Here is a 144,179-nt window from a genome sequence, read left to right on the forward strand (position 1 = left end):
AGCTCAAGGCCTGAGCACTGTCCTTGGACTTTCTCAAGGCTAGAGCTCTACCACTTGAGCCTCAGCACCACTTCTGGCTTTTTTCTATGTATGTGGTACCGAGGAATCGAACCCGGGTCTTCATGCATGCTAGGCAAGCACTTTAACCACTAGGCCAAACTCCCGGCCCCAACATTACTCTTAACTACACATTTTACCCCATAAATTTGTCTGCTTTTTAACTAAAATGTTTTTTAATGATTGCAAATGTAGACCCCCAAAGAAATTCAAATTGATGCTGAATCTCTCCACTCCATCCCTTTGATTAAGCCTCTCTTCCCTTCTTCCCTTTCTCAGTTCTGTTCAAATATTCATCATTATTGATAATAAATAATGCTCCATAAATAATGCTCTGAAGATGTTATCACCCTATACAGTTCTGTGTTTATTAAAACATCACTCCTAATATGATACACTGGACATTCCTCATACAAGCACGGTAGATTGTATTCATATCTTCTCATTACCTGCACTGCCACTAAGACACAAAATAGAATGAAGTAAAAATAACAAAACTCATGAGTATTCTATTTTGTTCTTTGCTTTTCAAATTGTGATTAACCACCAATGATTCTATGCACTGTGAACATATATTATATACCTTAAGTACTACACAAATAAAATGATTGTGAATGTCAAGGCTATGAATAAGGGCTTTTACCATACTCAGGAATTCTTGACTTTTATTATTATGGAACCAACTGACACACTGTCTGAGCTTTTCCAGTTCCACTATAAAATGTGCTTGTGTGAACATGTTTCATGATGGAGATGGGGTCCAAAAGTTTCCTTTGCTTTCCAGATAAGCATTTGTTGAGGACTGTCACAGACGAGCATACTCAAGCAGAGGGATGGAAAAGATTCTGTGGGGAAAAGGGATTCTTTGGGAATCCTTGCTTTAGGATGCCTGTTACTTCTGTGAGCAGTGAATGTTCCCACACTCTTCTGATAGGCTATCTTCTAAGCACAGACATGAAAGAAAGCAATACTTAAAATACTATAAAGTTTCACTTCATTGTAAGGGCTCCTTAGATTGCTTAAACTGTGAAGATATAAAGATGATATCTCCTTCTCATGTGACATATCATGTGACATGTCAGAGCCAAATCATGGAAAGTTGATTTTGATGTATCTTTTGTTCTTTTCATCACACCCATTAGGTGGAAACTATTAAAGGTAAATTAAGATCATGTTAATAGCAATCAATGAAAGACTGAAAGAGAAAAACATATCTAAAATTCGAATTTGTTCAAAAAAGTAAGGAAAAAAAATCTACTAGGACTATTGCTTAGCTGATTCATGATTATAAATTAGAATTTGGAAAGATTCTCCAAACTAACTTTTGTATCCTGTAAAGGAGATACCTAGAAGAGCTACAGTCACATAAGTCAAGTAATAGTACATTTATTTTTTGAACAGTGTCAACCCTGCTCTTCTTTTCTCCCAGTTTTTTCCTCCTCACCCTCCTCCACAAGTTGTGTAGTTCATTTTCAACATGGTGTCTAGTGAGCCTCACTGCAACATTTGTTCACACTTTATCACACCACTCAGTGTTCTCCCTTCCCTTGCATAAACAGGATCGACTTACATTCGAGACAACAGTTTTTCAGATGCAAGGAGAATGTATCTAAAAAAGACAACCTGATTTAACTTGTCATCTTCAACAGTAACCAAACTTTGTTGTCACTGTTCATTTATTTGACAGTAGCTATTCTGAATAGGGTTAAGTGGAAGGTCAAGCTAGTTTTTATTTGTAATTTGCTTATGACTAAGTATGTTGAACATTTTTTCCATTTATTTATTGGCTATTTGTACTTTTTCCTTAGAAATGGTTATCATTCCTATTTATTGCACATTTATTGATTGGATAGTTGGCTTTTTGTTGTGCAAATTTAGGGATTTGTTACATGTTATTTATGCTAACCTAACCTCTATTTGGATGAATATCTTGCAAAGATTTTTACCCATTCTCTAGACCATGTCTTTAGCTTTTCCTAGTAAGCAGAACACATTTTAATTTTATACAGTCTCATTTGATGACCTTTCCTCTTACTTCCAAGCAATTAGCATCCTAGTTAGGAATTGGTTACCTATGCTTGAATTTTGAAGATTTTTCTCCTATGTTTTTCTCTCATAGTTTCAAATTTTCAAAGTAAATATCATGGTAGTTTATATAATTTTTGTGCAGAGAGCGAGAAAGGGTCTAGTTTCAATCTTCTATGTGTAGATGGTCAGTTTTACCAACATCATTTGTTGAGGAGGTTGTCTTTTCTCCAAAGATTGTCTTTGATATCTTTGTCAGGATGTGATGTAGGTTAAGAATATCAGAGCTAGATTTGTTGAGAGTTAAAATAGCACTTAGAAATAACCTTATAAACATTCTCTTTATACAAACAATGATGGATGTCCAATGGGCATGCTAAATAACACAATGAACCACAAATATGCAAGAAGATGTTACCAAGAGAAAGTCTAACTCAAAGAGAGACCCGGTAGTGTGTCCGTGCCAATGCATAATGGATTACAATGTTTTTATGCTGAGCATGCTGGAAAGTGCCTGTTATTGCAGGTACACAAGAGACACAATGGAAGCTTTGGTGGGTCATGCTGGTCTCTGGAAAAAAGCAAGAGCTTGTCCCCAAATTGACTAAACTAGATGAAATAAGTGAGAGAAGAGGTGTTGAACACTGAATAGGATGCCTCCATGTCTATCCTCAGGCCTTGTAATTTGAACTATGGATAATTTTCAAGTTTCACAAAGCATGAGCTGTTACCAGACCAATGACCAATGAATCAAATGTGAATCCTAATAATCATCTGACCTACTATTTGATATCACATGCTGCAATAGGTTTATATTTCCAAAGAATTAAGAAAAATATTTGTATTTGAGTATTTGAATATGTATTTGAATATATGTAGTAAATATATGTATTGAACATACGTATGGTATTAGGCTTTGAATACAGAGCCTCAGAATGCTAAGCAATCACTCTACCACTGGATTCACATTCCTAGCCTTTTCTGCATTAGTTACTTTTCAAAGATGGTTGTTTTGACTTTCTTTTTCAAGAGTAGGTTATAGACAATCTTCCTATCCACAGCCTTCCACATCCCTGGTTCTCATGTGTACATCACCAAGAACAGATTATTGATTGAGGCTGAGATCTGACGTTGAACCTAGCTCCCCCAATCCACCTCTCCCAGTAGTTGAGGTTTAAAGTATCTCAATGGAAGGAAAGAAAGATCAGGCCCTACAGATAACAAATTTCATATCATCTTTATGTTTTAGTTTGGGATATTTATTTTTTTTGTCATGGGGATAATTTCACATAAGAAGATGTTACTGGAATTTGAAAGAATGTGTCATGACTTTAGGTACCAAAAGAATTCCTTGATGATTTCTCAAGTTGAGCACATTCTGATGTAGAACCAGTTTAGAAAAAATGGCTTAAGTCGATGGTTGAGAATTGGGGAACCTATTACTAGCAGCACATCACTTCCATTTATGCTTATGAAATGTTTTGTAGTTTGGTTTAGGAGAAACACACAAATTGGCCTTGAGCCCTGTTTTTCAGGTCAGTATTGGCAAGCAAGAGATGTTATGGACACATTGGGCTGTCCCATGTAATCACCTTTAGCATTGCATGGGAAATTGGTCCTTCCAGAACTCCTTGTTGCTGTGTTCTTCAGTCATATTTTCCTGCATACTGAATAAGATGCACATGACTACTTTATATAGAGAATTATGCATGTGACTGGACAAGAGAAGTCTGTCTGTTTTTGAGTCACTTCATTTGCAAAAAAAATTTAAAGTTAGCCTTATAAAGATAGACTGTGGTTATAGTGGTTCTGAGAACAGTACTCAGCACAAGGTGGTACTTCACACGTACTACTGTATCTCAGCACTTTAATATGGAAGGTTCATGACCTCCACTCCTTCTAGAATTGATTTTGGATGTGGTTTTAGACCCTCCCATCTTTCAGAAAGCAGCTGTTGACTATAGGACAGACAAACTTTATAAATGACTTTACCATATCACTATGTCCAAGTAAATATATTCTCAAAGCAGTGCCCCCACACAGAATTCAATGTTCTGCAGTTGACTGTGAAGCATGGTTTAAACTGCACTAGCTCAATGGTAATAGTCCCCACATTTTTAAATTTTCTTCAGTCTTAATTCCACAGTAGAAATAATTGTTGACTTCCCAAGAGATACTATTTTTCTTGATATCTTCTTGATGTCCCACAGAGATCAAGGATTGTTTTGAAATGTTTAAATGTCATGGGACCCAGAGAGTCACCTTTCAGAGTTAAAAACTGTAACATTTCCCATAGCAGCATCTTCAGAACTGAAGAAACAACGAGTGATGTCTCCCACACAGGTTTATGGTGTGAGGTTACCTTGTGTTTATCTTTGCAGAACTTCTATGATAGGATTTTCATAGACCGGAAAGAATGGGTTATTTTCCTTATTCCTAATATTTACTGCATTCATATACAGACAAAGAATTTGTAAAAATGGTTATAGTATGAGCTTTTAAAAAAATGTGTTCTGGAGGCAGGGAGTTTGGCCTAGTGGTGGAGTGCTTGCCCAGCATGCACAAAGACCCGGGTTTGATTCCTTGGTAACACATATATAGAAAGTGAGAACTGGTGCTGTGGCTCAAGAGATAGAGCATTAACCTTGAGGAAAGCCCAAGGACAGTGCTCAGGCCCTGAGTTCAGTGCCCAGGACTGGCAAAAAAATGTGTTCTCTCCCTGTTCATTGGCGAATGTATTCAGAAACACCATTCTGAACACGTTTAGATAGGATATTGACTCTTAATTTGAAAGGAATGATCAGAATGATTGATAATTTAGTCTGCAGAATTGTAATCTCCTCAGAGCCAGTGTTGTGGCATGAAAACAGCATTAGTCAATGGGGATGCCTAAGCACTTTCTCTGACTTATTTCCCTTCTCCCATCTCTCGCTTTATCCTGCTTCATGAAGCCTGCATACTCTCCCGACAGCACCCTTTAGGGTCTAGAGGTCATGAGTGGTCTCCAGGGCTGTTTAGGGAGGAAGGTAAACATATGAACCATCTCCGAAGCACAAAAGAACAGAATTCTTCCAGTCTATGCAAAGTTCTCTGATGTGACTCTCTAAAGCAGGTTTCTTACTGTGCCATTCATTAGTGACCTTCTCACGCAGGAGATGTGTTATTTGGTGTGTTGCAGGCAGGGGATACTGGAAGTATACTGGCAGGTTCATTGTGGAGTTTTCAGCAGACATTCTCTTGATACCAGCCAACTAGCTGTATTTCATTGAGCTATAAAACAAATTCAATAACTACCACACCTTGTAAACTCATCTTGTAAACTACTGCACCCTTATAAACTCAATCTCTGGATCAAGCTATGAACTTAAGCATCGCTGACTGTACAATTCTATATGTTATGATAAATCTCACATGAAACATTGGCTATTTCTCCACAGGTAACGTTAACCATTCTATTACTTCTGATATCCTCTCAAGAAGACTTCCAAAATTAAATTTTAGATAATAACATAGAGATCTGGAAGAGGCTACATGGGTAAGGAAAACTGTACCACTGTGACAGAGTTTATTCTTCTTGGATTAGCAGGCATACCAACCCTTAGAGTCTTTCTCACTCTGGTTTTCCTTCTCATCTATGGAGTGACAGTTCTGGCCAACTTGGGCATGGTTGCCTTGATTCAGATCAGCATTCCACTACATACTCCCATGTATTTTTTCCTCAGCCACCTGTCCTTAGTAGATTTCTGTTACTCTTCAGTCATTGTGCCAAACATGTTGCCTAACATCCTCAACGCGGGCAAAGCCATCTCCTTCTTGACATGCCATGTGCAGTTCTATTTGTTTTACACCTGCGTGGTCACTGAGGTCTTTCTGCTGGCCGTCATGGCATATGATCGCTTTGTGGCCATCTGTAATCCTCTGCTGTATATGGTCATCATGTCCCCGAAACTCCGTGTGGTACTGGTTAGTGGCTGCTACATCTGTGCCTCGGCATGTGCTCTGATTCACTTGTGCCTCGCACTCAGGGTCACCTCCTACAAGTCGAATGTGATCAACCACTTCTTCTGTGATCTACCCCCTCTCTTAAGCCTGGCTTGCTCGGATGTCACTGTTAATGAGATCCTGCTGTTTGTTGTGGCCACATTTAATGAGACGGTCAGCATCGTGGTCATCCTCACTTCCTACTTGTTCATTCTGGTCACCATCCTGAGGATGCGCTCTGCGCAGGGTAGACGCAAGGCCTTCTCCACCTGTGCCTCTCACCTCACAGCCATTGTGCTCTTCCATGGGACAATCCTCTCCATTTATTGTGCACCTAAGTCAGAAAACAGTGGTGAGGCTGACAAAGTGGCCACAGTGTTCTACACGGTGGTGATTCCCATGCTGAACCCCCTGATCTATAGCCTGAGGAATAAGGATGTGACCCAAGCCCTCAGGAAAGTCCTGAGGTCTAAAATAGATGCCTAGGAAACAGCCAGGACTCAGAACTCCAAAGGAGAGTGGGAGCTTAGTAGAGGAGGACTAGAATGAGAATGAGCAGCAAAGTACTTACAAGTTGGTGTTTCTATTTTTCTAGTCACTTCCCTTTCCAAGCATAGGATGAAATGCATTTCTGCATTTATAGCTTACTGTGTAACCCAAATGTGTAACATTTGGATTTTGTTGTTGTTGTTTTGTTTTGTTTCATTTTGTGGGTCATGGGGCTTGATCTCAGCCTAGGCCCTGTCCCTGAGCACTTCAGCTCAAGCCTACTGCCTTACACCTGGGCCTGGGCCCTGTCACTGAGCTTTTCAGCTCAAGGCTATCACTCTACCCTTGAGCCAAGTCTCACTTCCGGTTTTCTAAAGGTTAAGTTGAGATAAAAGTCTCAGGTCCTTTTGTGTCTGAGCTGGCTTTGAACTTTGATTCTCAGCCTCCTGACTAGCTAGGATTAACATTGCTTTTCTTAAATCTGTAATGTTGTTCACATGTGGTTAATGGCCCTATCAGGAAAGACTGGTGTTGACTAAGATTCACTGTATTCATTTATTTAAATGTTGCATGGAAGTAATGCACCTGGTGAATATAATGTTACCCTTCTATTAATTACAATAAAAATATATGAAAAAAGAGCATACTGTTTTCTAAAAATATTCTTAACCATTTAAAAACATTATAGTAGACAGCAGCATATCTGAATTGGCTCTTCTCTCACTTTTCTTCTCCTCTGTGTCCTTGCTTACTCTTTCATCTGTAGCTGATTAAATGGCCAGTCTTATCACCTATCCATATCATGAGGTTTTGTTTTAGGTCAAGTTTTAGTTATTTCTTATGCCAACAGAGATTAATAATAGTTTTCCATAAGGGAGTGATTCCCCAAGGGTTTCATTAACATTATAAAACCCCTAGGTGTGAGCTGCTTACAAACTAACATCTTCATTTCCAGGAAGAAAAGTCTGTACCTCAGGTTTGTTCACTAGGACCAGATATTACTTACTTAAAATGAAAGATGTTCATTTTCTTAGGAAAAAAGTTATATCAAAATGTACCTGCCTTTATTATGATTAGGGTATGTTTGTGACAACTCTTTATCTAGTGTAGTTACTATTAAAAATTGATTTGTCTTTCATTGAGAAATTAGAACAATCTTCTCTCTTATTCCAAACACTGACCTGTATACCTTTTGGAACAATATACTAAAACTGATTAATTTTCCTTGTTGTACTTCCTCTGCTCTATGTCTCTGTCTTTCTGTCTGTCTCTGTTCTCTCTCTCCCATGAACATACAAATTCTGCATGATATCTATAATTACTGGCTAGAGTTTCTTACGTCCATGTCTGTACCTAAACACAGAATCAGGACATGTGAGCCCCTTAGCTCATTAATTTAGAATTTGATTTGTGTCTCTCTGAGCCTTTATTGCTCTTTTGGACTTCAGATATTGGAAACAAAAGTTTCAAAGAGAATTTGTTCATTTCATCTTTTTTTGATTTCTTTCCCAAGACTTAAATTTCTTTTCAGTTATTTAAACTTATTTCAAGATATTGAGGAAACATCATATTATCTTTCTTTTCCAGAATAACTTCACTGCACTTTCATTGTGACCTTAATAGAGTCACATATTTATTTCTGCAATCTGCTACTGAAAGCACAAAATATCTACTCCACTTCCATACTTCCATTTCCATGCACACCTGGATAGCATTTTCTATTAAATAAAATTTCCCCAATAAACACTTTAAAAAATCTTGGAAAGTCTACACTTAGCATATATATCTATATATTACATTTCAGGTTTGAAATTTAGTTGATCACACTTGAGACATGTGTGTGTTCGTATTTTATGTACATATTCTTATCTTCACATGGGGTGCTTGACTGGGTTCTTACTTTTTTAAAGTAATCATATTCAAATATAATTCCAAAAATCATAGATTGTCTACCCTACATGGAAATACACCCTAGTTTTGCAATTGTTGATGTTCTTATCTTTTTACCTTCCACTGTTTTCACATGTAATACTATAAGGCATCTTTACATTTTAATTCTCCTTTTTATGTCTGAACCATTCTAAATTTACAAGGTCTTCATGGTCTACAAACTATAAAGAAAACCTTTGGACTTCCTAAAATGGAAATGGAGGGGATTCTCCTTTCAAGTTGTGTTACTGATAGATAGACCAAATTCAAGACTTCTTGTCTTCCGGGATAAGCTGACCAGCAGTACTCTGAACAATGACTTCAATCATTACATTAATGTCATCAGCTGGATCCACAAGGACACACTTGGCATTCTATTGATCAGTCTGTTTTGGAAATTTGATCACTCTTTCTCTCACACTCTATGCATAGGCATGCAGGATGACAGCATCCTATTCTCCTGCAGTTCAGAACAGCCTTCTCTCTTCTCCCTTGTTCTCTTTCCACAAGTCACAGGTGGCGACGCCTCGTCTTTCACTGGCCTGACCTGCAGTGACCATGGGCCAGGGAAACTGCACCTCCGTGACACAGTTCCTACTCTTGGGATTATCCGACACCCCCGAGCTGGGCCTTTGCCTCTTCTCCTTCTTCCTGCTCGTCTGTGGAGTCACCGTGCTGGCTAACCTGGGCATGAGTGTCCTCATTCAGGTCAGCTCTCCCCTGCACACCCCCATGTACTTCTTCCTCGGCCACTTGTCCTTCGTGGACTTCTGCTACTCCTCTGTCATCGTGCCCAACATGCTGGTGGGCATGCTCAGCGAAGACAAAGCCATTTCTTTCCTGGGGTGTATGGTGCAGTTTTTCTTCTTCTGCACTTACGCCATCACAGAGGTCTTCCTGCTGGCTGTGATGGCCTATGACCGCTGCGTGGCCATCTGCCACCCTCTGCGATACCTGCTAGTTATGTCCCCGAGACTCTGCGCGGGGCTGGTTGCTGGCTGTTACCTCTACGCCTCTGTGTGCGCTCTGATCCATTTGTGCTTGGCTCTCCAGATCCCATCCTACCAGTCCAACGTGATCAACCACTTCTTCTGTGACCTGCCTCCGCTCCTGGATCTTGCTTGTTCTGATGTCACTGTCAATGAGGTGCTGGTGTTCATTGTTGTCAACGTGAATGAGCTGGTGACCATCATCATCATCCTCACCTCCTACTGGTTGATTCTGGTCACCGTCCTGAGGATGCGCTCAGCGGAGGGCAGGCGCAAGGCCTTCTCCACCTGCGCCTCCCACCTCACAGCCATCGTGGTCTTCCATGGCACAATCCTCTCCATTTACTGTCAGCACAGTTCTAATAGTAATCAAGATATTGGTAAAGCAACTGCCGTGTTCTACACGGTGGTGATTCCTATGCTGAACCCCCTGATCTATAGTCTGAGAAACAAAGATGTGAAAGAAGCTCTCAGAAAAGTGCTGGGATCCAAGATACTTTCTTAGAGAAGATTTTACTAGCAACATTTCGGTCTACAAAGGGGTTATGTCTATCTGATAAAGACACTAGCCCAAATTTTGGAAATAAAAGGAAGAGTCAGATTTGAGACTTAAGAGTGGATCTTTAATGTATTTGTCTGTGATTTACTACAAAAGCATTGAGTATTTTAAAATGTGTGTTTCTTTGGATGTTTTTTTCTAAAATGTTTAATTTTTATAATGATTTGGGTACTGGACTATGTTGATATTCTCAAAAGTTTATCAAAGAATTCACCTAACTCACAATATTTGACAGTAGACAATAGTCTTTCGTATATAACTTAGGTACACCAACATACTTTCCTATTTGTAGACAACTTTTCACTGCTTTGATTACTGCTCCTTTTATTACTTTATCAGACTGTGCAATGTAAAGTGTGCTTTTGGGATTTCATCTGCCATCTCCCCTTGAAATACACAATTATTATTAGTTATTATTTCACATGAATCTAGAAAATGTACTATGTTTCATGTAGGAACTCTCAGAATAAACCCTATTCATTTTTTCTTCAGTTTTTTCTTCTGTGTCTATGTGCTTGCCTCACTTCATCATTTAATTGATGTATTATTTTAATCTTGCTTTAACCATGTTAGGACAGTCTGCATTTCAGACCTTATTGGCATCTTTCATTTTGTCTTTCTTTTGCTTCCTCTCACCACACTCCATGTGCCATCCAAGGAGAGAGGAAACATGTCCTTCTAATGGGTGTAAAAAGATTTGTGGCCACTCTTTGTGTTCTTTCTGTCTTCTGTCTTCATAAAATACTCTGTTTCTCCTTATATCTACCCACTACAATGGATATTGTGAAGATGATATAGATTTACGTTTGTTATATGTATATTTCATGGGTTGTTTTGTTTTGAATTTGATTTTCTGGCACTGAGGATTGGCGTGTGGAAGGGATGACACAGATCAATATGCACTGTACATATAAACTGATTTTATAAATAGAAAACATTTCAGTACATATCCTTAAAAATTAAGAAACCAGGGGGCAGGGAGTTTGGCCTACTGGTAGAGTGCTTGCCTAGCATGCACAAAGACCTGGGTTCAACTCCTCGGTACCACATACATAGAAAAAAGCTGGAAGTGGTGCTGAGGCTCAAGTGGTAGAGCTCTAGCCTTGAGAAAACCCAAGGACAGCACTCAAGCCCTGAGCTCAAGCCCAGGACTGGCAAAAAAAAATAAGAAACAAGAGGGAAGGAGTGTTTGGTGAGTAGTGGTTGAGGATGATGAAGGGATGACAATGATCAAGACCTGCAGTATTCATAAACTGCTTTGTTAAGTAGCTACTAAATTGTACAAGTACTTAAAGACAATAAAATATTCAATAAATAAATATATGAAATTGAAAATATAGTCAAATAGCTGTTTCAGTACTTTATTTTAATTATTTCTAGCTCATCTACCCAGCTCTGTTCCTCTGAGACATTCCAAAGTTTTGCAAAAACACATTATGTCACTTAATTTTGTATATAATCAGTTCTTCAGAGAAGCCAGATAATTCCCACAAGAACAGGTTGTCCTGGAGATTGGGATCCAAGATCTGGCATGAGATCAAAATCCTCAAGGCAAACCATAAAAGCTTTTCCTTCTGCTTAGGATAATCTGCTCTCCTTGAAAGGAGGAATCATTTATTATATGAATACAAAAGGCCTTCTGATGAAGGATTTTGATATTGGTTACAATGGATCATAACTTGTTGCTTTTCTTTAAGTGTTACTGGATGAGTTTAAACTGCTACTGAAAATAGTGAAGAAAGAACACCAAGAAGGATCTGGTAAGCATTCTCCAAACCCTAGGATATTAGAGCTGGATGGAAATTTAAGCACTAGTTTATACCTAATAAGTTGTCAGTAAATGTCAGAAAAGCATAACAACAAATAGCAACAACATTGAACACATGACTACTTTCCTCCTCCTCCTCCTCCTCCTCCTTCTCCTCCCTTCCTCCTCCACCACCTCCTCCTCCTCTATCACCACCTCTTCCTCCTCCATCACCACCTCTTTCTCCTCTAAAACCACCTCTTCCAACTCCATCACCACCTCTTCCTCCTACTTCCCCGCCTTCCACTTCTTCCTCCTCCTCCTCCTCCTCCTCCTCCTCCTCCTCCTCCTCCTCCTCCTCCTCCTCTTCTTCTTCTTCTTCTTCTTCTTCTTCTTCTTCTTCTTCTTCTTCTTCTCTTCTATTTTTAAATTTTATTTTGTTTTAGTTTGCTTTTTACAACACTAGAGTTTGGACTTGTGGCTTCAAGCTTTTTCTTATCATTTAAGCCAGCCCCTCACCTTTTAAAAAAGATCATAACTACTTTTATGGATAGAGTTTATACTAATTGTCAGGGTTGGACTGAGGTAAGATGAGCTTCCAAAACTCCACCTCCAATAGAGCTGGAATTGCAGGCCTTCACAAGTCCATTCTGGAACACACTCTCTCTTCTCATGTCTTGTTGGAAGGGAAGATTATTTCTTCATGTGTGGTGCAGGAAATGGCACCCATGCCACCTCACATGCTTAGGACATGTGTTCCCATCGACCACAAAGAACAGACTCTTAGCGAAGCAAAGGAGTTGATCACATTGTCATCATGTAACAATATTTCTTTATACGATTAAATGTTGAAGAAAGCAGGGAGGGAATTACAGGTTTTGTTTGTGTTTAAAGATACTTTTTACTGAATTGAAGTGAAAAGTGAAAATAAAGCTTTTTCTTCTCTGTGGTATACATAGCATTCAAGTATCAGCAAGTGTTTGTTCCCCCCCCCCGAGTGTGTGTGTGTGTGTGTGTGTGTGTATGGGTGTGTGTGTTTCCCCAGTGCTGAGGATGAAACCCCAGTGCTTCAATGAGTGCTAGGAAAGCTGACCCTATTTGTGTGTCTTTAGTTGCAATAAGTACCAGGGTAAACCAAGTGCCTCATTTTACTGGGCAGGATCTTCCCTACTGAGCCACAGGCCCAATTCAAATAGGTTGTTTTACAGAATGTTATTTCAAAGCAGCAGCTCCATGCAGAAGACAAATAAGAATTAGATGTGCTTGCTGTTCAGGAACACAGTGATTGATTCTTGTGTGTAGCAAGAAGGACACTGTAGACTTGAATAACTTGCACTGGGGAGGAACTTAACAAGTTAGTTCTCCTAGAAATAAAAAGCAACTTCTTTTAGTTGATAATAAAAAGTACCACCTATCACCTGGCTCCAGAGCCTCATACTTGTAATCCTAGCTAATAAAGAGGCTGAGTTCTAGCAATTATGATCGGAAGCCAACCCTGGCAGAAAAATTTATGACATTCTTGTCTACAATTAATCACAGGAAATTAAAAAAAATGGAAGTGAAGCTCTGGGTAAGTGAGAACATGGGCCTTGAACAAAACAGGTCAGGAACGGAACTGAAATCCTAGATCCTGAGTTCATACTCTAGCACCATCACATACTTTCACCCTTCAATGAAATGAAAGAAAAGAAAAATAATACAGGTTAATGTTGTGAAAGAAGACACTAACCTAACAATTACCAGAATAAAAGAAACATTTTCCACTTATTCACCTAATAAGATGTTAATATGCAGAAAATATAAAATACTCAAAAATGAAACATTAGAATTTCAAATAATAATGAGAATAGAAACTAAAGAGATACTTTCTCAAAGGAAAACTGTACAAATGATCAATATATTAAAGCAAAATATTCAGAGACCGGGGGAAATATATATTAGTTATTAGGGAAATACAAATAAAAATCTATTGGTATTTATTCTCATTGAAGTGGGGGAGATTAGCAAGGAGAAAAATTAAACAGTAGCAACATAAAATGACACAAACATGGGTGAGGATTCAGGGGGAAAAATGAACACAAAAGTGTTGTGTATTAGGATGTGAGTTAGTCCAATTATTGTGAGAATCAAGGTGGAGGCTCCTTGAGAAACTAAAAATAGTCATACCTTATGATCCAGTTCAGTACTCAGAGTGCAACCAAAAAGAGCAAATATAGTGCAGATAAAAGACACTTGCATATCCTCGTGCTGAACACACTTTTCACAATTGGCAAGTTATACTATCAGCCAATTTGTCTATCAATGAATAACTAAAGAAATGAATAATATTTACAATAAACTTATCCAGCAAAAATAGACATGCTGTTTGTAGAAAAGTGGCTAGAAAAGGGAGCCATTATATTGAGCAGAATAAAACCAACTCAGAGAAGGCAACAATTCCATATTTGTTTACTTTTATATCAAACAAACAACAGTACGATTGACAGAAAGGATAACACACATGCAAAACCAAGGAGATGATTCTTTGACACTGATGACAGACAAGAAGGTTAATGGAAACGAAAGGTAAACAGCCTAGTTCAAATTTCTCTGACACAGCTGGGATTGAAACACTTTCTTGCATAAAGGAGGAATATTAAGATGACAGATGGTAAGTCCCATTGCATACAGAAAATTAAAAACCTGCACTACACTGTGCTAATTGTGGTCATGCCAACTTGGTGTTAGGATGTTACCATGACTTTAGAGCCACTGCCCTGATTCCTTTGACCTCTGTTCCTGTTTTCCTAGTCTCACAGTCTGCATTCTCTACAATTCTAGAAAGCCAGAAGCAGCACTGAGGATGAAGTTGGAGAATGGTACTGTGAAAACTGAGTTTGTTCTCCTGGGATTCAGTGACCACCCAGAACTCCAGACCTTTCTTTTCCTGGTGTTTTTGACCATCTACTCTATAACTCTCATGTGGAATCTTGGAATGATTTTCCTAATCGCTCACAGTTCCCAGTTGCACACTCCAATGTACTTTTTCCTATGCATGCTGTCTTTCATAGATGCGTGCTACTCTTCAGTCATTGCCCCCAAATTACTTGTGAACCTGATTGCTGAGAAGAAGAGCATCTCTTACAATGGCTGTGCTGCACAGTTGTATTTTTTCTGCTCTTTTGTTGACACAGAATCTTTCCTCTTGGCTGCCATGGCTTATGACAGGTACATTGCCATCTGCAACCCATTGCTTTACACTGTGATTATGTCTCAGAGGGTCTCCTGCCAGCTTGCATTTGGAGCTTTTCTGGGGGGAACCATAAGCTCGATTATTCACACCACTAATACCTTCCTTCTGTCTTTCTGCTCCAAGGAAATTAACCACTTCTTTTGTGACATCTCCCCGCTCTTCTCTCTGTCCTGTAATGACACATATGTGCATGACATTATTCTAGTTGTCTTTGCCAGTCTGGTGGAAGCCATCTGTCTTCTGACGGTTCTCCTCTCCTATGCCTGTATTCTGGTCGCCATCCTGAAAACAGGCTCTGCAGAGGGGAGAAGGAAAGGGTTTTCTACTTGTGCCTCCCACTTGATAGTGGTGACTATTTACCACGGCACCCTCATTTTCATTTACTTGCGTCCCAGCACAGGTCATTCTTTAGATATCGACAAGGCGACCTCTGTGTTCTACACATTGATCATCCCTACGCTGAACCCTCTCATTTACAGCCTGAGAAACAAAGATGTCAAGAATGCCTTCAAGAAAATGGTTACCAGAAAATTGATGTCTTAGGGTGTTGGAGTGTAGCCTAGTGGTAGAATGCTTGCCTAGCATGCACTTCAGTATCATACACAGAAAAAGCCAGATGTAGTGCTGTGGCTCAAATGGCAGAGCACTAGCCTTGAGCAAAAGGTGTCTAAGACAGTGCCCAGCCCTGAGTTCAAGCTCCAGGACAAGCAAGGAAGGAAAGAAGAAAGGAAGGAAAAAAGGAAAGAAAAAGAAAGAAAGAAAGAATATTGATCACTTAGGATGCAGTGAGGCTGGCAATTTCTATGTTTATTCTTTAGCTTCTTTTTCTTTCTATTATTACTAGAAAAACTAGTTTACCATGGATAATCCAAAACCTATAGAGAATTAGACACCCCATACAAAAATAAACCTAGAGTTTATGATTAGAGCTGCCATCTTTCTTTCTTTCCTATTACATAGGCTAATCTCTATTATTTTTACACTGAAATTTTTAATGTTAAATTTAGGGCAAGATTTAACCTTCACTTAGACTCTTCTGTCTCATATTCTAACAACCTCTTTCTACATTTTCCCCACTGTTTTTTTCCATAATGGGCATTTTCTAGATAGACCAATATTCTCTTCTGTTGGAAGAAAATAAAAATAATTCTTAATGATCCTTTGATTGTTTGATTTCCTTGCAATATGTACATTCTTGATCAAAACAAAACCTGCATGCAACTTTGTGAAAGCTCCCATAATTTCCTATCTTACATTGTGTGACTAGGAAACAGACTTTTGTGGAGACTGCTGTTGTTTGAAAACTGTGACTATTGAGATTTCAATTTGAGTTCAGTTCTGTATTGCGGACAATTTATTCACTGGACCCAGGCCACTGAGCTTCCACTCAATACATGCCACCCTTTAACTAATCAAATATTTTCACTTGACCAATTAAATTAATCACACTTTATGTTTTAGGGGCTTGGGATGATTATAAATTTGCCTTTCAATTTTCTTCTTAGGAAGCACACTTTCCTAAAATTAAAGGGAAAAAAATAACACCCCAGAAGTTTTCATGATGACAATGACTGCATTGCAATTGAATTTTGCCCAGCATTGACAAACAGCTTCTCTTTACCAACTGAGCTGTAAAATGTACATGGCAATTTAAAATTTTTACACATTTCATTGATTTCATTCATTATTTTTTAAATAATCACATTCTGACTGCCTCCAATCAAAATAATGTATAATATTAAATCTGAAATATTAAAATTTAAATATCAAATATTAAAACTGTAGTCATCTGTAGCCATATGCTAGTCTTCCATGGTGTTATTTATAAATTCTTACTTATTTAACCTCTTGCCTCTGTCTTATAGCATCTTACCCAGTGTTTTCTTGTGACGTTTTATGGGATGAAGTTAAGCTAAATAGCTTAACTGTGTACTAAATGAATCCCGCCAATGTGCAAGAATCTACTTGGGTTTTTAACAAGAGTACCTCTTTACCATATCTAATACAACCCTCAGATGCCCAGTGTTCTGAATCCTTGGAGATATTTGTTTTTGTTGCAGCTGATTCAACTTCCTGTTTCATTTGTATTGCTTCAGAAAATGTGACCTGGACTACTAGGTGAGTCTAGAACCTGCCGTCCTTTGGTTTCTTTCCCACTAGTGCAAATTGATGGCATGGGTCCCAATCCTTCATTCTTATACATTTACTTTTAAGCATTTTCCTTCAGTGTTGTAAAGTTCATGACCAGGCACATCCAAAACAAATGTCCCTCAGAAGAAGAAGAAGAGGAAGAAAAAAGAAGAAGAAGAAGAAGAAGAAGAAGAAGAAGAAGAAGAAGAAGAAGAAGAAGAAGAAGAAGAAGAAGAAGAAGAAGAAAAAGAAGAAAAAGAAGAAGCAGCAGCTAGCTGGCTGCTATTGGTTCACAACTGTATGCCTAGCTACTCAGGAGGCCGAGAATCACGATTCTAAGCCAGCCTGGGAAGGAAATTCCATGAGAGTTTTATCTCCAATAAACTACTCAGAAAAATCCAGAAATGGTTCTGTGGCCCAAGTGTTACAGGCTTCACCTTTGGTAAAAGAAGCTCAGAAAAAGCACCCAGGCCCAGAGTTCCAATTCAAGACCAGGGGGAAAAACAGAAACTTATTAAACTTTGTTATTTCCCAGGAAGCCTGAAATAATAGTCAATAAAGTTACTGCCATAATCATTTTCCCTTGAAATGTATTATTTTCATAAAAGTATTATGTCTTAATTTGAATTTATATTATATGTTTATACTAACTTATTTTGGATACTTTGCATGACACAAAACCCTCTTTTGCTGTGGGATTTAATTGAAAATATTTTAGATAGTGTGACTATTGACCTTTAACTTACTACAATCATCATATATGAAAGCTTGAATTTATTTTCAGCAATAGTGGAAACAGAATTCTTTGAATCAATTGAAGGATGAACTCAATAGAGAGCTCCAGAAAACTTGGTAGTTTTTGCAGGGGTTTATGAAAAGTTATTTTATTTTTATTTTTCTCTTTGTCAGTTGTGGAGCTAGCTCTCTGGGTCCAGGTACTATCCCTGAGTGTTTTCCCTCAAGGCTAGCACTCTACCACTTTGAGCCACAGCACCACTGCCACTTCCAATTTTCTGACACATGTCCTAATGGAACAAAATGATTATTTGTCACTTTGGGTATTCATTTGGTAGATTCTTAGTTTGCACAAATTATTGACTGAATTACTCTGTGGCATTAGATTTCATGACATGCTGGGTAAATCCCATAGGATTTGAATTAGTATGTAAGCATGTTCATAGATGAGTTTTTACATACAAACTCCAAAAATATCTTACTAGGAGTACACTACACATTTGGAAAATCTGAAGCAATTACCACCAGTGCCATACCCCTTTGTAGTGATGCCAAAATATCTGAGAGAAATTACTTAGAATATTAGAAAGGTGTTTCTCATATCTTCAGTCATCCCAGCTCATGGTCAGCATTTTTACTCTTTGTATGGTTCAGAGGAGGCAAAATCTACTATGAGAGGAAGTACGTGGCTGCTTACTTATCTTGCTCAGGAAACAATTATCTACAAAAACATTAACAGCAAAAAAATAGGAAAAGAAGGTGAAGTTCCCAGTATCCCCATTAAGAGCAAATCCATCATGTAGTATTTTCTCTAATGAGCAACTAACTACCTCTTAACATTCTTAATACTACAAGCCGATAACCCAATGTTTAGCTCATTTTCTTTGTGTGAACATTCAGATCTAAGCCATACATTTATGGTACAGTAAATAATTCCAATATGCTAACAAGTAGATTGGCTTGTTTAGGTAATTAATATGGGCAACATAACATAGTAGTCATAGTCTATTAAATGTCAGTGTTTTGGGAAAAGGAGTTAAGATGTATTTAATCATTCATTACTTTTCATCTGTTCCATTCAACTATTAGAACTCCTGGGAGAGGAGAATACTCTACTCATGAAATTACTATTTATGCTATCAGTAAATTTCAAGTACTAAACCATCAACACAATTTTTCCACCTTGGTTATAATTTTTATTACTGAAACTGATATTAGATTACACTTTTATACCACTAAATGTTAGGTACATATGTGTAAAATCATAAATAGGATGTATATATATGCATATATGTATGCTAGCATTTAAAGGTTGATGATGTTGAAAATATTGGTAATCTTTAATATATAGGCTCATTATATAACATTTTATATTTTAATTTCATGTGGAAAAATACTCAAATCCAATAAAGCACAAAAGTCTGATATAGTTTTTCAATTTTTAAGAAAGATTGAAATTTTTTATTTTTTAAAATGTTGGTAATTAATATTAGTATTGACTTATAGGTGATAAAAAGTAGATTAGAAAAAAAGTAGTTCATGCTTACCTATTTGAGTGGAGTTTAAAAATACATTTGTCTTCCTTGCCTTCATAAAAAAGTGAGAAAGGACACCAATAAAGCTTTCTTTTAAAGATGAGATAATCTACTTTATTTGAAACAAGATAACTACCTCAGAAATAGATATCAAATTGTCAACTTTGTCTTTTAAGTACTAAGCATTCTTGACCCAGGGGATCCCCTACTATCCCATGTCAAACTCTGCCTGCCACTCAGGAGTTTCACTTAGTAACCACAAATAATAACTAGCAACCAGCGAACAACCATAAAAATACTATATTCATAGTATTTCTTCTGTAAGTTCTCCGACCATCTTCCTAATTCATTGGAAAATTCAAATAGGGTATATTTCAAAGGGATAGGGGAGGGGCTCAGGATTAAAAGGAGGAAAAATCCTCAAGAATCCAATGTATATTCTATGAAAATAGGAAGAGTAAAGGAAAGAGTTGATAAGACAGGGATGGGAGAGAATGTTGAAAAGGGTGCTGTTGAATAAGATATATTGTATTTGTAAATACCAAGTTCTTTGTGCAATTACTTATGGTAAAATGTGTCAAAAAAAACAAAGAGAAAAGTGAGCACTAGAAATATAGCATCATATTTACTTTTATTTTTACTATTTTTATTTAAATAAATGTTATTTTAAGAATTGTAAAAAATCAAAGTCTTAAACTAGAGAAATTGAAAGTCAATATATAAGATTTCTAGTGACAATTGGGAATATCTGTTATCTTCAACATGCCAACACATGATCCAGGGACAGAGTAAAGAACAGGAGTTCTCTGGTATTTCCTTCTAGGTGTCCAAACTGAAAGGTTATTCATAATTTCCAACCAATTTAGTCACAAAGGCAAAAAGAGCAGGAAGAGAGGCTAGGAAACATAGCTATTATCAGACCTGACACCCTCTAACATCTCTATCATTATGGTCCCAATTATCAGAGAAAAAAAACTCTATGTATCAAGTGCATAAAGTGCAAAGTCAAAGACCAGTTCAAGTTAATTGTGTCCTCTCCATTGGAATGATTACAAAATACAAAGAATGCATCTCATTAATATCTACATAATTAAGGTAAAAGCGTGGTCACAAAATACAGTGGAAGAGAAATCTGTAGCTTTCGATTAGATCTTTTTAATTGTCTAAATTTAGTGACAGATTTGTACAGTTAAAATAACAATGAAAACCTTATTTGTAGTGAAGCATTATGCCTTTTAGCATGAAAGCTATCACTGTTCAATGTTATACATTTATTAATTGATTTTGATTGGTATTGCTCTATTTTTTAAATTTTAATTCTACCATTGTCATAGCAACTAAATTGGATATGTGGTAGCATCTCATTTGGAGTTCTATTTGAGTTTAACAGTATTTACTGATATAACTTTCATGTGATTATTATTCATTGTCTGTGAGACCCTTTCAAGATTGAATGGAGAATGGGAGGTGAGGGAATGAAGTTGTGTTGCAAAAAACTCATCTTTCACAAAGAACATAGTTTAGTTGGTTCCATTGCCTTTATGTTTTCAGGATCAATTACTCTAGAAATATAATGCAACCATCTTAAGCATTTGAAAATGAAGCTGTTGATGTTTTTTGTTTGTTTTGGGGGGTGCTTTTTCACTTTTGAACATCTCCAGTAGTGGGGCAATTCAGTGAAAGATGTGTTGACACCCAAAGTTGCTCCTGGAAAGGATCTCATAGGGAATCTACCATGACCCTCTCTTTTACAGAGGAGAATAATGCCTATGGAGTAAGAACGATTTGATAACTAATGTGGTCATTTGGAGTTTCTTGGATGTCAAGCTTATAGAATTCTTGCAGAGGGATAAAGACAAGGAGGTTAAAAGTGGTTATCCTTTTTAAATTTTCTTTTCTTTTTTTAACACAAGGCATCTCAGTTACTGTGTCATTAAGCATTTCTATTGCTTTTCTCTGACAATAGTAGTCAGATAGCACAACCCTTGGGGGTTTTCTTTGGTCACTGTAGGACATATATTCAGATCTACCACTATGCACTCTTCTTAGGTTTAGATCATTCAGCGATTGCCTAAATGAGAGGAGTAAAGCTGCAGGAGCATAACTGATTACATAACACAGACATTGATTATACTTTCAGACAATATTAACTTTCTGCAGTCATGAATGGATGTAAAAGGGAAAACATGTGAAATAAAGAGATAATCAGTAAAAGGAACTGGTGTTTGCTCAGGAAAGCAGAGTAAAATGATCCAAACCTGTGAAAGAAGATGAGTTCAAACTTACCTTCCCAAATTACTATGCAAGTCATAGGACTTTCAAGCAATATTCTAAAAAAATTCAAGTTTCATGCAACATATTCAAGATGTAGACTAATAGCTAATCAATTGTGTTCTTCCATTTTCACGGGTACATCTTTGAGCTTAAGACCCACATTTCTTATGGTCATGGTTTTTTGTTGTTGTGCACAACAAACTATCTTTCCAAAATATATCTGAAATGTATTATATGAAAAGATGGCATAGTTTTTTCTCCAGAATCATTCATAATAGGTGGGCTTTCAGGTTTATCTAAAGTTATTGGAATTTCAAAGAATATTTTCCGTCAGTCTAATGCTTTTCTGGGAGAATAACAAAACAGCATGGGTCCAATGATAACTTAAGGAATGAAGGGACCACCAAGTCAGTTTTTTTTTAAATCTTTACCTTCTTAGAGGACTTTTCCCATTACATTGCTTTACCTGTATAATACCCAGCATCTGCCAGTGTAGCATGAAGAAACTTCCTAAATCTTAGACCAATTAGGAAATGTGCACACACAGGAAAATTTAATAAAGTCAGCTGGAAGGTTTTGAGCATGTGTAATTGTAATGGAAGTTAATTTCACAGGGTGTTGCGTTAGGATATCGAATTTGTTTTTGCATGCACCATTTCACCAGGATCCTACTTCAAAGTTTTGGTGCTGCAAACTGGCAGAGACAAAGGGAAGCAGGTAAACATCATAAACACCTTGATGAGCAATTAAATTGTATCTCTTTGTGTATACTTTGCCTGAAGTTCCACAACCAGTTTATTTATCATCCTTAGCTGAAAAATATGCAATCAATGCATATATTCTACCTGTGGAGAATTAAATTTGACATGCAGTAGACACTTTCGATAGAATTATATTGGCCTTTTTAATTTATGTGCTTTTCTGTTTTGTGTCTTTCTTGCAATGCAAATTATAAAATGATAGACATGAAACCTACTATCCTATATAAAGAATGTCACACTGGAAGTGATAGATTAATAGTCAGAGAATCATAACTTTATGGGCATTTAAATAGAGCTTGGATAGGGGAGACAGGAAAGAAGCTTAGCAAATGTGAGTAGAGAATTTCAACATGAGGTTGGACTTCACTTCAATCTTCACTGTGCAATTCTGTTTTGTTTTATTTATTTTATTTGAAGTTGACACGGGAGTATTCAAATTTTTGAGATATAATGGTAAGTTAAGAGCGATCCACATAATTTTCAATGATCAGATCAGAACAATTATACTAGTTGTTGTACAATTACTAATTGTAATACAATTACACATGGCCTCATGTGTTTATTGTTGCTTACTGGTCCAACTTAAACATGATTTATTCCACTCATTTATTTGAGTATTATTGACTAAAGTCACTATACCTTGTAGTAGAAAATCAGAGCTTACTTTCCCCATCCTAATCAAAAGCACACAACAGGAAAAGAAACCAAAGGAAGCATTTTTAATGAAAATGTATCCATAAGAATCAAATAGAATCTTTGTGAATTCATGACATATAAACCATCAAAATATAGGAGAAATATGCTCAATACCAACAATTACACTGTAAATGCAAATTCCAACCACTTTGTTAGCTAGAGATATGGTTCAAAGGGTAGAGCACTGATCCAGCACATACCCAGGCTTCACCCTCAACTCTGAACTAAGAAAATGCTTTCTTCTCATCACCATCCCTCTAGCATACATTGGATCACTGTTCACATCTGAAGACGAAGGTCCTCATTTCTCATTTCAGACTAGGTTTAAATATATTGGTAGTAGATTGACTAGCTTCCACTTCATGGCATGTTACTTTACAACTGATTTGAATTCTTCATAAGGTTTACTAATTAATGTTTCTAATTTCTGATATATAATAGGACTCAGTAGCATATTCAATGCTCAGTGCAGTGTAAAATTAACATGATAAGCACTCATTAACCCTTCTAATAATAAAAATATACCCATATTCACCGTTAATAAAGGGGACCTTATTTACATAGAAGGCATAATGAAATATAACATTTTTTATAAACTACATATTACTGTGTGCTGCAGTTTACTAAAAGGTTTATAGCAAATATTTAAGATAACTTCGTGCTGAATTAGTATATAAAATCAAGGGCACAACAATATACGTGTATGTAACTGGCATGTACTCAAAGTATATAAGCATGCTTTCAAATTAAAATTTTACTTTTTATTTTTTTTATGCCTGCTTTCACCTCTTTGTTCCGAAGGCTATAAATCAGAGGGTTCAGCATGGGGATGATGAGGGTGTAAAACAGAGAAGTCATCTTGTCTTGATCTAGAGAGTAAGAAGAGCTCGGCCGGAAATACATGAAGAGCATGATTCCCTGGAAAATGGCCACTGCCGTTAAGTGTGAGGTGCAGGTGGAGAAAGCTTTGAACCTGCCCTCAGCAGAGCGGATCTTCAAGACAGATAAGATGATGTAGCAGTAAGAGACGAGGACTCCTGAGATGGTGCTCAGTTCAATAAAACCAAAGACAATGAATATGGCTAACTCATTGACCTGAATATCAGAGCAAGATATTAACAGGAGAGGCGGGATATCGCAGAAGAAATGGTTAACCTCATTGGACCCGCAGAAACACAAGCGGAATGTCAATGAAGTATGCAGCAATGCATCTGTTATTCCCACCAGGTAAACCGCAGCCAAGAGTCGGGATCGCATCTTGCTGGACATGTCCACAGCATAGAGCAGGGGCTTGCTGATGGCCTTGTACCGGTCAAAGGCCATCACTGCCAGCAGCATGCACTCCGCATCCGTGAAGATGCAGAAGATGAGTAGCTGCAGAGCACAGCCAGCAAAGGGAATTGACTTCTCCTCACTGAGAAGATCCAGCAGCATCTTGGGCCCCACGGCAGTGGAATAGCAGAGATCAGAGAAAGAGAGATGGCTGAGGAAAATGTACATAGGTGTGTGAAGCTGGGGGTCCATTCTGATTAAGGTGATCATTCCGAGGTTTGCTATGAGAATAGCGAGGTATAAAGCTAGAAATGCGGAGAATAGAACTACTTTTATGGTAGGGTCATTGGTAATTCCCAAGAGAAGGAATTCGGTTGTTGTGGAGCAATTTCCAATGTCCATTCTCATTTGTTCTTTCAAACACTGTCACAGATGATCAAGAAAGTGATAGGTTAACTTAGTGGGTGACAGTACATTGTTTCATCCACAGTAAAGAGTGCATGCATATATCTCGTTTGAAATTGCATAATTATTAAAAATTAAAATTAAAAAAACTCAAAATGTCCAATGCAAATGAATTTTTTTACCCTAAATGTATTCCTGAGATGAAATTTTGCTTATGTTCATCTATCCTTTGGAAGTTAAGTTGAAAAGACCAAGGCTAGTTCTATGTCCAAATAATGATAGCAAAAAATATGAATATTAACAAAAGAATTCTGAACACTAATATTTGGTATGCTTGGCAAACTGGATCACATTTATTACATTACCCAAGAAATATAACCGATTTCATCACTGTAAATGATATTGCAGCAAGTTAATAAAGGGAACTTACTTCAGTAGTGATTTTGAGTCTAGAGCTTATTGAAACATCCAAGGATGTTCTCTAGGCTCATTATGGCAAACTTTACCAGTTGTTTCCTAACACATTTACATTGTGCACCCATTTACTTCTTCCTCAAAAAATTAAACAGATATTATAAAAAGAAATGAGAATGCAAAGTTATAACAAATATACTCACATATCAATCACTTGTGAGTTGACTGAATTGTGAAAAAGATAAACATTTCTTAAATACATATTTTTGTTTCTTGTGTGTTCACATTGGAATTTAATGCATACTTGTAGAAGTAAATTCATGAGTATATATACCTTTTGATATATAATCTTCCAATGTAAATTGTAGTCTGATGTTTGAACTAAATCTATTATTTCTCATTTGTTGTCTCAAAAGATTAGAATGGACATATATTTTCTTTGTTTTGTGTAAATTCTATTATTTTTCAAATAAACTACAACCAAATGTTCAATTACCACATCAGATTGATATATAAATACAGAACGCTTGCTTATGAGTCGTAACTGAAACATGAGTAAACAAAACATGTGTAGCCTTTATATAAATGATAATGATAATTCACACACAACTAAGAAAAAACTATAATTGGCCATTAGTTTACAGGGTTATGGACCTGAAAGAAAGAAAACAGATAAAAATCATTCACTTATTCATCTCTCAACATTTTAATCTTTTTTGTTTTTACTATGATGGTAGAATTTTACTTTTAAAGTTTATTTAAACATACCTACCTGAGATAAAGAAATGTTCTCTGTTCTTATGCCTGACCTGAACAATGTATATATCACATTTTATTTTCTCCTAGTACATGTTGGGGTTTAAATTTCCTAAACCCCTACCTTCACTGTTATTCAATCATGAATAATTAGATACTTGACTCAGGATTTTCTCCTGAGAATACTGCAATACTGAGATATTAATTCTTTACCCTTGTGGTAAGAAGTGGCAAGCTGTGCTACTCATATCAGCCTAAAAAGACTAGAGATGTTATGCCATCTTTATGTATAAATATGGCATGGCTCGTGTTTTGCAGACAGATTACCAAGGGTAAGATGCTTTTAAGTTACAGTAGAATTTTAGTGGCAGAATATTGCAACTGCAAAGCCACTAAAATAATTTATATTAATTCCCTCTTAACAAGTGAAAGAAGATTTAAGACCATGAATCAGCTCTGTGCCAGTATGTTGACTCTTTTACATTCTTAGAGTTAGGAATGTATTGCAACAAAGAGTTACCAAATGAAATATTGTTGGCAAAGTCATTTGTATGACTATGCTATTAGTAGTTGCTGTAATTTAGACATGCTCTTAGGGAAAGGAAATGAAGGATGATTAGAAAGTTTATGGTAAAGAGAGCTTTTAATCTGTATTCAACAAAATCCCACAACAGTACAGCCTACATTGTCATCTTCCCAAGCTTGTATTTTAGTGAAAATCCTCAGAAATGTGTACACATTAAGAATCATCAAACTCATAAATTCAGATATAAAGGCCACAATCAGATTAGAGTAGGGGGCTTTTAATTGTCATTTCATAGAATTTGTTTTCTTTCATTTCCGAAGTGTTTCTCCATTGAATGAGACCCAATTTAGTGAATCATGCCTTCTCTTTCCCTTTCATGTCAGAACAGAGTCACAGAAAAATGATTCATGTTATTAGATCCTTAGATCTGTAAATGGAATTCTAATGTTTAGATAGCAAAATAGTTGCCATTTTCTTTAGAAAAAATAAACTGCACAACTCCTTAGACATGTCTACAGCATAGAACAGGGGATTACTGATAGGTTTGTATTGGCCAAAAGCCACGACTACCACCACTAGACTCTGATTACCTGCAAGGGTGAAGGACAAAAATTCAATAGCATAGCCAAGAGAGAAACTGATATTCCCTAGGCCAAGTGGTCCATCAGTATATGGGGAAAAGAGCAATGGAAAAGCAGAGGTCAGAGAAAGAGGCAGCTTCAGAAAATTTACACTCGTCTTAAGGTTTGGTTATGACCTTAATAAAATAATCATTCTAAGAACTGTTAGAATATTACTGTGATGTACAGGTAGAAAATCTGTGAAAAGGCTTTCTCTGATGTCAGTGATATCAATAAGGTTTTAAAAATGAAAATCTTCAAGCAGGAGTACTTTCTTCCACTGTATCATATTTAAATGCAGGGGATCTTCAGTAAAGAACAACTAAAAGATGATAGACACATAATTGAATTTTTTTCAAATCAATAAAACATAAAACTGAATGCAATTGGTGTAATTTTATTTCTTTCTTCTGAAAAATACCCAACAATTTCCCACTCACCACAAAGAAAGTTATGCATTTTATTTATTTTTGGCAGTAGCAGAGTTTAAACTCAGAACTTCATACTTGTTTGGCAGATGTGATACCCCTAGGCTTCCAGGCATTAAGAGTACAAGCCTCTACCAAAGGTTTAGGTTTCCCTCAGCTTCCCTGTGTAAAGGAGTACCCTCACAAATTTCTCTGTAACGATGAATTTGTACTTTGATCTTCTAATCTCAGCCTCAATATTGCTCAGGATGGCAGTATATATCATTGTTCTTAGATAGATGTTGATCTGAGTTCTTACAAACCTTCTTATCTGGACTGAACTCAAACTGCAGTCCTCTCCAGGTCAACCTCCTAAGTTGCTAGAATTTCAGGTGTGAACTAAAATGCCTGAATGACCTTATTCTTATACTTTAAAATCTGAGATAGCAGTTGAAATGTTTTGAGTGAAATGTGGATATTATTTATGATATATGTTAGCATTGTACACTTATTTCGTGGGAGTTTTTTGCCCTTCATTTATGCAATATATTAAATTGAGAAACCCTCAAAATAATCTGAATGACAACAGACATTTTATCAAATGATACAAAGAATTGGGAATATGTATGTGAAGAACATATGCAGCCGATCCACTAAAGAAATTTAAAATACTCATGACCATTTGCAGATGGATGTTTTTTCGTCCTAGACTGTTGAACAGCCAGAGAATAGTGATTAGCAAATGATATAGCTCATGGAACAAAGTCAACTTCTGCCTATAAGCAAAGTCTCCTGCTATTATTTAAATAAAAGAATATTTGTGGTCAGGCACTAGAGGCTCATGCCTGTAGTCCTATATACTCAGAAGGCAGAAAACTTAGGTTCTCAGTTCAAAACTATCCCAGACAGAAAAGTTCATGAGACTAGACTCTTATCTCCAGTTAATCACAAGACAAAAAAGCCGGAAGTAATGCACCGTCTATCTACCTGGTGAATATAATGTAACCCTTCTATTAATTACAATAAAATATATGAAAAATATTCACCTTAAAAAACAAATCAAATAAACCAAAGTTTTTACAAATAAAAAAGAAAAAAAAGCTGCAAGTGAGGAATGGTTCAGTTGGTAGAGTGATAACCTAGAGCCAAAAGCCTCAGAGACAGTGCCCAGTGCCTCAGTTCAAGACTCAGGACTAGCACAAAAAAACAAACAAACATTTAAGTCAGTCCCTCAGTCTTATAATCTCATGTAATCAAGATGCAATGATCTGATTGCAGTTTGAAAATAGTAAAGGCATGCATTTACTTAGACTCCCTTCTCCACAACAACAAAAATCAACCATGTGGAAGGGCATGTAAATATCATCCATGTTCTATGAGAAGAGATCATCAGAAGGTCACAATCCACAATGTCCAGGCAAAAATTCAAGACCTTACCTGAATGAAAAAAAAGAGAAAAGACCCAAGAGGAATTATTTGAGAGGTAGAGATTTTACCTAGAAAATACAAAACTTCAACTTCAAACTTAGTACCATCAAAACTTGCTCATATTAAAGAATCTTCATCAGGACATCAAGACACTTGTTTGGAAATAATACGTTTGTATTTCCTCTATATACCTTTTGGGCGTACCTGCTGCTATACTAGGATACTGGTTACAAGAACCTGGGAAGGGATATAGGAAGTCAGAATTGGATAGAGTAGAAAGGTACCATCAGATAAGAGAAATCATTTCTCATGTCCTCTGGATAACAACTGTTGACAATCATTAATGAATATGTCATACTAATTAGTGGAAAAGTGTTTTTTATTACTCCACACAGGAAAAAAAAGATAAATATCTGACGTATCTATGCAAGTCTCTCCTATCTTGTCACTGAAGGCTGTGTATATGGATTTGAACATCACAAAATACTCTAGAGTGTAGAGTTACAACATGCTAATTAAAATATCAACCTATGAAATTTAATGAAATAGTATTCCATCAGACAGAGGTGATTAATTTTAATTGCTTATTTGGTAACCTTTAGAGAACGGAGCAATTGGTATTCTTTAGTGTCTTCATGGTTATAAGAATGCATGTATCTCTCACAGCAAGAGAGATCCTGACTTTGTCACCAGACATTCTGTTTTAAGATTTGAAAGAGCAATTGATATTCACTTTAATCAGAAAAAAAAGGAAACTTGGGAGGAAGGTAACTTACTTCTTTAGAGCCAGACTTCTACTGAGATATAATAGTATGGTTTCTCAGTCAGTATTTGTTATAGTTTGTTATTTTTCAATGGGAAATTATCCCTACAAAATATTTCTTAGTTGCTTTATCTTGATTCTATATATCCCTGAGACAATGATCCTGTTCTTTAATAAGTTTGAAGTGTTTAGTTTTCCCATTAATTGGAAATACATAAATTTGCAAAGGAAATGTGTTAATATTTGTTCCTAGATAAACAACCTGTCTGATAATTAAAAGATGGATATAATATTGGGAGTCAGAGGATTTAAGCTTTAGATACAGATGTGCAGATTTGTCTGTGTCTAGAGGCCTTTAGAAAACTCAAAAGTTCTCTATGATTTTCTCACTTAGAATAAGTAAGCTATATTGTATTATCATTCCTAATTTTACTGTTCTTTGGCCAATGTGAAAAGGGAATGCCTGAGTCTCTATCTGAAAAACATGCATCTAAAATAAGTCAGATTTACTGAGTTGAACAGAAGTAATTTGGAATTAACAATATAAGCAATATAACAATATAATAAGGAATTAACAATAAAGCTTCATGGCTTTGGCAGTAATTGAGTGAATAAGTGTTACAAATATTAATTTGCATAAAGTTAATGCTTTTTGATGCATGGTTATAATCAGATATGTTTGTATAATACTTTATGAAATATTGAGACCTGAAATTTTATTTGAAGAATTACTTTATTTTTTAATATAAAGACTAAGATCTAAGTGTTTTGTATTTGCATAGAATACAGTTACACTTGTGACTCTAAATAGCAGTATAATCCTGGAATTATTGTTATAAAAATTTGAAATTAGGGGCCGAGAGTTTGGCCTAGTGCTAGAGTGCTTGCCTAGCATGCACGAAGACCCGGGTTTGATTCCTCGGTACCACATATATAGCTAAAAAGCCAGAAGTGGTGTTGTGACTCAAGTGGTACAGCCCTAGCCTTGAGAAAATCTAGGGACAGTGCTTAGGCCCTGAGCCCAAGCCCAGGGCTGGCAAAAAAAAAAAATTGAAACTAGGTCAGTATTCTCAACTTTTGATATGTATTTCAAGTAAAATAATAATTCCAGGATTCCAAAAGAGATATTTAATGTCACCCTGCAGATCTTATGAAATTCTGGTGTCCTCTTTTCACCCTCTAATACTTTTAGGACTATGTTAAGTACACCCAGGCATGGAATCAAGTTACTATCAGCTAATATCAGTGAGTCAATTTTCTTCCTCTTGGGATTCTCAGAATACCCAAAACTCCAAATCCCACTCTTCATGCTGTTTCTTTTCATCTACAGTATCACTATAGTAGGAAATATTGGGATGGTTCTCATAATCAGAATAAACCCCAAGCTACACACGCCCATGTACTTTTTTCTCAGCCACCTCTCCTTTGTGGATTTCTGCTATTCCTCCACCATCACTCCTAAGATGCTAGTGAACCTGCTTGAAAAAGGCAACACCATTTCGTTTTCTGGATGTATGGTGCAGTACTATTTTTTTGCCATCTTTGTGGTCACTGAATCCTTTCTCTTAGCAGCCATGTCCTATGACCGCCTGGTGGCCATCTGCCACCCTCTGCTGTACAGGGTCGTCATGTCCCAGAAACTCTGCATAGTGCTGCTGGTGGGGTCATACGCCTGGGGAGAGGTTTGCTCTTTGGTTCTCATGTGCTCTGTGCAGCAACTTTCTTTCCCTCATCTCAACATCATTGATCACTTTTTCTGCGAGTTCTCTTCACTGCTCTCTCTGTCTTGCTCTGATACCACTGTGCAACAGATACTGGTGTTCAGCTTCTCCACATTCAATGCTGGCATCACGCTGCTCATCATTCTTTTGTCCTACGTGTTCATTGCTTTTACCATCCTCAAGATGCGCTCAGCCAGTGGACGTCGCAAAGCCTTCTCCACCTGCGCTTCACATCTCACCGCCATCACCATCTTTTATGGCACCATCCTGTTCCTGTACTGTGTGCCCAACTCCAAAAACTCCGGTCTTACTGTCAAAGTGGCCTCTGTGTTTTACACAATGGTGATTCCCATGTTGAATCCCCTCATCTACAGCCTGAGAAACAAGGATGTGAAAGATGCCCTGAAGAAAACTTTGTTAAAATGTTTTCTTAAATATAATATCAGAGGTGTGTTTGTCCCCAAGATGTAATTAAGGAGTTTCATTAAGTTTGCCGTTAAGGTAATAGAACTAGGTTGATTCTATGTCTTGGCTATGGGAAAAAATGCTGCAATGAACATGGTTGCAATAGTTGCTGAGAAAAATATTTGCCATTAAAATAGTTTCTCAAACATCACATGATACTCACCTTGGTTCCTGAATTATAAATAAAGCATTCCATGACATTTACATTAAATAATATAGTTAATGTTTTGCAGTGAATCCTAATGGATTTTTAAGGTTCTAACTTTGGTTCAGTCTTTGGCTTGCATTGTACATTGTTAGCAGTCTTTCTGATTGTTAATATTTCATGTACAAAGCTGAAATAACACTCTACTTTAGAATCTGCTCATGAAAATTAAATGAGTTCATCCATCATGTGTGATACTGTGCTTACCTATTTTATATGCTATGTGATTATTCGATTTATTCAGATACTGGAACTATTATTAATCCTTTAAGATCTTCCTTGCTAATTGTGAATGAGCATCAGCTCTAAGTTTATCTCAAAAATCAATGCACTTTGAAATTTCTTCTTCAGGTTTTCCTGAATAAAGACTTTGGATTTAGTAGTAAGAGAAATTTTGGGCAATGCAGAATAAGGAAGATTATGAGTATGTTTATGTTACCCACATTGTATATGCAAAATATGTAGGTTGTATTTTTTGCCCACATTAAATTTTGTTTAGTGAGAGTAATTATATTAATTTTTGAAACTTGCATTTCTGGCTTCTCTGACTTTTTATGACTTTAGTCTTCAAGTCGTATTGAAGAAATTAAACTTTATTTGTTTTTAAATTGCTAAAAAAATCAATTCTCCCTCACATACAAATATGGCTTTGATAATTGTCTTAAATACTGAAAGCTAATTACCTATAAAAGTTTCTTCCAAAATGAAATAAAAGCCACATATCACGTCCTCTCTTACCATAACAGATTTAAAATACCACATCTTACCCCCAATTATTTACATGTTTGCACATGTGCACATTGGTACTAGATTTTGAACTCAGAGCACTGAGCTCTCATTCAATTGTTTTTGATCAGAGCAGATCAAACACTCAGAAAACTTGGAACACACCTTTACTTCTGGCTTTACTTTTACTTTCTTTTTTTTACTTCTACTTTTACTTTATTTTTACTTTTACTACTGGTTACTTGAAGCTAACAGTCTTGGGCCTTAAGACCTCAGCCAAAGACACCCAGTTCTCACTGCCTTCCTTCTGTTGAAAGATCTTAAATGATACTTTCCTTTCCATTGTACAATGTGTTCAGATGAAATTTTCAGTGGCCTTTATAATGGGGAGTAAATAAATAATCATTATTAAAATGGATATTTCATGAGCATTTTAGAAAAGAATATTTACATAAACATCATCTGACCCTAAAAGAGAAACATTTGTCACAGTTATTCTGTTCCATTATTATGATTACTATAAATTCACGCATTCATTTAATCCACATTGTTACACAAAGGAAAATTCTACATTATAATAAATGAAGAACATTGTGGGTTTCTTGTGTCATAGTGTCCTATTTTACAGTATCTTTGACCTCTTTTCTCATTCTATTACTGACAAAATTTATGCAGTACTAGTGATTTTTGTTCAAAGAAAACAGAATACATGTGTTTAGTGATTCAAAGAAAAGAAAATATACATGTCCAAAGACCGTCATTTGATTTGTGTCTATGGATATTCACTGCTTTGCTTCAATATTTGGATCTGCTCATAAATGCATTTTTAATATTCTGTTTTTGTGGGTCACAGTGCTTGAACTCAGCCTGGGTGCTGTCCTTGAGCTCTTCAGTTCACGGCTACCACCCTACCCTTGAGCCAAGCCCCACTTCCCATTTTCTAGAGGTTAATTGGAGATAAGAGTCTCAGGTCCTTTTGTGCCAGGGCTGGCTTTGAACTTTGATCCTCAGATCTCCGCCTCCTGAGTAGCTAGGATTACAGGCATGAGCCATCACACTGGCTTGTATTTTTAATATTCTTGATTGCTTAAAACATATGTAGCATTTCCAGTTATCATTTACAACTTATTGTAACATCTTATGGACTCCCACATTAGTTACTAAGATAAATTCTGTAACAAATAAACCCCTTTAAAAGTGTGAGTGTACATATTGTTACAGTATCTGATTTTGTTACCTGGCATATTGTGTATGTGTTTATTTGTTCATTTGAAATAGGAAAAGGAAGGGGGGGAAACAAGATGATTGGGAGGGGTGGGAGGAGGGAAGTGGGCACAAAAACTTGAGAAGGGTTATCAATGTGTGAGAAGTAAAGCAGCTACTATCTGGCGAATATAACTGTAACCCCTTTATACATTACAATAAAATAGTGTGAGTGTATTAAATAATTATCTGTTTGAAACATAATAATAAAATGTTTTATGCCTTCCATAGTTGAAGGACTGATTTCATATTGGATTAGATTATTTCTCTTAAAACACTGATACATCTTTTAATTTTTTTTAAATTTTAGTTGTAAATTCAATACCAAATCAATTGTGTAATTGATTGTTTTAATTTATAATTTGCATTCACATTTGTGAGTTTTAAAATATTATAAATGATACAACCCCTTGAACTTTTTATATAAGAAAACCAAGGACGACACATTTCAGACCAAGAATAATGTTTTAAAGACATAATTAGTGGAATTCAATCAATTGTTTAAGATAATAGATATGCTCTAAATTCCCACATTATGGTAAATCATGCAAAATGGAGTTACAGAAGAAATCTTATTGGTAAATAAATATGATTAAAAAGAACTTATAGACCTTGACAAAGAAAAATGAATTAACAAAGACATGTTTTTCTAATGCCTCCCCTCTCTTGTCCTTCTGAAACACCTAGAAAATCTGTATTAATTGGCAGTTGTGGGGACTCCTAGCTAGTGGCATAGGAGCCCAGGATGCTTGCCACCTGTGCTTCTGTGACTCTGCTGGAAAGCACATATGCTCCTGAGCACACTCAGTGACACAAGCATTCTGGAGCCAGAGGGCACCTGGCCCCTCCCGCCTTGGGCAGGGGCTCCCAGATACCCCAGGCAAGTGTGTTTGACAGTCGCATTCGGGAAAGACCCAACAACTGTTGCTGGTATGACGTGGCCACCGCTCATCTGTATTTAGTGAGCGCGTTTTCTAAAATAAACTTAGATCTGCACCAAGAGTCAGGTCTCCAGAGTCTGTGTTCAGGGGAATATTCGTGAGCTCCATAGCCACCTTACCTCCTCCTCCTAGAAGTCTAAGAAGGACCCCAACAGGCAGTGAAAATTCCAAGAATATTCATGTCTCCACATTCTAAAGGCATGGAAAAGAGTTTCTGATGCAAACACATCATTTGGACTGCTCTAATTTCTAATAAGGAAGGACTGGTAGATAAAAAAACAAAAATATCTCCCATACCTACTGAGAATATATTATTCTCAATAAAGGAATAATTTGTCTATTATATATACATTATTGGATTTTAGTATACAAATCAAATATTTAAAAATTGGAAGAACTGAGCTATGCAAATTAAGTTTTAGAACTATGTATAACAAAAAATTCTATAGAAGAATGGTATTTAATTTTTACTATATCAAGTCTCATCCAACTACTGATAAATGCATTATTATGAACTACTTTGACATGTAAAAATTACTTCATGTAGAGCCAGTTATTCATTAGGAATCTTCATAGTATATGAACCATAAAATGGTATTTGACCTGAAATGTCAAATTTGTCATATACAACACACTTCTAGGACCTAAAATTGTTTCTCATCTCTATATTCTTCATCATGTGTTTAGGATGGCCAACTCTAAAACTGAAGGAGCTCCTTCAGTGCACATACATATACAGTGTTTCCAGATAAATATCAAAGAAATAAAAGAAAATCAGACTAATCGTGCTTGTTTTTTTTCTCCAATTACTGATGGTCACCCAGGCTGTCATAGAACCTTAGTCTTAGTTTTGTCTGGTTATTATTGTGTGTATTCTTTGCTAAATATTTCATATGCATTTATATAAAGGCCTCTACTTTACCATTGCTGTAATTATACAATGGATATCTTGCATTGTAATTATACAATGGATATTTTGAAATAAATGTGATTTTCATTATTTTCAGAGATGGCTCTGCTTAGATTGGAAATCCTCTTGTAAAATATAAATATTTATAGTGGTTGGTGGATTAAAAGAAAACTTTACAATATGGTTGGTGTTTATCTTCCTGTAGTTCTAAATGCAATGGCTTTTGAAATATTGAATTCATTTGTTTAAATTTGTTTAAACTCATTAATTTGGGTTGATTATTGACTTTTTTAACTGTTGTCACCTATTAATCTTAAATAAATTCTCTTATGGCTGAATTAATTTAGTAGTGGCATGTGCATACTGAAAGTAACAAGGAGCTATGAAAAAATATTTTAAAGGCAGTATTTCCTTTGTTCCTAATAAAATTCTAATGAATACTATAAATTTATGATTTTCTTCTCTCACTGAGTATTACATTGTCCAGGTAGATTTAGGATATGCATTTAACCATGTTTTAATATTAATACAAACTATGTATTCTTATTACTATACCTAAAGAAGGAAAGAGTGCTCAGTCAGTTAAAAATATATATTAAAGTTGATTTAATAAGAGACTGATATAGTTGGGTTATAATGTTGCAGCCTTGCTGGAGAATTGTAGTTATATTACCCTGAATAGGCTAACACAAACTATTTCTGTTTTGTTTATATTCCTGTACAAAGCTAATTATGTACATGCACACATACACACACATATACATATATATAGTTAGAATGAAAAGATTTGATCTCTTTAAAGTTTTAAAATTCATACCAGCTTAATAAAATATTATATTGACAATGCTAAATGAAAACAGCAAGCAAAATATAACATATATTTAATAATACTTAAAATCCACTATTGCTAACAATTAATATATAAATAATATAATTACAGATGAGAATAATTGAAATGTCTGTATGATAGTCACAAAATTTAATAAAGCCAGCTTCATACCAAGCTACTCCAGAAACTATTTATTCCAAATAATTTGTATACATTATACAACACAAACAACCACACACATTACATGCAACATTTTTACCATATTACTTAAAATTATTTTTTGGATTATTGACATTGTTTTATATTTTTGCCTACTCGGTCTTATTTATGTTGCTTTGTTCTGGATAAAGTACCATCTTTGATTATAGGTACTTCCAAAACACTTTGCCCATGTTCTTTTCCATCAACAAATTCAAATAATAGCAATTTTAGAAAAGAACTTTTCAGGTTCCTTAATGGATTCCAAATTACTCTTCTCTCTGACTTTTATGCAGTATCTTTCATTTCCTGTCTTATAAAATAGCCATTTACTTCAAAGTTTGCTGAGAACTTACTCTATTTCCAACATCCTGTGGGGAAAAAGAGACATGGATAAAATATTACTTGATTCATATAAGGTATTCCATAGGATATTTATACAACACTAAAGCTCTTTCCAGATGATAGATCCTCTCACATTATTTCAAAACTACAAATGAAATATTAGGAATGGCAACAGAAATCCATATGCATTCTCTTGAAATAAAAATCCATATCCCTTCCAATGCACATCGATTCTATTAATTTCAATGGCATTCCTGAATTCAAGCCATGGGAAAATTCCTAAATACATAACCCATTCAACAAAAATAATACACTCAAGAAGAAAAGACTTTACTATCTACTATTTTGCTGACTGTGCTCTTGACGTCCTTGTTTCTGAGGCTGTAGATCAAGGGGTTCAGCATGGGAATTACCACCGTGTAAAACACCGAGGCCACTTTGACGGTGTGTCTGGAGTTTTTAGAGTTGGGCACACAGTACAGGAACAGGATGGTGCCGTGGAAGATGGTGATGGCGGTGAGGTGTGAAGCGCAGGTGGAGAAGGCTTTGCGACGTCCACTGGCCGAGCGCATCTTGAGGATGGTAACAAGAATAAACAGGTAAGACAGTAAAATGAGGAACAGTGTGCTGACTTCGTTGAACGTGGCAAAAATGAAGAGCAGCAAATAGTTAATTGACGTATCAGAGCAAGACAGGGAGAGCAGTGCAGAGAACTCGCAGAAAAAGTGATTGATGGTGTTGAATCCATGGAAACACAAGTTTAAAGCAGAACATGTCAATATCAAGGAACATGCTACCCCCCACACATAGGACCCCAGCACCAGCAGGGCACAGAGTTTCTGGGACATGGCAACCGTATAGAGCAGAGGATTACAGATGGCCACAAAGCGGTCATAGGCCATCACTGCTAAAATGAAGGACTCAGTCACCACAAACGTGCAGAAGAAAAAGAACTGTATCACACATCCTAAAAACGAAATACTTCTGTCTTGGGCAAGTAAGTTCACCAGCATCTGAGGAGCCACGATGGAGGAATAGCAGAAATCTACCAAGGAGAGGTGGCTGAGGAAAAAGTACATGGGAGTATGCAGCTTGGAGTTAATTCTGATAATGACAATCATTCCAATATTGCCTACCACAGTGATGCTGTAGATGGCCAGAAAAATCAAGAAGAGTGGAACCTGAAGTTCTGGGTAGTCTGAAAAACCCAAGAGAGTGAAGGTAGCCTCACTGTCATTTCTCTCTGAGAGTAGCATGCTTCTCTTCAACAGTATCTGAAAATCCTGGAAAGCAATAAGAAGGGGCAGCATGGGAGCTTTGTGGTTCTTTCCCTCATAGAATTTGGAGCATGAAGCTTTAATTTTCAAATCGGCAGCTTTCTTTGGCAACAAATGCTGGATGTCTAACTTGCTTAAATCTTTCTCATTTAAAATGCTCTACTGAAGAAAAAAGTTGTCAAGTTGGAAATTACTTATTTCTCAAATACTATCAGAAAACAAAATAATGAAATTCACTGAAATGTTTCTTTTTTAATGAAGGGGAGGGAGAAGACATAAGAGAGATTAACAATTTTGACCAAAATATATATTCTGTATGTATAGAAAGATCAGAATGAAATCTTTCTGTAAAAAAGACAATGTATAAACATAATCTCAATATTTAAAATCTCTAGAAATTGAGGTGAAGCTATTTGTGGAAATTTTAAATCAAATTTTCAACTTAATTTTTTTTAATCTCACAGAATATTATCCTAGCATACTGCAATAATTGTCACAGTTTCTATAATCAGTAGTACACATCCAACACAGCTAAATGAATTTATTTTATATCATATATTGATAGAATCATTTTCAATATCAGTCATAATAATTTACTTGTGTTGTTGATTTTTATTTTACTTTATTTTCTCTCATTTGGGTGTGTTTCTATTTTTAATTTCATTTATCACTTAAATTATCACTTAATTAATACATTTACAACAAAAGAAATGTTAATTGTAGGTTTAAAAGAATATTCTTTACATTTTAGAGTTAGGGTTACATTTATTTCTTTATTATGTGGAGTTAAAACAGAGCCGTTTAGAAAAGTGCTCTGATTTAGTTCCTTATTCTAGACACAGAGAAAGGTTTTAATTCCCAGCAACGTGCAGACAAATACAAATTTACTCTTAATAATATATATGTATTTTTCCCAATCATCAAACTCTGACCTGTTTTATTCTATATATTAGTCAATTTCTTCTATTAGTAGTTATATTTCTCATTCTGAAAAATTTTAGAACTGTCCCTACTATGGAAAATAAGCCAGTGACAAAATATATTGTGTAGTAAAAGATAAGAAAGTAGAGTTTTCATGCACAATGGGTCTAAGAAAATGTTCTCTACTAGTAAAAAGTGATTATAGGAGCCAGGAGTTTGGCCTAGTGGTATAGTGCTTGCTTTGCATACACGAAGACCTGGGTTGGATTCTTCTGTACCACATACATAGAAAAAAAGCCTTTTCTGAAGAAGAAGCAAAAATGGCCTATAGACACATGAAGAAATGCACAACATCTCTGGTCATAAAAGAAATGCTAATCAAAACAACTCTCTAAGATTCCACCTCACTCCAGTTAGAATGGCCAGGATCAGGAAAAGGAATAACAACAGATGCTGGAGAGGATATGGCCAGGAGGGATCACTAATACACTGTTGGTGGGAGTGCAAACTCGTTCAACCACTATGGAAAGCAGTGTGGGAATGCCTCAAATGGCAAAACAGAGAGCTCCCCTATGACCCAGCAATTCCACTACTTGGCATTTACCCAACCATCCAGAAACTAGGGCATACTAAATCCACTAGCACAACAATGTTCATTGCAGCATTATTCACCATAGCAAAGATATGGAACCAACCTAGATGTCCTTCAGTTGATGAGTGGATCAACAAGTTGTGGTATTTGTACACAATGGAATTCTATGCTGCTGTCAGAAAAAACGACATCGACCCATTTGTTAGGAAATGGAAAGTCTTAGAAAAAATCATATTAAGTGAAATAAGCCAGACTCAAAGGAACATAGGCTCAATGGTTTCCCTCATTTGTCATAATCAGTAGAAACCTTGGGCTCTACTAGCAGAGATCTGCAATAGAGCAAAACCTTGATACATAAGGCCATATAGTATGAAGCTAATTGAAAGGACCTCCAGGATATTGAAACAAAAGCCATATAATGAGTGATTGTTGTCCTTAATGTACTGTGTTATCTCTCATCTCTTTTGCTGTCCCTTGGTTATCTCATATTGTTACAGTATCTCACTTTGTTATTTGATATATTGAATTTATTTGTATTTGGTTATTTGAAATTGGATAGGGAAGTGGGGAAAACCAAGATGGGGGTGGGGGAGTGGAGGGACAGGTAATGGGGACCAAGACATGTGAAAGGGTATATGTGAATTAATGTACCTTCTATCTGGCAAATATCATGTAACCCTTTTATTAATTACAATAAAAAATATAAATTTAAAAAAAAGCCAGAAATGGTGCTGAGTCTCAAGTGGTAGAGCTCTAACTTTGAGCAAGTCCAAGGACTGTGCTCAGCCCCTGAGCTCAAGCCCAGGACTGGTAAAAAAAGTGATTATGTATTCTGACATAAAATTTTCATTTCCTCATCCCCTCTTTCTTTTGGCTATCTCTTATTCTTCCATATTCTCACCTCCATCTCTATCTTCCTTTTCTCTTTCACTTAGTATATCCAATTTGCCCAAATGTTGCCTGTGGAAGACAAGGAATAATAATGATAGGTAAAAAATTATTACATGAAATTATTACATGGAAAAATCAAGATATAAAAATCATTAAATGTTCTCTCATTTGGTGATCAACTCCATTCGTATCCTATTGTGACCAGAATTTCTTTCTTATGTCCAGTAAATTGTTTCTAGTCACATAATGCTAGAAACACATTCCAAATAACTCATCAATAAATATATTAGCTGATGGGCAAGAATAAATCACCGAAGTATCTTTTGATTCCAACACTCAACAGAAGTTTACCTATTAAGATAACTTCAAGAGGATTACAATAACTCAAAACCTAGGTACATAAGGTCATATAGGATGAGACTAAATGAAATGAACTCTAGGATTTGGAAACAAGAGCTTTATCTTGTGTGATTGTTGTTCCTAATGTACTGTTATTTCTCTTCTCTTTTTTGCCCTTTGGTTAAACTCATATTATTACTGTATATATTGAATATACTGTTACTTGCTTATTTGAAATAGGAAAAGGAAGGGGGAAAACAAGATGATTGGGAGGGGGTGAAAGGAAGGAAACGGGAACAAATACATGAGAAAGTTTATCAATGTGTAAGGAGTAATGCACCTGCTACCTCTCAGATGTAACTGTAACTCCTCTCTACATTATCCTGACAATAAAAAAGAAAAACAATAACTTCAATAATCTATCTCAAAATGAGAAACTGTACTCATTATGAATTTTATTAATATCATAGTTGACCTACCTAAGATTCTAATTTATTTACTAATATTATTTGTATAATAGCTCTTGAATCCCAAAGGCTAGTACTAATTTTCTAGTACAAATTTCTGTTCAGTGTGCAGAGACAGAGATATGTAAGGTCTTTTCTTGCAGCACCTTTTAGCTTTCACTGTAATTATTGTTTTTGCATTTAGAGATCGTTTTCATATTGTGATTTCTAATCTTCAATAGAGCTGGACCTTTTATGTTTCTATTAGCTTATTCAATCTGTTTATTTTACTTAAATATTCATGCATTCCACTTATTTTTCAACAATTTGCAAGGCTGAATTAATATTCAGTCCCCAATTTCTTGAACTTTCTTATCTTCTTACCCTGGGGATTTATGTTTCATTCTGAGTAGCATAGCTGAACCTATCCTCTAACATGGTCCTTTACAGAAAGAGGACACAACAATGCAGTTGTAAAGGGGGCATTCCCTTCTCCACACATTGTTTTCTAGATTGAAGTCAATTTCAGTTTTTAATGGAAACAAACCTGTTGGTGATGAAAGCAGGGCCTTCCTCTTCTGGTTGGCAATACACCTGAATTTTTATATCTGTCATTTCAACTATGGAGACATAGGCCCCAGAGACTATCAATTACCCCATTCTCTTGAGATCATAAAATAAACAATTAAATTAATTACCTCAATCTGATGCAATGCTTATATACCAGAAGGCCTGGGAATAAACTATTAGCAGTGCTAGGAACATTTCATAGAAAACTGTTTCCTACATTAAAGCTAACTTCCTTAGCCTTTTAATCACCCCCTTAAAATTTCAAAATTATGAAATGTCTATGCAATTACATAGACCGTGTATGTCAGTGATTTTCATGTATCTGGCCAAGTTCAGTATAAGAGAAATTATTTTTCAAAACATGGCATGATGAGATTGAGTACAATACTGCAATTCCTCTCTGGTACTAGAACCTGATGTCAGTATATCATGTTTCTCAGGCAGGAACTGTACCATTTGAGCCACATCTGCACCACTGTACTGCTTAAGTTCTTTCTTATTTTACTTTTCTGTTTTGCTGGTTTTGTTTTTGCTTTTGCCTGGAACTGGCTTTTGGTCACCATTATCCCACTTCCAATCATTCCTGTAGCTGGGATTTCAGGCATATACGTTTGTGTATATGGATTATTGGATATGCCAAGATCTGGATAAATTTTTGCCAGCTCTGACCTGAAGCCCATTCTTCCTAATATCTATATTTTATAAAAATTAACAACTTCATTCAATATTATATCAAACTGAAACAGTATGTTATTAAATACCTAGTCTATGTTTAAATTTCTGTGACTTCCCTAAAGAAAATCTGGTTTTCAGTTAGTCCAAATTGAGTCAAAACAAATGGCAGTGGGATAACTATGTTTCGTTCAATGTAGGACAGTGTGTGTGTGTGTGTCTGTGTCTGTGTCTGTGCACATGTGGTGTTTGTGTGTGTGTGTGTGTGTGTGTGTGTGTGTGTGTGTGTGCAGGTTTATTGGAGAAAAAATGTAGAAAGGAGACCATAGAGAATGCTTGTATTTGAACGATTGTGTTGTTTGATGACATTAAATTTGTTCTTGCACCATTTATTTCAAATGGGTATTAAGCTAAAGAATGCTTATTAATTCAAATTCATTTTTAAGTTCTTTTTGAGCTCTATGTAGGAGAGAATATCAATCACACTCAATCTGATGACAAATAGTAACTGATTAGAAGATGTTTAATGATGTTCTTTCTGATTTATAAATTTCTGTGGTGTCATCTTGGTTATTTTATTTTAAACAATTCACTAAAATTGTTGCCTAATGCTTTTAATAGCCATTGGATCACCACTATATCCTTTTCTGAAAAGAAAAAAAGATCTAAAACTGTGACTTTCTAATTTTATTTTTTCACCCTTGATGTTCTTCTGATCTTCCCTCTCTGACTCAGAAATATAATTCATAAAGAAAATTATATGTGGCTACTCCCTATAATCATAGCTAATTGGGAGGCATATATGGGGAAGGATCATATTTTAAGACCAGTATGGGGGGGAAAAGTACAGAAAATTTTAGAAGTGGTACTGCTGTTCAAGTGGTAGAGCGCTAGCCTTGAGAAAGCTCAAGGACAGTGCCCAAGCCCTGAGTTCAAGCACAAGAATAGGCAAAAAAAAGTAAGCCTTTGTGTCATTCAATTGAAAGAGAGATGTCATGACAAATACCTGTCATCCTGGGTACATGGGAAGTATAAGTAGGGGGATCAAAGTCCAAACTGGTCCAGGCCAAAAAAAGAAGACCCTACCTTAAAAATAAACAAAAGGACAAGAGCAAAGTCCAAGTGATAGTTCATGTTTAGAAAATCTAAGACTCTGAGTTCAAATAGAATCGACAACAAAAAGGAAGGAAGGAAGGAAGGGAAAGGAGAGAAATGGGAAGAAAAGGGAGAAAAGGGGAGGGCAAGGGGCATAACAAGGCAAGATGCAAATCCTCCTGCACTTGAGATGTGGAAGCAGGAAGGTTGTGAGTTTGATGCCAGCCTAGGTAAATGAGTTGTGACCATATCTAAAAAAGAAATTGAACAAAGAAGGGGAGCTGGGGGTGTAACTCAAATGATACTTGTCTAGCACATATTCCATAAAAACACCACAGTATTTAAAATCTAAACATAATTAAAGTAATCTTATACCAATGACAGCCATTTCAAATTACTTCCTTTGTTTTTTTGAGATCACATGACTAGCTGTTGGTACCATTATTTTGTTCTAAAAAGTTAAACCACTCCAAGAGTCATGACAAGTTCAACTATACCATGTATCCAATAAACCCGATCTCTGTCCCAAAGAATAAGGTTTCTCATTTAAAGAACATTTTGTAATTACAATATCAACTGAATTACAATTTACTGAATTAAACTGAAAGTGACATTTCAAAGGGTGTTTGCAATCCAGATTAAAATGGAAACATTTGTACATATATTTTAACATTGTAGCTAACTCATGAGAAAATTGAGTCTTAACAAAATCATGGATATCTTGTTGACATATTTTTATTAATTTATAGTCAACTGTTTCATGTGCTGATTGACACTGAGACTTGAACCCAGAACCTTCATCTCTTCCTTGGATCTTTCACTTAATGACAGTGCTCTACCACTTGAATTCCTGTTGTATATTTTCCAGTTCCTGTTGTATATTTTCCTGTTTTAGTTTTTGCCTTATCATTTCTTCTAGTTTCACACATGTGGACATACTGTAAAATCGATTTAGAAACCTTCACCTTTGCATTTCACAATCCATTGCTTCTTTCTTTGGTTGCATACTTACTGAATTTCTTCCAGGCTATTGTTATAAATGATTCTTGTGAATGTATTTTATTAATTCACCTTTAGATAGTTTCCCAGAACTTTGAATTCTCTTGAAAATGGTAACTTCAGAAATAATGGTACTTTCTCTTCCAAGAGCCTAATGTAGGCAACTACAGCTAATGTTACCTTCCTGGCACAACACTTCATTTGAATATGTCATTAAATTTGTCTATCTACCATTCTTCTAGGAGAGAAAAAATAACACAAGGTAGTCTTCACATGTTAGCATGAGTCATTAATATTAGTATGAGTCATAGATACCTATATTTTATATAGACTACTTAAAAATACCTATGTCTATCTATAGAAGTGTCATTTTTATGCTACTCATTGAATTATGACTAGTAGATTTCTCCAGTTTTAATTTGTCATATTCAGTTATTTTCTATAATTTAGTACAGAAATTTTAGCCTTCATTCTAAAACTGTCTTGCTGTGTAAAATTTAAAAAAAAACAAATTCATGTACTTTTCCCAACAGAAAAATTTGCATCAATATGACACTGTTTAAACAAGAGAACTTTTTAATGATTTGCTGCTGGATCAATTTTGCTTTAGGATTAAGGCTGTCTGTTTGCAGTTATTTGGTTGAGTTTCACCAATATACAAATTTTAGAGTATGGGGCCGGGAGTTTGGCCTAGTGGTTAAAGTGCTTGCCTAGCATGCACGAAGACCGGGGTTCGATTCCTTGATACCACATACATAGAAAAAAGCCGGAAGTGGTGCTGAGGGTCAAGTGGTAGAGCTCTTGCTTTGAGAAAGTCCAAGAACAGTGCTCAAGCCCTGAGCTCAAGCCCAGGACTGGTAAAACAAACAAACAAACAAACAAAAATACCCCAAATACTAGAGTATGAACTTTGAAATACAATTTCCTCAATACTCCCTGGTAAAATATTTTATCTTTATTCCATATAAATGATAATAAATAAGGCAGAAATTTTCAGATCTATTAATTCTAGGACTACAACAATATCCAAAATGCTATCGAAAATCACTGAAATGACTCCACCAATTTCCTTAAATGAAAGTCAACATTAATTTCTGTGCTCTCTCATTAAGTGTGACTGAAAGGGTCTGGAGAGAGGCTCAGTGTAATGGGTCCTTGGTGATCCCCACTAATTTCCGGAATGCGTCTTTCACATCCTTGTTTCTCAAGCTGTAGATCAGAGGGTTCAGCATGGGGTTGACCACCGTGTAAAAGACGGAGGCCACTTTGACCACATGCCGAGAGTTTTTAGAGTTGGGCACGCAGTACAGGGAAAGGATGGTTCCGTGGAAGATGGTGATGGCGGTGAGGTGGGAGGCACAGGTGGAGAAGGCTTTGCGGCGCCCACTGGCCGACCGTATCTTGAGCACAGTCACAAATATGAACACGTAGGAGGTGAGGATGATCAACAACGTACTCACCTCATTGAAGGTAGCAAAGCAGAAAAGAAGCAGATGAGGAAGTCGGATGTCAGAGCTGGAGACAGTGATGAGGGAACTGTATTCACAGAAAAAGTGGTTGATCACACGAAATCCAGAAAAGTTGAGCTGCAGTGCGTGGCAGAGAAGTACCAAGGGGCAAAATATACCCCAGATATAGGAACCAGCCACTAACAGGGCACAGAGCCTCTGTGACATGGCCACTGTATACAGTAAGGGATTGCATATGGCCACAAAGCGATCATAGGCCATGACAGCCAGCAAGTAAGACTCAGTCACCACAGCCATGCACGACAGGAAGAATTGCAACATGCAACTCATGTAGAAGATGTTTTTATCGGTCATCACCAAGTTCTCAAGCAGTTTGGGTATGATGATGGAGGAGTAATAGAAGTCGATAAATGAAAGGTGACTCAGGAAAAGGTACATGGGGGTATGAAGTTTGGGGGTCATCTTGATAATTATGATCATCCCGAGGTTTCCCACCACGGTGATAATGTACATGATCAGAAACAACAGGAAGAGAGGAATCTGCAGCTCTGGAGAATCTGTGAAACCTAAGAGGATGAAGGTTGTCTCCACACTTAGATTTCTTGCCGTGATCTCCATAATTACTCTTAAGGGGAAAACAGAGTTGAAGAGATTTCTCCCTGCCAAATCTGATGTTGATAAAATAGAGAAACAGTTAGGCCTTGAATTCCTACCATAAGGACAGGCTTGTAGGTAATTGAAAGAATATTTGCATTATGCATACATAAATACACAGAGAAGTGAACATATTTGGAAGAAGTGATATTTGCCTCACACAGAAATACATGTTATTAGTGCTTCATTTCTTTATAAAATTAAATTATTATAAGAATAACGTTTTCTATTGACAGAAGTAAAAAATCCAAGAAAACACACATGACAGAAATGTAAGAAAAGAGCTAAGCAATCCCATTCTGCTAACTTTTATTCCACAATGTCTAATGAACTCACTGAATTCCTTATCTATAAAAGAACTAGGACCATGACCTTCTTTTGACCTCTCACCGAACTCAGAGAAAATTTGGTTGTCAATGGGCTTAGTGCAAAATATTTCTATGAATTAAACTTCTTCATTTCATAATATTTATCTCAGAATTCAGTAGCATCTGCCCCGACTTCACATAGAAGGACATATATTTGCAGTTGCTTCACATAGAAATATAAAAAAACCTATTTGCAATATCAGGAGAAAAATATGATCATCGTTTGGTAGGAAATGTGTATAAACTTACCTACTACAGAGAAACAGGCCATCACCCTGTTTCTCTGGAGATTGTGAGGGAGATTTGAAGGCTTTCTTTCATGTACCTGACTTTAATGCACTGGGGATAGTGACTCTAGAGAATACCAGCAAATTATTCCTTCACAATATCAAAACAAGCAATTAAGTTGAATATCATGACTTTGATACCATATTTAGTGATCTGAATGATCTTCCAATTACATGAAATGATGCACCATGAAGTTGGATTATCAAATATTAAGCCTTGTTGATACATTAAAATGCTCTCTGTACTGAATATTAAAATGAAACTCAAATCAGAGAAAGGCTGGATAAGTGGGACTGCATTAAACTGCGGAGCTTTTGTATAGCAAAGGACATAGCTAGTAAATTAATTAGGAAGCCTACAGAGTGGGAGAAGATCTTCACCAACCAAACAACGGACAAAGGCCTTATATCTAAAATATATCAACAACTCAAAAAATTGAATCACTCCAAAACTAATCTCCAAAGTAACAACTATCCCATTAAAAAATGGGCCAAAGACTTAAAGAGAGTCTTCTCTGAAGAAGAAACAAAAATGGCCTATAGACACATGAAGAAATGCTCAACATCTCTGGTCATAAAAGAAATGCAAATCAAAACAACTCTAAGATTCCACCTCACTCCAGTTAGAATGGCCAGGATCAGGAAAAGGAATAATAACAGATGCTGGAGGGGATGTGGCCAGGAGGGATCCCTACTACACTGCTGGTGGGAGTGCAAACTCATTCAACCACTATGGAAAGCAGTATGGCAGTGCCTCAAATGGCGAAACAGAGAGCTCCCCTATTACCCAGCAATTCCACTACTTGGCATTTACCCAACCATCCAGAAACTAGGGCATACTAAATCCACTAGCACAATGTTCATTGCAGCATTATTCACCATAGCAAAGATATGGAACCAACCTAGATGTCCCTCAGTTGATGAGTGGATCAACAAGTTGTGGTATTTGTACACAATGGAATTCTATGCTGCTGTCAGAAAAAATGACATCGACCCATTTGTTAGGAAATGGAAAGTCTTAGAAAAAAATCATACTAAGTGAAGTAAGCCAGCCTCAAAGGAACTTAGGCTCAATGGTTTCCCTCATTTGTCATAATCAGTAGAAACCTTGGGCTCTACTAGCAGAGATCTGCAAGAGCAAAACCTTGATACATAAGGCCATATAGTATGAAGCTAATTGAAAGGACCTCTAGGATATTGAAACAAAAGCCATATAACGAATGATTGTTGTCCTTAAAGTACTATGTTATCTCTCATCTCCTTTGCTGTCCCTTGGTTATCTCATATTGTTACAGTACCTCACTTTGTTATATGATGTATTGAATTTATTTGTATTTGGTTATTTGAAATTTGATAGGGAAGGGGGGAAAACCAAGAGCGGGGGCAGTGGGGGGGAGGGTAAAGGGTACCAAGACATGTGAAAGGGTATTAATGTATGTGAATTAATGCACCTTCTACCTGGCAAATATCATGTAACCCTTTTATTAATTACAAAAAAAAGAACAACAAAACAATGTCCGTGTCACCCATAAAACCATCCAGAGATGAAATAAATAATAAAGGGAAGCAGTTACACAGCCTAAATTCAAAAAAAAAATAAATAAAATGAAACTCAAACACTATCTTACCTACTCCACAACTCAGGAGCCTTCTTGGGATTTTGAAGGCAATCTGCACCAATTCTATGGAAGTTACCCCTACTTATTTACAAAATGAACCAAATGTGCTTCATTTGGAATGAATTCCCCAAATGAAATGAAACTCCGTATCAGCTTCGGCCCACCATTTATAAATGGTCATTTGCAATGTATAACCCAGCATATCTGCTTGCCCTGGAGGTGTATTTGGCAAATTGAATTTGTTTGGAGCTTTGATATACCTCACAAGTAAGGGGAAGGGAGGAAGAAAGGGTCCTTTCATCTTGCTTATTTTATTATCCTTATCTATTTTGTTTTTGTTTTTGTTTTTTTTTTTTTTTGCTCAGGGCTTGAGCACTGTCCTTGGACTTTCTCAAGGTTAGAGCTTTACCACTTGAGCCTCAGCACCACTTCTGGCTTTTTTCTATGTAAGTGGTACCGAGGAATCGAACCAGGGTCTTTGTGCATGCTAGGCAAGCACTCAACCACTAGGCCAAACTCCCGGCCCCTCTATTTTTTTATTTTAGTCATAACTCAAGCCCAAGCTCAAAGAGAATTAACTCTTCATTTCAAGCTAAAAATGTACCAAAAATTACATAATAAACTGGGTCATTCCCAAAGATAATGACTGGTAATTAAGTTAGCATAAGTGCTTTAGAAGAAAATGAATATATATTTTACATTATTCAATTGTATTTCACCATCTATCTCACATACGCAAGTACAAAACCACAGAAGCATACTATCTTCTATGACAATATAAACTGTAATTTTTCGTGTTATTTTCCCAGGTGAACTTTTTAATATTGCATTCCCTGCAATGTGTGTTATCCTGTATTTAGTGATTGCCCAAAATACAGTAATTATGTCATCTCTGGCTGAAATATAGTAAAAATAGAGTAGAATGCATGATTGTTCATGTCATATTCTTTGCTTGTTTGTGCCCTCACATATCAATGCAAGACTTGATGACACATTTTAATGTTGAGAAATGGTGAACTTATTGGAGATTAATACATTTACCTTGGGAAAATAATATTTAATTTTTAAATTACTGTAAAGCAACATATCCTTCATCTACATGAGGTAATCCAATATATTAGAATAAATGAAATTTATGGGATCAAATTCAACATATGTACATTATTTGTGAACATTGAATTTTTAATATTTTCCTTTTGGTAAGTTTTCAGGAGTTTCTCACAGGGGGAAAAATCAACATTTTCTTTGTTATTTGCAGTCAAGTTTATTATTGCTTTCTATTTTCTATAAAGAAAACATAATCCAGCCGGCTCTGAATGTGAAAGGATCTAAGATTTTGGTAGGATTTTAAAGGCAGATCTCTGAGACCCTCCTGAGTAACCCTTCTGTACAGATTCTCCTACTCAGTTACAGATGATCACTCTTTATTTGCATATGCTCTTTGTAAATCTGACACTGCCATTATAAAAATGCAATTAATAACTATTAAACAATATGTTCCCACAGCAAGGCATATGTCAAAAAGCTTAGGTGTCTATAGTATGTTTGCTTTCAAAATATGATTTCTATATTTGCTGCTAAAATGACCACAAAGAGGGTGACATCAAACAAACCACACATTTATTTACTCAAAGTCCTTACTGACTCGAAATCTGAAATCAATCTGGAGACAGGATGATAGTCCTTTTAAAAGTGCTAAGCAGAGCATTTCTTTGTCTCTTCATTACTAGAAAGCCAATCTCAGTCTGCTCTCAACCTTACTTAGCACCTTCCTCCCCTGATTGTCTCTCGGTGCCATTTACTATTATACCTGGTTTATTACAATAGGTTTAAAAATCTGACTATGGTATTCTTTCAGCCTAACTGTCATCACTACTAGAAAAGTTGAAAAATCTTAAATGTCGCCTGATGCATTTGAGACAAAGCCTCAGTAAAAACACCATCTGTAATCATTTTTAGAACTCTTAACTAAAGCAGACATACAAACTGGCTTAGAAAAGAAATGACTAAACAAAATTCAGTAAACCTAAACATTTGTTAAAAGTCTTCTAAAAAGACTTCTCAGATGGGTGGGCTTTTTGATTATAATTTTAGGGTGTCATTCTTATTTGATAATCCAGAAATTAATTTCACTGTGGACACGTACATGTAAAACTATAAAGTTTCCAAGATAAACTACATATGATTGAAACGCCTCACAAAGGGTTACTCAAGATTCATATGACAGGATTTCCACTTACATAAGAATTACATATTTCTGTAAAATCTGTTATATGCAAAACCAATGATCATTTATTGTTGTGACCATTGATATATTAATTTGTGATTTGAAGAATAAGTCTCACTGTTAGAGCCAGGCCACTATACTCTACTAAACCAGTTATTTTCAGAAATAAAAATGCGAAACCTTACATTAGAGCGAGACAGAGTGACAAGACCTGGTGGTGACAGCTAATTTTCTGAGCGTATCCTTCACATCCTTGTTCCGAAGGCTATAGATGAGTGGATTCAGCATGGGGATCACTACTGTGTAAAACGCTGAAGCCACTTTAACTGTGAGCCGTGAGGTTTTGGGGCTAGGCACACAGTACAGGAAAAGGATGGTTCCATGGAAGATGGTGATGGCAGTCAGGTGCGAGGCACAGGTGGAGAAGGTCCTCTGACGTCCACCTGCTGAAGACATCTTCACCACAGTGCTGATGATGAACAGATATGATGTGAGAACCACCAGGAGGCTGCTCACTTCGTTGAAAACAGCAATAATAAAACAGAGCATCTGGATGACCGAGAGGTCCAAAGAGGAGGCAGAAACTAGGACAGAGAACTCGCAGATGAAATTATCTAGGATGCTAGTTTCACAGTAGGACAGGGAAAGAAGGAAATATGTCAGTGTCAGGGAACACAGGATGCCCCACATATATGATCCGGCCACCAGACTGGCACAGAGCTCCTGAGACATAACAGTGCTGTAGATCAGTGGGTTACAAACGGCCACAAAATGATCATAAGCCATGGCTGCTAACATGAACATTTCGGTCACTCCACAAACACAAGCGCAAGAAAACTGCATGATACAGCCATAGAAAGAGATGGTCCTGTCTTCCACAACCAAGTTCTCCAACAGTTTTGGTGTCACGACAGTAGAATAGCATAAATCCAGGAAGGACAAATGGCTAAGGAAAAAGTACATGACTGTGTGGAGTTTGGGGTTGATCTGGATGATAACGATCATCCCCAGATTTCCCACCACAGTGATGGTATAGATGGATAGGAACACGAGAAAAAGAGGAACGCGGAGCTCTGGGTATTCCGAAAAACCCACAAGAATAAAAGTGGGTGTGCTGCTTTGATTTCCTCTGGACAACATCGTAATTCTTCGTGGTCTTAAAAGAGAGAGAGGAAGCTATCATGAAAAGCAGAATGAATAGGAATAAAAACAACACCAATAAGAGGTCTTGCCTCGGGAAACTACTTTGTAGAATGGCAACTCCTTCACAAATTAGTTAAAGATAATAAAAAAATAAGTATTATAGGGATAACATGGTACTGAAACTGTTCAGATATAAAGTTTTGTATTAAATGTTCTACAATTTCAGCTTTTCTTGGCATAATGCAGAATTTTAGGTTTGGGGAATCCTTAAAGTCTATGCAGTCTACTGTTCTTTTCTTCATTGCTTCTTGGTATTCCATTGCTAGCTTCTTTAAGGCAAAAGAAAACTTAATTTTGATATATATACTTCAGGGCCTTTTAGTGAAAATCAAGTGAACTATTTCATTTTTAGAAAACCTCTAGGATAATCCTGATAATTTTTATGATCATTGTAATTTTTTAAGGATGATATTTAGGTTTTAACCTCAATGAAGACAATAAAAGAAATGTTAACTGACCTGAAACCAGAAAAGCTTGATTAAACTTAGCAACACTTTTCTTCACACTAATGAGCCTCTGTTTCTTTTACTCACAGCAATCAACCACTACTCAACAGAGAAATATGACCAAAATTTATAGCAAAAGTGAAAATGAATTTCAACCATACCCCCAATGAAGGGGATTTATTGAGGGAAAAATCCTGAGAGCTGACTCCACAGTTTAAATTGTGCCACAGTCTTGGAGATATTAACACCAGAGAATTGTAATTAGGGCTTTCTTCAGTGAGCAGCAAAATATGTGATTACATAATACTGCTTCTCGTGTCTTTTGGGATGATATATTTTCTTCCGTGGCATTGGGGATAATTACTTCACATGTTTATTGCAAATAATTGTTGATTTACTGAACTCCTGAAACAATACATGCTTACTCACTGAAGAAAATATGAAGTTTACAGTTTGAAAAGAACAATGCATGAAAATTCAGAGATGGCTTGGGTTCAGCATGTTTCAAACACCAAGTTCAAATTTCTAATGAAGAACTGTAGGCAAATACTACCATGATAAATTATCTCATACTTTCTGGCATGATGCAATAAAGAAAAACGTTCTCCATTTATTTTATGTTCTTCCCTGTAAACTCATATCTCAGCTTCACATGAGATAACTGACACATTCAGATTGGTAAATGTGGTACAGGATCGCCCAAGACCCCTTAAGGTTATCTAAATCATGACAAAAACAGAAGAAGAAAGTGTCAGAGACCAGGGAAAAGTGGAAAACTGCGCCTACTAGATTTCATGTGATTTGGATTAGATCTTGACAAACAGGGGGCATGATATAAGCTATATTCTAGCTCCCATAGGTAGAAAGCAATGAAAATATTTTAAAGCTTAAATGTAAAAGGAATATTCTGTAGATTATATCTAGTCAGTTAACAGCTAAATTCTCAGAATGGAAAAACTTTTCAGGATAGACAAGAGTGACATTAAATTTAACAGTAATAAAAAAGAAAAAAAAATAACCCGCCACTCTGCCACTGCATAAAAAACTACACTTTGGAGATAAAAGGGTATAGAAATTCTCAGCTATGCATATGCTAAAAGAATATATTTCTATGAGAGCTGTTCTACAAATAAAGCTAAATTTTTTTCTAATTAAAGAGACTCTTTTAGTAAGAAGAAAACATAAGAGCATATGTAGGAAAATATAACTGTATTGCTAATAACTCATAATGCTATACTGTTAATTTTATGAAAATGGTCATGTCCCCTGAAGTTAGTTAAGCTACTAACCTTGGAGACTTCTTGAATAAACTTCAATCATTTTTATACTAAAATATGTAGCCTAGACACTCATATGCTCAATTACAGTAAATCTTAGAATTAATACTCCATTTTAAGGCAATCTTTTGTTATTTTCTCACTTTTGAGCATGGAAATCATCAGTCTACTCTTTTACCATTGCTTCTTATTGCTATTCACTTTTCCTTTCACTTTTTAAAAAGTATTTTTGGTGGAGTACTTGCCTAGCATGCACAAAGACCCGGGTTCAATTCCTCAGTACCAAATACATAGAAAAGACTGAAAATGGTGCTATAGGCTCAAGTGGTAGAGAAAGTCCAAGGACCGTACTCAGGCCCTGAGCCCAAGCCTAGGACTGGCAAAAAAAGTACTTTTTTATTATTTTTAAAGTATTTGTACAAAGGAATTGCCATTCAACAAGCTACATTGTGTGAACACAATGTATTATTATTATTATTATTATTATTATTATTATTATTTTGGTGCATCATGGGGCTTGAACTCAGCCTGGTCGCTGTCCCTGAGCTCTCCAGCTCAAGGCTACCTCCCTACCCTTGAGCCAAGCCTTACTTCTTGTTTTCTAGAGGTTAATTAGAGATAAGAGTATCAGATCCTTTTGTGCCCAGGATGGCTTTGAACCTTGATCCTCAGATCTCAGCCTCCTGAGTAGCTAGGATTACAGGCATGAGCCACTGCGCCCAGACCACAATGTATCTTGCTCAATGTGACCTATTTTACCATTTTCACTCATCACTCCCAACCCACCTCTTCCCACAATATCTTAATTTTGTAAGATGTGTATTGAATTTTTTGCCTTTAACAAATTAGAGTTTCAAAATTCTCCCATTTCCAATCACCCCTCCTTTATTTTTCTTAGTTTTGAGGTATATACAATGAATTCTGACTGCATTCTTCCCCACACGCTTCATTTCTCTACTGATGCCTCCATCACCATTTTGCAAGCATCTATTTCCTGGTGCTTATTTTGTTGGGCTTCATTTTAGCCTTGATAAAGGACTATACTATTTGAGACTCTATAAAGTGTATTATTCTTCAGTTTATTCAGTTATAACCACCCGCATACCACCCAGTGTATTTACTTGCTGATTTATAGGTACATTGGATCTACTACAAATGAGGGAAACCAGTGCAGCCTCTGTTTCTCTGGGCCTGGCTTATTTCACTTGTAATTTTTTTCGAGTCTTTCTGTATTGTTACAAGTAGCACAATGCCATTCTTTCTAACATATGACTAATATTTCATTTTGCATCTATAACTCATTTTTCTGATCCACTCATCCATTGAGGAACATCTGGGCTGATCCATATCTTGGTTGCGGTTAATAGTGCTGCATTGAACATGACTGTGCTGGTAGCTTTCATGTGGCCTTGTTTGTATGCGGTTTGATAAGTGCCCAGGAGGAGGACTGCTGGGTTACAGGTTAGTTCTACTACTGTTTTTTGTTTTTGAGGAAACTCCATTTCTGCTTTCCAGAGTGGTTGAACAAGTTTATATTCCCAGCAATAGTGAACTGAGTTCCCTTTTGGCCACATCGCCGTTCTAACTTGGGTGAGGTAGAATTTCATTGTTGTTTTGACTTGCGTTCCTTTATGGCAGGAAATTGAACATTTCTTGATGTGGCTATTGGACATTTTTATTTCTTTTTCTAGGAAGCTTCTAAGTCATTAGCCCATTTACTAATTGGGTATTGTTTCTTTGAGCATATTTTTTGAGAGTTGTGAGCTTCGTAAAGTCAACCAGGAAAAATGAAAAATGAAGAAATTTCAAAATGTTCCTCTTTCTCTATCATGGATATCATTTAGAGACAAATGCCCTCCTTCATGTATAAAGTCATATTTTGCCAACACCTGGAGTTCAAATACAGTAACTCAACAGTGTTGGATTCAGACACATCAATTTAAACTGTTCTATATGAGTACAACATCCTTTTTATAGACACCTTGTGATATTATCACAAACTATATAATGAAATATTTTTACTATGCATAGTTTTATTTGCATTTTGAAATTGTACGCCATGGAAATGCTTGTTTTTTATAATACACGGAAACATCTGGATTTCTCCTGTAGTGTTTTAAACCACATCCCACTTCAATGACATGTTTCTTATGTAATTATGCCAAGAAAATTCCTGGTAAATTCAAATTTCACTCTTTACAAGGCTTTCAATAAATAATACATAACCACATTATCACAAACAGCAATAAATGCCATACATTTTTCAATCAAGACATTTGCTCTAAGGGAAAAAGTAATTCACAATTCTGTGTGTACGATAAGCATACCATGTATATACTTGAAAGTTAGATCTGTCTTTGTTTTTTTATTTTCCTTTAAGCTTCGTAATGCGCAGGTTGTCAATTGGAATTGAATGTAAATATATTTTTTAGGTAATTTAGGGGTATTGCCAAAAAATCTTTTCCTTTACAAATTTATATTATGAACCCAAGTTATAAATTTCAAAATATAAATATTGAGGTCATCTAACATTCACATACCAAATATTATACAAACCTCTGGGTAGAACATAAAAGAATTCAATAGTCCTTTTTCTTGTTTCTTTGAATTTGACTTTGGAGCATGACTGATGTTTTAAACTCCTTGCCCTTTAATAAGCAGCGGAGATTACTAAAGCCTGCTGAGATTCAATTACCATAGATGCATACAAACTACCTACCCAATTTTCCCAAGAACTGGTATTCTATTAGTGCGAGAAAAAAAAATCTAGAATCATCCCAAGGATATTTAGGAAATGCGGTGTAGAGAAACCATATTTGAGGAACGGTCAGTAAGAAAGCTTCCTGATGGCCTCTTTCACATCTTTGTTCCTGAGGCTGTAGATAAGGGGGTTGAGCATGGGGATCACCAAGCTGTGAAACACTGTGGCGATCTTGACGAGGAAAAGTGAGCTTTTAGATCTGAGCACGCAGTAGAGGACCACCACAATCCCATGGCACACTCCGATGGCGGCCAGATGAGAGGAGCAGGTGGACAGGGCTTTTCGCAGGGCTCCTTTGGAAGGAATCTTCATGACGGTGACAAATATGACAACATAGGACACGACGATGATCAGCAGGCAGCAGGCTTCATTAAACATGGAGATGACTAAGCAGGCCATCTGGCTGAAGGAGGTATCTGAGCAAGACACAGAGAGGAGGGCGGAGAACTCGCAGCAGAAGTGATTTAGGATGTTAAGTCCACCACAGTAAGACAGCTGCAAAAGAATGTATGTGAGCATTGAGGAAAAGATGCCCCCCCATATGTAAGTGGAAGCTACCAGAACAGAACAGAGATGGTGAGACATGGCTACTGTGTAGAGCAGAGGGTTACAGACAGCCATGAACCTGTCATAGGCCATCACTGCTAACATAAACATTTCTATAATCACAAATGTGCATCCAAAGAAATACTGGGCCATGCACCCGTTGAAGGAGATAGCCTTATCATTAGTCACCAGAAGGTCTAACAGTTTGGGTGCAATGACAGATGTGTAGCAAAAGTCAACAAAGGATAAATGGCTCAGAAAAAAATACATGGGAGTGTGGAGCTTGGGGTTTGTCCTGATGATCAGAATCATGCCAAGGTTTTCCAGTACAGAAACTGTGTAGATGATCAAGAAGACCAGAAAAAGTAGCATTTGGAGGTGTGGGTATTCTGAGAATCCCAGGAGAACAAATGTGACAACCGTACTCTGGTTTCCTTCTTTCTGCATTTGGCTTTGGTTGGAGGCCATCCAAGATCTCACCCTGACCAATTTTTCAGAACAAAGAATGGGTGTGAGGGGGCCAAGCAGGCTTCTCAGGGTGCTATTCACTTGTCAAGTATCAGTTGGGTATTCATGCTCTTTTGATCATACTTCTTCTGCTTCAGATTATTGTCCATTGTGTGATTATTGAAACTTGGAATACTGCTGGACTCCTATTGGTGACTTATTTCTTTCTCATCTAGGAAACAAGGAAAACAATGATTATCTCACGAATTTTCTCTACAAGGGTATCCAACTACATACAGGCTGAAAGAGTGTGGTTGTTCTGAACATGGTTGATGAACTATGAATTATTGTTCAGAGTCAACTTAGATGCCATTGCATGAGAAGGGAGAATGAGAAAAATACATGCAGATCAGGGAGCTTCTATTAATTACAGGAGTAGAAGATGTAACAGATAACTCCATATATTCTGCCATTAGGGGACAGTGACCATTGTGTTTCTGACTAGGTATTTATTTTTAAATCAGTCAGGACAAAAGAGCTGCTGTCTGTTTCTTCAGTTAAAGTGGTGCTAATCCCTCATTCCCAATTCCACATGAAGATTTCCAAGGGATATATTTAATCCAAGCTATAAGAAATACTGTACCTGGAAGGCTCCAACTTCAAAATGATTAGTCAAATAACACCGATAATTCTAGGTGATTAGAGTAACCATAAAATAATCTAAAAACTCTCTCAAATTGTCATCTCATTTCCTTCTTTGGAGATACTCTAGAAACTCCTGAAATTTTATCAACATTTTGTTTGAGAGACTGTGTTATAATCTCATCCACCAGTGAATCTCATGGTGTACTACTTGACTTCTACATCTTCCCTGGCATGATCTTTGTCCTTTACTGCACAAACATAGCTATTTCTCTCTCTCTCTTTCTCTCTCCCCCCCAGAAAGATAAGATTTATATATTATAAGTCATACATATAAATTGTATGACATATACACATACATATGCATATATACACATTATAAGACATATATACATATATGTATCAAACAATTTGGTTAATAATGATATGACAGTGGCTCAAATGTAATTTAGTAAATTACATTGATCAAAATATATCAAAATTTACAAACCATAAACCATATATATATGAATATGCATTCAAAACACTAGAAATAGAGAATAACAAAGTTTTCCTTAAATTAGAATAATTGTCCCTGAGGTAGAATATACCATACACTAACAGAGTATATGAAGTTCTAAACGATAGAAATCAGTTTGAACTACAAGTACAGATGATTCAATTATATTTATATGTTGTGAACTACTACATTCTACAGCTTCACCTGCAAGCAGTCGTATTTTATTCTTCAACATTAAATCTAACACACACACACACACACACACACACACACACATACACATGAACTTAACAAACAATTTACTGGTATCAATCAGACTTGCACAGTGAGCAAATGACAAAGAAATTTGAGTTTTCACATTTTATGTTAAACATGATTGAACAAAAGGTATTTATTTACTTATTGCTTACTACTTATTGTGGTGCTAAGAATCAAACTCAAGGTCTTAAATTTTCAAATCTAACATCCTCAGCCCAAGGCTTCTTTTTACTTTCTTTTTCCCCTCTTATCTTTAAGTAGTGGTACAAAGTAGTCATACAAAGTAATCACCATTCAACAGAGTTTGTGAAGACAGTGCACTTGATCAAGGTCACTCCTACAACATTCACACCTAACCCTCTCACCCCACATTTTCCCTCACTTATTCAAGGCTCAGTTTTAAAGACAAAGCAAACTTACTTTGACTCATTTGAGGAATCCTTCCAAATTCGGAAGGCTAAGATATAAACTAATATAATTGGTTCACAGCTGGATGAATGTACAAGGATTACCATTAGAGGCAAAACTTCATTTTCACAAAAATAAAATTGGGAGAACTGTACAATTGAAATCATTCAAGTCAAGTAATTGAGGTCTCTAGAAGAGTTAGAGCAAAAATCAGCTGGGAACATGCATCTTTGGGTTTCTATGTGCTTTATCTTGGGTCTTCAGTTTCAAGATTCCCTCTACTCACATTATGAATTAAAGCCTAATGTGAGTCCCATCTTGTCTTAATGTTAACCCACTAATTTTTGCTATAGAGAAAGATCCATCACCACATATTATATTGCATTCAGCATTTAAATCTAAGAATGTATTTTTTCATTTTTTTAAATATTTTTTATTGTCATTAATAAAAGGGTTACATGATATTTCCCAAATAGTAGGTGCATTAATTCACATACATTGATACCCTTTCACATGTCTTGGTCCCCATTACTCTCCCCCCCACCCACCACCCACCCCTCGTCTTGGTTTTCCCCCCTTCCCTATCAAATTTCATTGTTCTCCTTCTAAGTATTCTTTCTTGTTCTTACAGGTTCTCACAGCACAAATCTCCAAACACAAGTTATTAAATACTTTAGACTGTCTCTACCCTCTTAAGATCTGTTATAAACACTGTTTTGTAGAATGTGATCAGCATTTTGTCACAGTTGATTACATATATATTGAATTTAGTTGACCAACAACCCTAAATTCTTCTTATACCAGATCAAACCCTTCAATATTTCAGAACTATGTACTGAATTTTGGAAAAATATAATTCATCTTAGTAATATTTTAGCATTACTTATATTTTCCTATTACATTTGAAACCCTGTTCAAATCGTATCATCATTCTTCCTCCTCTCTGCATAAACACATTCCTTAATTGTCTCATTGTGTCTCATATATATAATCGGACAAGCCTTGTTTCATGCATTGCGAATGATTTTACTAATACCACTTAAAGCTAGTAGATCATTTAATATGTAATTCAGATCATGACTGACATTGTAGATACCTTAGACTGAAGGTTAAGTCAATCTAAATTGAAATTCATCCTCCAGCATGAACTTCTATGAGGTCAACATTGCCCCATTTGTTAGGAAATGGAAAGACTTAGAAAAGATCATATTAAGTGAAGTAAGCCAGACTCAAAGGAACTTAGTTAGGCTCAATGGTTTCCCTCATTTGTCATAATCAGTAGAAACCTTGGGCTCTCCTAGCAGAGATTTGCAATAGAGCAAAAACTTGATACAAAAGGTCATATAGTAGGACGCTAAATGAAAAGATTTCTAGGATATAGAAACATAAGCCACATAATGAATGATTGTTGTTTTAAGGTACTATGTTATCTCTCATCTCTTTTGCTGTCCCCTGGTTATCTCATATTGTTGCAGTATCTCACTTTGTTACCTGATATATCGGATATATTTGTATTTGGTTATTTGAAATTGGATAGGAAACGGGGGAAAACAAGATGGGGGTTCAGGGCGAGAGTAATGGGGACCAAGACATGTGAAAGGGTATCAATGTATGGGAATTAATGCACCATCTATCTGGCAAATATCATGTAACCCTTCTATTAATTACAATAAAAATATATGGAAAAAAAGAAATCATTGAATCTCACTATATATAATATCCTTACCTATAAAAAAGTACAATATACTTGTATTAAATTTTCAATATTGTTCTTTCAAATGTCACTATTATCACAATATCATGCATAAGGCATACCCTAAATTAGATTAAAAATTAGGATCTAAGAAAGTTCATTATACCAATACAATGCCTGTATGCCTCTGTGTGTGTGTGTGTGTGTGTGTGTGTGTGTGTGCTGGTCCTGGATCTTAAACACAAGGCCTTGGCCCTGTCCCTGAATTTTTGTGCTCAAATTCTACCATTCCATCGCTGAGACACAGCTCCAATTCCGGTGGTTATTTGGAGATCCACATCTTAGTGGCTAAGTAGAGATAAGAGTCTCACACCCAGGCTGGCTTTAGACAATGATTCTCAGATCTCATTCAGCTTCCCAGCCACTCCTCACATGTTTATATTTTACACTATAGTAAAATCCATTAATATTAGATTTGTTTTATTCTCTACTACCTTTTTATTTTATTTACATAAAATATAAAATATTCTAGAATTACTATCAGTTACAATTTCAGAAATGATTTTTGTGGGCCGGGTGTTTGGCGTAATGGTAAGAGTGCTTGCCTACCATGCACAAAAAGCCGGGTTCAATTCCTTGGTACCACATACACAGAAAAAGCTGAAAGTGCTATTGTGGCTCAAGTGGCAGAGTGCTAGCCTTGAGAAAAGCTCAAGGACAGTGTTCAGGCCCAGAGTTAAAAAAAATGATTTTTGTTATATGTATAAAACTCTGGGGAAGACTGATGAATGAAGTGGCATGTATCCCAAAGCATTGTAAAAAATAAAATAAAATATGGATTTGAAACCTTTTTTTACTACTAAAAGATAAATTTTCAATGACAGAAACTTAGTACGGCAGCTCTATTTCTTAAATTTATCCTGACTATTCTTTCTGCTTTAGGTGTAATCTTAATTGTTCTCCAAAGACTACCACATAATCTTCTTTTTTTGTTTTGCTTTGGTTTTCTGTATCTTTGTTGACTTTTTCAGTTCTGATTGAATGATGTTGTACTTGTTTTTAACTCAGATTGAGGAGAGCAGAGTAAGGAAAAAAATTCCTACTCAACAAACACAAGATATAGGTAAATAGCAATAGATCCCTCCTTCTGTCCCATGCACTCTCAATCTGCTCCCCTTCCCTCCCTCCTTCCTGCCTCCCTCCCTGCCTGCCTGCCTTCCTACCTTCCTTCCATCCAAATGTCCTCTCTTCCTTTCTTTCTTCTTTGTCTCCTGCCTTCCTTCCTTCCTTTTCTTCCTTCTATCCTTTCTTTTAGTATGGAGTTCCAATCCTTACATATGTTCTAAGTGGCTTTAAAACTAAAATCTATTTCTGTCTCTCTGTTCACTGTATCTAATGTCACTAGCCAGCTACGTGGTGCTGCTTTTCCATTTCCTCATGAAGTATTTTTTATCTTTCAATACAAAAATACAGTTATCTTCATTAATATCTCTTCCACATATAACAGTATATTTCACTTTAAATTCTAAGCACTAACACATCATAATATTAAATCCTAGACCATTTCTTCCAGAAATCTTTGTTCATTAATGCAGTCTAAACTAATATCTTCACGTCTATTTTTTTTTTGCCAGTTATGGGCTTGAGCTCAGGGCCTGAGCACTGTCCTTGGTCTTTCTCAAGGTCAGAGCTCCACCACTTGAGCCTCAGCACCACTTCAGGCTTTTTTTTTCTATGTATGTGGTACCGAGGAATCGAACCCGGGTCTTCATGCATGCTAGGCAAGCACTTTAACCACTAGGCCAAACTCCCGGCCCCTTCACGTCTATTTTTAACTACATGAATTCTAGATAAAATTATTATGTAAAAATAAGTCCTAGGAATTATTTTTAATTGATAATAAATGTTATCTTAATTTAAAACTAAGTTCAATTTTTTTAATGATGTAGGAGAAAATTCAGTACCTTTTCTTTTTCTTATTCTCAGCTAAATGAAACTGGCATCATGCCACTGATTTCACAGAGATGTTCTTCAGACAATGTAAGAGCTGTCTGCAACAGAAACATAACACAACTCTTACATTAACATTAGAATGGAAACCTATATATATTTAATCACTGAATACATTCATTAGCAAACTCATTAGTAATTAGCTTCTAAAAATCTAAGTTTGAATATAGGCTCTTCTCATTTGTGGTTAGACAATGAGTTTCACTGACAGTAGATACCACTAATAATACCAAGGAAATTATTGTTTTCTAATTATGAGAGAACATTATGATTAGCACTGTGATTATCTCAAGGGGAACTCAGGCTTAACAGCCAAACTTAGGCATCCTGTTGTATACTTCACATCTGATTGCCTAGCCTTGGGAAAAGCACACACAAGAGAAAATAGGCCCATGCTTACCAAAAGCTGTAGATATGACAATTTGAAGAATCCTTTTTCCTGATTCAGAACATAATTCATTTTATATCTTTTGTATTTTTAAACTACAGTGGAAAGCTGAACATGATGATTTATACTCTTTGAAAATATATACTAATTACATTATATACTCATTATCTTATTTATGTAACCGTAACACCTCTGTATATCATCTTTACAATAAAATAAAAAAGGACTTCAAAAGAAAAACATTATTGGCATATATATGTCTATGCATTCTGCATTTTGAAAATACGAAGGTTTGAAAATGTATACAGAATAATCCACATTCTATTTTCATGCACTTGTTTTGGTGGGATTTTTAAGTTATTTAGCATCATGTCACAAATGAAGCTGATGGTCTCCTTGACTTTTTACAGGTGAGTGAATTTGTTTAAACAGCCTGCTTCTATGAAGCCACAATAAATATTGCAACTATTTATTAATTCAGTAATTGAAGAGAAATATTTTAATATATATTTTAAATTATCCTTACATTTTTCTTATAAATTAAAATTTAAAAGGTTTATTTGTTTTCAGAGAACCAATTAGTATTTATTAAATTAATAATCTCCTTTGTTATTGTTAACACTCCATCAGGAATTCACAGGAAAAATAATTCTTAAAGAGTTATATATAATGTTATGGGAACATAAATAAATATGAATGTTGCTTGAGAAATTAAAATGGAACAACTGTCATATGATCACTCCCTACCATTGTTGGGCATAGATCTTAAAGAACCTAAGTAAATATATAATAGTTTCTCAGACTACAGCTTCCTAAGTAGCTAGCAGAACAGGTGTGAGCCACTAGTAATATTTAATTAACAGGTAATCAACTTTTATTTTTATTTTCCTGTCTGCTATTATTATTATGAGCCAAATATCAGCTCCATGAATCTACAGCTTGGCATGATTGTAAAAGGGGCTTAGGGGAGGGAAATGGGAAAATCAGGAGAGGGGAGAGGAAAAGAAGATGGGGTTGAATATGGTGATAGTACATTAAATAAAAGTAGCAAAATGAAATCCACTAAAACCATTAAAGGGGGGCTAAATAATAAATAGAAGGGGATGATACTGATCAAATTTCATTGTGGGATCATAATGATGATGGGATTGGTTTGACAATCACGGTTTGATTTGGAAGATAATTGGTTTGACAAACTGACAGGTCATTTGTCAGTAGCTGACAGTAACACTGATGAACATACATGTGAGTACTTTTTGTGAAAAAGACAGCATTTCAGGGAACACAAAGAGGACCACTTTCTCTTTCAGTGAACAGTATGCAACAAGGGAATCAGCTTAGGAATAATTTTATGAATTTTGAAGCATGCTGTAACCCTACTAAGCTTGAGTTAGCTGAGCTGGACTCAAATTACCTAGAATATATCAGGTTGTAAGGATACTTGCTACTGACTTTGTGCCCAGTAATGAGTCACACTGGAGTATTGAATGATTCTTGTAGGACTGGAAATTAGCCAAAAATATTGCTAGAGAATTAAGTCAATAATGTCAAGTGGTAATAAATGATACGTGGAGAAGACCACATTTCTCAAAGACACAGACAATAGAGAAACATAAGAAGTGGTTCAGAATGTACTGTCCAGACATACTCTCAGATGGTCCTGCATGTGAACTTTGAACCATCGTCTGGGAAAGAAACAGTCAATGGAGTTAACCAAAGGCAGATAGCCAATCAAAAGCAGCCTTACCAAATAACTAGACCCCACCCCCAACCATTCTTGGGACACTATGTTGCTAGCTGCCCTTTGTATCTGTCAATTACCATCATCTTAAATAAACCATTGTTTCTCCTATTCTGTCTTTTCAAATTCTTCCCTTACTCTTCTCTTACTTGTGGTTCTGAAAACATTAACAAATCATAACCATAAAAAACCAAACCAGTTTTCATGATATCCCATGAACTCAAAGTGACAATCTATGAAAATGAATGTGAAGTAATACAAATAAAATTACACTAAACAACATACATGTCCAAACAAAACAGAGGAAGATGTAACCCTGGGTTTGAAGATAGTTCAATGTGGTCATAAGAGTTTATGGGGAAGGAGCACACAGGAACCGAGAGAGAAAAGGTGAGCAAACATGGTCACAATATAGAATGTACCTATGTGAACATGGAAACGAGCAACTTGAGGGGATGTATGAGATAGGAAGGGACAGGAACCAGAACAATAGAAAGGGTCACATTAATCAAGATGCAATGTACTGATAAATTGACATGCTGAATTGAAACTCCATTCCACAAATGCTTAAAGATGACCACAAAAAATTAAATGATTACACACATAATGTAGTCCACCAAGTTAACACTGAAGTTGGTTTGTAGCAAAATACCCCTGGGTAGAAAATCAACCAACTATGAAATTGTTAAGCGCAACCGTGTATATGCTTCAAATAAATAATAATGATAACAGTTGAAAAACAATAATTATAATCCAAAAGGTTTGTATCATGGCATACAAAAAGTCAGTTGAAAAAAGGAAAAAAATGGGAAAAACATGAAGATAGTCTTTGCTTCTAAAATGGTTGTCCTAATAGATTCCTATTATCTCCTCTTTCTCTCAATCCTTGAACTTCTAATGGTCTTTCTGCACATCATTCTAAACTCTAGAGAGAAGTTTCTTGGAGTACAATCTTAGAAGGCATTTCACTGCAGTGCCAATGACAATGTAACAAATCCATGATCTATAAGATGAAGTCTACAGTATGAGTGCTGCAAAGAAGAAGGTTGTGAGTTGAGGAAAAGATTCTATATGGATTCTTGCTACCATTTGTAAAGGCATAGCATTGCATACAGCAGAGGAGCAGAATAGAGAGCCATGAAAAGCAGAATCATCTCTATTTTCAATGCCTTTTATTAAAAGCACTGATTAAAGAAAAGCCGTTACATGAAAAAATGGGTTTCCAAATACAGCATTTGTCTTTTTTTATTCTCATTTTCTTATCTCCATAGTAGAAAGTTTGAAATATAATTATTTCAGAAGCTCCTCAGATGAGAAAGCAAAATACAATTTTTTAATTAAGCAAGGGTTACTGACACATGAACCACAGTTAATAGTCAATACTCAATTCTTTTTTTTTTTTGCCAGTCCTGGGCTTGGGCTCAGGGCTTGAGCACTGTCCTTGGACTTTCTCAAGACAGCACTCTACAACTTGAGCCTGAGCACCACTTCCGGCTTTTTGCTATGTATGTGGTACCGAGGAATCGAACCCGGGTCTTCGTGCATGCTAGGCAAGCACTCTACCACTAGGCCAAACTCCCGGCCCCTCAATACTCAATTCTTTCAGCATGATGATTTATTCACAGAAAGGTATGTGTTACAAACAATACATAGAACAATTTGATATGCTGAACACACAAGCACATAGGTGATCAAATTATAATGAGGTGTGGGTATTCTGAGAAACCCAAGACAACAAAACTGTTCACATGGCTCTAGTTAACTTCATCAATAATTCCACCAGACAAATATGAGGTATCACAATTAAACATAATATATTATTTTAAAGAATTTTACACAGTATTTGTACTCAGGATGAGCACTGATGAATTCTGATAACCGGTGGGACTGCAATGCATTTAATGGAATGAATATTAAGAGGCCTAGCTGTGATAAATATGAGATTCTTACTTCACTGTGGCCCAGTGGCAAGATAATAAACTACATCATTAACAAATCTTGTTAGGCAAAGTGAATCAGAACACACTGTAGATACAATAAACTAAAACACATAAAACAAAAAAGTAATTCCAAAAGTTGACAACAAATCAGAAAAATGCCATTCCAAAAGTTTGCATTCCTTCCTTTGCAAGAACATACTAGATATAAAACATAACCATGTATTTACTTAAAATCGCAGTGTCGTCCATCAAATATTAAAAATGTTTTTAAAAAAATGTGTAACTTTGGTACCTGGTGTATTGTATATATGTTTATTGTTTATTTGAAATAGGGAAGGGAAGGGGAAAATCAAGATGATTGGGAGGGGAAGGGGAGAGGGAAACTGGGAGATAAAAATTGGAAGGAGTAACTGTTCAAGAAGTAATGTACCCACTACCTGATGAGTGTAACTGTAACCCCTCTCTATATCAACCCCACAATAAAATACACTTGAAAGAAAAAAATGTGTCACAACTTGATACTGTTAGGATATGTGTGTGTGTGTGTGTGTGTGTGTATGTGTGTGTGTATCTGTCTGCATGTGGATGTACATTTATAATCTGAAGGATAAAAAGAGTTTGGAGTGGACAAGACTCTTAACTGTCCCTTTCACCTCCTTGTTCCTCAGGCTGTAGATGAGAGGATTCACCATGGGAATGATGACTGTAAACAGTACAGTAGACACTTTCACCAGGAGCCACGAGCTTCTGGAATTGGGCACACAGTAGAGAAGGAGGACAACCCCATGGAAGATGGAGATGGCAGTCAGGTGGGAGGTACAGGTGGAGAAGGCTTTCCTCAGACCCCCCTTGGAGGGCATCCTCACGATGGTGACAACTATGACCACATAGGAGGCCAGGGTGATCAGGAGACTACAGGACTCATTGAATAGTGAAATGATTAAACAGGCCATCTGACTGAAAGTCCTGTCTGAGCAAGCTGCAGAAAGGACGGCAGAATACTCACAGCCAAAGTGGTTGATGATGCCAGGCCCACAGTAAGACAACTGCCCGAGGGAGTAAGTGAGGAGGACCGAGCAGAGGCCACCCCACAGATACGTCCCAGCTACGAGGACAGCACAGAGCTTGGGGGACATGGCCACTGTGTAGAGCAGTGGGTTACAGACAGCCACAAACCTGTCATAGGCCATCACTGCCAGCATGAACATTTCTGTAACCACACACGCACAAATGAAGAAAAACTGTGTCATGCATTCTCGCAAGGAGATAGTTCTGTTTTCCACAACCAGGATCTCTAGGAGTTTGGGTGTAAACACACTGGAATAACAGATATCTAAAAACGCAAGGTGGGTGAGAAAAAAGTACATGGGAGTGTGAAGTTTGGGGTTGATCCTAATGACAATGATGATTCCTACATTTCCAAGGAGAGTGACTGCATAGATGGTCAGGAATATGAGGAAGAGGGGTGCCTGGAGGCGAGGGTAATCTGAGAAACCTATCAGGATGAATGTGGTCACAAAGGTCTGGTTTACCATGTTCTGTCAGGTAACAAGAGAACCAAGCAGAATGGCCAGGAAATAGGAGAGACTGTCAAATCTCAGTAGCAACAGAGAAGACCAACAATGTTGTCATCGTTTCTGTGAACCTTCAGCTTTGCTTTACCCACTCAGTGACTGTTGATTTGGGGCCATCTGTTTGTAGTTCAGGACTGCAAGGTGTATTGTTTTGAAGCAAAATAGAGTTTCCAAAAATATATCATCTTCTCCTATAAAATATATGAACAGCATCAGATACTTAAAATGTTCCATGGTGAAAAAAAATAATCATAGGATAACAATGGAGAAAATATACCCAAATCCAAAAAGCATTGCAAAGATTTCAGTGATGATTAGAAGAGTGACAAAGTCATATAAGGAGGTTCTTGGCAAGATTACATATTTTTGAGATGCAATAGTAAATAGTAAATATGTGTAGAAATAAATCAGTCATGTCATACATGAATCATCCTTCACAATGAGCTTTTATCTCTTACATGAGTTTTTAGTATCAAGAACACATAAACCTCCACTTTACAGATTCTTAAATTTTCTCATTAACATTACCTCTAAGAGAGGGATGTTACACAATCTACTTCTGAAACAGTCAAGTGTAAGATTCAAAAACTGCCAAATTAAGCCAGGCACAGTGTTTCATACCTGTAATCCTAGCTACTCAGGAGGCTGAGATGTGAGGATGGGGGTTCAAAGCCAACCTGGTCCATGAGACCCTTATTTCCAATTAACCATCAGAAAACTGGAAGTAGTGCTGTGGCTCAAGTGGTAGGGCAGAAGCCTTAAGCTAAAGAGCTCAGAGACAGTTCTAGGACAGAAAAAAAAGCCAAATAAGTAGAATATGTTGGAAATGTTTGGGAAATACTAAACATTTCTATTAGTTAGACAATCTGTCTATAGGACATAACATATTATACATAAAGAAGTAAACAACTAGTCAATTACTAAAAATTTAAAATCATAATCATACAGTACTTAAAACTGTAATAGATAATTGAATATATTCTAAATGAATCCTTCAGGTACAAATTGAAAACAATAGTGGTCTAGGAAGAAAGTGGCGAATATAAGATCAAAAACCGTGTGAATTTAATTATTTTCATTCATGAGGAGATTTAGTGATTGAAGATATTTCATTGTCTAACCAGAATAAATAGCTGATTCTGGAAATGGTTAAGGAGTGTAAATGGTAGGCTATCTTGACCACATTTACATGGTGGTCTTAATTTCACTCTTGTCAAGAACTTTCTCCTATGAAACCTGTCACTTTGAAAAACAGACACAGAGCATTCCCTGTAACAACACATTGCTTTTATGCTGAAGACTGTGAGACCTCTGTGAACTCTATTCCATTAGCCATACACGATGAAGCAAAAGTCTTTTCTTTATTCACAATTTTTTTATTAGACTATGAGTGAGGGGAATGAGACTCACTATATTACTACCATAAGGACTTCTGATGACACCGGTGTTTATGTCAAGGTTCCCCAACTTGTCAAGAAAAAAAAATATGTAAGCTATAATTTGCTTTAATGTAAAAAAGTATCCATTTTGTCAAATTAAATATACCAGTTTAGTAAAAATTAAGATACTTTTTGATATTCTTTGTGCTTCGAATTAGCAAAATTTCTGCTCATAATTTCTAACATAAAACTCTTCTCCACATATAAAAGCCCTTTTCAAATCATCTATCCTATTAGTAGATTCCACAATGTTGTCATATTCACTTACATGTTTAAATATGCCTTGGAATATCTTTATAATCATATTTCTTATAATTTTTTGTTCCGAATAAATACACTGATTACTCTTAAAAATCTTGTTTTTGGGGGCCGGGAGTTTGACCTAGTGGTTAAAGTGCTTGCCTAGCATGCATGGAGACCTGGGTTCAATTCCTCGGTACCACATACATAGAAAAAAGCCAGAAGTGGTGCTGAGGCTCAAGTGGTAGAGCTCTAGCCTTGAGAAAGTCCAAGGACAGTGCTCAGGCCCTGAGCTCAAGCCCAGGACTGGCAAAAAAAATCTTGTTTTTGACCTTTGTGTACAATGTTGGTATATTTTGGAGCAGCATGTTCCATCAATCTGATTAAATGGACCCCTATTTGTATCAGCTTTCTCTCTCTTTCTCTCTCTCTCTAACTCTTCCTTATAATTTTAGTTTAACTATTTTTAGATGTAAGAAACCACTGATTTTTTTTTCATATCCAATTCTTATTTGGTAGTTTGCCAAATTTTCCAGTGTATTTTTCAACTCAACCCTTAGATTGCAAACTCAGTATATTACATTTTATGGTTTTAGAAATAGACTAGGAACAGTACAAGCAGGAGCCTTCCTGTAATCCAGACACTTGAGTTGAGAAGGAAAAATCATGCATTCAAGGCTACATTCCAAGAATGTCTCTCAGGAAAAGATAAACGTACAGTGCTGATGATACTGTAGAGGGTACAGAAATAGCTAAAACAACATTATGCTGCTAATTCTGTGAAATGTATCAAGGTGTAGAGGGCCTAACTAAGCACGAAAATTTACTTCACTAAATAAATTGTGCCATATTTATATCATTCACAAAAAGAAAAAAAAGCCTAAGTAGACAATGTTCTGACCCATTTGAGTTTAGATTAAACAGCCATCAATTGGTCATTCTACTACTGAATGCTATGGATTTCCCTTCGTGCCTTGTTTTCCCATCACCACCTGCTGCTCCTTGCAGACCCTCCACAATCCTAGTTTGCAGACATGGTAAAATCAGTGAAGACAATGATAAAAATTCAGTATCCAGATAACTGCCCTCTTAATTAAAATCTTTAGGACTGGGTTATAAAAAGCTTATTGAATCTATTTCATCTGGATTTCTACAACATCTCTCCGAAACCATATAAACAAGCTTTTTTTAAATCAATTTGCATCAGTATTTTCACATGATGTCCTATAAAGATTTTGATTTGTGTCTTCTGATTGACTAAAATGGCTTTTTTTCCTCTAGGGCTTCATAGTGTATAACCCATTTTAATTATGAGTATTCACATAGTTCTTCCAAGAAAAATTTTCAGGATGTCACACTATTACTGTATTTTCCCAGTTGCTTTTCTGTGTATCTTCCCCTCACCATTTAACTAAAACCTCCACCATATTTTGCTATTTTATTCATATAAATATATGTATGTATAGGAACATATATTCATATGTACTAATATACACATGTATTTATAGACATATCTTACTCCATTTATCTAACTTGATTACATTTCTGAGAATAAGTCATACATTCACATTTCTTTTGAAATTCCTACTTTATACAACCAAGAAATTAACTTCATAGCTTCAATGTCAATAAAACGATACTAGGAAAAATGAGCCTGGGACTTAGCGTCTTAATATACACCAATAACTTAAATATGTATAAAGTGATAGAATTTTGCTGCCACAATTTTTAGAGCTGAATATGCTGCAATATTCTTGATAGAAATTCAATATCAAAGCCATTTACCTTGACCCCGTTTTCCTGAGTTACATTAATTGTGATTATTCCACTTTCCATGAAACACAAAAGTTCTATGTTCTTCTAAATGATCCCACATCAATACAATGATTCTTAAAAGCAGAATGGAATGAAAGATGCAAATAATAATGTATCTTGACTGTGGAAATATTTTAGAGAGAGGGGAGAGATGAATGACTCTGAACATTTATTCCTCAAGGATCTCAATGTTGGTTTCATGTTTATCTGCTTGACTTTCGGGACATGGCCTCTTGGGAATCCTGATAGTTTGTTGTGTGAACTGTAAAGTAATTAGAGAAAACTTCATCTCCTGTTACCTATAGGATAATTTTTTGTGAACCATGTGTTAGGCAGTAGTGGCTTACCCCTGTAATCCTAGCTATTCAGGAGGCTGAGAGGTATACATGTGGTTCAAAACCGCCTCAGGCAAAAAAGTCTGTGAGATTCCTATCCCCAATTAACAAAACAAATTACCTGTTTATATAATTATGAAAATTTAACTGCATAAACAAATAGCCACGTGTTTTCTAGTATCCCCAATGTAAATGATTTTGTTCTGAATCTTTTATTTAATCTCTTCTTCTTTTTGGTACTGGGGATTAAACCTAAGGCATAGTAATTGCTTGGCAACTGTTTTGCCACTGAGCTGCATCCTAGCCCATTGATCTGTCTTTGCATGAAGATTTACCTCATGGTTTCTACACATCCTTTTATATTTAGGCATCTAGACTAAGAATTTTATGCTATATGTTCCTCCAAATGGGATTTCATATCATTGGGATTTGTTAGATACCTGGATTTTCCATACATGGTCAAAGGGATCATCAAATCTCATTGTTCAGCTAACTGTTCAGCCACCTCTAGAGATATAGGATACAGTGAATAAGACTGATAACAGGCAATCAGAGATTTTATTGTGTACATGAAAGCATATATATATGTGTGTGTATATATATTTATATATGTATACCAATATGTACACACATGTATATATGCCTATATATGTGTATGTGTGTGTATATATGTATATATATATGTATATCTTTTTTGACCCACTAATCTATTTTTGAGCATTTGATCTATTTCCACGACTGGGCTATGGTGATTAATGCGGTAGTGAATGTGGATCTACAAGTGTCTTTGCTGTATATTGCCTTTCGGGGTAATGCCCATGATTGATATTCTTGCCTCATAGAGTAGTTCTGTGTTTAGTTTTCTGAGGAATCTCTGAACTTTCCAGAGCGCTTCAACTAGTTTACATTCCCACCAGGGCTCCTTTCCCCCCACATTCTGATCATCATTTTTTCTTATTCTTGTTCTTTATAAGGTCTGTTCTTACTGGATTGAGATGGAATGTTGGTATTGTTTTGATTTATAGTTCCTTCATGGACAGAAATGTTAATCATTTCTTTATGTGTTTGTTGGGTATTTTCTTTGCTTCTTCTGATTAAGTTTCTGTTTAGCTTTTTTGTCCGTTTATTGTTTTGTTTGGGTGTAGATATTAGGCTATTGCTAAACTACAGCTGGCAAAGATCATCTCCCATTCTGTAGGCTGGCATTGTACCTTAGTAACTATGTCCTTCTTGTGCAAAATCATTTTAGCTAGATGCAGTCTCATTTGTAAATTCTCTTATATTTGCTGACCCCCTGGGATTCTTAGAAAGTTTCTGTCTATGTCAATAAGCACTCATGTTTTCCCTACTCGTTCCTGTAATAGTTACAACGTTATCAGGTCTTTTTTTTAAATTTTTTATTGTAATTAGTAAAAGGGTTACATGATATTTGCCAGATAGAAGGTGCATTAATTCACATACATTGATACCCTTTCACATGTTATCAGGTCTTATATTGACATAGTTGATCTATTGTGAACTGATCTTATTAGATTGTGACAAGGCTGGTATCTGGATTCTATCTTCTACATAGTCTTGTCGATTTGTCATCACCATTTTCGAAGAAGGTTATCTTTTATTCCATCATACATTTGTGATTCCATTGTCAAATACAGAATGGCTGTATATACATTGATTTATTTCTGGTTTTTCTAGGTCATTCTGTTGGTCTTCAGCTCTGTTTCTTATGTCAGTTAAAAGGTAAGTTTATTAAAATGGCTACATAGGAAAGTGTGAGATCTGATATTGTGACATTTCCAGCATTGCTATTTTTGTCCAAGAATGTTTTAACCCTTTGGGGCCTTTTGGGGTTCCAGATGAATTTTTCAGTGTTTTCTGTAGCTCTCTGAAGAATGATATTCCTAATTCAAAGAGTATAGCATTGTTTGGATCTAACTTTCAATTCTACAACGATGAGAAAGTATTTCTCAACACTTATCTTGTACTCGTTTATATGGTTTTTAATTGGTTAGTAAAATCTTACAAAAACATGATACTTTATGAACTTTTTGTTATAATGATGAGTACAGAAGAATTACAATTACAAGTAATCATACTTGTCAAATAATTAGTACATTTCCTTTCATACAGTGACTTCTGTTCCCTCACTCAATTCAAATCCCTCCCTTTCATCTCTATGCATAAGTTGTATAGTTCACTTTGATCAGAAAAAAGAGCAAAGACAGTAAAACAAAAAAATCCTGCTTTTCATTAAAAATATTATTTTGCAAGCTTGAGCCAATTCTATTAGCTAGGTGCTGGCTAATATATGCAATAATATAACAAAATGAATGATGCATATTATTATTAACTTATCTCAAACATATATCTGCTAAAATGTAAAACTATTGCATAGTACAAAGACAAAAAAATCCCCATTTAACAGGAATTTATATAAATTACTTATAGAATATGCCAGGATTTATATACTGAGTTCATGGAAGTTAATTTTTTACTATATGCCAAGTTTATTTAAGCTATGTTTTATATCTTAAAACATATTAGTAGTAAGAACATAATATTTGATTGCACATTTAATTAAGAGTGCAAGATGTCTGGTTGACAGAACATAAAAAGGTAAATTGATGATAATATTTTATATTGATGGCTGAATCAAAAGTATTAGATATAAGGAACTGTGTGTGACAACATAGAAAGACTTACCATCTGTCATACAAGTACGTGTATTAAGAATAACAACCATTCATTTAAGATTCCACTGTTATGGATACTGAAAATGAGATTCCTCCATCTATTCAGGATTTATGTATGCAGTTACCTGACTTATGTCAAGTGGGGCTGCAATTTGGAGTGGACGAGCCTCCTGACTGTCCCCTTCACATCCTTGTTCCTCAGGCTGTAGATGAGGGGATTCAGCATGGGGATGACGACTGTGTAAAGGGCAGTGGCCACTTTGACCAGGAGCCTTGAGCTGTTGGAGTTTGGCACACAGTAGAGTAGGAGAATAATTCCATGGAAGATGGAGATGGCAGTCAGGTGGGAGGTACAGGTGGAGAAGGCTTTCCTCAGACCCCCCTTGGAGGGCATCCTCACAATGGTGACAACTATAACTGCATAGGAGGCCAGGGTGATCAGGACGCTGCAGGACTCACTAAGTATAGAAATGATGAAACAGGCCAGCTGGCTGAAGGATGAGTCAGAACAAGACACAGAGAGGACAGCAGAATACTCACAGCCAAAGTGGTTGATGATGCCAGGCCCACAGTAAGACAACTGCCCGAGGGAGTAAGTGAGGAGAACTGCACAGAGGCCACCCCACAGATATGTCCCAGCTACGAGGAGAGAACAGAGCTTGTGGGACATGGCCACTGTGTAGAGCAGTGGGTTACAGACAGCCACAAACCTGTCATAGGCCATCACTGCCAGCATGAACATTTCTGTAATCACAAATGTACAAATGAAGAAAAACTGTGTCATACATTCTCGCAAGGAGATAGTTCTGTCTTCCACAACCAGGATCTCTAGGAGTTTGGGTGTAAACACACTGGAATAACAGATATCTAAAAATGCAAGGTGGGTAAGAAAAAAGTACATGGGTGTGTGAAGTTTGGGGTTGATCCTGATGACGACAATGATTCCTACATTTCCAAGGAGAGTGACTGTGTAGATGGTCAGGAATATGAGGAAGAGGGGTGCCTGGAGGCCAGGGTAATCTGAGAAACCTATCAGGATGAATGTGGTCACAAAGGTCTGGTTTACCATATTATCTGACTTACTTAGATGAACAGCAAGACATGAGGATGTAAATCTGAGCAGCAGAATTTGACAAGCTCGAGTAATAGACACAAAGCCAAATCTTAATAGGAGCAGTGAAGACACACAGGCTCTCTATGGATTCAAGTATCTCATGGTTCACTATTGATTCTTACCTAACCACTCAATGATGTTGGTCATTGGCTGTTAACTTTTACATCTGGAGTGAAACTTCATTACCTAGAAATACATGATAGTACTTATCAGAATCATTAGTTGATAAGGTTATTTTCAAAGTCACCAGATCCTCAAAACATTTCATGGTGAAGAACACTCATGTGTCAGTAGAGAAGAAAATATAATCATATCAGAAAAATACTTGGAGATTATTGTGGTGATATAATGGTGTCAATATATCACTGGAGGAGATTAAAAACTTTACATGCAATTTACAAGTGTTAAAAATATAAAACAGAATTAATATTGCCTGAAATGCATTATTATTTGTAATGAGTTTTGTCTCCCACTAGTACCACACTATCCAGTACTCAAAAGTATTTATCCAAACAAATCAATGTATATACAATGACTTTGTTACCTGGTATATTGTATATACATAAAAGAAGGGGTATCAACGTTCAGGAAGCAATGTACCCACTATCTGAACAATGAAACTGTAATCCCTCTACATGTTACCCTGACAATAAAATACAATTTTAAAAAAGCATTTTCTTCACTGTTTTTTGTGTATTCTTTTAGTTATCTTACAGAACATTTCTCTGATTGATGTATTGTGGCTATTGACTCACCCAGTGGCCACGGGCAATGGACAAATAATCAAAATAAGTGTTTTGAAAATATTATTACAAGTTTCTACTTGGCATGCAGTCTTCCTGTTGTATATATTGATGGAAACATGAAGAAATAACTGATTAAACATCAGTAACTTAAATTTAGGAATGTTGATCTAGGGAAAAAATACATATATGATTTATGTGGGCACATGATGTTTCAAATTCATAAAGAGTCTAGTCTTGATAAATCCACACACTATTTCCAGAATAAATTACTGATTCTGAAATGTGGTCTGTAAACATGGAAGTGTCCACAAAATCTACTTATGAATCTAGGCAGCGAACCCCAGCTGTAGAACCATGCTTTCAATAGACACTGATGGATATTATCAAGAACATTCTGTTAATCACAGATGTGAAAAAAATGTTTCTTCTCAGGAACTCTGGTTAAATTTCATAAACTAAGGTTACTCAGGGAAAGAAAGTTGAGCAGTACTATCTTACTACAACAATGACTCCTGATAAAACCAGTATATTTCTCAACAATCGCCAACTTGCATGAGGACAAAAATGCTCTAGATAATTAGGCTAAGTATAACTGAGTAATATTTATGGAAAATGTTTGTATATATTTATAATATGTAATATATAATAATATATTTATGGCCAGAATTTTAATCATGTATTCCTGACAGTTTTACTGTTCATTGTATTTAGTCTTCATTAGAAAATTTTCTACCACCAAATTCTAACACAAAGCTCCCATTTTCACATCAAAAAGCCCATTCTCAAATAGTGTTATTAAAATAATCTAGGGTGCTGATTATCATAATTACTTCTGTGCCTGATATCACATATCATGGAATATATAGGTGAATATATATGACTATTATTTTTTTTGGTGCCAGTACTGGGGCTTGAACTCAAGTTCTAGGTACTCTTGCTAAGCATTTTGCTCAAGGTTAACACTTGAGACACAGCTCCACTTCTGCCTTTTTTGATAGTTCAGTGGCAATAAGACTCTCATGGACTATCCTTCCCAGGTTGACTTTGAACCAAAATCCTCAGATTTCAGTCTCCTGAGTATAGAATATAAACATGATCCACCAGCACCCTGCCATAGGATGTCTTTGTAAAAGTGAATTTCTTATCATTTTTCTGGATTCTAAATGATATCATTTTCATCTTGAACATCAAAGAATAATAAAAATACTCATTGGCTCTTTCACAATCCTCATATATTTTGGATGTGATTATGCAACATGATTTGTACAATAGCTCTCAAGAATAACATTACAAGTTGATTTTACCAATTTATATAGATTTTTTTAAATGTCGTCTAGAAAGACTATAATTGATGTCTTCTAAGGTTTTATCCTACATTTGTTTTAATTATAAGTTTTCATGCAGCTTTTCCAGGAAAATGTTTTAGAGCTCTAATATCAGCATTTTTTCAGCTCTGTTTTCCTTGTACCTTTATCATGACTATGGATATAAAACACCTAGCATACTTTGCTATATTATGTTCATATTTTTTGCATATATTGTGGTCCCAGTTCCTGAATGTATTACTTTCTTAAAGCAAAATGTACACTTAATGTTTCATTAAAAGCATGAAGCTATGTAACACAAAAATACAGGTCAGAATTTTTGATATGGTAAAATGATCCTATCAAACTTTGGCACCATATACTATACATAAGGAAAATTAGGATTTTCCTTTCCAAAAATATTTCATTTAAAATTACAAGAAATGTCAATATCAAAGTAACTTACCATAAGCCCATTATCCTGAGGCTCCTTTTACATGGATTATATTGCTATAAATGATAAACTAAATGCACATTCTTTTTCAACATTCAAATCTTATGTTCTCATAAATGGTATCAAATAAATGCAATGATTCTTATAAAGCAGAATGACATAGAAGAGGCAATAATGATAGTCTCTTCAACTGCCAAAATACTTAGAAGCAGTATCTCAAGGAAAAGAACACATTGAGAATATTTATTCCTCAGTGATCATGGTGCTTGTTTCATATCTATCTGTTTGACTCTGGGGACATGGACCACAGGGAATCCTGAGAGTTTGTTGTGTGAACTATGAACTAATTAGAGAAAACTTCCTCTCCTGTTACTCACATAATATTTTTGTTAAGAATGGTATCCTTAACATGTGACTATTAAATCCAAACAGTACAAGAGCGAGGACTCAATATTTGCATACCCAATACTATGGACATGGTATTGGAAATATAAGCACAAAACTACATAGACAAAAACTTATGTCTCTATAGACACAATGTTTTATTACATAGATTAATAGGTATCTATGATATACAAATCCTCAGCCTAATTTTGATTATGTTCTAAAATCTAAGTGCCATTGATTGTATATAGAGATTCCATTCTTGAATACTTGTTTGTTAAACATGTCATTTGAAATATGATGTAAAAATCAATGTTAATAAATTATTTAATAAAAAAGAATTGATGTGCATTCTTCCTGTTCTGAAAAATATTTAAAATTCCATTTCTAATTATCCAGAAAAAAAGCACAGGCCTGGAACAAAGGACTCAAATCCTTTTAACAACAAAAAAGAAATGTTATTCAAATAATGCATCTTTGCCTTTGCTGTAATTTTCTTGCCTTCTTTGTGCCATCCTCAAAAATGTGTAAAGTATATTCCCTTGTTATTGGTATGAGTTTATGTAACATTGAAATGATATCTTTTGTGATATATTATCAAATTAGAGAAAGCAGGATAACTGAATTAGGCCTCCCTGGAGTTGCATTAATAGGAGGAGGGAAATAAACATTAAATAAAAATAGCAAGCTATTATTAAAAGTTCTGTATCATATGAAAATATATTTATACAATGTGGTTAGCTTGCTACATATAATAATTCAGCCACTAAGACACTATTTTTTCTGGATATTATACCATTACTCTTGCATATCTTCATTAACAGTATTATAAGAGGACATGAAAAACAACACAAAAACTACATCTGTTCACAACACCAATAATTTAAGCACTTCACATCATACAATTTATACACAGAGGATAAGAGTCCAGGTAACTACACGTATTTATCTTTAGTTTATTTCTATTGTAATGCATAATGCTAATTATAATTCCAAAACTTTAATTTATCTTGCAAATATCATATTCATTTTGCTTTAAGTGTAAATCCTTATAGTATGTGCCAAATATAGCCATTTTTATACTAGGATCACATAACACATAATTTTTAACATCTCAATATTATATATATATATATATTTAAATTTCGCACAGTGTTTTCATGACACCTTGCTATGTAACTTTTCAGTTCTGCAAGTCAGCAACAATCCCTTAACATTTACATTGGGCACATCTGTATTGTTGTCTCTAGCTAGTGAAGTATTATAAAAATATGACAGACACATATATATAGGCTTGAGCTTGCTTTATTGAAATGTAGAGCATTACACTGATACTCCTAAATGGAAACATTAACTTATTCCTACTACTTGCCAGTTTAAATTCAGTCTATGTTCATAAAGAGATCTTCATTCAACATGAATTTATACATAACCACTCATCACCTGTGCCAAATAGATACTTTTAGTCTGGGTTTTCATAATTTAAACACAATTTTTTGTCTTAAAAAAGTATTTTATTTTGGGTCTTAGACCGTAGTTTGCTAAAGGACAATATATGCAGGAGTAAAACTCCACGAAGTAATAATTTAACAATGAATGGTTTAGCAAAATGAGTATCTAAAAACTAAAATGATCTTATAAGTTGGGAAGTGAGAGGACAGGTGGCTAGTGGGACAGAAAATGTGAAGAAGCACAGCCACAATGCTCAATGGACTACATGATAAAGAAGGTGGGAAATGTAAAATGAATTTGAGAGGGGAGCTTGATGGAAAGGGTGGCTTTGATCAAGAAACACTGGTGGCTTAACTGGACACAGTAATGTGTAACTAGCTTTTGAACTTGGGAAAGCAAAGGAAAAAATTTATTTAATATGTCAGAGCTTTTTGATGGTATATTAGTTAAATGGGTAAGATATCGACTTCTCTGACTACAAAGGACAAAGTGAAGGTTTGTATGTTATATCCACCAGTGAGTCAAAACTATAAGATACAATGAGGGGAATGTGGATTTATTTATATGGACAATTGTCATCTATGAAAGTAGTACTTGTAGTAAGAACAAAATAATGTTCACTAATTCCAAAAATGGGATCAATTATATATACATACATATATATATGCGTGCATATATGGAAAACATGCACAGTTAAGACTTATGTCAAGTGGGGCTGCAGTTTGGGGTAGAGGAGCCTTCGGACTGTCCCATTCACCTCCTTGTTCCTCAGGCTGTAGATGAGGGGATTCAGCATGGGGATCACGACTGTGTAAAGGGCAGTGGCCACTTTGACCAGGAGCCTTGAATGTTTGGAGCTGGGCACACAGTAGAGCAAAAGAATGACCCCGTGGAAGATAGAGATGGCAGTCAAGTGGGAGGTACAGGTGGAGAAGGCTTTCCTCAGACCCCCCTTGGAGGGCATCCTCACGATGGTGACAACTATGACTGCATAGGAGGCCAGGGTGATCAGGACACTGCAGGACTCACTAAGTATAGAAATGATCAAACAGACCAGCTGGCTGAAGGAGGGATCAGAACAAGACACAGAGAGAACAGCAGAATATTCACAGCCAAAGTGGTTGATGATGCCAGGCCCACAGTAGGACAGCTGCCAAAGAGAGTAAGTAAGTATGAATGCGCAGAGGCCACCATATAGGTAAGTCCCAGCTACGAGGACAGCACAGAGCTTGTGGGACATGGCCACTGTGTAGAGCAAAGGGTTGCAGACGGCCACAAACCTGTCATAGGCCATCACTGCCAGCATGAACATTTCTGTAATTACGAAGGTGCATCCGAAGAAATACTGTATCATACAGCCTTCTAAGGAAATGATTCTGTTGTCCACAACTAAGATCTCTAAGAGTTTGGGTGTAAATACACTGGAGTAACATGTGTCCAAAACTGCAAGATGAGTGAGGAAAAAGTACATGGGTGTATGAAGCTTGGGGTTGATCCTGATGATGACAATGATCCCCAAATTCCCCACCACAGTGACCATGTATATGGCTGAAAACATAAGGAAGAGGGGGACCTGGAGGTGTGGGTATTCAGAGAAACCGACCAGAGTGAATGTGCTCACAGAGGTCTGGTTTACCAGATCACAAACCATGGTCCTCCATTCAAAAAAAGAAAGAAAAAGAAAAGAAAACTGAGCTGGAAGGTTGCAAAGCAATAACTCAGCACAATGTCAGTTGATCCAGTGAAGCAAAAACCAGGGTCAACATGAGGCCTTGATTCTTCTGCATCACTTCTTTCTTTGTGGATCACTTCATGACTTCTGTCTGTGGGCAGTTAGCTACCTTGTTCATCACTGGCCTAACCTTTATCATTACCTTACCTGAAATAAAATTGTAATACTTATTAATACCATTATTTAAAGCAAACTACTCGGCAGGGAATCTGATACTTGCAAAATATAATATAAAAGCGAAGAATATATATATACTCATATATATGTAATAAATAGCATTGAGTAGATTGTATCAATGGCATATTTATGCCAGGTAGTTGTACAACAAATATGTACAATAAAAAAGAAAATCTTAACATTTTCAGAGGGAATTTATCCTGGGGGACACTTGCAGTTCTTCACAAGGAACTACACATTTCAGAGCATGTTTAAGTGATTTCTTTCATGATTCCTCTAAAAGCTATTATGATGTCGCAATTACCCACCCACTGCATGATTATGTCGGAGGCTCAAAACTAAAGTAAGTGCTATTCCAAGGAAGAATCTTAGAGATATTTTAAAATGTTTCACAATGGTTAACTTGTGCAAGTTATGTAGTTTTTCTATCACACATATTTCATTAAGTGTGAAATAATAAGTTATGTATTAGCAACGAAAAACTACAAAATATATTGTCAAGCAATAAATAGCTCATTGAAAGCACACAAATTTATTTTTTGCCTGGTCAAGTGAAAAGTGGTAGAAAAGGTCCCGAAAACAAATCTGTACATGATCAAGTAATAAAAATAATATGTTTTGTTATCCACAAAGAAGTCCAGATACTGATATTTTCATGTGAGTGAGCCTTAATAAATGATTCTGGAAATAGATGTAGAGCCTTAGTGAGAATGATTAAATACCCCTGAGAAACAGCACACGTTTTAACTTTGTCGATAATCACAAACTATTTCTTGTGAAACCTGTTACAACCATTAAGTACAGAACATCAGCTATAATATCACACTTGGCTTTATTGTAGAAATTTCTAGAATTCTAGAAATAAGAAATTAAAGTGGTATACTTTAGTTTGTTACCATTGTGTGTTGATGAAACATCTTATGTTGATTTATTTTTACTTTTTATTATCCTTAAGTAATAATACAAAGGGATTTCAATTCAAATATGCCAATTTATGCCTACAGTTCATCTTGATGAATTTTTCATCTTCTGGTTGCAATAAACATTCTACAACTTGTCTTGAAGATAAATGCTTAGAGCATAATTTGCCTAAATGATAACTAACTAATCTTTCTGAAAATCTTTAAAGAATGGTCAAAGCAGACCTGATGGAGATTTAAATGAAAGAATCCTGACCTTTTTCTATATTTTCAATATTTATCTTTGAATTCTCTTATTCATATTGGCTTACTTATGATTTTTTTTTATCAGTTGTGGCCTTCAACTAGGCATAAGCACTGTACCTGAGCTTTTCAACTCAAGGCTACCACCCTACCAATTGAGCCACAGCTCCACTTCGGGTTTTCTAGTGGTTAATTGGAGATAAGAGTCTCTATCATTTTATATAATTTTCTATCATTTTCTTTATAATATTTTTCACTGACTGTCTAGGTAGTCTTGATATAACATCTTAATTATCTTGAGAAGATATTTTAAAATAAACTGCTTAAGAATATGCCCTCTGTTACAAAGCTATCAATCAACACTAAGTTAGGGTGTTACTTGCCTTGTATCAACTACCTTAGAATCTGTAGCTAATCTGTGGACTGAGTTTGCTCAACTTTTTCCTACAACACCATTTGTGGATATACTGCTGACCAGCCACTAAACCCAGTTTTATAAATTTGTAATTGAGGGTTAAAATGGATATTGTGCATTTACTATTAACTTTCATTTCCAACTTCATTCTTCTCTAACTCCACACTTGCTTTATGCTTGCTGTCATCAGCTTAATCGGACTACCGGCACACTACCAACACACACTTGTTGTTACTCAGCACTCTGACATTTCTTACATTTTCTTCCTTCTCAAGTGTAGAAGCAGAAACTCCGCATACTATGTTCAATAGTTTGAAAAACAGAATAAGAACTAGTCGAGGTGGTCCCAACCTGTAATCCAGGCACTCAATAGTTTGAGGCAACAGGGTCACAGTTTTAAGGCAACCATGAGCTACATTATCAGATCCTGTCTCAAAAATCATGAGGACCCACAGCGCTACACTGACTGTAGTAAGATTACACAGCTAAATTTGTGAAAATTACCATGTCTGAATTCAAATTTCCAATAATCCCTGCCTCTAATGCTATTTGCTATTATAATCCTGCTTTTTCTATTGCTTTTCTGTTCCTCACATAATATCAAGTAGTAATTATCCTATAATAATCAGGAACTAAAAAAACCAGCAAACTATGAAAATATTCCACATTGTTCTTCTTACTATTACTGGGCAATAGGATGCTCCTTGCTAATGTGTAAAACTGCAGATCAGCTATTATTTAGACTTGAAGAAAATGTTAAGTAGAATCCACAGCACTTTATTTAGCAATTAATTTGAAACTGCTCTGTGTGAATTTGTACATAATCTCCAAAAATACATAAAATAATCATTTTGACAATTTGCATCAACACTAAAAAGTTATTTCTTCTTATTCAATACAATAGAGTTTTCTATTGCATCCTATTTCAGTGACGAGATTCCACATAACTCTTCCAAATAAACATTCTGGTTGGTATTCAAATATCATTATTTTTCTGCTGGCCTAATTATCATTGTACCTCTATCATCACAATGTATCTTAAGTGCACCTAGTATGTTACTATTTTGTATGTATATTCTTGTCTGTGTGGCACTCCATGTGTCTGAATAAATTACATATCATGATTACAAAGTTCACACTTAATGCTTCATCTAAAAGCACTAATATATGGAATACAATAATTAAGGACATGATTTTAAACTCAGTAAAACAAACCCAGGGGGAAAATGAGTAACCAATTTAGCACAAATTACATAAATAATATGTAAAATTATTTAAAATAAAGAGAACAATTATCCCACAGCTGATATAGGTATATTTTTATCTCCTACCTCAGGATTTCAATAGCTCTCATATATTCCCCTCATTGAAGGAACTTACCAAACACATATTTTCCAGAAGTACCTTTCAGTAGATATTTCCATACCTTTATTCAAAAACTGCATGCATGGGGCTGGCATGTGGCTCAAGTATGCATATACTATAGTAAGCTAGAGGACTTGATTTAAAATAAACACATGAAACAAACAGTTCCTCCCCATAAAAATGATAAAATCTGCGTGGACATTCTACCCCCAAATTAAAACAGTATCATGAATTTTACTCCATATAGGCAGGGATTGATTCTATTAAATGTAATTCAAGGAAGGGAGAGATAGTATTTCCATCACTTTCAAAATGTTTGGCAATGTTTAGATGTCTTGAATTAAAGACTCTGAACTTATGTTCTGTGATTCCATTGTTTCATTTCTAGCCGCTTGCCTTAGGGGACATGGGCCCTGGAGATGCCTGATAATTTGTTGTTATGAACTATAAACAAAAGAATGAGAGAAAACTTCCTTGTATGATGTTGAAAACATGATATTATGGTCCTCTTTTTTTAGGAGAATCACTTACTTTGCTAAATAGATCGTAATATTGAAAACCACATAAACAACCACACTACAATATGAATAATTGTCTACGTTCCAATATCACCAACATTGTTACACTTTGCTACTCATATCTATTTGCATACAGCTGCATACTTTGTGCAGAACTGTAGCTCTTTCTACATTCAATCATGGGGGCTAAATGTAAATGATTGCAAATACATGTGCATGTAGTATATACATTTGCATGTCTAAATATGTATATAGACATATAATACCTGATATATGGTTATATATTATATAGTAGATATTCATTATATATTATATACAGAATTATTTATATGATTGTCTATAACATATATAATGTAATATATAATATAATATTATATGAACAATGAGTATACTAAGAATATACACAATTTGCAATTATAAATATACAGTTATATATAATTATATCACCTCTATCGACACATTTGGTGTGGTATTAAAGTCATTTAAGGTATTGCCAGATTAAATTACTGAAAATTATTAAAAATTTGAATCAAAGGATCAGTTTCAAACAGTAACAATGAAAGTAGCTTAGATTCAATCACAGTACTCATGGGGCTGAAGTCTATGGATAGAGGTTCAAAGCTAGCCAAGCAGATAAAAGCTCCCTTATCTCCAATTAACCAGCAAAATGCTTGAAGTGGATCCTTGGCTCAAGTAGTAGAATCTCAGTCAAAAGCAAATAATCTGAGTGAGCCAGCAAGCCTAAAGCTTGACATTCAAATCATGAGTAAAAGGATGCAAGCAACCAAAAATGACATAAACTCAAGGTTAAATGTTTGCAAATGAGTCCTATTTTAAAAATTAGTATTAAGCTATAATTTTATATTGTCTATAGAACTAACAATGGTCCCTTTTTCCCTCAAAACAGCATGCACTTTGAGTAAAAAAATTCATTTGTATGATGCTAACAACTTTTCTGTTCTCAAAATATGGGTCCATTATAATAAAACAAGTCTATTTCAGTCTAGTGTCAGTAGCTCATGGCTGGTATCAGATACTCAGGAGGATGAGAGCTCAGAATCTCAGCCCCAAGCCAAGCCCCAGAGAGTCATATCTCTAAAGACCAAAAGTCTAGAAGTGGAGCTATGGTTCAATTGATAGAGAACTAGCTTTGAAAACAAAAGCTCAAGGACCCCACTCAGACCTTGAATTCAGACCCAATCTACCCACCCAAAAAAGAAGAAAAAGACAAAGAAGAAAGAAAGGAAGGAAGGAAAGAAGGAAGGAAAGAAGGAAGGAAGGAAGGAAGGAAGGAAGGAAGGAAGGAAGGAAGGAAGGAAGGAAGGAAGGAAAAAAGAAATGGTTTCTGTGGTTCATTATTACAATTGCAATTGTAATTGTAGAATTAATTATTCTAGCTACTGGAAAGTGTGACAATGGAGGCTTTAAATTTGGTGTAGGTTCCTGCAGAAAAATTCATAAAATCTGTTCTCATCTGATAGATGGGAACAATGTGGCTGCCTCTTATCCCAAACTAAGTAGGAGAATGAGGACTGCAGTTCTAAGAGAGGCTGGACAAAAAATGTCCACAAGACTAGGTCTCGGTGGAAGAGAACCTGGCCTCACTGAAGAAGCTCATGATCCCAACAAGAGTGAAAGTCTAAAAACAGAAAAACAGTGTTTTGGGCCTGGAAGGAAGTGCCATTCATCTCCTGTAGGAACAATGAAAAGTAAGGAAGAGGAAGAGGAGGAGGAGGAGGAGGAGGAGGAGGAGGAGGAGGAGGAGGAGGAGGAGGTGGTGGTGAGGAAGAAGAAGAAGAAGAAGAAGAAGAAGAAGAAGAAGAAGAAGAAGAAGAAGAAGAAGAAGAAGAAGAACAACAACAACAACAACAACAACAACAACAACAACAACAACAAGAAGAAGAGCCTTGGCACTGTCCTTGGACTCTACCCTTGTTCAAGGGTAGTGCCCTGCCACTTAAGCTATAGCGCCACTTCAAGCTTTTTCTGAGTGTGTGGTATTGAGGAATCAAACTCAGGAATTCCTACAGGCTAGGCAAGCACTCTATTACTAAGCTACAGTATTCCCTAAGGGTGTAAAAATTTTAAGTGTAATCAGCGGCACTGTAAACAGTATTAAGCATCAACTGAGAAAACAGTAAAGCCTGATGGTGATTATGATGATGATGATGATGATGATGATGATGATGATGAAAATAAACCAAAGAAAGCTCCAGAGAAAAATCTATGGGAGATGCATCAGCCAAAAGTGCACTAAGGTTTACAAATCAAGAGTCCAACCTCAAGAAAAACAGAAGATAAAATGTGAAGGAATATCTAAAGCCCCCCTCCCCACACACACCTGGATGTACATTTCCATTAATAGAGTGCTTGCCTGGCAGATTAAAAAAACCTTAATTCAGATACTACTATCACCAAAGTGGGGGTGGGGGGAGGATACAAGCCAATTAAAAAATGTTTGGGAACATAAGTATGTTCAATCAGATAAGTGCAATTAATACATGTATCAAATATCATCTGGGAGCCCATAAAGACATCACTTTTGAATTTTCAATATGTCATAATAAAGTTAATTTAGTTCAAAGAAAGAAAAAATGTCTTCCATTTAAACAATTATTACTATATACTACAAAGATTAAGAATGTTTATAAGTATATATGTATATATATATATTCCTAATCAATGACTTGTAATATTGAAAAGTACTATTTTAAAACTGAGTCAATATTGTTTGAAAATGTTCAGGGAAAGAATTGCCATTTAAAAAATGTGAGTAAATCTCAAACATGAGATTGCCTTCACAATTGTTGGATAAGCTTTAATCCAGATTAGAAAAACACAAAGAGAATTCAAGTTATTATCTTTAATCTCAGCCAAAACGCACTCAAATGACCTGTCATAAGAGAAAACTAAAGCCAAATCAGAAACAATCACCAACTGTGTGATATGTGCCATAATATTATTTAGAATTGCCAGAAATGAATCTGTTCAGAAAGGTAAATGTGTTTACAAATTTGTTGCAGGTTCTTTTCTGACTCTCATTTCTCTTGGCTTGTAGAATTGTACTTTGTCTAGACATTGGCAATGTTCTTACCCTGTTGCTTTGAACAATTATGTGACTTGCTCTGAATGATGTAATAGTAACACAGCATAACCAAAAAGAAACATGAGGCATGATATCACAGGTAATACACTAACTGTGCAATTACCATTGCTCTCAATGAAACAACTGCAGAAGTTAATGCTCTTGGACAAATGGAAAACATGAGGTCCATAAATTGAGGATTTAGTGAACAAGCTGACTCCATAATGTAATGAAGCAGTCGCTCCATGGCTTTCAGAAACTTCAATGAATTCATTGATATAAGGGTTGTGTTTCACTGGATGTTATGGTTCTTTAATATTATCAATAAGTCACATACAACTCAGTATATTATATCAATAACAATATCCCAGATGTTGTATTATTCAGTCATGAGGGAAAGCGAGAAAAAATACTGGAGACCCTTCCAAATTATTGCTTCAAATTGCAAATAAACGTTTTAATATTACATTGGTGACACACCTCATTAGTGACACGCCTCATTATCCTCAGACAGTACGATGGGGGCATATGCCTCTACAATAGAGGGATAAGTAGAACGATGTTCAACAGGCTTAGACTGATCCACTATGCAACCAGAGTACCTAAAATCTAAAAGGGAGAAGATTTTCAGAATCAGTTATTAGGACCTCTTAACTGAGTTTGGATGACCTTCCTCATACTCTCCTTCACGTCTTTATTCCTGAGACTGTAAATCAGTGGATTAAGCATAGGGATGACCACGGTGTAAAACACAGAGGCTATTTTGACCATCAACCATGAACTTGTGGTGGTAGGCACACAATAGAGAAAAAGAATCGTGCCATGGAAGATAGTAATGGCGGTGAGGTGGGAAGCACAGGTTGAGAAGGCTTTGTAGCGACCCCGCGTGGAGGGCATTCTCATGACAGTGACAAAAATGAACATATAGGACATAAAAATGATCAGCAGACTGCTTATTTCATTGAATGTGGCAAAAGACTCAAGGATCATGTGACTAATGGATGGGTCTGAGCAGGACACAGCAGCAATAGCAGAATGCTCGCACACGAAGTTATTTATGAACTTTGTCCCACAGAAGTACAAGGTCAACACAAAATATACAAATGTGAAGGAACACACCAAGCCCCAGGAATAGGATGCAGCCACCAACAAAGCACAGAGCTTCGGAGACATGGCCACTGTATAGAGCAGGGGGTTGCACACAGCCACAAATCGGTCATAGGCCATGGCTGCCAACATGAAGGTTTCTGTTACCGCACAGGTACATAGAAAGAAGAACTGGATGATGCAGCCTGCAAAGGAGATGCGTCTGTCCTCCTCCAGCAGGTTCTGCAGGAGCTTGGGCGTGATGGCAGTAGAGTAGCAGAAATCCACGAAGGACAAGTGACTGAGGAAGAAGTACATGGGCGTGTGGAGCCTGGGATTGAGCCTGATGAGGGCAATCATGCCCAGATTGCCCAGCACAGTGACGGTGTAGATGGTGAGGAAAACCAGGAAGAGTGGTAACTGGAGGTCCGGATATTCAGAGAAGCCCAGGAGGATGAAGGTCACCCCAGCAGTCTGGTTATTTTTCATTCTGTGGACAAAAGAGAATTCTTGGTGTAGTGAGATCAAAACCAGTCTTTTAGTTGAGAAGGGAAAGAAAGATATGGCAGGGATGGGTCTCTTGGATAGAGTGATGCTGAAATGACCAGATCTGTCTATGTTAGTCAGTAGTTGACATTGACTTTGATAGCTCTTCCAAAATGAATAGCAATGTTTTCTTTCCATTACTGGAATCAAAACTAAAACTTGCAAATCAGACAAAGAGAATAACCTATACTATGGTGCACAAAATTATAATATAGTCTGTCTCAGTAATTTTAATAGTAATAAACCAATGTCTCTCCTTGTAATAGCAGAAAATTTAGGAGATGAAAGTATTGGGAGGCACTGTTCAATATTACTAAGTCACTGAAAATATGAATTGTGATGCTTTTGGTAAGAACCTCTTACTGTTTTCCTTGTGGTTTAGACAACATAATTTAATTTCCTACTTGAAGGTTTTAGAATCTTTCCTGATGGCCTCACTCTAACAACCAAAGAACTATCAAGCTTAACAGATGCTTCTCTATCCACAGGCCAGCCTACCCACATATGCTGCCCCATGGACGATGTAAGGAAGCTTATATAATCACAGGTGTGTGAGGTTAGAGCGCAGCTCTGGTTCCTGCAGGCCTATCCAGGCCATTACTATTAAAATACATTGCAGTAGAATTTGACCTCACTGATAAACTCTAAATGACCCTAAAACTGCTTTTATTCAGAGTCAGTTCTTATATTCAGATTATCCTGGTGGGCCAGTATAAATGGGCACATCATTATAGCAGACTTTGTTTCTGTGGTTAAAAAGTATGAAAAGGTGAGCCGGAATTTGGTGGCGTTTTAGAGTGCTTGCATAGCATGCATGAAGCCCTGGGATCCATTCCTTGGTAGCACATACATAGAAAAAAAATTAGAAGTGGTGTTGTGGCTAAAATGGTAGAGTGTTAGCCTTTAAAAAAGCCCTAGGACAGTGCTCAGGCCCTGAGCTCTAGCCCCAGCACTGGCAAAAGAAAAAAAGTGCAAAAATATACTCAGCCTTCTTAGCCACAAAGGAAATTTCAGTAGAATACCATCCCAACAAGCTTCAAAAATCAACCTAGCAAATGCTCGGGACAAGGCAGAAAAAATAGAACAATTATACACTGTTGGGTAGCGAACCAAAAATCATAGAAATTACAAGGGAAATCAGTATGTCAGTTTCATTGCTGCATTCCTGCTAATGTAAATTATTTTAAGATGAGGTTCATTGGTCTATGCTTATAATAAGAGCATTGAAAGAGTTCTAAAAAGGTGGGAGGTTCATGACTTATCTGGGATAGGCAGGAAAACTACCTTAAAACACAAAATTAAAGTTAGCATTCTAGGTATCATTCTAAAAATAATTTTCCACAATTGGTTTATGTTGTAACTTGCAATTTTATGTTATTTAAGGAAATGTAAAATATCCGCTTTCTGTCTGATTTGGAGCTACTTTCTAAATCTAGATTTTGAGAATCATTATAGTAACAGAATCTTCTCTAGTGAGGATGGATTGCTCTACATAGAACCCATACCCATCCGCATGAATTTACACTCATAGATCCACCTCACAATTAAAATGCTTTATCTTTCCAACTTCTATGATGAACATTTCCATTGCTTCATTGTATAGAGTCAAAAATTAAAGTTTTGAACCCAATTAAAAACTTTCTTTCCGTCAATGGCCAACATAATTGTTCTCATCTACTCAGATTATAGGAAATTTAAAAATGATAATATTTAATTCCTGATAGGCTGTAATTATCACTCTGGTGATACAACATGGTGAATGTAAAATGAGAAAACTACAATGGATTCAGGACTGACAACCCCAAGTTCCTTGGTGAATCTAACTGTATTCGAAGACTGTTGGGATGAAGACATCTTCTTGTTTCTGGGAAAGATTACTCAACTGTAATATTTTTTCAATTCAAATAAAAACAACAGGAAAACGGAGTCAACTTACCAAAATACAGTGGCAGCTGAAGGAGGCATTGATTAAAGAAGTCTTTGTGAAGATTTGTAAACTCCAAAACTATACCTGCTTATTGGAGAATTAAAAGGAATATCTGTGAACCAGTGGAGTCCACAATAGAACTGAATGTCTATTCCATATTATATATGTTTCCAGCCTAGAAAGTCAATTCAGAGGAGCTTGTCAAAGGATTACACACAGTAGGAGGAAATACTGTGAGTAAACCTTACCATAAACATATATCATCATGACCTTGGGGACTCAGAAAACCAGGGAATATCACTGAAAATTGTCAAAGGCTTTGAGCAATTAAATGTGCCACAGTCCCATGAGATAGCTGAGTTTTGCAGAACATACTCCAAAGCTCTGGAGCATTTGGGTAACCAACTTCACTCATTTATTGAAATGATGAATGAATGCCCTTTTCTTTACAAGGAAATTTAGCTGTCCAAAATGGGAAAATAAGCTTTTAAAACTATCCTGCAGATTTGATAGAGTCCACGGAGAGATATCATTATTAATTGTATTCAAATTGAGCCTATTTTCCTTATTTTACTATAATAGATTACTATAATTTACAACAAACATTACTAATCACAATATATAAATTATATATGTAAAATATATTTAAAAACTATTGTATTTCTTTGTTTATGAGAGTAACCAATATTTTTGTTATGTTCCAGCTAAACATTAGACAAATCTCCAGCAAACCCCGGTTGAGTATGAGTTTCTAACAGAAATAGATTTCAGATTTTTACAGATTTCAAGGATACTTCTGTCTTTCCATGTGCATCTGTCACACAGGCTTAGCACCTGTGTGAGACAGATTGAGGATGGGGCACTAGATTGACATTTGGTGCCAAAATAGGTTTAGAGAACTCAACAGTGAGTAACATTTTTTGCCAGTCCTGGAGCTTGAACTCAGGACCTGGGCACTGTCCTTGAGTTTTCTCAAGGTCAGTGCTCTGCCCTTGAGCAACAGCACCACTTTTGGCTTTTTCTGTGTATCTGGTACCAAGGAATCAAACCTAGGGGCTTTGTGCATGGAAGGCAAGGAGTCTTACACCTAGGCTATGCTCCCAGATGCACTTTTGAATTTTTTGAAGGCCTTCCAAGCAAAGATAGAATGAACAAAACAACAGACTTTCCTCTCTGAATTACTATTCTGTACTGTCATTGAGGAAACAGAAGAAAATATAGTAGATATGATTGCACTATTTTCTTGAGAATGAAAACATACTCCAAAATTGTGCAGATGAAATGTCCAGGATGGGAGACTGGTGTAGTGATAGAGTGTTTCAATTCCTTGTTACCACTTACTTAGAAAAAGCTCAAGTGGTTGAGCTCTAAGAGGCTTGAGAAAGCCCTGAGAGGCCCTGAGTTCAAGACCCAGAAGGCTGTCAAACAAAATCAAGTAAATAAATAAATATCCAAAGAAAATATAAATGATTAACACAAAGATTGCACAAATGGCAAAAGTAAGGTCCTGTCACATACACATGGCAATTACATAGAAAAAATTTCCATCAAAACTTCAAAAAATATACACAGGTAGATGCCATGGTTTAACCTTATAACAGTAGCAATTCAGAAAGTCGAGATCTGAGAATTGCAATTTGGAGCAAGGCTGGACAGGCAAAAATCTCAACATACTAATTTCTTTCATCCAATAAAATGGTAGACAGAGGTGGAGGCATAAAGCAATCTTTTGGTCAGGGACATGCAAAATCAACAAAGCCAAGTCTAGAGTGACAGTCATTTGAAATATATATTGAAACATCTATAGAGAATTATAGGTTTTTTTCATGTTTATAAAGTAATACCCGACTAGAATAATGGCTCAGATGACTTCATCCCAGCTACTCAAGAGGCAGAGGTTGAAAGTATCACATTTTGAAATCTGCCCAGACAAAAAAGGTAGAAGATCTCATTTAAGGAAAAGGGTAGGGGAATGGCAGTAGGAGACAAAGCCCAGGAAAAATGTGTAAAGCCTAGCTGAATAAAATTACTAGAACAAAAAAGGCCTGTATGTGTGCCTAGCATTGTAAATCCCTTCCTAGAGAGTTCAAGACCCTAAAGTACCACTCTGTACTGCTGGCAAAACCACACACAATGTGAGAAATGTTTGAGAAGATGAATATACTTAACCAGAATAAAGCAATACTCATCTGGAATCATGAATATGTACTGTGTTTTGAGCTTTAATGTAGCATCTTAAAATAAGCTGTTTTATATTGTAAAAAAATTCTAGGAAATCCTTTGATTACTCTTGCTATTTATCACAAATGGTAAGCTTAGTAATTGTCTCTAAAAGTGTAAGTTGTAAAGTACATGTAATTTCATTTAAAACGTTTTTAGAATTAAAATTTTAACTTGGGTAAAAATGAGTTCAAGTCAATAGATTGAATTACATTTCAAACCTATGTTATTTAACTAACTCTTGGTAAACTCTGGCTAAAAGAGTCAAATGAGCACGCATGATGGAAAAAAGCTCTAACTCAGAAATAATTACAAAGTGCTTGGTTTACACATTAAAGTTGTCTCTGATGAAGAAGTAATGTGTTCAAAGAAGGAAATGTTCTCATCCATTTGTCCTCATTACTACAACTTATTCTAAATCGTATCACATCACTAAACAAACAGAATCTTGTGATACGATTTTACAATTAGTATACTGAATTGTGACTTTGCCCCAAGGGAAGACTGGTGGCCAAATATTCCAGGAAAGAAAACAAACATATCTAGAAAATGAAGGTTCTTCTACCCAATGGGCCCAGGCAGTTCTATGAGTCTCAGCATAGAAACTTCAAGCTCATTGATACATACATTCACATTGTACAATATATTGCTAATGATCCAGTTTGCTTACATATTTACCTTACATTTCTTACCTGTGTGTGGCAGCAATATGTGTGTAGTGTTTATTATACTGTATTGTCATGCAAAAACAAAGTGAAAATAATGGATCACATTCCACATTATTTCTTACAAACAAAAATAACATTTTCAGGAATAAATTAGAGACAGACAAACACATCACCTGAGACAACAATAAGTTAGAGGCATAAACTAATTAAACACATTGATTCCTTTTACAGGTGCATAAATTAAAATGGGACTGGTAATACAAAGTAATTTTATTAACTTTAAAGAATAGTACAAAGGGATTCTAATTAGACAGGTTCAATGCACCCTGATCACAATTCAATTAGTACAAAGAAACTCGATCAGTGACTCATCCCTTCCAACATTTTATTTTCCATTATTCCAGAGCTCTTCAGTTCAAAGCTACCGCCCTACATATTGAGCCCCAGGGCCACTTCCAGTTTTCTACTGGTTAATTGGAGGTAAGAGTCCCACAGGCATTAATGCCCTGGCTGGCTTTGAACCATGATCCTCAGAACTCAGCCTCTAGTAGCTAGGATTACAGGTGTGAGCCACCATACCCTGTTCCTTCCAACGTTTTCTTAGCCAGCCCTCTCTCCCAAACCACTCAGACCCTCAGGATAGCTGGTTTCATGATCACATGTTTATATTGAGTACAATGAATATATTTGCCAACTATTTCTCTCTCTCTTTGTCTCTCTGTCCAAAGAATGATGCACTTGCTAGGTGCTTAGGTCTCAGTCCTAAAATCCAAGCTAATCAGGAGGCTGAGATCTAAGAATATTGCTTGAAAGTCAGACCAGGGAGAAAAATCAGTGAGACTTTTATCTCCTGTTAAAAACACCAAAAATCTGGAACTAGAACTGGGGCTAAAGAGATAGAGCACTAACTTTCAGTAAAAAGCTTAAATTCAACAAACAGATTGGTGTTTATAAAAGCAAAAAAAGAAACCTGTTCCCTCCAACAACCATATGTCAATTTCCTCCTAGTCATTATTGAACTGTAGGTTCCTTTTTCAATGTAGTTACACCTTGGGAATGTATCCCTGATGATACCATAGTTTACTCTTTTTATTGTTTCTATACAAATATGACACCTTACCTATAAGCATGGATATTTACATTGTAGCTGAAATGGAATATATGAGAGTAAATATTTTCCTTTGTCTCTTTGAACCTGGGTTATATCAGTTGACAAAATTTTTGGTTGAGATCTATCAAAGTGTTTGCAAATGGTATTTTTTTCATCCTGAAGTTTGCATAAAATTTATACAAACAACAACATGTTTACGCATATGAATATATATATAAATATTTCCATATATTTTTCACAAACATTTTTCCCAAAAATAATTTTAAAAGGCTGGAATGCAGTCACTTTGCAGAAGTTATATGATTTTCATCATCTTTATATTGGCATAGGTACCCAATTTACAATGAGGAATGAATGATCAATATTCCTGACATGGAGACATTTTTGAGTAGATCTTATCTACAATTGATGAGTTCAAATTCCACAGTAAAAATCTTCAGTGACTGTTTAAAACCCAACACTTATAAAGACGGAATTAATTTTTACATAAAAATAACTGGCTGAAAACTGAGTTTCCGTAGATGACCTATCATTTATAATAATATCCATAAATTGTTAACTGGGTTTTAGTAATAATAGAAGGAAGATGCATGAGTATGTCAAGTCAAAGTACAGAAAACAATTTTCTATTGGCTTCAAATTAACTCACAGCATCAGAGACGACTTCTCTGAAATAATTGGGAACTGATGAGCCTCCTGGCTGCCTGCTTCACGTCTTTGTTCCTGAGACTGTAAATCAGTGGATTAAGCATAGGGATGACCACGGTGTAAAACACAGAGGCTATCTTCACCAACAGCCACGAACTCTTGCTGGTAGGAATACAATAGAGGTGAGGTGGGAAGCACAGGTTGAGAAGGCTTTGTAGCGACCCCGCGTGGAGGGCATTCTCATGACAGTGACAAAAATGAACACATAGGACATAAAAATGATCAGCAGACTGCTTATTTCGTTGAATGTGGCAAAAGACTCAAGGATCATGTGACTAATGGATGGGTCTGAGCAGGACACAGAAGCAATAGCAGAATGCTCGCACACGAAGTTACTTATGAACTTTGTCCCACAGAAGTACAAGGTCAACACAAAATATATAAATATGAAAGAGCACACCAAACCCCAGGAATAGGATGCAGCCACCAACAAAGCACAGAGCTTCGGGGACATGGCCACTGTATAGAGCAGGGGGTTGCACACAGCCACAAATCGGTCATAGGCCATGGCTGCCAACATGAAGGTTTCTGTTACCGCACGGGTACATAGAAAGAAGAACTGGATGATGCAGCCTGCAAAGGAGATGCGTCTGTCCTCCTCCAGCAGGTTCTCCAGGAGCTTGGGAGTGACTACAGAAGAGTAGCAGAAATCCACGAAGGACAAGTGACTGAGGAAGAAGTACATGGGCGTGTGGAGCCTGGGGTTGAGCCTGATGAGGGCGATCATGCCCAGATTTCCCAGCACACTGATGGTGTAGATGGTGAGGAAAACCAGGAAGAGTGGTAACTGGAGGTCTGGATATTCAGAGAAGCCCAGGAGGATGAAGGTCACCCCAGCAGTCTGGTTATTTTTGATCCTATGGACAAAAGAGAGCAGTTGATATAGTGAGATCAGAACCACTCTTAGTCATAGAGAAAGGAAAGGAAGAAAGCAAAGGCTATGCGAATCTTGGACAGAATCCTGGTGAACAGACCAGCTCCTTGTTGCTACATTAATCAGGACTTGAGAATGGCTTTGATAGCTTTTCCAAAATGAATGGCAAGCTTTCTTTTCATTACTGGAAGCAGAACTAAAACTTGCAAAACATAAGAACAGAATATATAACACCATACTGAAGAAAATATACTGTATTTTATCTGAATAATAACCACCACAACAATAATAAAGCTACCTCTCTCCCTGGGATAGAAGTAAACTGAGAAGAATAAATTATTTCGGACATGTTGGATATTAAGTTCACTGTTGATATTAACTGTGTTTTTTTGTAATGATAAAAACCTCTTACTGTTTTTCTTGTTAGTTAGGCGTGTTTTTCAGGACATGATTTAATTTCCTATTTAAAGGCTTTAGAATCTTTCCTGATGGCCTAACTCTAACAATTAACCACAAGAAAAACTGGAAGTGGCACTTGGCTCAAGGTTTAAGCCTTGAGCTGAAGAGCTTAGGGGCAGTGCCCAGCCCCAGAGTTTAAGCTCCATGACCAAGCAAGATTCCATATTCATACACACAAATTTACACTCGTATACTGACCTCACAATTATCATAATTTATTCTTCCAACCTCCATGGTAAACCTTCCCATTGCTTCTCTATGTAGAGGGAAACAAAGTTTTTAATCACATTTCAATACTTCTTTCCTTTAATTACTAAACATATTTGTTCTTCTCATCTACTCAGATTATAGGGAATTTTTAATTCCTGATGTGTTGTAATTTGGCACTTTGCTGGTGATAGATGTTGAATATAACGTGAGAAAATGTAATCAGGACTTATCAACCTCATGTTCCTTGATAAATCTAACTGTATTTGGAGACTGTTGGGATATACACATCTTGATTCTGGGAAGGATTACTCAATCATAATACTTTTTCAATTCAAATAAAAACAACAGGAAAACAGAGTCAACTCACCAAAATACAGTGGCAGCTGAAGGAGGCATTGATTAAAGAAGTCTTTATGAAGATTTGTAAACGCCAAAACTATGCCTTCTTATTTATTAAAAGGAATATCTGAGAACAAGTGGGGTGCACAGTAGAACTGAATGTCTATTCCATATTATATATGTTTCCAGCCTAGAAAGTCAATTCAGAGGAGCTTGTCAAAGGATTACACACAGTAGGAGGAAATACTGTGAGTAAACCTTGCCAAAAATATATATCATCATGACCTTGGGGACTCAGAAAACCAGGGAATATCACTGAAAATTGTCAAAGGCTTTGAGCAATTAAATGTGCCACAGTCCCATGAGATAGCTGAGTTTTGCAGAACATACTCCAAAGCCCTGGAGCATTTGGATAACCAACTTCACTCATTTATCGAAATGATGAATGAATACCTATTTTCTTTACAGGGAGATTTAGCTGCCCAATAAAGGAAAGTAACCTATTAAAACTAGCCTGCAGATTTGACAGAATCCACTGAGAGATATTACTATTAATTGTATTCATATTGAGCCTGTTTTCCCTAGTTTATTATAATTGGTTGCTGGTAATTTACAAGAAACTTTATTAGATTTATTTCAATATACACATTATATTTGTAAATACATTTTTATATATTTTATTAATAGAAGGGTTACATTATATTCACCAGATAGAAGATGCATTACCTCACATACATTGTGTAAATATATTTTAAAACATTTTCACTGTGTTTTTTACATTTAGGAGAACAACCAACATTTTTGTTTTCATCTAACTCAACATTAGACCAATCTCTAGTTAAGCCCAATTGAGTATGGCTTTCCAGCCATGTTTATGGGAGAGTTCAGTAATACTTCTCTCTTTCAATGTCTGTTTGTCATCCAGTCTTTTGCACCTGTGTGAGGCAGATTGAGGATAGTCACTGGGCTGACATTTACTACTAAAATATTCACTATTGACATTGGTATAGGGAACTCATCAGTAAGTAGCTTGAAATTTTTGCCAGTCCTGGAGCTTGAACTCAGGGCCTGAGCACTGTCCTTGGACTTTTCTCAAGGTTACCACTCTACCACTTGAACCACAGCACCATTCCAGCCTTTTCTATGTATGTGGTGCTGAGGAATCGAACCTGGGTCTTCAAGCATGCTAGGAAGGCACTCTACCCCAGGCCAAACTTCCAGCCCATATATTGAAGTTTTTGAAGGCCCTCTGAGGAAAGATACACACACACACACACACGCACACACACACACACGCACACACACACACACGCACACACACACACACACACACACACACACACACACACACACAGAATTCCCAGGTTGAACTGCTCTATTTCACTGTCATTGAGGAAACAGAAAAAAATATATAGTGGATATGATTACACTGTTTCTTGAGTATGAAATGTACCTAACATTATATTGATAAAATAGTCAAAGAAATATCTGATCGACACAAAGCTACATTGGCACACAAGGCAAAAGTAAGGTCATGAATATGCAAAATATATCACATACAATGTGCAATTGCACAAAAAATGAAAATAAAAAACTAGACAGCTGGATGCCACTGGCTCACTCTCATAATGCTAGTTATACAGGAGGCTGAGTCTGAGAATTACAATTTGTACTAAGTTTAGACAGACAAAAACTTCAAAAACTTCTGGGCCGGGAGTTTGGCCTAGTGGTTAAAGTGCTTGCCTAGCATGCACAAAGACTCAGGTTTGATTCCTTGGTACCACATATATACAAAAAAGCCAGAAGTGGTGCTGAGGCCAGATGGTAGAGCTCTAGCCTTGAGAAAGTTCAAGAACAGCGCTCAGGCCCTGAGCTCAAGCCCAGGACTGGCAAAAACAAAACAAAACAAAACACTCCAACACATCTGATTTTTTTTATTGTTGGTGTAATGTACAGAGGAGTTACAGTTACACTTGCCAGGTAGTAGGTGCATTACTTCTCACAACACATTGATACCCTTTCTCATGTTTTTGTCCCCATTTCCCTCCCCACACCCCTCCTAATAATCTTGTTTCCCCCCTTCCCTCTCCCATTTCAGATAAATAAACATATATACAGTATACCAGGTAGCAAAGTCAGATACAGTAACAATATGAGATTAACCAAAGGGTGAGAAAAGAGAAGAGAAATAACAGAGTACATTAAGAACAACAATCACACAAGATAAAGCTCTTGTTTCCATATCCTAGAGATCCTTTCATTTAATCTCATCCTACATGACCTTATGTATCTAGGTTTTGAGCTATTGTAATCCTCTGCTAAGAGAGTCCTGAATGAGTTCTGATTATTACAAATGAGGGAAACCATTGAGTCTATGTTCCTTTGAGTCTGGCTTACTTCACTTAATATGATTTTTTTCCAAGTTTTTCCATTTCCTTACAAATGGGACAATGTCATTCTTTCTAATGGCAGCACAGAATTCCATTGTGTATAAATACCACATCTTGTTGATCCAATCATCTACTGAGGGGCATCTGGGTTGGTTCCATAGCTTTGCTATGGTAAATAGCGCTGCAATGAACATCATTGTGCTAGGCACTTTCCTCATTTTATCCAGCTGAAAAGCTACTTAGAGGTAGAGGAATAGCTCAAATGGTACAGGGCCTTACATAATCAACAAAGCCAAGGCTAGAGTGGCAGTCATATGATAAGTATATTTGACGCATCTAGAAAGAATTGTAGATTTGTTCCATGTTTATGAAGCAAAACTTGACTACAATTATGGCTCAGATGCCTTTAATTCCAGCTACTCAAGAGGCAAAGACTGAAAGAATCACAGTTTGAGGCCCACTCAAAGAAGTTAGCAGATCCCATTTCAACAAGTTGGGCATAGAGAAAGGCCAGGGATAGGGAAGTGGCAGTCTGAGACCAGGCACAGGATAAATGTGGAGACCCTAGCTGACAAAATTGACTAGATCACAAAAGAGCTGGATATGTGGCTTGGGTTGTAAACTCCTTCCTAGCAAGTACAAGGCCCTGAAATGCCTCCTGTTTTGCTGGGTGAGCAGAACCTCAAAAAATGTGAGAAATCTTTGAGGAGTTGAATATGCTTAGTCAGATTAAAACAATACTCATCTGGTATCTCATGAATATGGATGGTCTTTTGAGTTTAATGTAAATTTAATTAAAATAAAGAGAACTCAATATTCATTGTAAAACATTATTCTAGGAAAAGCTTTCATTACTCTTGCTGTTTACCACGAACAGTAAGCTTGTTAATTCTTTCTAAAACTGTAAGTTGTAAAGTACATATAATCTAATTTAAGACATTTTTAGAATTGAAATTCTATCTAGGGCAAAATGAGTTCCATTTAATAGAATGAATTAAATCTCAAACCTATGAGTGTTACTTAACTATCTCTTGGTAAACTCTAGTCTTTTAGTCATTTTTTTATTGTAGGGATATGTATAGAGGGGTTACAGTTACACTTGCCAGGTAGTATATGCATTACTTGTCACATATTGATACCCCTTCTCATGGTTTTTGTCCCCATTTTCCTTTCCCTACCTTCTCCCAATCATCTTGTTTTCTCCCCTTCCCTTACCTATTTCAAATATACAAATAAACATATATACAATATACCAGGAAACTAAGCAGAACAGGTAATTATTTACATACAATCTCAGATACCACAGTCAAATGAGCCATCATTATAGAAAACTACACTAAATCAGAAATGATTATAATGTGCTTGTGATACACATTAAAGTTGTCTCTGACTATCAAAGAAAAAAGCAATATATCCAAAGAGGTAAATGTTCTCATCAATTTGTCATCATTATTCTGGATTTATAAATGAACAATTTGTTAAGAGATAGGCAACTTTATTACCACTTTATTTTTACAATTCATATGACTGACTCTGAGCTTTAAGATCATAGCAAATATCTAAACCAACAGAATTTTGTGACATTATTTTACACTTAGCATACTGAATTGTGACTTTCCCCAAGGGAAGACTGGTAGATGAATATTCCAGGAAAGATAGCAAATGTTACGCCTGGAAACTGAAGGTTCGTTGATCTAATGGCCCAGGCAGTTCTATGGATCTCAGCATAGAAACTTCGAACTCACTGATATATGAATTCATACTGTTCAGTATATCACTGAGGATCAAAGTTGCTTATTTATTTTCCTTATATTACTTAGCTGTATGTTACAGCAATAGAAGGGTCATGATTATTATTATCATGAGAAAACAAACAACATAAAAATAATTGATCCCATTCCACATTATTTTGTACAAATAAATTTTCAGGAATAAATTAGTGAGAGACAAACACATAACCAGAGATGATAATAAGCTAGAGGCATAAACTAATTAAACATATTGATTCCTTTTACAGGTGCATAAAGAAAAATGGGACTTGTAATACAAAGTAATTTTATTAACTTTAAAGAATCATCAAAACAGATTATAATTAGACATGTAGATATATGAGTACAAGGCATCCTGATCACAATTCAACCTATCAATTAGGAAAAAGATTCTTAATCAATGTGTCACCCCTTCCAACATTTTCTTAGCCATCCCCTCTCTCCCTAATTACCCAGGCCCTCAAGATAGCTGGTTCCATGATCACATGTTTATATGGAGTACAGTGAATGTATTTGCCAGCCACCTCTCTCTCCCTTTCACTATCTCCCACTCCAAAAAGTGATGTAGTTGTTAGGTTCTTAGGTCTCAATCCTATAGTTAGTCCTAGCTAATCAGGAGGCTGAGATCTAAGAATATTGCTTGAAAATCAGGCCAGGAAGGAAAACCGGTGAGACTTTTGTCTCCAGATGAAAACACTAAAAGAGCTGGAACTAGATCAGTGGCTAAAGAGGTCCAGCACTAACTTTCTGTGAAAAGCTTAAATTTAGGCAACAGGGCTGGTACCCAAAAAAAAATTAACAAACAAAAAAATCAAATTTTAAAAAGAATCACTGTTCCATTGAAAAACCATGTTTTAAATTCCTATTAGTTTTGCTGAACTGTCACTTTCTTTTTCAATGCAGTTATACATTGAAAATTCTTCCCAGGTAAGATCCTTAATTATACTTTTTTATTGTATATACATGAGTATGACCCTGTACCTAAAAGTATCAATATTTATATTTTAGATGAAGTTTGTATATGAGAGAAAATATTTGCCCTTTTCCTTTTTGGACCTGAATTATTTCAGTTAACAAAATTTTGTACATATCTATGAATATTCTTGCAAATGAAATTTTATTCTTCCTAAAGATAGAATAAAATTTATACAGACAAGCACACATTTACATGTATGAATAAATATATAAAAATTTCCAATATCTTTTGCCCACATTGTTTCCCAGAAATAATTTAAACAGGCTGCATTACAATCATTTCCAGGAAAAGTTGCATGATTTTCATTTTCTCTATATTAGTATGTCTTATATACTATGTATGTGGAATGAACAGAAATGGTTATGATACAGGGACATTTTTGAGTAGATCTCAAAGTATTTAACATTATGAGTTCGATTTCCAAAGTAAAAAATCTTCACAGCCTCTTTATATTCCAACACTTCTAAAGATTCAGTTGAAGTTTGTGTAAAAATGGCTCAAAGATTTAGTGCTAACTAAAAGAGTTTTCAAAAATATAGTAATATTTACAAATTAAGAGCTGGGCTGTGGTCATATTTGAAGGAAGACACATGAGTATAGCAAGTCAAGGGAGAACACAAATTTTTGTCGGCTTCAAATTAAATCAGAGCATCAGAGTCAACTTTTCTGACATGATAATTGGGAACTGATGAGCCTCCCAGCTGCCTGCTTCACATCTTTGTTCCTGAGACTGTAAATCAGGGGATTAAGCATAGGGATGACCACGGTGTAAAAGATGGAGGCTATCTTCACCAACAGCCACGAACTTTTGGTGGTAGGCACACAGTACAGGAAAAGGATGGGGCCATGGAAGATAATAATGGCGGTGAGGTGGGAAGCACAGGTTGAGAAGGCTTTGTAGCGACCCCGCGTGGAGGGCATTCTCATGACAGTGACAAAAATGAAGACATAGGAAGTGAACACAATCCCCAGGCTGCTTATCTCATTGAATATGGCAAAGATCTCAATAGACAACTGACTTAAGTAAGGGTCAGAGCAGGACACAGCAACAATGGCAGAAGGTTCACACACGAAGTTATTGATAACTTTTATCCCACAGAAATTTAAAGTTAGCAAAAAATACATGAGCACAAAAGAACAAGCAATACCCCAAAAGTAGGATGCAGCCACCAACACAGAGCACAGCTTTGGGGACATGGCCACTGTATAGAGCAGGGGGTTGCACACAGCCACAAATCGGTCATAGGCCATGGCTGCCAGCATGAAGGTTTCTGTTATTATACAGATACATGCAAAAAAGAACTGGCTGATACAGTTTGCAAAGGAGATGTGTCTGTCTTCCACCAGCAGATTCTCCAGGAGCTTGGGCGTGATGACAGAAGAATAACAGAAATCCACTAAGGACAAATGACTGAGGAAGAAGTACATGGGCGTGTGGAGCCTGGGGTTGAGCCTGATGAGGGTGATCATGCCCAGATTTCCCAGCACACTGATGGTGTAGATGCTGAGGAAAACCAGGAAGAGTGGTAACTGGAGGTCCGGATATTCTGAGAAGCCCAGGAGGATGAAAGTCACCCCAGCAGTGTGATTTAGATTGACCCTGTGGACAAAAGAGATCACTTGATGTAGTGAGATCAAAACCAGTCATTTAACTGAGAAGGGTCTCTGGGATAGTGTTGCTGAATCAACCAGTTCCCTGTGTCTCCATCAGTAGTTGACCATGACTTTGAGGGCCCAATGACTGGAAATGCTTTCTTTCCATTACTGAAAGCAAAACTGAAACTTGTAAAACAGACAAACAGAACATGCTACACAGTACTGAACAGAATTTACTGTACTCCAGCTAGAACATTTAACCTACCTCTCTCCTGGTGCTAGGAAATAACTGAGGAGGTAAAATTATTGTTAAGGAACTGCTACCTATGCTAAATCACTGTTGATTACAATTGCTATGTTTTTAGTTGGAACCTCCTGCAGTTTTTCTTGTAGATTAGCCACCGTTTTGAGAACCTTGACCTAGTTGGTAAATCCTAGATGACCATGAAAGTGCTTATGTTATTATTGGAGAGGTAACACTTCCCTTGGTGTCCTAATAGAAATCTTATGATTGGTGGAAAAATAGTCCTTCATTTGCTCAGGGGATAATTGTGATTGAAACAAATATGGTCCTTCTTGTGATTGTGGGACTCTGTCACGATGGATGCTTCTACATGAAGCATTAGCTTATTTCACCTAAAAACAGACACCCTCCCCACATTCCATTTCTGGGTACTTAAGTAAACTGGTTCAGTTTATTTTGAGAACAAACTTGGACAAACTTTTCATTGCTGACCCCTGTTGGTGCAATTTTAGGTTCATTCAAAAATTATTCTTTTTTTCGCTTTTGCTTTGGTCTTTAGGCTGCGCATGTAAACATATGGATCGATGGCAGTAAAAGCAGGAAGACTACAGTAGACTTGGAACAGGTGAAAAGAGGCAATCATTCTGACAGTGGATACAAGAGCATAGGTAACGAGAAGAATGTTTAAGAGCTTGAGAGAAGGGCCACAGCTGACTTCATGGGAGCAGCATTGATGGAGATTATGAAGGCTGTGAATAGCTGAGGGTGAGAAACTGCAGGCTCTGCTTACTGAAAGATTTACAGTATTGACAGTGTTGGAGCTCAGATGCCCTCAGCTTGAAAGCTATCATATTTGTCCCTGCCACATTGAAAATACCCAGCACATTAGACCTATCTGAGAGCAATGAAGGTTTTCCCCCATTGCTTTTTACTGCTTTTTACTGGGTTCAGTGATTCTGACAGTTAAAGAATTGAAGGTGCCAAATTCTGTTGGTGGCTAAAGCCCACACGGGAAGCTCCAGTCTAAGTAATTAGAATCAGAAGTTGAAGCCTGGAACAATAATACCTTACTTGTCAGTATCTTGGAATTAGGATTCTGGGTTGATCCCTGATGCCTTTGTCACTCAGAGGACTGGGATTGCACATTCTTGAAGAATTTTTGCTCTTTTACTCATCATTCCTATCTGGGGAGAGTGATTCTGAGTCTAGATTCTAGTCCTCTGATTAGTAAGTTTAAGATTCATTACTACTATAGAAACCTTGTCTCATGAGAAAGTCACTGTAACAATTTCCTTTAACCTATATTTAGCAAATATTTATGTGGAGGAAATACCTAGATTTCCTACTTTCTTCACTGAAGTTATGATATCATTTAGTTAGAGTTGTCAAAAACTATAAAATTTTAACTTGTTTTAAACGCATCATTTCTTTGCTTCATAAAGGCAAGCATTGAAGGCTTTTAAACACAATTACAGAAACTGCATTCTATCATTTACCTACTATCTCACTTACCAAATCAGATTATAAGAAATATAAAGATGATAATTTTAAGTCCCTAACACCTGCAATTGTCTCTTTGTTGATGGTAACATAAGAAACTTATAATGGAATCAAGACCTAGTGCTCCAAGTTTCTTGGTGAAACTAACTCTATTTGTAGAATGATCAGGAATACATATCTGCTTGATCCTGCTAAAGATTACTAGGTTGTAAATACTTATTCTGTTTAAATAAATATTACAGAAAAATTTAATCAACTCACTGAAATACAGAGGCAGATGACTCAGGCATGTATTGAAGAGATCTTTGCTAAAATTAGTAAACTCCAAAACTACTCCTGCTTATTGTAGAATTATAAGAAATATCTATGAGTCAGTAGAGTCCACAGTAGACTCGGGTGGCTATTCCATATGATATATATTTTCCAACCTAGCAGGACAATTCAAAGAAACCAATTAAAAGATCACATACAAAAACAAAATACTGGTACAAAACCTTGTTATGGATATATAGCATTATAAACTCTAGGGATCAGAAAACAAGGGAATACCACTGAAAATTGTCCAAGGCAACAGTTTTGAGCAATTAGATATACCAGAGTCCCGTGAGATAGCTTAGCTTGGCAGAACTCCAGAGCCCTGGAACATTTGGATGATCAACTGCACCCATTAATCAAAATTTTGAATGCATATTTCCTTTACAGCAGATGTAACTACCCAAAGAGGAAAATAAACTATTAAAAATAGTCTGTATATATATAGCCCAGTGCCAGTGGTTCATGCCCATAATCCTAGCTACTCAGGAGGTTGAGGTATAAGGACTGAGGTTCAAATCAGCCCAAGTAAGAAAGTCCAGGAGACTCTAATCTCTAATTAACTCTCAGAAAATCAGATATGGCACTGTGGCTCAAAGTAGCAAAGTGCTCATCTTTAGCAAAAAAGCTTAGAGATAGCATCCAGATCCTAAATTCAGGCTCCATGAGTGACAAAAAATTATATATAGATACATGTATTACACATATAATGTACATATTATAATAAATATAATATGTGACATAGAATAGGTGTGCTACAGCATATGTTATAAATGTGGATGCAACATATATAATCTGCAGTACTGGAGTCCAGAGATAGATATCACTATTAAATTATTCATATTGAATTTATTGTGCCTATTTTGTCCCAATATATAACTGTAACTTGAAACCATACATCAATATTTTATCACACTATATAGATTATATATGAATTGTGAAAATATATTTAGTTATATCTAAGAGACTAACCTACTTTTTAAATCTTCACTTTCTATTGAGAATTGCATGCTGTGTTCTGACTCCACAATAGCTCCACTATAAGTAAAACCAAGTGAAATATGGGTTCCTAGCCATCTTTATCACAGAGATCAGGAATACCTCTGTCTTTCTAGGTCTATTATGGCTATACATGTGGGGAGCCAGAGTGGCCGACAAGGCGGCGCCTGTCCCCTGCCTCGCTCATTGTATACAAATTTCTTAGTTCCCCTTAGTGGGTGTGTGAGTGCAGAGCCTTTGCTCGCTCCGCTGAGTCTGCGCGTATGACGTCAGAGGCCTGACCAATCCCGAGTTTTAAAATGACCTTAGCAGCAGAGCAGCCAATGGAAAAAGTCCCGCGTTCCTTGATTGTTTATAAGCAGCTGCACTTCCCTGCCCCGCGCCCCTCTGCTTCAGCTCTCCCTTTAACCAAGTGGCTCTTCATTAAAAGCGTGATCGAGAAGGATCCTCGGGTGGTGTCCGTTCTTCCCTGCTGGTCAGGGGTGCCGGGCGCCGCATATACAGATATTGGCAATGTATACGACTGACTGAGGATGGGATACTAGGATGACATTTAGAGCCAAAATAGTCACGATTGCCATGGGTTAAGAAAACTAAACTATGGGTATCTTTTGAATTTTTGGAAGGCACACTGAGGAAAGACAGACACAAACAAACTTGTATTTCCAGGCTTGTATTGCTAGATTGTGCTGTACTTGAGCAAACTACTTAGAATGTAATTGACATGACTACATTATTTTCTTGAGGATAAAAACGAACCTAAAATTATACAGATAAAATATTCAAAGACTATGTAACTGACACATATCTACATTTGCACAAGTGGCAAAATTAAGTCATTAACATGCAAAGTATATAAAAGACATTTGTGAATCCTTCCTATGTAGGAAAAATTTCCAACAAACCCTTAAAAAATAGAATTGAGATACCACTGGATTATTCCTATTATGTGAGCTATTCAGGAAGCTCAGATCTGACAATTGCAATTCAGAGTAAGCCAGGACAGACAAAACCCTCAAAAAACTTATCTTAGGTTATAGAGCAAAAAGCTAGATAAAGGGCCAGGCATGATCAACAAAGCCAATGCTAGAGTGGCAGTAATAGAATATGTATATTTAAAACATCTAGAAGGAATTATATGTTTTTCATGTTTATGAAGTAAAACCTGACCAGAATAATGGCTCTGAGGCCTTAACCCCAGCTACTCAGGAGGCAGAGATTGAAAGAATCACAGTGTGAGGTCGGGTAAAGAAGGTAGCAAGATGCCACTGCACCAAGTTGGACATAGAGAAAGGATAGAGCTAGGGGAATGGTAGTGTGAGATCAAGCCAGGAAAATATGTAGAGACCCTATCTGAACAATGATTAGAACACAAAAGGACCAGATATATGCCTTAGCTTGTAAACTTCCTGTCTAGCAAGTGGATCGCCCCGAAGTATCACTTGTGTTGCTGGGTAGAGGCAACCACAAGCAAACCATGTGAGAAATTTTTGAGGAGATGGATATGCTTGCTCAGATTAAAACAATACTGATCACCTGAATCAACATCATCTGGAATCACATGCATATGCACTATTTTGAGTGTAATGAGGCATTTTACAGTAAAATGAATTAAAGAAAACCCATGCTTTACACAGTAAAAAATTCTAGGTAATCCCCATAATTACTCTTGCTATTCACCATGAGTAGTAAGAATGGTAATTGTTTCTAAAACTGTTAGTAGTAAAGTCCATGTAGTTTAATTTAAAGAAAAAATCAGAATTAATTCCATCTTGGGTAAAAATGAGTTCCATTTAAGAGATTGGATTAAATCTCAAACCTGTGACTATTACTTAACTATCTGTGGGTAAACTCTAGTCTTGATAAACAGAACACATAAATATTGACATGCAATCAGAGACAAAACAGTCTGGTTAGGCAGTCACATAAGCCAAAATCTACACTAAATCAGAAATAATTATGAAATGCTTGTTATACACGTTGTCTCTGACTATCAAAGAAAAAATGATGTGTTAGATGATGCAAATGTTCTCTTCAGTGGGCACTATTTACTTGATTGTTGATATATGACCATGACCTGTGCATATATAAGCAAGGATGTTTACTTTTTATATGAAATTTTTATATATGAGAAAACATACTTGCCCTTTGTCTCTTTGGGCCAGACTTATTTCAGTGTACAAAATTTTGTCCATATTTATCAATATTCTTGCAAAATATAATTTATTCTTCCTGAAAGATGAATATACACAAGCACATATTTATGTATAAGAATACAAAGTCAAACATTTCCACATTGTTTTTCTGCCACATTTTTGCTCCTCAAAATTATTTAAACAGGCTGCATTACAGTCATTTTCAAGGAGAGTTCTATGATTTTCATTTTCTCTATATTACTATTCCTATATACTACATAATGTGAAATAAACAATAAAGTAATGATATGGAGACATTTTTTAGTAGATCTCCAACTAGAAATTTAAAATGCTGAGTTCAATTTGCAAAGGAAATATTTTTCAGAGACTCATTATAATCTAACACTTACAAATATTCAGTTGACCTTTGTGTAAAAATCACTGAATCAAAGACATAGATAAATACAGAGTTTTGACCGATAATAATATTTACAAATTAGGAGCTGGGTTGTGGTCATATTTGAAGGAAGACACATGAGACATGAGTATGTCAAGTCAAGGGAGAACACAAATTTTTGTCGGCTTCAAATTAAATCAGAGCATCAGAGTCAACTTTTCTGACATGATAATTGGGAACTGATGAGCCTCCCAGCTGCCTGCTTCACATCTTTGTTCCTGAGACTGTAAATCAGGGGATTAAGCATAGGGATGACCACGGTGTAAAAGATGGAGGCTATCTTCACCAACAGCCACGAACTTTTGGTGGTAGGCACACAGTACAGGAAAAGGATGGGGCCATGGAAGATAATAATGGCGGTGAGGTGGGAAGCACAGGTTGAGAAGGCTTTGTAGCGACCCCGCGTGGAGGGCATTCTCATGACAGTGACAAAAATGAAGACATAGGAAGTGAACACAATCCCCAGGCTGCTTATCTCATTGAATATGGCAAAGATCTCAATAGACAACTGACTTAAGTAAGGGTCAGAGCAGGACACAGCAACAATGGCAGCATGTTCACACACGAAGTTATTGATAACCTTTGTCCCACAGAAATTTAAAGTTAACAAGAAGTATATGAACACCAAAGAACAAGCAATACCCCAAAAGTAGGATGCAGCCACCAGCACAGAGCACAGCTTTGGGGACATGGCCACTGTATAGAGCAGGGGGTTGCACACGGCCACAAATCGGTCATAAGCCATGGCTGCCAGCATGAAGGTTTCTGTTATTATACAGATACATGCAAAAAAGAACTGGCTGATACAGTTTGCAAAGGAGATGTGTCTGTCTTCCACCAGCAGATTCTCCAGGAGCTTGGGCGTGATGACAGAAGAATAACAGAAATCCACTAAGGACAAATGACTGAGGAAGAAGTACATGGGCGTGTGGAGCCTGGGGTTGAGCCTGATGAGGGTGATCATGCCCAGATTTCCCAGCACACTGATGGTATAGATGCTGAGGAAAACCAGGAAGAGTGGTAACTGGAGGTCCGGATATTCTGAGAAGCCCAGGAGGATGAAAGTCACCCCAGTAGTGTGATTTAGATTGACCCTGTGGACAAAAGAGATCACTTGATGTAGTGAGATCAAAACCAGTCATTTAACTGAGAAGGGTCTCTGGGAAAGTGCTGCTGAATCAACCAGTTCCCTGTGTCTCCATCAGTAGTTGACCATGACTTTGAGAGCCCAGTGAATGGAAATGCTTTCTTTCCATTACTGAAAGCAAAACTAAAACTTGTAAAACAGACAAACAGAACATGCTACACAGTACTGAACAGAATTTACTGTACTCCAGCTAGAACATTTAACCTACCTCTCTCCTGGTGCTAGGAAATAACTGAGGAGGTAAAATTATTGTTAAGGAACTGCTACCTATGCTAAATCACTGTTGATTACAATTGCTATGGTTTTAGTTGGAACCTCTTGCAGTTTTTCTTGTAGATTAGCCACCGTTTTGAGAACCTTGACCTAGTTGGTAAATCCTAGATGACCATGAAAGTGCTTATGTTATTATTGGAGAGGTAACACTTCCCTTGGTGTCCTAATAGAAATCTTATGATTGGTGGAAAAATAGTCCTTCATTTGCTCAGGGGATAATTGTGATTGAAACAAATATGGTCCTTCTTGTGATTGTGGGACTCTGTCACGATGGATGCTTCTACATGAAGCATTAGCTTATTTCACCTAAAAACAGACAGCCTCCTCACATTCCATTTCTGGGTACTTAAGTAAACTGGTTCAGTTTATTTTGAGAACAAACTTGGACAACTTTTCATTGCTGACCCCTGTTGGTGCAAGTTTAGGTTCATTCAAAAATTATTCTTTTTTTCGCTTTTGCTTTGGTCTTTAGGCTGCGCATGTAAACATATGGATCGATGGCAGTAAAAGCAGGAAGACTACAGCAGACTTGAAACAGGTGAAAAGAGGCAACCATTCTGACAGTGGATACAAGAGCACAGGTAACGAGAAGAATGTTTAAGAGCTCGAGAGAAGGGCCACAGCTGACTTCATGGGAGCAGCATTGATGGAGATTATGAAGGCTGTGAATAGCTGAGGGTGAGAAACTGCAGGCTCTGCTTACTGAAAGATTTACAGTATTGACAGTGTTGGAGCTCAGATGCCCTCAGCTTGAAAGCTATCATATTTGTCCCTACCACATTGAAAATACCCAGCACATTAGACCTATCTGAGAGCAATGAAGGTTTTCCCCCATTGCTTTTTACTGCTTTTTACTGGGTTCAGTGATTCTGAAAGCTAAAGAATTGAAGTTGCCATGTTCTGTCGGTGGCTAAAGCCCACACGGGAAGCTCCAGTCTAAGTAATTAGAATCAGAAGTTGAAGCCTGGAACAATAATACCTTACTTGTCAGTATCTTGGAATTAGGATTCTGGGTTGATCCCTGATGCCTTTGTCACTCAGAGGACTGGGATTGCACATTCTTGAAGAATTTTTGCTCTTTTACTCATCATTCCTATCTGGGGAGAGTGATTCTGAGTCTAGATTCTAGTCCTCTGATTAGTAATTTTAAGATTCATTACTACTATAGAAACCTTGTCTCATGAGAAAGTCACTGTAACAATTTCCTTTAACCTATATTTAGCAAATATTTATGTGGAGGAAATACCTAGATTTCCTACTTTCTTCACTGAAGTTATGATATCATTTAGTTAGAGTTGTCAAAAACTATAAAATTTTAACTTGTTTTAAACGCATCATTTCTTTGCTTCATAAAGGCAAGCATTAAAGACTTTTAAACACAATTACAGAAACTGCATTCTATCATTTACCTACTATCTCACTTACCAAATCAGATTATAAGAAATGTAAAGATGATAATTTTAAGTCCCTAACACCTGCAATTGTCTCTTTGTTGATGGTAACATAAGAAACTTATAGTGGAATCAAGACCTAGTGCTCCAAGTTTCTTGGTGAAACTAACTCTATTTGTAGAATGATCAGGAATACATATCTGCTTGATCCTGCTAAAGATTACTAGGTTGTAAATACTTATTCTGTTTAAATAAATATTACAGAAAAATTTAATCAACTCACTGAAATACAGAGGCAGATGACTCAGGCATCTATTGAAGAGATCTTTGCTAAAATTAGTAAACTCCAAAACTACTCCTGCTTATTGTAGAATTATAAGAAATATCTATGAGTCAGTAGAGTCCACAGTAGACTCGGGTGGCTATTCCATATGATATATATTTTCCAACCTAGCAGGACAATTCAAAGAAACCAATTAAAAGATTACATACAAAAACAAAATACTGGTACAAAACCTTGTTATGGATATATAGCATTATAAACTCTAGGGATCAGAAAACAAGGGAATACCACTGAAAATTGTCCAAGGCAACAGTTTTGAGCAATTAGATATACCAGAGTCCCATGAGATAGCTTAGCTTGGCAGAACTCCAGAGCCCTGGAACATTTGGGTGATCAACTGCACCCATTAATCAAAATTTTGAATGCATATTTCCTTTACAGCAGATGTAACTACCCAAAGAGGAAAATAAACTATTAAAAATAGTCTGTATGTATATAGCCCAGTGCCAGTGGTTCATGCCCATAATCCTAGCTACTCAGGAGGTTGAGGTATAAGGACTGAGGTTCAAATCAGCCCAAGTAAGAAAGTCCAGGAGACTCTAATCTCTAATTAACTCTCAGAAAATCAGATATGGCACTGTGGCTCAAAGTAGCAAAGTGCTCATCTTTAGCAAAAAACCTTAGAGATAGTATCCAGATCCTAAATTCAGGCTCCATGAGTGACAAAAAATTATATATATATACATTTATTACACATATAATGTACATATTATAATAAATATAATATGTGACATAGAATAGGTGTGCTACAGTATATGTTATAAATATGGATGCAACATTTTAATATATGAGTGTGATGCATGCTGATCGCAATTCAGTCTGTCAATTTGTACAAAGAATCTTAATCAGTGTGTCACCTCATCCAACATTTCCTTAGCCAGCCCCTCTCTCCCAAACCACTCTACCTTCAAGATATCTGGTGCCATAATCACAGGATAACATTGCGTAAAATGTATACTTTTGCCCACCACTCCTCTATTCATTTGATTATCACCCTCTCCAAAAAAACTATGTACTTGCTAGATGCTTGGGTCTAACATGTGTAATCCTAGCTACTCAGGAGGCTGATATCTAAAAATGCTGGTTGGAAGTCTGACCAGTGAGGAAAATAAATGAAATTTTATTTCCAGTTGAAAACACCAAAGAGCTGAAATTAGAATTCTGGCACAGGTAATAGAGCACTAATCTTCAGTGAGAAGTTTAGGGACAACATTCAGATGCTAAATTTAAGCCCCAAGACTAGTGCTACCCCACAAAAAAAGGTATTCCCTTGGAAAACTATGTTTCATAGTCCTTATATTTTTTTGTTGAACTGTCAGTTACTTTTTCAATGAAGTTACAGCATGGGATTTCATCCCAGTTAATAGCACTATTTACTTGATTGTTGATATATGACCCTGACCTGTGCATATATAAGCAAGGATGTTTACTTTTTAGATGAAATTTTTATGTATGAGAAAACATACTTGCCCTTTGTCTCTTTGGGCCAGACTTATTTCAGTGTACAAAATTTTGTCCATATTTATCAATATTCTTGCAAAATATAATTTATTCTTCCTGAAAGATGAATATACACAAGCACATATTTATGTATAAGAACACAAAGTAAAACATTTCCACATAGAATTTCTGCCACATTTTGGCTCCTCAAAATAATTTAAACAGGCTGCAATACAGTCATTTTCAGGAAGAGTTCTATGATTTACATTTTCTCTATATTACTATTCCTATATACTACATAGTGTGAAATAAACAATAAAGTAATGATATGGGAACATTTTTTTAGTAGATCTCAAACTAGAAATTTAAAATGCTGAGTTCAATTTGCATAGGAAAAATTTTTCAGAGACTCATTATAATCTAACACTTACAAATATTCAGTTGACTTTTGTGTAAAAATCACTGAATCAAAGACATGATTAAATACAGAGTTTTGACCGATAATAATATTTATAAATTAGGAGCTGGGTTGTGGTCATATTTGAAGGAAGACACAAGAGTATGGCAAGTAAAGAGAGAACACAAATTTATCTCGGCTTCAAATTAAATCAGAGCATCAGAGTCAACTTTTCTGACATGATAATTGGGAACTGATGAGCCTCCCAGCTGCCTGCTTCACATCTTTGTTCCTGAGACTGTAAATCAGGGGATTAAGCATAGGGATGACCACGGTGTAAAAGATGGAGGCTATCTTCACCAACAACCATGAACTTTTGGTGGTAGGCACACAGTACAGGAAAAGGATGGGGCCATGGAAGATAATAATGGCGGTGAGGTGGGAAGCACAGGTTGAGAAGGCTTTGTAGTGACCCCGCGTGGAGGGCATTCTCATGACAGTGACAAAAATGAAGACATAGGAAGTGAACACAATCCCCAGGCTGCTTATCTCATTGAATATGGCAAAGATCTCAATAGACAACTGACTTAAGTAAGGGTCAGAGCAGGACACAGCAACAATGGCAGCATGTTCACACACGAAGTTATTGATAACCTTTGTCCCACAGAAATTTAAAGTTAACAAGAAGTATATGAACACCAAAGAACAAGCAATACCCCAAAAGTAGGATGCAGCTACCAGCACAGAGCACAGCTTTGGGGACATGGCCACTGTATAGAGCAGGGGGTTGCACACGGCCATAAATCGGTCATAGGCCATGGCTGCCAGCATGAAGGTTTCTGTTACAACACAGATACATGCGAAAAAGAACTGACTGACACATCCTACAAAGGAGATACGTCTGTCCTCCACCAGAAGGAGCTCCAGGAGCTTGGGCGTGATGGCAGTAGAGTAACAAAAATCCACAAAGGACAAGTGACTGAGGAAGAAGTACATGGGCGTGTGGAGCCTAGGATTGAGCCTGATGAGGGCAATCATGCCCAGATTCCCCAGCACAGTGACGGTGTAGATGGTGAGGAAAACCAGGAAGAGTGGTAACTGGAGGTCTGGATATTCAGAGAAGCCCAGGAGGATGAAGGTCACCCCAGCAGTCTGGTTATTTTTGATCCTATGGACAAAAGAGAGCAGTTGATATAGTGAGATCAAAGACAGTCCTATTCATAGAGAATGGACAGAAAGAAATGAGAATGTATAGAACCAACCCTTGTGGCTACAAGATTCAGTAGCTGACATTGACCTTTGGTACTTTTTACAAAATGAATTGCACACCAGGTGTGGTAGCTCACGCCTCTAATCCTAGCTACTCAGGAGGCTGAGATCTGAGGATCATGGTTCAAAGCCAGCCTGGGCAAAAAGGTCCTGAGACTTTTTTTTTTTATCTCTGATTAACCCCTAGAAAACGGAAGTGGGACTTGACTCAAGGGTATGGTGGTAGCCTTGAGCGAAGAGCCTAGAGACAGCGCCCAGGAGGAGTTCAAGCCCCATGACCCACAAAAAAAAATGAATGGCAAAATTTTCTTTCTATTACTGTAAGCAAAACTAAAGTTTGCCAAACAGCAAAACAAAATATACTCCAGCATACTGTTTAGAATATATCATATTATATTTGTATACACTATATATAGAGAGAGTATACTATAACTTACTTTTCTCTCTTTGATCAGAGATAAAAGTATTATAAAGGCACTGGTATATATTGTTAAATCACTGTTAGTGTTAGTTTTAATATTTTTGTTTTGCTTGCAGTAGCCACGGATTTGAATAATAGATGACTTTCCTTCTGCATAAAGTTTTTACAACCTTTCTTGATAGCCTGACTATAGAAACAACTATCAAGCTAAGCAGACAGTTTTTTATCCACAGGCCAATCAGGCCTCATTTAACACTCCATGGATAACATAAGAAAGTATATACTAATCACAGCTGTCTGATCTCAGAGCATAGCTCTGGTTCATGCTGGATGTGTCCAGGCCATTACTATTAATAAATACTTTTCAGTAAACCTAGCTCTCTTTGATAAATTCCAAATGATCTCGACAGTGCTTCCATTCAGACTGAAAGGGTAGCACTTCTTCTGAGGCCCTGCAGAAATTCTATGATTGGTGGAAATGCATCCTTAATTTCCTGGGACACAATTGTTATTAGAATAAATATGGCACTTAATGTACCTGAGGGACTGTGTCATGATGGATGCGAATACTCCCCTTAGTCTATATGAAGCATAACCTTTTTATACCTAAATACTATTACAATCAGCTATTTACTGAGGAATATGGAATCTCACTATATACATATATATATATATTTTTTTTTTGCCAGTCCTGGGCTTGAGTTCAAGGCCTGAGCACTGTCCCTGGACTTTCTCAAGGATAGAGCTCTACATTTGAGCCTCAGCACCACTTCTGCCTTTTTTTCTATGTATGTGGTACCGAGGAATCGAACCTTGGTCTTCATGCATGCTAGGCAGGCATTCAACCCCTAGGCCAAACTCCCGGCCCCTCACAATATTTTTTGAAGACGTTCTCAAACTATGATATCCATGGAATATCAGCCTCAGAGTAGTGAGGATTGTAGACATGAATCACAGTATAGTGGAAAATTATATTACTCATTAATATGATTACTGTTACAGTCTCTGAAAAGATAAGAACAAATAAAGTAATCAGGAATAATAATAATTAGTGAAAAGCTCTACATATTTCAATAGGGATAGTTTTAGAAGATATATGACTGAAAAACAATTGCAGCTTTCAAAATATGAGAAGTGAGATATATTTTTTGCTTTATTTTATGTAAGTGAAGTTCCTTTGAATATTTTATTTATTTTTTAAAATTTTTTATTAAAGAATTTATTAACATTGATTTTTACATAATATTTCAAATGACTTGTTTAACAAACAAGTATTCAAAAAGGGAATCTTTATATATAATCACTGGCACTTAGATTTTAGAACATAATTAAAATTAGGCTGAGGGTTTGTATGTCATAGATATATATTAATCTATGTAATAAACATGTCTTTAGTGTCATAGGTTTTTATGTCTATGTAGTTGTGTTTATATTTCCAACACCATGTCCATAGCATTGGGCACGCAAATATTGAGTCCTTGCTCTTGCACTGTTTGCATAGTACGTGTTCTACTTTTTACCAAGTCCAAACATTTGCCAATATGTGTCCAAGACAGCCATCTCAAACAGGAAACATCTGCATACTCTAAGTCATGTTATTGGTACTGAGTTGAACTTATTAGAACACACCAATTAGATGTACTAAAGGAGAGAATACATAGCCTGCTACTAATAATTATTCAAGATTGTAATTATTTAAAGCTGAGCACTTTCTGTAGATATAAAAGCCCCAAGAAGTACTTATTATTCTTAGTCACAAAGGAAACACCAATGAAAGCATCATCCCAAGAAACATCAAAATAACAGTAGGAACTGGTGGTAGGCAGGAGGCCAGAAAAATAGAACCCTTACACACTGCTATGTAGGAAACCCAAAATCATTTCAAACAGAATGGTATCATTATATAAGTTTCCTTGCTACCTTTCTACTAATGCAAATTATTCTAAGCTGAGATAGGTGATGTATCAGAAAGAATGACATTGCCCCATTTGTAAGGAAATGAAAGACTTAGAAAAAAATCATATTAACTGAAGTAAGCCAGACTCAAAGGAACATAGGCCCAATATTCTCCTTCATTGGTCATGATCAGTAGAAACCTTGGGCTTTCCTAGCAGGGATTTACAATAGAACATAAGGCCATATAATATGACGTTAAATGAAAGCATCTCCAGAATATAGAAACAAAGGCCATATAAAGAGTGATTGTTGTCCTTAATGTCCTATGTTATCTCTTTATCTCATTTCTTTTGCTGTCCCTTGGTTATCTCATATTGTTACAGTATTTTACCTTGTTATCTGATAAATTGTATATATGTGTATTTGATTATTTGGAATTGGATAGGGAAGGGGGGAAAACAAGATGAGGGGCAGGGGTGAGAGGAGGGAAATGGGGACCAAGACATGAGAAAGGGTATCAATGTTTGTGAAGTAATACACTTTCTATCTGGTGAATATAATGTAACCCCTCTATTACAATAAAAACATGAAAAAATAAAAGAGGTTTTAATGAGTTTACATACAAAAAATAGCATCAGAAGAGCTGTAAAAAGATGGAAAGTTCATGGCCAGCCTGAGATACACTACCTTAAAAAATGTTTTAAGAGCTGGGCACCAGTGGCTCACGCCTGACATCCTACCTACTCAGGAGCGTGAGATGTGAGGAGCGTGGTTCAAAGCCATGCCGGGCACTAAAGTCCTTGAGACGCTTGTCTCCAATTAACCACTAGAAAACCGGAAGTGCTGCTGTGGCTCAAGTGGGAAATCGCTAGCCTTAAGCTGAAGAACTCAGGGACAGCACCCAGGCCCAGAGTTCAAGCCCCATGACCACCACCACCACCATATACATATATGCATACATATATATACACACACATATATATATACATATATGTGTGTACATATAAGTATGTGTATATATATGTATATATACATATATTAAGATAGCATTCTGGGTATCACTGTGCAAATAATTTCCATTATTTTTGACCTGATACTTGTAGTTTTATAGGTTTCTTTATGTTTAATAATGAAAATATGATATCTCTTTTCTGTCTGATTATAGTATCTAAAACTAGATAATAACTGTCATTATAATAACAAAGACTTCTCTAGTGAGGATGGATTTACCCCCATTTAGACTATGTTCACAGGCACAAATTTGTTCTCACATATAAACCTTACTATTATAATGGTTTATTCATCCAGTTGCATGTTAAACATTCCTCACTGCTTAGTTTTGTAGAGGCAAACATTAAAGTTTTCAATTACAGTTGTGAAAACGTACTTGTTTCTCTTACTTACCTACTCAGAGTTTATAAGAAATTTAAAGATGATAATTTTTAAGTCCATATCAACTGAAATTGTTTCTATGTTGATAATACTTGGAGAAAATAAAATGAGAAAACCTGTATTAAGTGATGGTCAAATTTCTTGTCAAACATTATTATTAATCCTTCTGTACATCATCCTGACAATAAAATTAAATTTAAAGAAAAATAGTAACAGATTAAAGGAAAAAAACTCACAATCATCATAGTAGAAACAAAGATACTTAAAATTAAAATAAGTAAATAAAAATAGAAAAATAGAATGGAACCAGTCACTACCACCCCAAATTTCTTGGTGAAACTAACTGTATTTGGAAGCTGCTGTGAAATATATATCTGCTTCTTCTGGTTAAAAAAAATGACTAGATTACAATAAAATAACATAAAAACAATGTCAACTCACTGAAATACAGAGGCAGCTGAGTGAGACATCTACTGAAGAGGTCTTTGATAAGGTTAGGAAACTCCAAAATTAGTGCTGCTCATAAGATAATTAAAAGAAATATCATGAATCTTTGGAGTCTACAGTAGACTTGGGGGTCTATTTCACATGATATATTTTTCCAAACTAGTATGACAAACCAAAGAAATCAGTCAAAAGTTACATACAAAAATCAAAAGGAAATACTGGTACAAAAGTTTGTCATAAATATATATCATCATGACCGCTGGGAGATCAGTGAACCAGGGAATATCACTGAAAATTGTCAGAGGCAATGGCTTCAAGCAATTAGATGTACCACAGTCCCATGAGATATTTTGTACAACTTCCCCAGGTCCCTGGAGCATTCGGGTGATCAACCCCCTCAATCAAAATGATGAATGCATATTTCTATACAGAGAGATGTACATGTTCAAATGGGAAATAAACTATTAAAAACAGCCAGCATAGAGCTAGGTAACAGTGGCTCACAGCTGTAATCTTAGCTACTCAGGAGATTGATATCTAAGGAGTGAGGATCAAAGCCAACCCAAGCAGAACATTCATTGAGACTCTAATCTCTAATTAACCATCAGAAAAACCAGATGTGTCACTGTAGCTCAAAGTGGTAGTGTGCTTGCCTTGAGTGAAAAAGCTCAGTGACAACACCGAATCCAAGTTCAAGCTTCATGAATGTCTATACACACATACACACACTACATATATATGCATGTTGTATTATATATTGTATACATATTATATAGACTATAGAATATATGTTATACATCATATGTGTTATATATACGGTACATAAGATATATATAAAATCTATAGAGGTCTAGAGTCCAGAGATAGCTATCATTATTAATTGTATTCATACTGAATTTATTATGTCTATTTTATCATAATATATAACTAATTTAGAACAATATGTTACTATTTTATCACACTATATAAATTATAAACAATTCTGTAAAACTACATTACTAGGGGCTGGAAGTTTGACCTAGTGGTAAGAGTGCTTGCCTAGCATGCACGAAGACCTGGGTTTGATTCCTCAGCACCCCACATACATAGAAAAGGCTGGAATGATGCTGTGGTTCAAGTGGTAGAGTGCTAGCCTTGAGAAAGCCCAAGGACAATGCTCAGGCCCTGAGGTCAAGCCACAGGACTGGCAAAAATAAAAAACTAAATTACTATTTTTGTTTATATCTACTAGACTAACCTACATTTAATATTTTCTCTTTCTATTGAGAATAGAATGTTATGTTCTAATTCAAGCCTAGATCCACTCCCAATGAAGCTCAATTGACTATTGGTTTTCTTTTTTTCCTCTACTTTTTTGTTCATCAGGGACTTAAACTCTGAGCCTTGGCCCTGTCCCTGAGCTCTTTCATTCAAGGCTAGTGCTCTACTAGTTTGAGCCACAGTGCCACTTCTGGTTTTCTCGGGGTTAATAGGAGAAAAGAGTCACACAGACTTTTTGTGTCCTGGCTGGCTTTGAACTCTGATCCTCAGATCTCAACCTTCTGAGTAGTCAAGATTACAGGAGTGAGCCACCAATGCCCAACTTTATAGACATTTTTATCACAGAGTTCAGGAACAGTTCTTCTTTTTTTAAGGTCTATCTACTGCGCAAGCAAGATTCTAGCCAAGGCTAGAATGGCAGTCTTATTAAGCAAATTTGAAATATATGGAAAAAATTATAATTTTTTTCATCTTCAGAAGTAAAACCTGGCCAACACAAATGTTCAAATGCCTCAATCCTTACTATTCAAAAGGTGGAGGTTTAAAGAATCACAGTTTGAGGTTATCCCAGACCAAGAAGATAGCAAGATACCATTTCAATAAGCTGGACATAAAGAAAGACAAGAGCTAGGGGAATGGCAGTCTGAGATCAAGGCCAGAAAAATGTAGAGATCCTATCTGAAAAAAAATTATTAGAGCACAAATGTGTGCCTTGAGTTGTTAATTTCCAGTGCAAACCATGTGTTGCTGGGTGGGAAAACCACAAATAAATAAGGTAAGAAATGTTTGAAGAGATGAATATGTTTAGTCAGATTAAAACACTAATCGTGTGTGTAAACATCATCTAGTTTCCCATGAATATGTACTGGGTTTGAGTTTTAATGTAACATTGTAAAGTAAATGTAATTGAAATAAAGAAAACTCTTGCTTTGCACTGTAAAAAACAAAAAACAACAACAAAAAAAAACACCTAAAGCAGAACTGAGGAAATGGAAAAACCTCCCATGCTCCTGGATTGGAAGAATCAACATCGTGAAAATGACAATCTTGCCAAGGGCTATTTACAAATTCAACGCAATACCCATCAACATCCCAATGTCATTCTTTAAAGAAATAGAAGAGGCAATCCAAAATTTCATATGGAATAATAAAGGACCCCGTATAGCAAAAACACTTCTTAGGAGAAAGAACAGCGCAGGAGGAATTTCAATACCAAACTTTAGACTCTATTACAGAGCAATTTTGTTACAATTTTTCACCTTGTTATCTGATATATTTTATATGTGCTTCATTGGTTATTTGAAATTGGATAGGGAAGGGGGGAAAACAAGATAAGCAGGGGGAGGGTGGGAGGGAAATGGGGACCATATCATGGGAAAGGTTATCAATATTTGTGAAGTTATGCACCTTCTATCTGGTGAATATAATGTAACCCTTCTATTAATCACAATAAAAATAAAAATAAAAATAAAAAAACCTCTAGGTAAGCTATTACTCTTGCTGTTCACCATGAATAGTAAGAAGGTTGATTGTTTCGACAATTGTAAGTTGTAAATTCTATGTTATTTATTCTAAAACCTTATTTAGAATTAAAAATCCATTTTGAGTAAACACAAGTATAATTAATTAGGTCGCATTAAATCTCAAACTTATGACAATTTATCATCTGTGGGTGCACTCTAGTGTTGATTGTGCAGAACAGGTAAATATTTACATACAATCTCAACCATACCAGTATCCATACAGCAGTCAAATGAGCTGTCATTGTAGAAAACCACACGCTGCTTATTACATGCATTACAATTTTCTCTCACTATCAAAGTGAAAAGAATGTGTTCAAAGAAGTAAATGCTCCCATCAATGTGTTCTCATTACACCTGACTTGGTAGATTCACAGGTTGGTACGAGGTTGACAGCTCTCTTACCCATTTATTTTGGGTTTGGTCATGTGACTTGTTCTGAGTTATAACACATCACTAAACACACATAAACTTGTAACATGGTTTAGTATACTCCATTGTGATTTTGCTCCAAGGAATAACTAGTAGCCAAATATTCGAGGAAAGATGGTGAACATTAGGTCTGGCAACTGAAGGTCCATTGATCCAATGGGCCCAATCCAACAGGCAAGGCGATTCTATGGATCTCAGCATAGAAACTTCAACCTCATTGATAGGTGAGTTCACATTGTACAATATATAACTGAGGATTGAGGTTGCTTATTTATTTTCCTTAAATGACATATCTGTGTGTTACAGCAATATGAAATATGATTGTCATCATTGTTAGAGTGTACTGTCAAAAGAACACAACATAAAAATTCTTGATTCCCCCCCACACCCCCACACCCCCCACCCCCCGCCCCGCAAAATGGCTCACACATGTAATCCTAGCTACTCAAGAGGGTGAGATCTGAGGATCATGGTTCAAACCCTGGTCGGGTACAAAAGGACCTGAGATTCTTAACTCCAATTAACCTCCAGAAATGGGAGTCACGTGGGTCTTGGCTTAAGGGTAGGGTGATAGCCTTGAGCTGAAGAGCACAGGGATAGCTCCCAGGCTGAGTTCAAGCCCCATGACCCACAAAAAAAATTCTTGATGCCTTTCTACATTATTACTTGCAAATTCAAATAAATTTTCAGGCATAAATTAGTAACACACAATCATATTATGTGAGAGGACAATCAGGTACAGGCCTAAATTTATAAAAATATATTACTTATCCAGGTGCATAAAATAAAATGGGATTTGTGATACAAAAATAATTTTTATTGACTTTAGATATTCATAAAAGGGATTTCAATTCAACACGTTAATGTATAAATACATTTTTCCAGATCTATCAATTTCCTTGCAAATGATATTTTATTCTTCTTGATGGATGCATAAAATGTATGTACTTATTCACATATGTATGTACATGAATACATACATAAACTCTTCCCCATGAGAGATTACAGTCATTTTTGAAAAGATTTATGTGATTTACATTATCTTTATGTTGTCATGTGTACATATTGTCCAATGTAGAATTAACTATAAATAGTTTTGGCGTGGGAACATTTTTGGAAAAGATCTCAATGTAGAAATTTGAAATTGTGTGTTAAATTTCCAGAGAACAAATCTTCAGAGCAATTTTAAGCTCCAACACCTATGAAGATCTGTTAACATGATAACTTCACAGGAAATTATTCAATACAGTACTTATGCAGTCCAACAGCATGGGTTTACGCCTCTGATTCTAAAAATCTATGGAAGCTGAGACAGAGAGGGTCATGCTTCAAAGCCAGCTTTGACAGAAGAATGTGTAAGACTTCCTCTCCACAATAACCAGCCAAAACTAGAAATGGAGATATAGTTTATATGGTAGAGTATCCAGCCATGTGCAAGTAAATCCAGGCAAGCTGAGGACTTGAGTTCAAGCTCCTATATTTGAAAAGGAAATTGGATAGGGAAGGAGGGAAAACATGATGAGGGGTGGGGGTGGGGGGAGGGAAATGGGGACCAAGACATATGAAAGGATATCAATGTATGTGAATTAATGCACCTTCTATCTGGCAAATATCATGTAACCCTTCTATTAATTACAATAAAAATACATGAAAAAAAGAAAAGAAAAGGATATTAACATAAACTTTGGTGTAAAAATGGCTGACTCAAAGACTTAGGTTAGATGGCCTGAGGTTTCATTTATAACAATATTTATAAATTCAAAGCTGTTTTTATAATATTAGAAGGAAGATACATAGCTATGCCAAGTGAAGGAAGGGAATACTTTTTTTATTGATTGGTAATTAATCAGAGCATCAGAGTCAACTTTTCTGACATGATAATTGGGAACTGATGAGCCTCCTGGCTGCCTGCTTCACGTCTTGGTTCCTGAGACTGTAAATCAGGGGATTAAGCATCGGGATGACCACAGTGTAAAAGATAGAGGCTATCTTCACCATCAACCATGAACTTTTGGTGGTAGGCACACAGTACAGGAAAAGGATGGGGCCATGAAAAATAGTAATGGCAGTGAGGTGGGAAGCACAGGTTGAGAAGGCTTTGTAACGACCCTGCGTGGAAGGCATTCTCATGACAGTGACAAAAATGAAGACATAGGAAGTGAAAACAATCCCCAGGCTGCTAATTTGGTTGAATGTGGTAACAACCACAAGAGACAACTGACTTATGTAAGAGTCAGAGCAGGACACAGCAATAACGGCAGAGTGCTCACACACAAAGTTGTTGATGACTTTTGTCCCGCAGAAATTTAGAGCTAGCATAAAGTATACCACTACCAAAGTGCATACAATACCCCAAAAGTAGGATGCAGCCACCAACAAAGAGCACAGCTTCCGAGACATGGCCACTGTGTAGAGTAGAGGGTTGCACACGGCCACAAATCGGTCATAGGCCATGGCTGCCAACATGAAGGTTTCTGTTATCACACAGGTACATGCAAAGAAGAACTGGATGAGGCAGCCTGCAAACGAGATGTGTCTGTCCTCCACCAGAAGGAGCTCCAGGAGCTTGGGGGTGACGATGGAAGAGTAACAGAAATCCACGAAGGACAAGTGACTGAGGAAGAAGTACATGGGCGTGTGGAGCTTCGGACTGAGCCTGATGAGGACGATCATGCCCAGATTTCCCAGCACAGTGACGGTGTAGATGGTGAGGAAAACCAGGAAGAGTGGTAACTGGAGGTCTGGATATTCAGAGAAGCCCAGGAGGATGAAAGTCACCCCAGCAGTCTGGTTATTTTTGATCCTATGGACAAAAGAGCACATTTGGTGTGGACAGATCAAGGCATTCTTAGTGATGGATTTCAAGGACATAAGTCAGCCTGAAGCCAATAAATCTGTAAGAGTTAGTTGGTTTTAAAAATGCTGAGAAAGATTCAGCATCCTTATCACCATAGGAAATACCAATCAAAGCATCAGTGAGATCTCTTTTCTCCCCAGTCAGGATGGAAAACATTTAAACAATAGTAATTACTGAAGAAGAAAAAAAACTACAGACAAGGATGCCGGGGGGGGGGGGGGGGGGGGGGGGGGGGGGGGGGGCTGGGAGTTTGGTCTAGTGGTTAAAGTGCTTGCCTAGCATGCATGAATACCCGGGTTCGATTCCTCGGTACCACATACATAGAAAAAAGCCGGAAGTGGTGCTGAGGCTCAAGTGGTAGAGCTCTAGCCTTGAGAAAGTCCAAGGACAGTGCTCAGGCCCTGAGCTCAAGCCCAAGACTGGCAAAAAAAAAAAAAGGATGCCAGGGGAAAAAGATGTATATGCGGCTATTGGTGGCAAAGTAAGTCCACCCTGCCAGTGTGGAAATGGAAGTTCTTCAAAAAATTGAAGAGAGCATTACTATCATATACTTCTGCACTACAAGTCCTGAGCATAAAGGAATCTGTCATCTGAAAATAATAATCGTATAAATGAAGAAATATGTAATGTACAAATAAATTAACAAGATACCTGCATACTTCTCTTATGGTACCACTAAATCAAAAATATAGGATCAGCCTGAGTACCCGTCAACAGAAAAAAATAAGTGTGGTATACATATATACATACATATGGAATAAAGTAGTGTTCATCCATGACACAGTTGTGAAATTATATATGCTAATATAATAAGCAAAGACTGAGATGGACAAATATCTGATGTTATATGTCATATGCAGCACCTCCTTATCAAAAATGACAGAAAGAAATGTATAACAGGTGGAGCTTTGCAGTAGATAAAAGGAGAATGGGGTCAAAAGAGAGGGTATTAGAGGAGTGCATCTGACTTGAATGCTTATACACATATATGACAACCAAACAATGAAACCTGTTGAAATTATCCCAAGCAGGGAGTGGAAGCTAAATTGGAAGTAACACATAAAGTAAGTTTAATCAGGAGGGTAAAGTCTATGCAAGTATGGAAATAAGAAAATACGTGTGTTTGTACAAGTAAAACATGCTAAACAAAATGAGGCAGAGGGAGGGCCCTTTGTATAATTGTAAAAATCAATCCAGAGAAGTGGATCAGTGGAAAATACAGTGTAGTAAATTCACCTTCCCAAATTTGCACTATTATAGGGCTTCATTTGAATTCTTAGAAAAGGTTATATTTATGTATTTTCCTATCCGTCATTAACCATGCTATCTCTGAGATCCAAGGAAAACTAGAGTGAAGTCAGGAGATAGCATAATATGTTCTTTGGTAAAATAAATTGAATGATGAAGCTCCTACGAAGTACATGTCTCTTTTTCTACCCAAAATGACCCAGAGTCAACTTACCTAAATACAGAATCACCTAAGTGAGACATTTATTGAAGAAGTCTTTTCTAATGGTAGTCAACTCCAAAACAATTTCTGCTGTTTGTAAAAACTAAAAGAAATATCTCCAAACCAGTGGAGTCCACTGTACACTTGGTTGACTATTTCATATGATATGTTTTCCAGTCTATTAAGCAAATTCAGGAATAACAGACAAAAGATTATGGACACAATTAAATAAATGCTGGTATGAAATCATGTCAAAATGTATTCATTAAGTCCATGGGGATTTAAAAAAAAAAGAAAACAGAATAGCATCAAAGAATTGTCAGAAGCAAAAATTTGGAGCAATTAGGTGTACCACAGTCCCAAGAGATATCTTGACTTTATATTACTTTCCCAAAGCCCTGGCGTATTTGATCACCTTTACTCATTAATCATAGTGATGAAAGTATAGTACCTTTACAAGGATGGAAAATACATAATTATACAAAAGGGAAAATCAGCTATTAAGAAGAGTGTGCAGAGGGATACAGTCCAGAGAGAGAAATTATTAACATATATGATATTTTTTCTATTTTATTTTATCTTATTATCATTTTCAATTTAATTTAATTTTGTTTTCAAGGTGGAGTACAGAGCAGTTACAGTTACATAGTAAGCTAGTGAGTACATTTCTTGTTTAGCATTGTTATTTCCTCCCTAGTTTTACTCCCACTTTCCTTCTCACACATCCCCTAGTTGTAAAGTTTATTTCCCACAAATTTATATTACTCAATTTTAAAATACACACTTCCAAAAATATTTAAACTTTTCTTTTATATGTTTCAATGTGTTATATTTATTTTCTACTGACATGATTAAATAGCTGACACAATATATTGCTACTTAAGAGAAAGTAATTTACATTGACCCTTCAAATATAGTTGAAGCGTCTTCTGATATTTATATTTACTACTCGATCTGAAAACTGTTTGGTCACATATTTAAAATAAATCAATTTGTGAAAAATGTCATTTATGAATACATGTTATGGTGCATATTTACAATAATTCTTTATTCGGAATACCTTTATTAGTTTGTTCACTAATACTGTGAGTAATTCTTGCTTTATGTGTAGATTTATACTAGGATGATATTGTTGATGATCCAGGTGAACTAGTCTTGATGGGAGTGGTTAGAGGATATGAGGAAACCAATGACAAGATGTTTTCACATGATTTTGTGTCCACAATAAAAGCTAAGAATGTTATCTCCCATTTAGTTTTACTGTCAAAATGTCAGTAAAACATACTCCAGTACCATATTTCCACAAAAATTAACTTGATAAATTGCTCACATAAGAAAATAACTTTAATAATAAGAGAGAGCAATATCTAGTTTAATAAGAGGGCAATATCTAATTGTAGCCAGAGTATATGTAAAGAGTAATTGTAAAAGTTCTGTGCATGAATATTCATAGGAGCACTATTCACAGAATCAAAAATAGATATACAGATCCCAAACAATGATTAATAAATAAGTGTAAAACTAAATGTGGCATGCATACATGACATATTTATCAATAGTAAAAAATGGAGAATATAGCTTAGCACGTGGATAAAGTTGAAAACATAATGATAACCAAAAGAAAAGTTAAGGAAAAAGCTTAGTATTTGTTAAAATAACAAAAATAGTTTGGAATTAGGCAAAGGTATTAGTTGCACTACAGAGTTAATGGACTGATGGCACTGATTTCTTTCACAATACAGTAGTTAAATTTATGATGTAGAAAGTATTTTTAATAAAGGCAAAACCAGTTATTGCAATACGAAAGACTCTACTCCGATTTTATAAAATCATTGATTTTTTTCTGTAGCAGATGACTCAAATTCATCTAAAGGAAATTAAACCTATACCTATTCAAGCCATCATGAGTGCAAAGCAAGAACACTACACAAGTCATACATAAAAATAAATAGCCCATTACCATCATTTTGTGGCACCCACAATTGATTCAGTCATTTTTAAAGAAATACACATATACACAAGTATGAAGTGCACTTCATTTAAACTGTACAAATGTAGGTTAAACCTCATCTGAAAATCTTGGAAAATTTCTGTATCATATCTGTATTCTTAAAATAGCCATCCATCAATGTTTTCCACCATAAAAGGACCAGACATTTGTGTTATCCAGAACTTTTTACAGTTTTATTTCTTCTCTATAAGACATTAAGGTTATTATAGTTACAAACTCTCAAATCTTCTTAAGTGTATATAGTCAGGTTGAGAATTACATAGTAAGGACATAATTTTATAGTCATGTCTATAACAAAATTGAAATATTATTATGGTAAATTGAATACATAAAGTTACATAACAATAAAATTTTCTAGTATGGGATATTACGATCTTGCTTTTTGGAAATAATAAGCTCATAATTCCAGGCAAAGCCAGAAATATAGTTTTTATGGTCTGTAGTTGAATTGGAACAATGTTCCATGCAAATTTCCCTAAGTGTTTCCAATCTCTTGGTGACATCAATTGCAATTAGCACATGACTGTAACAAAGACAACATAGTTAAGGAAACCACATAGTTCATCAACTGATGAAAAACGTCTGTCTAACAAAGTAGTACAATTATATTTATCCAGAATACATAATAACATCTCCCAATTAACCAACAATGATTAACTTAGATATATTCAAATATTCCCTTTTGATTTTTCAGTGTAAATACTTTGCCATGTAAATCTTCAATTTTACAGAGAAAAACTTCTTGAACTATTCAATTTGGAAATGTGTGTGCATATGTTTGTGATATATATATATATTTACATGTACATGTATATATGTATGTGTTTATACATTTATATATGGTTTACATCTGCTAATAAAATAATAAAATATTGACACAATACAATTATGACAGATTGAATTAGATTTGCTAGATTTTATTTCTGTGTTTGCTTATCATCCAGCCACTGTCATCAGAAAAAACTACTCTACATCCAATGGGACAGAACTCTAGTCTCACTACGCAGAATTACTCGTCATTCTACACATGTACAAGGAGGAAATGAATACTCCTCTAGGCTCAGAACAGACCAAGCTAGCCAAGACACTCCTAATCCTGTTAACAGGGCTGCATAATCAACCAAAAGGTTATTTAATGTCGTGTGTCACTGAAATTGGTATTTCGTTGTACACCAATAAGTAACACACATAAATAAAAACTGGAATAAAAGATAAATCCAGATTTGGAAATATCTATTTCTGATAAGCATTGCTATATTTGGTTTTGTTGTATAACATAATCAACTTTATGCTAACACAAAAACTGAATATAATAATATTTAAGACTTTGTGCAGGCAGAGAGATATTCCCTGTACACATCTCATGAAGTGTCTTCCATGTGAGATTAAATAAGGTATTTGTTTAAATTTTGTGTTTCAGTGTTAACAGCCTTTAGCTTACCCAGTTGCCTTTAATGTCTCCATAATTATAATATGCAAATTTCAGAACAACATTATAAGCCATTTCCCCAAATGATTTTTTAAAAATTTGAATATATATCAAACCAGTGTGTGCTAACTCAGAAAAATGCTAGGCAATAAATGCTGAATCCAGGGGCACAATGTAAAATCACTTAAATTCTTGTATTCCCTATTCCTTTAAAAGCTTAACCACCACACTTCAGATTCAAAAGTTGTTGAATCATCAGTCAGCTGAGGGTTGTGTGTAATGCACCTTATGTCACATGTTGAAAATATGAGGCAGCTTCCGACACGAGTCTGGAAAATAAGGGAATCTTATTGAAGAGACATCACAGTTTGATGCCTACTAACTTCCTGGCTGTCGCCTTGACATCTTTGTTCCTCAGGCTATAGATCAGGGGATTCAACATGGGGATGACCACTGTGTAGAAGACAGAGGCCACCCTGACCATGAGCCATGAGCTCTTGGTGGTCGGAACACAGTAAAGAAACAAGATGGTGCCATGGAAGACGCAGATGGTGGCCAGGTGGGAGGCACAGGTGGAGAAGGCTTTGTGACGTCCCCCGGGGGAAGGCATCTTCATGATAGTGATGAAAATGAATAGGTAGGAAGTAAGCATGATCACCAGGCTGCTGATTTCATTGAACGTTGCAGAGACTAGAATGATCATCTGGTTGACATATGGGTCAGAGCGGGCCACCGCCACGATGGCAGCATGCTCGCAGACGAAGTTATTGATGACATTGCTTCCTCGGAAAGATAGTCGCACTAAGAAACAAGTGAGTGTCAGGGAACAAACAAGTCCCCAACAGTAGGATGCGGCTACCATCAAATAGCACAGCTTTGGGGACATGGCCACTGTATAGAGCAGGGGGTTGCACACGGCCACAAACCTGTCATAGGCCATGGCTGCCAGCATGAAGGTTTCTGTCACTACAAAAACACAAGCAAAGAAGAACTGGCAGACACAGCCTGCAAAGGAGATGTGTCTGTCCTCCTCCAGCAGGTTCTCCAGAAGCTTGGGCGTGACGACAGAAGAGTAGCAGAAATCCACGAAGGACAAGTGACTGAGGAAGAAGTACATGGGCGTGTGGAGCCTGGGATTGAGCCTGATAAGGGTGATCATGCCCAGATTTCCCAGCACAGTGATGGTGTAGATGGTGAGGAAAACCAGGAAGAGTGGTAACTGGAGGTCCGGATATTCAGAGAAGCCCAAGAGGACAAAGGTGACTTCAGAAGTCTTGTTTTCTTGGTCCCTGGGGAAGAAGAAGCAGTTAATTTTACCAAGTCACAAGCAGGAGTTACTAATTTCATTTTCTTATGTGAATCCTTTGCTTTCATTTCAGTATCTACCATTGTTATCAGTGTGTGCGTCATAGGGAAAAGAAACAGCAAAGAACACTACCGGTGTACTTGGTAGTCAGTGACATTTATTTAATTAAGTCCATATGTGAATTTCTAAGTTAATCAACTCTAGGTCTGTAAGCATCTATTTCATCAAGATCATAGAGTCAGCTTGTAAAATAAGCTGAGATACCACTGGAATCTTATGAAGCAAGTAGTTTTGGTGGAAGCCCACACAAGTTGAGCTTCCTAAAGGAGTCTAAATCAAGAACAGGTATGGATGAAATGATGTTCCAGAACCTTCATTTATGTCCTAAATTCCACTATTATGTGTCAACTACATATTTTTATTGATTTAATCTAATTATTCTTAGAACCACATTGTGGCTGATTACTCAAACCTAAAATATCACTCATCTTGAAAGAGATGGGATTTCACATAGAACACTCTAAGAATCCTATGCCTTAGGAGTGGAGGTTGAATGCTCTTTAGTTCTCACTCCTTATTTGTATTATATTTTCCCAGAAAATATGTAGCACTGTTTCCTGTTTCATAAGAACAGAGCATTCCCATATCCCTGCCATGTCTTTCCGTACCCTTTTAGATTCATTTGACTGTATAGCTGACAGTTTATCTGCTATACTTTTCATCTCCTGTGTTATATGCTTTCATATAAGGCAAAGTCTTCAAGTCCATCATTAAAATCTTCTTCCACGAATCTGCTGAGTTCACGAATACTAAGCAGTTCAAAATCGAAAGAAAAGTTGGTGTCCCCGAACATAAATGTCTGTAGTCACGATATGAAGTAACCTGACCCTGTCTTACTATCTTTTTCACACATAGGGCTTTTCAGTCTTCCTACATTCTGCAGTTACACTAAGAATATGAGGGTTGTAGCTCACAGTCTCCCCTTTTATCCCAAGGAAGTGACACCTCTGTTCCACTGATCAAACGTTCAAAGTCTCTTGTAACTACATTCTTTTTCTTACAGCCTAGCTTTCTCTTCATTATGTATTTACTCAATAGACTAGGGAGAACTTTACTACTGAACTATATAGAATAATATAATGCTTTTCATCACTCATTTCTTCTGAGAATTTATTTGAAGAATAATATATATAATTGAAAATTATTCATTAGAACATATATTTCTTTATTGGACCACAGCTAAAATGTATGTTGTGAAAAGGGAGATTATGCTAAAAAAAAATAATACATTACCTGGTGATGAAGCTCTAATAATAATAATAATAGGCACCATAAAATATGATGGAAGCATTTCTGAAGACCAAAATGATGTGCATATGATGGGAGATGGACAAGAATCTGCATTCTTCCATTCTGATATTCAGCATTAAGACAGTGCATTATAGTCTTCACAACGAGAATTGAGTAAGAATAGAACCAACTCACCTCAGGGTGTTTGACTTATTCATTTACTGAAGTTGCAATGCAAACTTTAATAGAATCCAGAAAAGTTACTTGTCAGAATCAAATTTTTCTTTTATTCAGTACAAAAATAGCAAGGGCGACCCCCTAAAAAAGAGGGGCAAGAATCAACTGTTTCAATGAATATTTAATAAAACATTCCCTGCAATGTTTTCTCCTAAAAATTCCCATAAAGAAACTTAATGATAACAGAGAAGAAAGAGGAAGAGACTGAAAAATCTAAATTCTACCACCAGATTATGCACATATAAATGGTACCAAAGCCTCTGGGATAGAAACCCTAGAGAATGTATTTGAAGCATTGCCTGGGAGAGAACAATCTGAACAATTACAGAAAACAAAGCCCAATAGGGCATTATGTTTTTATGTAATTTTCCTAAAGATTTGGGATAATTCTTTTTTTTTGCTTTTGTTTTTTATTGTAATTAATAAAAGGGTTACATGATATTTGCCAGATACAAGGTGCATTAATTCACATATTGATACCCATTCAAATGTCTTGGTCCCCATTACCCACACCTCCACCCCTCCCCCCGTCTTGGTTTTCCCCCCTTCCCTATCCAATTTTAAATAACCAAATACAAATAAATCTAATATATCAGATAACAAAGTGAGATACTGTAACAATATGAGATAACCAAGGGACAGCAAAAGAGATGAGAGATAACATAGTACATTAAGGACAACAATCATTCATTATATGGCTTTTGTTTCAACATCCTGGAGGTCTTTTCAATTAGCTTCATACTATAAGGCCTTATGTATCAAGGTTTTGCTCTATTGCAGATCTCTGCTAGTAGAGCCCAAGGTTTCTACTGATTATGACAAATGAGGGGAACCATTGAGCCTATGTTCCTTTGAGTCTGGCTTACTTCACTTAATATGGTTTTTTCTAAGACTTTCCATTTCCTAACAAATGGGGCAATGTCATTTTTTCTAACAGCAGCATAGAATTCCTTTCTGTGCAAATACCACATCTTGTTGATCCACTCATCAACTGAGGGACATCTAGGTTGGTTCCATATTTTTGCTATGGTGAATAATGCTGCAATGAACATTGTTGTGCTAGTGGATTTAGTATGCCCTTGTTTCTGGATGGTTGGGTAAATGCCAAGTAGTGGAATTGCTGGGTCATAGGGGAGTTCTATGTTTAGTCTTTTGAGGAGCTGCCATAATGCTTTCCATAGTGGTTGAACGAATTTGCACTCCCACCGACAGTGTAGTAGTGATCCCTCCTGGCCACATCCCCTCCAGCATCTGTTGTTATTCGTTTTCCTGATCCTGGCCATTCTAACGGGAGTGAGGTGGAATCTTAGAGTTGTTTTGATTTGCATTTCTTTTATGACCAGAGATGTTGAGCATTTCTTCATGTGTCTATAGGCCATTTTTGTTTCTTCTTTAGAGAAAACTCTCTTTAAGTCTTTGGCCCATTTTTTAATGGGATGGTTGTTACTTTGGAGATTAGTTTTGAAGCGATTCAATTTTTTGAGCTGTTGATATATTTTAGATATGAGGCCTTTGTCTGTTGTTTGGTTGGTGAAGATCTTCTCCCACTCTGTAGGCTTCCTAATTAATTTACTAGCTATGTCCTTTGCCATACAAAAGCTCTGCAGTTTAATGTAGTCCCACTTATCCAGCCTTTCTCTTATTTGCTGTGATTCTTGGTCCTTGTTAAGAAAGTTTCGACCTGTGCCAAGGAGACCTAGTGTATCTCCTATTCCTTCTTGTAAAGTTTTCAGTGTGTCAGCTTTTACCTCCAGGTCTTTGATCCATTTGGAGTTAATTCTAGTGCAAGGTGACAAAGAAGGATCCAACTTTAGTTTTCTGCAGGTGCTTAACCAGTTCTGCCAGTACAACTTGTTGATGAGGCTGTCTTTCTTCCAGTCTATTTTTTTGGCTCCCTTGTCAAAGATTAGGTGGCTATAGGTCTGTGGTTTAATATCTGGGTCCTCAGTTCTATTCCATTGGTCTTCAGGCCTGTTCTTGTGCCAGTACCACGCTGTTTTGATAATTATAACTCTGTAATAGAGTCTAAAGTTTGGAATTGAAATTCCTCCTTCGCTGTTCTTTCTGCTAAGAAGTGTTTTTGCTACACGGGGTCTTTTATTATTCCATATGAAATTTTGGATTGCTCCTTCTATTTCTTTAAAGAATGACATTGGGATGTTGATGGGTATTGCGTTGAATTTGTAGATAGCCCTTTGGCAAGATTGTCATTTTCACAATGCTGATTCTTCCAATCCAGGAGCATGGGAGGTTTTTCCATTTCCTTAGTTCTGCTTTAATTTCCTTTTTTAGTGTTTTAAAGTTTTCATCAAAAATGTCCTTTACATTCTTAGTTAAGGTAATTCCTAGGTACTTTATTTTTTTTGAGGCTATTGCGAAAGGAGTTTCTTTCCTGATTATTGCCTCGTTCCTCTCAATGTTGGTGTAAAGGAAGGCAGTTGATTTTCGAGGGTTGATTTTATAGCCTGCTACCCTTCCAAAGTTTTGAATCAGCTCAAGGAGCTTGGGAGTAGAGTCTATAGGATTCTTTAAATACAGAATCATGTCATCTGCAAAGAGGGATAGTTTTACTTCCTCTTTCCCTATTTGGATCCCCTTTATGCTTGCTTCTTGCCTTATTGCACTGGCTAGGAATTCTAATGCTATATAAAAGAGGAGTGGAGAGATTGGGCATCCTTGTCTCGTTCCTGATTTTAGAGGGAATGGCTTTAGCTTTTCGCCATTAAGTATAATACTAGCTGTGGGTTTGTTGTACACAGCCTTTATTATATTGAGGAATGTTCCATGGATTCCTAGTTGCTCCAGAGCTTTTAACATAAAGGGGTGTTGGATCTTGTCAAATGCCTTTTCCGCATCTATTGAGACAATCATATGATTTTTGTCCCTGCTCCAGTGACTGTTCCATTGTCTGTTTATATTGGGTGGGGGATGTTATTCCTTGATTTGACAGTTTTCTTGAGTTTCTTGTTCTTCCCATTTGAAAATGGGAGCAAGATTAATACTAAACACAATTATAGTTTTTCAGATATTACCAACCTAGACCTCTTTAGCTGGCATACACTAGATGTATACAATTTTTGATTGGTGTTATCACTCTTTCTTTTTGTGCGCTTACAGACCAGTCTAATACAACCACTGATAAGCGATTTATGACCAAAACAATAAGCCTCTCAATTCAATCTCTATTGTATTTAAGTCCTCTGAACCTAGAGTATAATTGAACACCTAGATATACAGTATTGTTCAACAGCCATCAAGTGTAGATCCATGCATTATAAGGGTTGAAAGACGAACAGAGGACCAGGGATAGAAAAATAGAATGAGAGAGATCAAGGGAGGTACAAGAGGATTAACATAGGAGTGTAAGATTATTATAGTAATGAAGAAAAGGTATAGCGTAAGGATAACTGACCTAAGTTGGTAAGTAGGTAGCGTATTTGAGTACAAGGTTTGGAAAGTATTAGATAAAACTTCTGTGTTGCTACACGACTAGCTCTCAGCCCAACCAGTGGCCTCACAGTGGGTTGTGGGATGGATCTGTGAGCTTCAGTCTGAGCGTGGTGGGCAGACATTTTCCTGTGCTGCTTCCAGAGGAGGCCAAGGGTCTGGGGTTTGAGAGTTTCCAGGGGCTCTCAGCAGGACCAGCAGGTGACTGCTCTGTTCCCAGGGGTGGGGCCCAGCTGAGGACTTGGGCTTCAAGGGCGGAGTCTCGCCTTTCTGATTCTCAGAAGGCCAGCTTGGCTGCTGGTCTGCCCTTCAGATCCCTGCTTGTTTCCACTGCTTTGTCAGAGAGTCTGTGACTGTGGGGGGCCCGTAGGTGCTCTTGCTCAGGATTCCCAGCTGGAGGATGCCCAGCTCAAGATTTGAGGGGGACGGATGCTGGCTCCTATTTTCCCGCACACCCCACCCACTGTTGTAAGGCAGGGACTCAGCGCTGTCCACTCTCCAGATCCAGTGGCCTGGGAGAGGAACCTATTGTGTGGGTGGAGCTGGGAAAGCTCTGCCTCCCCTGGTGGGGTGCTGAGTCTTAGTGTAGCCTGCCTGTCAGTCTCCAGTCAGAGGGCTGGGAGTTGAGCCTGTTGGGCAGGTGGGAGTTGGGACAGCTCCGCCTCCCTTGGTGGGGTGCTGGGTCTTATCGTAGCCTGCCTGTCAATCTCCAGTCAATGGCCTGAGGGAGGGGGCTGTTGAGGGAAGGGACAGGATCCTAAATTCCTTGCCCCCCTGCTCCTGCCAATCTTGGGGCTGAGTTAAGTTCTATTGCTTGGCACCAGCTCTGCTTTCCCGATGGTTTTGGGGACCCGCTGTATTACTCACGCCTCTGCGTTCCATCTGTGGGTGCTCCATGGTGGTGGGGAGTCTTTCACTGCGCTCGGGTCTCCAACACTGCCTGTGTTCCGAGTCTGGGTTCCGCTGCTTGCTATTTTGGTTCTGCGTCTGGGTTCCGCTGCTCCTGCAGCTCGCTGGCCCGGTCCTATGCTGGCAGGCCACTGCTTTTTGCAGCTCAGAGGACCAGTGGCAAGGGGTGGGGGAGGGGTCCTTGCGTTCCGAATTCTTTGAGAAAGTTGGATGTGAGCTTTATCTGGATTTCTTTTCCGGTTTGAGTCCTTCTCCGTTGCTTTTTGAGTTTGTTGTTGTGGATTTCTTAAGGTTGTTGGCTCTTGGGACTCTCTGGTTCTCTCTTTTTGTGAGAGAGAGCTAGGCAGCGTCCCTATTGTCTCAGCGCCATCTTTCGTTCTTGGGATAATTCTTTTATTATACTTCATTCCACAATCTTGTTTTGAATACATTGATCAGACAACTACATTTTTAATATAAATACTTGTAAAACACATGCAAAGAAAAATTAGCTCTTAGAATATAGTCTTGCAAAGACAAACTTCAGTGGTTTTGTGAAAGTATGTGTTTGGAGTCAAAGCTTACACAAGAATTAGTATATTTAGTATATCTTTCTTTTTCATTTTTGGAATCCCTTTTTATCCACTGACTTTCAGTAGTTGTACAAAGGAGTTTCCATTCAACAAAGCAGTTCATGAATAAAGTACAGCTTGATCAATGTCATATATCCTTTTCAACATTCTCACCCACCCCTCCCGACCCACCCCTTTCTTCACTTGTCTTAATGTTTAGGGTCTGCACTGATGTTTTGTCATGTGACAAAACAGTTTATGTGTACAATGCATCTTGACCTGTGTCACCACTTCAACATCTTCACCCTCTTTCAATCTACCATGTCCCTTATTTTTCTCACTTCTGAGGTTCATGCAATGAATTCTTTTTCTCCATACATTTTTATTGTAGTTAATAGAAAGATTACATTATATTCACCAGATAGAAGGTGCATTACTTCGCAAACATTGATATCCTTTCTCGTGTCTTGGTCCCCATTTCCCTCCCTCACCCCCACCCCTCATCTTTTTTCCCCCTTCTCTATCATGCAATGAATTCTTGACCACATTCTCTCCCTTTACCCCTTTATTCTTCTACTATTCTCTCCCTAGTGCCACCCTCCCCCTTGTTTTTTGTGTTGGTGTATTTTAAATTTTATATTGTCCTAGTGATATGTAGCAGGGTTACAGTTATGTTTGTACAGTACTGTGCCTATTATTTCTCCTCCATTGCTACCCCTGCCCATGTTTTCTCCCATACCCCCCTTACCTACCCCCCCCCCCAGACTGTAGAGTTTATCTCCAACATATTGTCTTATGGAAAACACCGTTACACTGCTTGCTTCATCCTTTCACCCTCCCCCATGTAAGTACTTATTTCCTGCTACTTATTAGGATTTTACTTAGTCTTGAAATATACTACTTGAGCTCTCCACACAGTCTATTATACTTCAGTTACTTTATTTATAACCATTTGCATTCCACCTATTGCGTTTCCTTGTAGAGTGATGGCATTCTAGCCATCACAAATGAAGGAAAGCATCCAACTTGTATTTCTCTGGATCTGCCTTATTTCAGTTAATAAAATTTTTTCCAAGTCTTTCCATTTCCTTCTAATTGGTGCAGTATCATTCTTTCTAGTGAATGAATACAATTCCACTGTGTATTTATACCACATTTCCACAATCTATTCATCCATTAAAGGGCATCTGGGCTATTTCCAAACCTTGGCTACAGCGAACAATGCTGCAGTCAACATGCTGGTTTGTGGCTATGAGGTTCAATGAAATCGAAATGACAACAAAGGACCTCCTATCCAAGAAAAGTCAATGGACTTATAGCTGAATTCAGTAAGGTCTTCAAAGTAGAACGGACACCAATACTCGTCAGATGCTCCAGGGAAATAGAAATGGAAAGATCACTACCAAGCTCATGGTACAAAGCCAGTATGAACAAATTGCAAAACCAGATGGAGACTCATCAATGAAAGAAAGTTGTACACTCAGTCCTTTAATAAATATTGATTTAGAACTTCTTAATAAATGTTGATCAATCGAATTCAACTTCTAACAATAACAACAACAACAAAACCAGTACAATATGATTAAATGGAATTCATCCCAGGGAAGCAAAGCTGACTCAATATACACATAAATCCATAACTGTAGTAGAACATCCACAGAAGTAAGGTAAAAAAAAAACACAGGATCATCTCAATAGATGATAAAGTACTGAAGAAACTAGGAAGTCATGGAACTCTCCTCAACATAATAAAGGCTATATATGACAAACCTACAACCAGCATCATACTTAACGGTGAAAAGTTAAAACCATTTCCTCAGAAATCAGAAATGAGATAAGGATGTCTGCGCTCTCCAATTCTCTTTAATATAGTTCTAGAATTCCTAGGTGAGGTAATAAGACAAGAGATACAAATAGGAAAAGAAGTTAAACTATCCCTTTTTGCAGATGACCTTATCCTGTAACTTGACTTTATAGACACCTCCCCCAAGCTATGAGAACAGATGAAAAACTTTGGTAAAACAGTGGATATAAAATCAACTCACAAAAATCAATAGCCTTTCTGTATGCCAACAATGAGAAGATTGAAACTGAAATCTGGAAAGCAAACCATTTGTAGTAGCTACAATCAGATAGAAAGAGCATAAATGGAAACTAGATATGATCTTCACAGTTGATGCAGAATTTGGATTAGATGATAGTCTAGTCCCTATAGTGATAAATGTAAATGTAAAAAGAGTGTAAATGAAAATTTCTGCAAAGCAGTAAAGGACAATTGCAATAATCCACATCAAGCATTATATTCAGTAATGAAAAACTGAAATCATTCTGCTTTGTTTTGTTTTGTTTTGTTCTTGTTTTGTTTTGTTCTTTTACTTGTTCTTGAACTCAAAGCCTGAGCACTATTGCTGAGCTTTTATGCTGAAGAATAGTGCTCTACCACTTGAGCCACATTTCTACTTCCAACTTTTTGCTGATTCATTCAAGATTTAAATCTCAGAGACATATTAATTTT

The 144,179-nt window shown here is 36.4% G+C and overlaps 18 protein-coding genes and 1 pseudogene across 20 annotated transcripts; 4 read left to right on the plus strand and 15 right to left on the minus strand.

The window, feature by feature from the left end:
• The first annotated feature begins 5,613 nt into the window (after positions 1-5,613).
• On the plus strand, positions 5,614-6,549 carry LOC150052782 (olfactory receptor 5L1-like). The gene has a single exon (XM_090348847.1). It carries the CDS (start codon positions 5,614-5,616, stop codon positions 6,547-6,549), a length of 936 nt encoding a protein of 311 aa, XP_090204973.1.
• Positions 6,550-9,039: 2,490 nt separating this feature from the next.
• Positions 9,040-9,975, plus strand: LOC150052783 (olfactory receptor 5L1-like). The gene has a single exon (XM_090348848.1). The coding sequence runs from the start codon at positions 9,040-9,042 to the stop codon at positions 9,973-9,975; it is 936 nt and encodes a 311-aa protein (XP_090204974.1).
• Positions 9,976-14,618: 4,643 nt separating this feature from the next.
• Positions 14,619-15,551, plus strand: LOC150052784 (olfactory receptor 5I1-like). The gene has a single exon (XM_090348849.1). The coding sequence runs from the start codon at positions 14,619-14,621 to the stop codon at positions 15,549-15,551; it is 933 nt and encodes a 310-aa protein (XP_090204975.1).
• An 8,329-nt stretch (positions 15,552-23,880) lies between these two features.
• Positions 23,881-24,816, minus strand: LOC150052785 (olfactory receptor 5W2-like). The gene has a single exon (XM_090348850.1). The coding sequence runs from the start codon at positions 24,811-24,813 to the stop codon at positions 23,881-23,883; it is 933 nt and encodes a 310-aa protein (XP_090204976.1). The 5' UTR covers positions 24,814-24,816.
• Positions 24,817-30,926: 6,110 nt separating this feature from the next.
• Positions 30,927-35,183, plus strand: LOC150052786 (olfactory receptor 5D18-like). Its single transcript, XM_090349218.1, has 2 exons — positions 30,927-31,872; positions 35,149-35,183. Exons 1-2 carry the CDS (start codon positions 30,927-30,929, stop codon positions 35,181-35,183), a joined length of 981 nt encoding a protein of 326 aa, XP_090205344.1.
• Positions 35,184-37,647: 2,464 nt separating this feature from the next.
• On the minus strand, positions 37,648-38,589 carry LOC150052787 (olfactory receptor 5D18). The gene has a single exon (XM_090348851.1). It carries the CDS (start codon positions 38,587-38,589, stop codon positions 37,648-37,650), a length of 942 nt encoding a protein of 313 aa, XP_090204977.1.
• Positions 38,590-46,274: 7,685 nt separating this feature from the next.
• Positions 46,275-47,222, minus strand: LOC150052788 (olfactory receptor 5D14-like). The gene has a single exon (XM_090348853.1). It carries the CDS (start codon positions 47,220-47,222, stop codon positions 46,275-46,277), a length of 948 nt encoding a protein of 315 aa, XP_090204979.1.
• Positions 47,223-51,945: 4,723 nt separating this feature from the next.
• On the minus strand, positions 51,946-52,899 carry LOC150052789 (olfactory receptor 5D13-like). Its single transcript, XM_090348854.1, has one exon. The coding sequence runs from the start codon at positions 52,897-52,899 to the stop codon at positions 51,946-51,948; it is 954 nt and encodes a 317-aa protein (XP_090204980.1).
• A 4,613-nt stretch (positions 52,900-57,512) lies between these two features.
• Positions 57,513-58,466, minus strand: LOC150052790 (olfactory receptor 1165-like). The gene has a single exon (XM_090349219.1). The coding sequence runs from the start codon at positions 58,458-58,460 to the stop codon at positions 57,513-57,515; it is 948 nt and encodes a 315-aa protein (XP_090205345.1). The 5' UTR covers positions 58,461-58,466.
• A 10,145-nt stretch (positions 58,467-68,611) lies between these two features.
• On the minus strand, positions 68,612-70,023 carry LOC150052791 (olfactory receptor 1165-like). Of its 2 annotated transcripts, none has more exons than XM_090348855.1 (2): positions 70,015-70,023; positions 68,612-69,556 (listed from the first exon to the last, which is right to left on the minus strand). In XM_090348855.1, exons 1-2 carry the CDS (start codon positions 70,021-70,023, stop codon positions 68,612-68,614), a joined length of 954 nt encoding a protein of 317 aa, XP_090204981.1. The 2 variants fall into 2 exon arrangements, with proteins under 2 accessions (XP_090204981.1, XP_090204982.1); XM_090348856.1 differs by lacking the exon at positions 70,015-70,023 and adding an exon at positions 69,679-69,697 and having other exon boundaries at positions 68,612-69,531.
• A 6,221-nt stretch (positions 70,024-76,244) lies between these two features.
• On the minus strand, positions 76,245-78,829 carry LOC150052792 (olfactory receptor 1165-like). Its single transcript, XM_090348857.1, has 2 exons — positions 78,823-78,829; positions 76,245-77,188 (listed from the first exon to the last, which is right to left on the minus strand). Exons 1-2 carry the CDS (start codon positions 78,827-78,829, stop codon positions 76,245-76,247), a joined length of 951 nt encoding a protein of 316 aa, XP_090204983.1.
• A 3,439-nt stretch (positions 78,830-82,268) lies between these two features.
• LOC150052793 (olfactory receptor 1165-like) lies at positions 82,269-83,219 on the minus strand. Its single transcript, XM_090348861.1, has one exon. The coding sequence runs from the start codon at positions 83,217-83,219 to the stop codon at positions 82,269-82,271; it is 951 nt and encodes a 316-aa protein (XP_090204987.1).
• Positions 83,220-90,656: 7,437 nt separating this feature from the next.
• Positions 90,657-92,418, minus strand: LOC150052794 (olfactory receptor 5D3-like). 2 transcript variants are annotated; one of them, XM_090348858.1, is made up of 2 exons: positions 92,395-92,418; positions 90,657-91,583 (listed from the first exon to the last, which is right to left on the minus strand). In XM_090348858.1, the coding sequence occupies exon 2, from the start codon at positions 91,467-91,469 to the stop codon at positions 90,657-90,659; it is 813 nt and encodes a 270-aa protein (XP_090204984.1). In that variant the 5' UTR covers positions 91,470-91,583; positions 92,395-92,418. The 2 variants fall into 2 exon arrangements, with proteins under 2 accessions (XP_090204984.1, XP_090204985.1); XM_090348859.1 differs by lacking the exon at positions 92,395-92,418 and having other exon boundaries at positions 90,657-91,601.
• Positions 92,419-98,234: 5,816 nt separating this feature from the next.
• Positions 98,235-100,228, minus strand: LOC150052795 (olfactory receptor 5D3-like; annotated as a pseudogene).
• A 5,735-nt stretch (positions 100,229-105,963) lies between these two features.
• On the minus strand, positions 105,964-106,908 carry LOC150052796 (olfactory receptor 5D3-like). The gene has a single exon (XM_090349220.1). The coding sequence runs from the start codon at positions 106,774-106,776 to the stop codon at positions 105,964-105,966; it is 813 nt and encodes a 270-aa protein (XP_090205346.1). The 5' UTR covers positions 106,777-106,908.
• Positions 106,909-112,700: 5,792 nt separating this feature from the next.
• Positions 112,701-113,645, minus strand: LOC150052797 (olfactory receptor 5D3-like). Its single transcript, XM_090349221.1, has one exon. It carries the CDS (start codon positions 113,511-113,513, stop codon positions 112,701-112,703), a length of 813 nt encoding a protein of 270 aa, XP_090205347.1. The 5' UTR covers positions 113,514-113,645.
• Positions 113,646-117,765: 4,120 nt separating this feature from the next.
• On the minus strand, positions 117,766-122,988 carry LOC150052798 (olfactory receptor 5D3-like). The gene is made up of 2 exons (XM_090349222.1): positions 122,960-122,988; positions 117,766-118,708 (listed from the first exon to the last, which is right to left on the minus strand). Exons 1-2 carry the CDS (start codon positions 122,986-122,988, stop codon positions 117,766-117,768), a joined length of 972 nt encoding a protein of 323 aa, XP_090205348.1.
• A 5,049-nt stretch (positions 122,989-128,037) lies between these two features.
• Positions 128,038-130,525, minus strand: LOC150052799 (olfactory receptor 5D3-like). Its single transcript, XM_090349224.1, has 2 exons — positions 130,497-130,525; positions 128,038-128,980 (listed from the first exon to the last, which is right to left on the minus strand). The coding sequence occupies exons 1-2, from the start codon at positions 130,523-130,525 to the stop codon at positions 128,038-128,040; spliced, it is 972 nt and encodes a 323-aa protein (XP_090205350.1).
• A 3,760-nt stretch (positions 130,526-134,285) lies between these two features.
• Positions 134,286-143,450, minus strand: LOC150052800 (olfactory receptor 5D3-like). Its single transcript, XM_090348862.1, has 2 exons — positions 143,435-143,450; positions 134,286-135,205 (listed from the first exon to the last, which is right to left on the minus strand). Exons 1-2 carry the CDS (start codon positions 143,448-143,450, stop codon positions 134,286-134,288), a joined length of 936 nt encoding a protein of 311 aa, XP_090204988.1.
• Between the last annotated feature and the right edge of the window lie 729 nt (positions 143,451-144,179).

The sequence above is a fragment of the Megascapheus bottae genome, chromosome 16, assembly GCF_031878675.1.
Source record: "Megascapheus bottae isolate mThoBot1 chromosome 16, mThoBot2.hap1, whole genome shotgun sequence".
NCBI lineage: Eukaryota > Metazoa > Chordata > Mammalia > Rodentia > Geomyidae > Megascapheus > Megascapheus bottae.

Bases quoted from the DNA above. Each gene is read 5' to 3' on its own strand.
- LOC150052782 (XM_090348847.1), top strand. From the start codon at position 5,614: ATGGGTAAGGAAAACTGTACCACTGTGACAGAGTTTATTCTTCTTGGA.
- LOC150052783 (XM_090348848.1), top strand. From the start codon at position 9,040: ATGGGCCAGGGAAACTGCACCTCCGTGACACAGTTCCTACTCTTGGGA.
- LOC150052784 (XM_090348849.1), top strand. From the start codon at position 14,619: ATGAAGTTGGAGAATGGTACTGTGAAAACTGAGTTTGTTCTCCTGGGA.
- LOC150052785 (XM_090348850.1), bottom strand. From the start codon at position 24,813: ATGGACATTGGAAATTGCTCCACAACAACCGAATTCCTTCTCTTGGGA.
- LOC150052786 (XM_090349218.1), top strand. From the start codon at position 30,927: ATGTTAAGTACACCCAGGCATGGAATCAAGTTACTATCAGCTAATATC. The intron at 31,873-35,148 runs AATGTTTTCTTA...AGGGGAATATTC, and splicing joins CCTGAAGAAAACTTTGTTAA to GTGAGCTCCATAGCCACCTT.
- LOC150052787 (XM_090348851.1), bottom strand. From the start codon at position 38,589: ATGCTACTCTCAGAGAGAAATGACAGTGAGGCTACCTTCACTCTCTTG.
- LOC150052788 (XM_090348853.1), bottom strand. From the start codon at position 47,222: ATGGAGATCACGGCAAGAAATCTAAGTGTGGAGACAACCTTCATCCTC.
- LOC150052789 (XM_090348854.1), bottom strand. From the start codon at position 52,899: ATGTTGTCCAGAGGAAATCAAAGCAGCACACCCACTTTTATTCTTGTG.
- LOC150052790 (XM_090349219.1), bottom strand. From the start codon at position 58,460: ATGGCCTCCAACCAAAGCCAAATGCAGAAAGAAGGAAACCAGAGTACG.
- LOC150052793 (XM_090348861.1), bottom strand. From the start codon at position 83,219: ATGGTTTGTGATCTGGTAAACCAGACCTCTGTGAGCACATTCACTCTG.
- LOC150052794 (XM_090348859.1), bottom strand. From the start codon at position 91,598: ATGAAAAATAACCAGACTGCTGGGGTGACCTTCATCCTCCTGGGCTTC.
- LOC150052796 (XM_090349220.1), bottom strand. From the start codon at position 106,776: ATGATCACCCTCATCAGGCTCAACCCCAGGCTCCACACGCCCATGTAC.
- LOC150052797 (XM_090349221.1), bottom strand. From the start codon at position 113,513: ATGATCACCCTCATCAGGCTCAACCCCAGGCTCCACACGCCCATGTAC.
- LOC150052798 (XM_090349222.1), bottom strand. From the start codon at position 122,988: ATGTCTCACTCAGCTGCCTCTGTATTTCA. The intron at 118,709-122,959 runs GTGAGTTGACAT...TTTTGTCCATAG, and splicing joins TCAGCTGCCTCTGTATTTCA to GATCAAAAATAACCAGACTG.
- LOC150052799 (XM_090349224.1), bottom strand. From the start codon at position 130,525: ATGTCTCACTTAGGTGATTCTGTATTTAG. The intron at 128,981-130,496 runs GTAAGTTGACTC...TTTTGTCCATAG, and splicing joins TTAGGTGATTCTGTATTTAG to GATCAAAAATAACCAGACTG.